At 44.1% G+C, this 144,179-nt stretch overlaps 1 protein-coding gene across 2 annotated transcripts; it reads left to right on the forward strand.

Annotated features, from left to right (window-relative positions):
• The first annotated feature begins 12,508 nt into the window (after window positions 1–12,508).
• On the forward strand, window positions 12,509–110,795 carry LOC121547197 (netrin-3-like). Of its 2 annotated transcripts, none has more exons than XM_041858340.2 (7): window positions 12,509–12,692; window positions 31,567–32,749; window positions 82,914–83,102; window positions 90,241–90,390; window positions 92,880–92,936; window positions 107,780–107,857; window positions 108,143–110,795. In XM_041858340.2, the coding sequence occupies exons 2-7, from the start codon at window positions 31,678–31,680 to the stop codon at window positions 108,532–108,534; spliced, it is 1,938 nt and encodes a 645-aa protein (XP_041714274.1). In that variant the 5' UTR covers window positions 12,509–12,692; window positions 31,567–31,677; the 3' UTR covers window positions 108,535–110,795. The 2 variants fall into 2 exon arrangements, with proteins under 2 accessions (XP_041714274.1, XP_041714275.1); XM_041858341.2 differs by lacking the exon at window positions 12,509–12,692 and adding an exon at window positions 15,207–15,508.
• Window positions 110,796–144,179: the final 33,384 nt, after the last annotated feature.

Here is a 144,179-nt window from a genome sequence, read left to right on the forward strand (position 1 = left end):
AGAGGTGGATGAACGTAGTGCCCTCGTTTGGGTTAGGGTCTGATCAGAGCCTGAAGGTAAGGAGGTGCCGTTCCCCTCACAGCTCCGTAGGCAAGCACCATGGTCTTGTAGTAGATGCGAGCCTCAACTGGAAGCCAGTGGAGTGTGCGGAGGAGCGGGGTGACACGAGAGAACTTGGGAAGGTCGACCACCAGACGGGGTGCAGCGTTCTGGTTAAGTTGTAGGGGTTTAATGGATCGAGTGTAGGTTTTTTGAGGAGGGGTGCAACTCTCGCCCTCTTGAAGACGGAAGGGACATGGCCAGCAGTCAAGGATGACTTAATGAGCGAGGTGAGGTAAGGGAGAAGGTCTCCGGAAATGGTCTGGAGAAGAGAGGAGGGGATAGGGTCAAACGGGCAGGTTGTTGGGTGGCCGGTCATCACAAGTCGCAAGATTTAATCTGGAGAGAGAGGGGAGAAAGAAGTCAAAGCATAGGGTAGGGCAGTGTGAGCAGGACCAGCGGTGTCATTTGACTTAATAAATGAGGATCGGATTTCGTCAACCTTCTTTTCAAAATGGTTGACGAAGTCATCCACAGAGAGGGAGGAGGGAGGGGAGGGAGGAGGATGATTCAGCAGGGAGGAGAAGATGGCAAAGAGCTTCCTAGGGTTAGAGGGAGAGGCTTGAAATTTAGAGTGGTACAAAGTGGCTTTAGCAGCGGAAACAGAGGAAGAGAATGTAGAGAGGAGGGAGTGAAAAGATGACAGGTCCGCAGGGAGTCTAGTTTTCCTCTATTTCCACTCGGCTGCCCAGAGCCCTCTTCTGTGAGCTCGCAATGAGTCGTCAAGCCACGGAGCAGGAGGGGAGGACCGAGCCGACCGGGAGGATAGGGGACATAGAGAGTCAAAAGATGCAGAAAGGGAGGAGATGAGGGTTGAGGAGGCAGAATCAGGAGATCGGAGGGAGAAGGACTCAGCAGAGGGAAGAGATGACAGGATGGAAGAGGAGAGAGTAACGGGAGAGAGAGAGCGAAGGTTGCGACGGCACATTACCATCTGAGTAGGGGCAGAGTGAGTAGTGTTGGAGGAGAGCGAGAGAGAAAAGGATACAAAGTAGTGGTCGGAGACTTGGAGGGGAGTTGCAGTGAGATTAGTAGAAGAACAGCTTCTAGTAAAGATGAGGTCAAGCGTATTGCCTGCCTTGTGAGTAGGGGGGGACGGTGAGAGGGTTAGGTCAAAAGAGGAAAGGAGTGGAAAGAAGGAGGCAGATAGAAATGAGTCAAAGGCAGACGTAGGGAGGTTAAAGTCACCCAGAACTGTGAGGGGTGAGCCATCCTCAGGAAAGGAACTTATAAAGGTAATGGGTCCGCGGTCAAACGACCACCCCTCATCACTGTCAAACGCTCCCTAAAACACTTTAGCGAGCAGGCCTTTCTAATAGACCTGGCCCGAGGATGCCTGGTTGTTCTTTAAAAGTGCTTTCCTCTCAATCTTAAATAAGCATGCCCCATTCAAAAAATTCAGAAATAAGAACAGATATAGCCCCTGGTTCTCCTCAGACTTGACTGCCCTTGACCAGCACAAAAACATCCTGTGGCGTACTTCATTAGCATCGAACAGCCCCCGCGATATGCTACTTTTCAGGGAAGTCAGGAACCAATATACACAATCAGTTAGGAAAGCAAAGGCTAACTTTTTCAAACAGAAATTTGCATCCTGTAGCACTAACTCCAAAAAGTTTTGGGACACTGTAAAGTCCATGGAAAATAAGAGCAACTCCTCCCAGCTGCCCACTGCACTGAGGCTAGGAAACACTGTCACCACCGATAAAAAAAAGCATTTTGCTACGGCTGGCCATGCTTTCCACCTGGCTACCACTACCCCGGCCACCAGCTCTGCACCCTCCGCTGCAACTTGCCCATGCCCCCTTGCTTATCCTTCACACAAATTCAGACAGCTGATGTTCTGAAAGAGCTGGAAAATCTGGACCCCTACAAATCAGCTGGGCTAGACAATCTGGACCCTTTCTTTCTAAAATTAGCCGCCGAAACTGTTGCAACCCCTATTTCTAGCCTGTTCAACCTCTCTTTCGTAACGTCTGAGATCCCCAGAGATTGGAAAGCTGCTGCGGTCATCCCCCTCTTCAAAGGGGGTGACACTCTAGATCCAAACTGTTACAGACCTATATCCATCCTGCCCTGCCTTTCGAAAGTATTTGAAAGCCAAGTTAACAAACAGATCACCGACCATTTCGAATCCCACCGTACCTTCTCCGCTATGCAATCCGGTTTCCGAGCTGGTCATGGGTGCACCTCAGCCACGCTCAAGGTCCTAAACGATATTATAACCGCGATCGATAAAAGACAGTACTGCGCAGCCGTCTTCATCGACCTGGCCAAGGCTTTCGACTCTGTCAACCACCGCATTCTTATTGGCAGACTAAATAGCCTTGGTTTCTCTAATGACTGCCTCGCCTGGTTCACCAACTACTTCTCAGATAGAGTTCAATGTGTTAAATCGGAGGGCCTGTTGTCTGGACCTCAGGCCGTCTCTATGGGGGTGCCACAGGGTTAAGTTCTCGGGCCGACTCTATTCTCTGTGTATATCAATGATGTTGCTCTTGCTGCTGGTGAAGCTCAGATCCACCTCTATGCGGACGACACCATTTTGTATACATCTGGCCCTTCATTAGACACTGTGTTAACAAACCTCCAAACGAGCTTCAACGCCATACAACACTCCTTCCGTAGCCTCCAACTGCTCTTAAACACTAGTAAAACTAAATGCATGCTCGTCAACCGAACGCTGCTTGCGCCCGCCCACCCGACTAGAATCACTACTCTCGGCGTGTCTGATCTAGAGTATGTGGACAACTACAACTACCTAGCTGTCTGGTTAGACTGTAAACTCTCCTTCCAGACTCACATTAAGCATCTCCAATCAAAAGTTAGATCTAGAATCGGCTTCCTATTTCGCAAACAAAGCGACATGCTGCCAAACATGCCCTCGTAAAACTGACTATCCTACCGATCCTTGACTTCGGCGATGTCATTTACAAAATAGCCTCCAACATTCTACTCAGCAAATTGGATGTAGTCTATCACAGTGCCATCCGTTATGTCACCAAAGCCCCATATACTACCCAACATTGTGACCTGTACGCTCTTGTTGGCTGGCCCTCACTACATATTCGTCGCCAAACCCACTGGCTCCAGGTCATCTATAAATCACTGCTAGGCAAATCCCCGTCTTACCTTAGCTCACTGGTCACCATAGCAACACCCACCCGTAGTCTGCGCTCCAGCAGGTATATCTCACTGGTCATCCCCAAAGCCAACACCTCCTTTGGCCGCCATTCCTTCCAGTTCTCTGCTGCCAATGACTGGAATGAACTGCAAAATCTCTGAAGCTGGGGACTCTTATCTCCCTCACTAACTTTAAGCGTCAGTTGTCAGAGCAGCTTACCGATCACTGCACCTGTACCCAGCCATTCTGAAATTAGCCCACCCAACTACCTCATCCCCATATTGTTATTTATTTTGCTAATTTGCACCCCAGTATCTCTATTTGCACATCATTTACATTTACATTTTTACATTTTAGTCATTTAGCAGACGCTCTTATCCAGAGCGACTTACAGGAGCAATTAGGGTTAAGTGCCTTGCTCAAGGGCACATTTACGTCATTTAGCAGACGCTCTTATCCAGAGCGACTCACAAATTGGTGCATTCACCCTATAGCCAGTGGGATAACCACTTTACCATTTTTTTTTTTTGGGGGCGGTAGAAGGATTACTTTATCCTATCCCAGGTATTCCTTAAAGAGGTGGGGTTTCAAATGTCTCCGGAAGGTGGTGAGTGACTCCACTGTCCTGGCGTCGTGAGGGAGCTTGTTCCACCATTGGGGTGCCAGAGCAGCGAACAGTTTTTACTGGGCTGAGCGGGAACTATGCTTCCGCAGAGGAAGGGGAGCCAGCAGGCCAGAGGTGGATGAACGCAGTGCCCTCGTTTGGGTGTAAGGACTGATCAGAGCCCGAAGGTACAGAGGTGCCGTTCCCCTCACTGCTCCATAGGCAAGCACCATGGTCTTGTAACGGATGCGAGCTTCAACTGGAAGCCAGTGGAGTGTGCGGAGGAGGGGGGTGACGTGAGAGAACTTGGGAAGGTTGAACACCAGACAGGCTGCGGCATTCTGGATGAGTTGTAGGGGTTTAATGGCACAGGCAGGGAGGCCAGCCAACAGCGAGTTGCAGTAATCCAGACGGGAGATGACAAGTGCCTGGATTAGGACCTGTGCCGCTTCCTGTGTAAGGCAGGGTCGTACTCTCCGAATGTTGTAGAGCATGAACCTGCAGGAGCGGGTCACCGCCTTGATGTTAGCGGAGAACGACAGGGTGTTGTCCAGGGTCACGCCAAGGCTCTTCGCACTCTGGGAGGAGGACACAACGGAGTTGTCAACCGTGATGGCGAGATCATGGAACGGGCAGTCCTTCCCCGGGAGGAAGAGCAGCTCCGTCTTGCCAGGGTTCAGCTTGAGGTGGTGATCCGTCATCCATACTGATATGTCTGCCAGACATGCAGAGATGCGATTCGCCACCTGGTTATCAGAAGGGGGAAAGGAAAAGATTAGTTGTGTATCGTCAGCGTAGCAATGATAGGAGAGGCCATGTGAGGATATGACAGAGCCAAGTGACTTGGTGTATAGGGAGAAAAGGAGAGGGCCTAGAACTGAGCCCTGGGGGACACCAGTGGTGAGAGCACGTGGTGCGGAGACAGCTTCTCGCCACGCCACTTGGTAGGAGCGACCGGTCAGGTAGGACGCAATCCAGGAGTGAGCCGCGCCGGAGATGCCCAGCTCGGAGAGGGTGGAGAGCAGGATCTGATGCTTCACAGTATCAAAGGCAGCAGACAGGTCTAGAAGGACAAGAGCAGAGGAGAGAGAGTTAGCTTTAGCAGTGCGGAGAGCCTCCGTGACACAGAGAAGAGCAGTCTCAGTTGAATGACCAGTCCTGAAACCTGACTGGTTTGGATCAAGAAGGTCATTCTGAGAGAGATAGCAAGAGAGTTGGCTAAAGACGGCACCCTCAATAGTTTTGGAAAGAAAAGAAAAAAGGGATACTGGTCTGTAGTTGTTGACATCAGTGGGATCGAGTGTTGGTTTTTTGCACATCTATCATTCCAGTATTAATACGAAATTGTAACTATTTTGCACTATGGCCTATTTATTGCCTTACCTCCATAACTTACTACATTCGCACACACTGTATATATATTTTCTGTTCCTATTTTTGAGTTTATGTTTTGTTTACCCCATATGTAACTCTGTGTTGTTGTTTTTATCGCACTGCTTTGCTTTATCTTGGCCAGGTCGCAGTTGTAAATGAGAACTTGTTCTCAACTGGCTTACCTGGTTAAATAAAGGTGAAATAAAATAAAAAATAAAAAATTGGGAACCACACCCGGCCAACATAGAAATAGACAACCTAGACAGTGCACCCCAAATCACACCCTGACCTAACCAACTAGAGAATAAACGGATCTCCAAGGTCAGGGCGTGACAACTATTATTCTATAATGTAGAAAATAGTAAAAATAAAGAAAAACCCTTGAATGAGTAGGTGTTCTAAAACTTTTGACAGGTACTGTACATGTACATATTACTTCAATTACCTCGACTAACCTGTACCCCCGCACAATGACTTGGTACCGGTACCCCCTGTATATAGCCTTGTTATTGTTATTTTATTGTGTTACTTTTTTAACTTTAGTTTATATAGCAAATATTGTCTTACTTTTTTTTTTTTTATTGCGTTGTTGGTTAAGGGCATTTTACATTAAGGTCTACACCTGTTGTATTCGGTGCATGTGACAAATACAATTTTATTTGATGCTGAAGTACTGAAATTCCCACAGAAGAATGTTGTTTCTTAACATTCTCAGAACTATTTGAACATTCCCAATGTCAAACCAATTGGAGAACATTCCTAAAACATTACCAAAAATGAAATGAAAAGTCACCAAGTTTGAACTTTTAGGAAACATTCTGTTAAAGTAATGAAATACCAAGAAAATAAAGTATTTTTGTCAAGTTCCTTAAATGTGCTGAGAATGTTCCAATGCCAAGCAACTATCCTGCACCATTCCCAGAAAGTTGTGGGGAGGTTGTATGCAAAATAACCATATGGACAACTACCAAGCTCTAAGAAATATATGGTTCTCAGAATGTTATGTGCTAGCTGGGTTAGCTTTAGTCTAAACCTCCTTTTGGTTTACACCCTACACAAAAGAGCACTAGCAGGTATCCTAACTCTAACTTCCTTTCACTCTTCTGACTGGCTTGTGAAGGCATCAGGATGACCACTTCAGCTTAAGTGTCTGGAAATATCACAAGAGAGACAATAACACATGTAAGAGCATGCTTAAGTGATTCTGATTGTGGCACTGACTGTGTGGAAAATCTCCTATCTCTCTCTCCATGGGGGCTAAGAGACACTTGTGTCATCACCAAGGTGTGTGTGTGTGTGTGTGTGTGTGTGTGTGTGTGTGTGTGTGTGTGTGTCTGAGTGTGTGTGTGCGTGTGCGTGCATGTGTACGTGTGCCTTATCACCATTATCATTATTAATAACTTTCTTGCTCTCACCGCGTCAGCAATCCTTTGAACTGGGCCTCTTTTTCCCATGAGCGATTGAGTGTGTGAGAGGATGTATACAAAAATGACAGCGTGCCGCCTTGACTTAAGATGAGTCAAGCGGGGAAAGTAAACAGGGTCGGCTCCCAGAGAGGCTTGGATATAAACAGTGGATGTGTTGAGAAGGGGCCGAGGGAGTTTATTTTATAATGGACCTCTATGGTGTTTGAAGTGCCTTGTGGTCTTCATGCTTTATGTGCACAATACTGGTGGATCTTTACCAACAGCCCCTAATATCACTGTGTTGGAGTTTATTATATTTCTTTGTTTCTTAATTTCACCCTCCTTTCTCCTTAGAATGCATATGTGGACAGCATATGGAAATTGCATATTTTAGCCTAAACCAGTTAGCTTACCTTCAATATTGCCCTCACCTGCAAGCTACAGTTTACTTTTAAACTTGAAATAAAATAGCTCTAGTCCAGAAATATTAACATGGCTTTGTAAATGTTGACTAGTCACTGTGTTCCTGTTTTTGCAAAGGGCCGGTCAGTATGGTGTGGGCTTGTTACGACCTTATGCTCCACAGGAAGCAAAGAGGAGTAAGTGTAATGGTGCTTTCAAGACAACTCGGAAACTCAGAGCCTCTGAGTACATTTGCTTACGTTGCATAGAGCTTCCTCTTGGTTGATTCTGTTACTTTCCAAGTGGGAAACTCAGAACTCATTTTTCTACAACAAGGTTCCAAGTCTAAAATTTGCAAGTTTCTAAGTTCTGAGTTGCTATAAGTAGGTTGGCGGTATTGAAATGAAATTAAGCCCACCCCTGCTGTTCATACTCACCCAGTGCTGAGTACCCATCAAAGTGATGGGTAGGAAGAGATATGGGTCGAGGTTTTCCTAATTTCTCCACCCAGGGACGGAAAATAGCTGGCAGCCGTCAAGGATGTGAGGAACCTGGCGGGTTGGGAATTGTCTGTGAGTGGATAAACTCCGGATCTGATGATGCTCTGGCACTCTGGGCCAAACAAACATGAGCAACACAATTAAAATGGGATCACTCTCTGGGGCTGGCTCTTCCTGCATACGCCTGATGGATGACATTTATAATGCTGCATAATGATTTCCAGAGGATGGGAACGGGCCCCTAGTTCCTTTAGAAATTGATTAGTCTCTTAGTCACACAGATTACTCACACTACTTAAATGTTTTTAGAGGGAGTTTGGCATTTCTCTTTCACCTCCAAGTGTAGGCCTAAGTCTATGCTGGTTATAGCCTAGCTATTTGCATGTTGAAATTTAGTAGGGCAAAAGTATTTTAATTATGAAGTTTGTTTGTTTTTGTGTTAGCAATAGCCTAATATATAGACTTGAATAGTAGCCTATTAATCTTTTTTTAGATGTACAAGAGACAGATTATTATAGAAATGCCATAGACCAAGGTCTCCTACATTCCCTTACCTTGAAACCTGGGCTGTGTTCAATACCAAAAAAACGTACTGCAATGTTCAATTAAACAGAAACGGTGCCGTTCTGAACGACCAGTTGAAAAATGGGGAGGGGTTGGGTTGTGTGTTGGGGAACGCTCCTCTGCCCTTTAATTACGTCACTCATTTCTTCAAGCTACACCCCGCTACACCCACCAAACTGAGCAAACGTACCTAAAAGGGTCCATGCTATCCGGAATCCTTGGGACGTCCCTACCCCATTGAAGTTTATATTTTAAATGGTTAAGGTAAAGGTTAAGGTTAGGGTTAGGTAAGGGTAAGGGTACAAACCGTTATGAAAGGTGGCAAACATTTAGTCAAACTGAACGCACCCACAGTTGTGAAAAGTAACCTCATCCTTAGGCTGATTGCGCATGAGCGGTAGTGTCTGGTGAACGAGATTACTTGAAAGGTTTTCTAGGGCCTTTATCAATTAGATTTGCTCACCTGCGTCCTCTCTCCTCAGTCCTCTCTCGCCTCCTTTTGAAAAAGGTCAAAGTTAATCGAGGAGAGTCGGCGAGGAGAGTGAACGTGGATGGAAATGCGCTTGCTTCAAATTAAATGGTCCTTCTCCACCCGTCATTAGGCAAAGGAAGTTTACAATAAATGTGTAAAGTGCTCAAAACAGATTAAGTTAGTTGTGCAATACATTTTATAGATAGAACAATAAGTAGCATATTGTTTTTAAACTTTTGCATGTTTTCCTCCTTTGACAAAACAAAAGCTGATTCAAAGGGGGTGTGGCAGATTTCAAAATTATTCCGCAGTAGGATACACATGAGTATCTTTGATGAAAGGTCACTATCGAGGAAGGGAGGACACTACCGTTTGCCTACTAAGGAATTGACACCAATGATGTATTGTATATAAACACTGGATTGCTGATGCTGGCCATTGAGAGGCTTTGAAGCCACCGGTCGGCCATATTGGCACTCCACGGTATGAGCAGTCCTACATAGGAATAAATGGAATTCTACAGTATTTCAATGAAATGTTTTAAGGACAAAATAAAAGGTATTTAAATATTTTTTGTTATAGTGGTAACAGTAACATTAGTAATCTAAAAAATATATACTTTAAGGAAAATATTTGTGTGTGTATATATGTATATATATATATATATATATATATATATATACAGTGGGGGGGAAAAGTATTTAGTCAGCCACCAATTGTGCAAGTTCTCCCACTTAAAAAGATGAGAGAGTCCTGTAATTTTCATCATAGGTACACGTCAACTATGACAGACAAAATGAGGAAAAAAAATCCAGAAAATCACATTGTAGGATTTTTAATGAATTTATTTGCAAATTATGGTGGAAAATAAGTATTTGGTCAATAACAAAAGTTTCTCAATACTTTGTTATATACCCTTTGTTGGCAATGACACAGGTCAAACGTTTTCTGTAAGTCTTCACAAGGTTTTCACACACTGTTGCTGGTATTTTGGCCCATTCCTCCATGCAGAACTCCTCTAGAGCAGTGATGTTTTGGGGCTGTCGCTGGGCAACACGGACTTTCAACTCCCTCCAAAGATTTTCTATGGGGTTGAGATCTGGAGACTGGCTAGGCCACTCCAGGACCTTGAAATGCTTCTTACGAAGCCACTCCTTCGTTGCCCGGGCGGTGTGTTTGGGATCATTGTCATGCTGAAAGACCCAGCCACGTTTCATCTTCAATGCCCTTGCTGATGGAAGGAGGTTTTCACTCAAAATCTCACGGTACATGGCCCCATTCATTCTTTCCTTTACACGGATCAGTCGTCCTGGTCCCTTTGCAGAAAAACAGCCCCAAAGCATGATGTTTCCACCCCCATGCTTCACAGTAGGTATGGTGTTCTTTGGATGCAACTCAGCATTGTTTGTCCTCCAAACACGAGGAGTTGAGTTTTTACCAAAAAGTTATATTTTGGTTTCATCTGACCATATGACATTCTCCCAATCCTCTTCTGGATCATCCAAATGCACTCTAGCAAACTTCAGACGGGCCTGGACATGTACTGGCTTAAGCAGGGGGACACGTCTGGCACTGCAGGATTTGAGTCCCTGGCGGCGTAGTGTGTTACTGATGGTAGGCTTTGTTACTTTGGTCCCAGCTCTCTGCAGGTCATTCACTAGGTCCCCCCGTGTGGTTCTGGGATTTTTGCTCACTGTTCTTGTGATCATTTTGACCCCACGGGGTGAGATCTTGCGTGGAGCCCCAGATCGAGGGAGATTATCAGTGGTCTTGTATGTCTTCCATTTCCTAATAATTGCTCCCACAGTTGATTTCTTCAAACCAAGCTGCTTACCTATTGCAGATTCAGTCTTCCCAGCCTGGTGCAGGTCTACAATTTTGTTTCTGCTGTCCTTTGACAGCTCTTTGGTCTTGGCCATAGTGGAGTTTGGAGTGTGACTGTTTGAGGTTGTGGACAGGTGTCTTTTATACTGATAACAAGTTCAAACAGGTGCCATTAATACAGGTAACGAGTGGAGGACAGAGGAGCCTCTTAAAGAAGAAGTTACAGGTCTGTGAGAGCCAGAAATCTTGCTTGTTTGTAGGTGACCAAATACTTATTTTCCACCATAATTTGCAAATAAATTCATTAAAAATCCTACAATGTGATTTTCTGGAAAAAAATTTCTCAATTTGTTTGTCATAATTGATGTGTACCTATGATGAAAATTACAGGCCTCTCTCATCTTTTTAAGTGGGAGAACTTGCACAATTGGTGGCTGACTAAATACCTTTTTTCCCCACTGTATATATATATATATATATTTTTTTATGTTTAGCTCACATAATATAATTTAAAAGTATGTATTGAGGTGTCTGTAATAGAATAAATGTGTCAAAAACGAAAGTAGACATTAACATATGCATTTATATAGCTTCCAAAATAATTTTTACACTTGTGTAGGAGTGCCAAGATAGATGCTCGGTGGCGTCAACACAGAGCCCCTTACCAGTCATCTAGCGTATATTCCTCCTGAGACCCGGGGGAATATGCACATAACATAAATGTTTGGGGTGAAAAAATGTGTTACCAATATTTTATTTCCCAAAGAATATTGTTATTTATCTTTCATTATAAGTGCAAAATTGTCCTCTGTAGTGGTCATTAGGATGCATATATGAAAACATTTACATTACAGCCAATGGGTACAGTAGGTAAAAAACATAGTTACGGCATCTGGGTGAGGACATTTCTTGATAAGTTCTTATTTAGCTCTTATTTAATGTGAAACAATTATTACACAGTCCTGACAACTCACTTAAAGGAAAACTCTGCCCAAAAACTATATTTTGGTATATTGGGGCTGTTGATATAGTCCCAATATGTTTTGCATGTCAGCAATCAAGTTCTCAAGATATGTAACTTTCAAAATACAGAAATCTGTATGATGCATATTTCTGTATTTTGAAAGTTACATATCTTGAAAGCTTGATTTCTGACATGCAAAACATTGTGGGACTATTTCAACAATGGACTATTGAAACAAATACCAAAATATAGTTTTTGGATGGAGTTTTACTTTAACTATTCCTGAGATATTCACTTACTAGAAACAATTTGAATATCAAACTCACAAAAAATGATAATTAGTAATTACACACACTTATTTTCAAATGTCCATTAAGTGTTCTAATTTTTACAGCAGACATTATTTTCAGAACCAGGAAGATAAAACTGTCAAGGTCACACATGTGATATAATTGAACAGCCCAGAATGTCTTCTCGAAGGGACAACATTAGTTAATACAGTGGCTTGTATGACCTCAGACATACGGACCAAGAACTGATGTCCACTAGAGAGGACAAAAATTAATTGCTGGGTTTCAGGAGGATAAATATATAAATCATTGATTGACACAATCCTCGACCATTAATCGGTTTCCGGGTCACGGAGGAGAGAGAACGGTATTTTGCCCAAACGAGAATCCCACTAGGATTAGTCCTACTAGCCTATGTTTGAATATTTCATAGGCCTAATGTTATCAGTTGTCCGGTAGATCAATTGAAATCCTATTTTGTTATACTGCCTACAGACTGACACGCGTACAAATTATCTCCCAGCTCTTTTTTGACCACGCCACATATCATCAGTGGTTTCCACACATCACCAATTAAACATTAGACGCAGGACATTTGCAAGAAGTTCCGCTATTCTTTCACTGTTTCTTGACAGAGTCAGTTATGTGGGTCTTAGGTCTCCAATTTGTCTGTGTATTTTGCGTTGTTGGTAGCCTATTTTATTTACTTTTGAGTTTGTTAATTAGTTACATTATTAGCGAAGGTTTCGTTTTGAATGGCGTATTGTTGCAAGTGCGAAGCGTGGTCAGAAGAGGGCGCACACTACCCACTTGCAGGCAGTTGTGGAACTTCACTCAGAGGAAGGTGCTTCGGCTCTTTGCGCTCAGCAGCGGAGGTGCCAAAAATGAAGCGAGGCAAAAGCCGGAGGCTGACATTTTCTTAAAGGTGTCCGCCGCAGGGAACCCAACGCTGGAGAACGGAGCTTTGGAAAAGTCCCTGGAGCTTGTTTTTGAGACATATTCAGTAATCCAAGTGCAGCAGCACAAAAGACTGCAGAGCGCCCCCCGCTTGGATTCCCTTTGACAGCAAGTGAGTGTGTGTTGCCTGTTCTTACTCTTTCTTTAATTCTTCCTTTAATGCAGCCTAATCTGTCCCCACTTGTAATTAGAGTTAAAATCTACCTAGATTAGTGCCTGCCTAGTTTAGTTCCATTGTCCTGGACAAATGGGACAGTTACAGTGGGAAGGAGATGTTTGAATGGTGCATGTTTCATGCTGTGTGCATGTATCGGTTCATATGCCTACTTATCTACAGTATTAAAATGTTACTGCTTGTTAAATGTTTACTGCATGGAGACCAGGCTAAACTACATCATGGCACACTGTTTAGTAGCCAAATTCATATTCCATGTATGACTGCTTGGTTTAAATCATTGGCATGATCACCCATGTAATCAAATTGCTGTTCCATCATAAGGTAATGATTGGGGTGGACAGATTGATGGATCAGGGGTTTAATGTTAAGTGCTTTCAAATGATTACAGCCCTCTACTGATATAATTAACAAACTAAGCAGATTTAAAACGACATTATTTTTTACAATAACACCCTCAACAAGGTTGTACATTCTTGTAAGCCATATATTCCTTCACACATACACTGCAATATATGATATTATTATGACAGAGATAAGGTCAAATTAGTAAGTGTAAAAAGTAGATAGGCCTTTTTCTTGATCATGGTTTTGCAGATGTGTGTATTTAAAACAAAAGATGGATAAAACGTAGAGATAAAGGGCCTATATAACAAATATACAGCTTTAAATGTATAATTGATTGATAACTGTATCAAGTTTTCCATATTGATGAGAGGGAAAGTATTCAAATGTCTTAACTGACAAAAAGGAGAAGAGGGGAGTGATAAGAGGTAAATGTGAAGGAATGGTAAAAGCGAGGAAATTAAAAGGAGAAATGATTACTGAATAGAGGAGAGTAATAGCAAAGGGGCCTTAATGGAGAGGAAGAGGAATGAGGAGAAATGAAAGGGTGAAGACAAGGAAAAGATCATCTGAAATACTGTCAGGTTATATAGCTATTGTTTATAATACATTATAAACGGGTTAGTTTGGGTCCTGGATAGGGCTGGGTGATATGGACTAAAAATACCATCTTGTTTTTTTCAAACATACACGTTTTTTTTTTTTTTTTTATGGACTTCTCCTCCACCCCTCTAAACCTGTCCACTGTACTATATTCCACTATTGTCTGTTGACTGTTTCCGTGTCATTCAGGTCAATAGTGTGAAAATAATTCTCTCTGTGTATACTTTGCTTTAAATGTGAGTATTTTCTGTTGCCCATTTATCTTCTCCTCTCTGTGCGAGAAGCTGTCTAGAGGTAGACCTGAGGCTCATACATCAGAAGTGGGTGGCAGGTGTATTATGGGTCTAGGATTCATGGATTCCACTCTCTGATTTAACCCTTTACACCAGAATTGTTTGACCCTTCCTAAGACAGACAGACTGATGCATACACACACACACCGATACACCGAGCTATCTCTTTAACTCATGTACAAACTTGTATAATGTACGAACCATATAAGAGAATATTAAAAGAGCCATTGTTTTGGTTCAATAAGTTAAAAAGGAACAAATGAGTCAGTTGTATGGCCTAGTGCTGTTACCCCCAGTGGATGGTACATTAAATACAGTAGGAATGTTGATCATCTTACAATGGAGTTAGGAGGCGCTAAGGATTTGAACGAACCACATGGGGTGCATGCCCACAAAATAACGGTGTGTGTAATTATTCATTGCTACAGTACACCTGCAATAACACACCTGACGGAATATTATGTGTGCATGAACGGTTTAGAATGAAACCAAACACGCAATTATGCGCCGTTAACCAACCCGGTTTTTACTGAAATAATGAACGCTTACTCTCGCTGACAAAGCATATGCCACACAATCTATGGCCTATTAACAAATTAACCACGAGGAATAATGAATGACCTAGGGTGGGTCTTTATTGATGCAATGCTGTTATTCTTACCCATAGCCATAGTGGAAACACGAGAGACACTGTTGGCCTGAAGGGACCGATCTGAAATAGGCCTATAGAAAATGCCTCTAATATCTTAACGTTTTCACAATATGCCTGTTCTTGGATCTTCAACCAAAGACCGTCGCAGAAAGCAAAATATAATACCCGTTTATTTAATAAGATTCCCTGTTCCCTGTTGTCATAATACGCATGTCCTATATGTGGCTGTGTTGGCGTTCCTTTTAGCAACCTCACAGTAGCACAATTACTAAAGCAACTGAGGTAGGCCTATATGCTGGTTGTAAAATGATACGCATTGTTTCGTTTAGATATAGCTTTTCGTTATTTTATTTAGCCTACTACACATTATTGTGAGGCAAAGAAAAAGTTGCCTTATTATTTCAAAATATGTTCTCTCTCGCGTGCTCTGCTGTCGCCAGACGCTCTTGCGCGCAAGGCTGAGAAAATCTGCAATTGATTTTAATGGGGAGTAGCCTACTCTTCGCCTGCTTTTCAACACTATGGATGCATTGGTCTCTTTTCACTTGGTCTGAAAGGCAGTGTCTCACCTCTGTACTGTGTCCACCTTGCTCATTATATCTGTCGCTATTTGGAGAATACTGAACGTGTCTCTGTTTCTTAACGGATTTCTATAATGTAGCCTACCTCCGCAAAACGCTCGAGACTGAACAGACGGTACTCGTCAGTTGTGTTTGGGAAGTTTATATTTTCTTCTGACAGATGCGCATTTCTTTTTGATTGTTTTGGACCTCAATCGTTGGACCGTGTTGTCGTTTTAAGATTCGCCAATACACCGCTCTTCGGTAGGTTTGATAGTGTCAATTTTACGCATTTAACAGGTGAGTTTATGAAGTCAATTTCAGTCATTTCCAGTAGCCTTAATGTTTGTCTATTTTCACATGCTCCATTATTTAGCTGACATTCGTGGCGTTTAAAGAACGGATTTCACAGTGGATTTTTTTTTTTCTTCTGATATATTTTAAGGCTGACTCACTGCGTAAAGCAGTTAATTACGCAGTTGGCGACTTAATATTTATAGTAACTGTTTGCGCCTTATGAATTCAATTAACATTATTTCATTCTTGCAATACGATTTAGTGTTATTCTTTGAGGAAAAAAGTTAAAGTAATCGTTATTAGCTTGAAATGATGGCGCAACAGCCAGCCTATAATTTATTCAGATGAAGACTGATGACTATTATTGTTTATAGTAATAATAGTATAGTGTAGTAATATTAAAATTTTTGAGAGAACCTCTGGACGCACTGAAATGGAGCGGCACGGAGGACAGGTGGGCGATGAAGGGGCACGAGAACAAGCGCGCGGTGTGAACTCTCCTCAGTTTACAGCTGCGGGGTGGGTCGGAGGAAAGAGCGAGAAAAGCAGCCTAAGCAATATAGGTTACAATAAGTAGGCTATGGAGTCCGTGTGTTTTAATAGCTCTCCAATGTAGGCCAAGTAGCGATGCCAAACCAAGCATCACTTCTCGGATCCCGCTTTCGACTGTACACCGTATGCCAAGTTGTAATGAATACTCAGGGAGAAAAAGGTGTAGATTCACGCGCAGAGCGCGGCAGGTGTTTATTTCGCCTTCGCAGAAGGCAGGAATCGTGGTCACAGGCAGACAATGGTCATACACCGGAAGGCAAACAGGCAGGTGAATCAAAACTAGGACTGGAGGCTATAACTGGTTCTCACAAACGAGCTAGGAAAAGGCTAAGTAGAGTCAAAACGAACAATACCTCACAAGGCACAAACAGAATGAACTGAACTAAATAAGGAGCTGATGAGACCAGGTGAGTAACTAACACAGGTGAAATCAATGAACAAAAATGAAAGACAGGGCTACGTTCAAGAACACAAAGAAACAGGGCTAGTTCAAGAACACAAGGTTGACTAAGAAAATAAATACAGAACCTTACACAAGTCTCCCAATGCGTTTGTCAATTCTAATATTTTCCCTTTACCTTGACACCACTGCATTCGTATAGATAAACGCATGTAGGCCTATGAAAGATTAGGAAGTTATATTTTTCAGTCTAAATGCTGATACCAACAAGTTTAAACCCCATCAGTAGGCTAGTGAAAGGAATGACAGATAATATTGATTTGTTCCCCGCTTATTGTTGAGAGATAGAAGTCAGAACTGAAGATTGTTTATGAGATTATATTATATATATATATGAATCCAAGTATCTTAGAAAAAACTATTGCCTATTAAAATAAGACAGGTAATTACTTGGCAAGTTGTTTTGTCTTGACAAGCTTGATTTGTCTGATATGGCACTGAGCATGAGTCTTATGAAACAATTCACCTTGCAATTATAATTCGGAGGCCCACCTTTTTCTCAATGCACAAATCATATAGCCTATAGGCTACATATTACAGACTAGTAGTAAAAAGCAGACAAGTTGCCGGGAGAAAGTTACACCACAACTGCAATAGATTCCTTATCTTAAATACTTCAATTGAGCTAAAGTATGCCCCGATTAGAGATTAGTGTCAGCCACTTGACCCACTTATCCTCATTCTCCTGGAATATTGCTGGAAGCTGTCCTGAAAGATGGTGTTGTTGATGCACCCTTTAGTTATTCACTCAGATAAAGAAAACATTGATATGGTTTTAAATGTGGTAAAAGTATGAGCAGGATTTTCTGGTCGAATGCAACAACACTTATTCACAGAGAATATCCATAATTTTATTGTTTTTGTGAATGAATCATAGTCTTTTAATTGCATCATGTTATGATCCATCAATAACACACAGCCAAAGGTTGAGCCAGGAGCCACCAGGGCTCAGGCACACGGTTGTGTAAGCTAATCCACAGGAACTTACTCCAGCAGGTTTATAAACTCCTTCTGGTGGTGTGTGTGTGTGTGTGTGTGTGTGTGTGTGTTGCCGTAACGTAAGCAGATCATTTTCTCTTTGCTTTGAAAGGCAGGATTCCTCGGGACTCTTGGCTCTGTCCACCTGAACGAGTAAAGTCAACACATCAAATATATTTTTCTTCTCTGGTTTGAACAGCTTGACGGGGGAAATGAATGCTGCTGGTTCATTTTCCCCCTCTTGTTTTTTTCTTATTTTTGTGGGCCTGTTGGTTTGCAGAAATACATATTTGTAATTCTTAACAAATTAAACAAGCTGATTGGCGTGTTAAGCTAAGTCCACACATTGGACTGAACTTTGACCCTTTATGGAAGAACAGCCATCAAGCCCAAATATCGCTGATTGATTTGATTGATATCTGAACATTTTCATCATTTTTGGCCTTAGGAACAAAAGGTGAATGCCAATGTCGTTCTCAAATCTACTGCAGTCTTTTTATGCTATGTCTAGCTAATGGTTTGGCATAAGTCTTCAAAAGTGGCTTTTCACTAGGCATCAGAAGGGGGGGTGTCAAAAAAGGGGAGGTACAATTCTATTTGTACACTTGTTTACATGAATGTGCTTCTTAACCCTAAGGTCGATGTCATCTAATTAGCATAATAAAAAAATCCCCATAAAAGTCTCTGTTTAAGCTAGAGATATGTTTTTTTTTTATTGGATGCGTCTCAATCCACAGCATCCGCCTATGTCGCACTTCCACATCTGAAGTGAAAGGTGACAGAGCTAGAGTGGTGTTTGTCAGACCATGAGATATCCCCAAAATCGGTCTTCTCACAAAATTGTCTGTAGCGTGAGAACGGTTTGGCCTACAAACAATTATGACCCCTCTATGGAAAGACTCGTCTGAATGTCCCCCGGTACCAGTTGAAAAGATTAATGGAAATATATATGGAGATTGTTTAGTGAAAAAAAATAAGGGGTTAAATATATGTAAAAATAAAATCAAAATAATAATAATATCCTGATCTTTCTTATCTCTCAGATACAGCGAATTCGGAAAGTTTTCAGACACCTTCACTTTTTCCACATTTTGTTACGTTACAGCCTTATTCTAAAATGGATAACACATAATTTTTTTTACCTCATCAATCCCCACACAATACCCCATAATGACAAAGCAAAAACAGGTTTTTAGAAAATGTTGCTAATTTATTACAAATAAAAAAAGGGAAATATCGCATTTACGTAAGTATTCAGACCCTTTACTCAGTACTTTGTTGAAGCACCTTTGGCAGCGATTACAGCCTCGAGCCTTCTTGGGTATGACGCTACAAGCTAGGCACACCTGTATTTGGGGAGTATCTCCCATTCTTCTCTGCAGATCCTCTCAAGCTCTGTCAGGTTGGATGGGGAGCGTTGCTGCACAGCTATTTTCAGGTCTCTCCAGAGATGTTCGATCGGGTTCAAGTCCGGGCTCTGGCTTGGCCACTCAAGGACATTCAGAGACTTGTCCCGAAGCCACTCCTGCATTGTCTTGGCTGTGTGCTTAGGGTAGTTGTCCTGTTGGAAGGTGAACCTTCGCCCAAGTCTGAGGTCCTGAGCGTTCTGGAGCAGGTTTTCATCAACAATCTCTCTGTACTTTGCTCCGTTCATCTTTCCCTCGATTCTGACTAGTCTCCCTTTCCCTGCAGCAGAAAAACAACCCCACAGCATGATGCTGCCACGACCATGCTTCACCTTAGGGATGGTGCCAGGTTTCCTCCAGACGTGACGCTTGGCATTCAGGCCAAAGAGTTCAATCTTGGTTTCATGGTCTGAGAGTCCTTTAGGTGCCTTTTGGCACACTCCAAGCAGGCTGTCATGTGCATTTTACTGAGGAGTGGCTTCCGTCTGGCCACTCTACTGTAAAGGCCTGATTGGTGGAGTGCTGCAGAGATGGTTGTCCTTCTGGAAGGTTCTCCCATCTCCACAGAGGAACTCTGGATCTCTGTCAGAGTGACCATCGGGTTCTTGGTCACCTCCCTGACCAAGGCCCTTCTCCCCCGATTGCTCAGTTTGGCCGGGCGGCCAGCTCTAGTTAGAGTCTTGGTGGTTCCAAACTTCTTCCATTTAAGAATGATGGAGGCCACTGTATTCTTGGGGACCTTCAATGCTGCAGAAATGTTTTGGTACCCTTCCCCAGATCTGTGCCTTGACACAATCCTGTCTCGGAGCTCTACGGACAGTTCCTTCGACCTCATGGCTTGGTTTTTGCTCTGACATGCACTGTCAACTGTGGGACCTTATATAGACAGGTGTGTGCCTTTCCAAATCATGTCCAATCAATTGAATTTACCACAGCTGGACTCCAATCAAGTTGTAGAAACATCTCAAGGATGATCAATGGAAACAGGATGCACCTGAGCTCAATTTCGAGGCTCATAGCAAAGGGTCTGAATAATTATGTAAATAAGGTATTTCTGTTTTCAATGTTTCATAAATTTGCAAAAATAAAGAAAAAAACGTTTTTGCTTTGTCATGATGGGGTATTGTGTGTAGATTGAGGAACATTTTTAATTGTATCCATTTTAAAATAAGGCTGTAACGTAACAAAATGTGGAAAAAGTCAAGGGGTCTGAAAACTTTCCAAATGCACTGTGTATTGAGATTCAATAGGCTACATTTGTCAGTGCTGCCCCCCCAAAAAAAATAACAAACAAACATTTTATTGCATGACAGTCTTCATCCATAACCGTCAGTTACACGGTTATTCCATTACATCACAGCCCTACTCTTCAGTCTTGAGGTGTGTGTGTCTGTGCAAGCCGGAAGGCCCTGTTTAACTTCTGCTCGTCATTCCACAGTGTGACACCTCGCGCGCCCCTTCCAGTGGGATGATCCCGCGCCGAGATTCCGAAGCTCTATTTTTCGTCAGTGTGACGACTCGCTCACCCCTTCCCGTGGGATGATGCCGAGATTCCGAAGCTCCATCCCATCACTCCCCATGCCTTGCCAAGTCTGCATGTGTCAGCCGTACACATTTACTCCAGATGTAGAAGGATGTGTGTGTGTAAGGTCTGTGCGTGTGTGTTTGTTCTCAGGGTGCTATCTAAACAATTTTAACGTTTAACCGTCGTTTTATCTCAACTATCGATAAAGGAAATGCCATTAGTGTACACATGCAGGTGTTTTAGTTCTATCCGAATGAATCCAATACTTCCCTCATATCTTCTCTTCTCCTCTGGCCCTGGGGGCTGCCATGGCAACATGAAAGAGCAGACCAGCTTGATGGACATAACTTACCGCTGTGCAGTGACCATTACCCTGAAATGGACTTCACCATCGAGCCTTGTGAGGAAAGGGAGGGAGAGAACGGGACGAGAAGGAGGTGAATAGGGAGGAGAAGCGAGAAGGGGAAGGGTGGGTCGTCCGATGATTCAGCCCCTGCCTTCAAAAGCCCTGGCACCCCTGATAATGTATGGGTCTCCATGTGTGTGAGTGAGAGTGCATGTGTTTGTGTGAGTGTGTGTGGTGCGCGTGAGTGTGCCTATGTGTTTGTGCGTGTACATGTGTGCGAGCGCTAATAGTGTTTTGAACACTTAATAAAATGATTTGCGGTTTCCCCCGCCAGTTCAAAGTGCCCCAGCTAGCTCTGGCTGTGGGAAGTCTCTTGTGCAATGGAAAAAGCAGTTTTCCTGTCAGAGGGCACGGGGAGAAACCCCAAGCCTGCCTACCACAGAGCCAGGCTTCAAAGGGCTTTGACGCACACACCTCGACATCCGTCTCTGGAATAGGCCTTACATGGAGTTGTCACTGATTTCTCGATATTGTGAGACCTTCATTTAGAAGATCCTGACGGGAAGTCTTCCGTCTTCTCTCTGAAGTCTTACACAGCAGTGGGTGTCATCAGTCCCATCTTGAGTACACATAAAGGGGGAAATACACAGTGGTGGAAAAAGTACCCAATTGTCATACTTGAGGAAAAGTAAAGGTACCTTTAATAGAAAATGACTCAAGTAAAAGTGAAAGTCACCCAGTAAAATACTACTTGAGTAAAAGTGATTTGTAGGCCTATTTAGGATGGCAACAATTGTAACTTTGTACTGGCAGTATTCAATTGTCTCTCTCACTCATCCACTCACCCACTCGCTCATCCAATCTCAATAAGCTCTAAGGAGGAAGCCACTTTAGACTAGGGTGTGTTGGTGTGAGTTTGTTGAGAGTAGGATGACATTTCCCTGACACTAATCTAAGGTCAGTTGTGTTGTCTAACCCTACCCTCCCCCTCTTTGCCCCCTAATGTTTGACACAAGTTGACATTGTGCCATGCTCGAGGACTCATATCCTTTCCCTTCCCCTTCAAACCCTCCTCTACTCCACAAACTGTTACTCACAGACCAAAAACACTGAATTCACAGAAATATCTAATGAACAGAAAATACCCCAAACATGTGATATCAGCATTTTTGCCTCCCTTTGTAGTGGAGTGTAACACAGAAAACCCCAAGCTTAGTACAGCTTCCTGTCTGGATCTATGAGAAGTGGCCCGACCTGAGGTTCTGCCTCCTCTCCTTTCCTCTCCTCTTAGTAGTTCTGGATCAGGTTCTGTTGTTTTTACAACTGCTGGCCAGGAGAGCAGGCTGGGCCACAGTGGCTGCATTCCTCTCCTGGGCGTTCTCGCTCTCTCAGAATGGAGAGAAGGAGGGCGAGAAAGAGAGAAACTGATCTCTGCCCCTGAAACCCACCTTCAGTGGCACACTGTGTGTCTGTGTGTCAGAGCTATAGTCCAGGGCTGGGGGACTGTGGGGGGAGGTTCCCCCTCAGCTTCAGAGCAGACGCAAGGCTTTCCTGAATTTGTCAGTGATCCCTCTGCTAATGACACCCTCAGCTGTGAGAGTTGACCCCCTTTTGCCCCCGTTCCTCTCTTTCTCTCTTGTTCACTACTAATGAATACCAGAGAGCCACACTGAGACCCCCATTACACCCCCCTCCATCATTGGATTTGGTTTCTGCCACTAGTACCCTTTTACCTGTGGACTGTCAGTCACGTATATTTACCCTGTGTGTGTGTATGTGTGTGGGGGGAGGGGGGGGGGGGATTTGCTCAGTCAATTAACCCACCCTTTTAAATTCATGATGACTCTGGACTCTGATAGACGGTGCACAGTGCCCTCTTGTTCACCTATTTAAAAGTCCTCCACAGTTGCCACAAATTCTAACAGGCCAATCAGGGATTACTGTACACTGGGCCCTGTGACAGACAGCCAGTGGGGCACTGGGCCTCCTCCCAGGGTCATCTGAGTAGAGGAGCCCCAAGGAGCTCCATTCAGCCTCGTGGTGAGGGGGCCACCTTCCCAGCACACTGCCCCGGCATGGGAGCCTCTGACTGGCTATGAGGTGGCTCAGCCGTGCCTCTGGTTCTCCTCCCCCGGTCCCCCACGCCCAAGCCAAATAAAGCCTCTCGGCACCTCCCGTTTTCCTAATCCGTGAAGTCTGCCAGAGTAGCCACGCTTGAAAGAGACACAACTCAACATGGGATGATCTCCTGGTAAAATGGGAAAGCTGAAAAAAACTTTCCCCGTAATCTCTCGGTCGGGACCACCCTATTCCTCGCTCTCTCAAATCAAATCAAATGTTATTCGTCACATGCTTCGTAAACAACAGGTGTGGACTAACATTGAAATGCTTACTTACGGGCCCTTCCCAACAATGCAGAGAGAAAGAACATTTAGAAATAATAGAAAAGTAAAACATGTAATAATAGATACACAGTAACGATAATTTGGCTATATACACGGGGTACCAGTACCGAGTCTGTGCATGGGTATGAGGTAAAAGAGGCAGATATGTACAGTGCTGTGAAAAAGTATTTGCCCCCTTTCTGATTTTCTCTGTTTTTGCAGATTTGTTGTACTGAATGTTATCAGATCTTCAACCAAAATCTATTATTAGAAATGGAACCTCAGTTTAAAAAAGTATGCGTGTGTGTGTGTGTGTGTGTGTATGTATGTGTGTATATATATATATATATATATATATATATATATATATATATATATATATATATATATACACACACACACAGTGCCTTTGAAAAGTATTCAGACCCCTTGACTTTTTCCACATTTTGCTACGTTACAGCCTTATTCTAAAATTGATTAAATCGTTTTTTCCCCTCATCAATCTACACACAATACCCCATAATGATAAAGCAAAAACAGGTTTTTAGAAAATCTTGCTAATTTATTAATAATAAAAAACGGAAATATCACATTTACATAAGTATTCAGACCATTTACTGTATTTGGGGAGTTTCTCCCATTCTTCTCTGCAGATCCTCTCAAGCTCTGTCAGGTTGGATGGGGAGTGTTGCTGCACAGCTATTTTCAGGTCTCTCCAGAGATGTTTGATCGGGTTCAAGTCTGGGCTCTGGCTGGGCCACTCAAGGACATTCAGAAACTTGTCCCGAAGTCACTCCTGCGTTGTCTTGGCTGTGTGCTTAGGGTCGTTGTCCTGTTGGAAGGTGACCCTTCACCCCAGTCTGAGGTCCTGAGCGCTCTGGAGCAGGTTTTCATCAAGGATGTCTCTGTACTTTTCTCTGTTCATCTTTCCCTCAATCCTGACTAGTCCCCCAGTCCCTGCCGCTGAAAAACATCCCACAGCATGATGCTGCCACAACCATGCTTTACCGTAAGGATGGTGCCATGTTTCTTCCAGACGTGACCCTTGGTATTCAGGCCAAAGAGTTCAATCTTGGTTTCATCAGACCAGAGAATCTTGTTTCTCATGGTATGAGAGTCTTTAGGTGCCTTTTGGCAAACTCCAAGCGGACTGTCATGTGCCTATTACTGAGGAGTGGCTTCCGTCAGGCCACTCTACCATAAGGCCTGATTGGTGGAGTGCTGCAGACATGGTTGTCCTTCTGGAAGGTTCTCCCATCTCAACAGAGGAACTCTAGTGCTCTGTCAGAGTGACCATTGGATTCTTGGTCACCTCCCTGACCAAGACCCTTCTCCACCGATTGCTCAGTTTGGCCAGGCGGCCAGCTCTAGGAAGAGTCTTGGTGGTTCCAAACTTCTTCCATTTAAGAATGATGGAGGCCACTGTGTTCTTGTGGACCTTCAATGCAGCAGACATTTTTTGGTACCCTTCCCCAGATCTGTGCCTCGACACAATCCTGTCTCGGAGCTTTACGGACAATTCTTCCTATGTAAATAAGGTATTTCTGTTTTTTATTTTTGATAAATTTGCAAAAATATCTAAAAACCTGTTTTCGCTTCGTCATTATGGGGTATTGTGTGTAGATTGCTGAGGAAAATGTTTTATTTAATCCATTTTAGAATAAGGCTGTAACGTAACAAAATGTGGAAAAAGTCAAGGGGTCTGAATTCTTTCTGAAGGCACTGTATATATACTTATTTTATTTATTTAGTTAACAAAGTTATGCAACACCCAATTCCCCTGTGTGAAAAAGTAATTGCCCCCTTACACTCAATAACTGGTTGTGCCACCTTTAGCTGCAATGACTGCAACCAAATGCTTCCTGTAGTTGTTGATCAGTCTCTCACATCACTGTGGAGGAATTTTGGCTCACTCTTGTTTATGAAATAAATTAAATAAGTATGTAATTGTTGTGTTATTTGTGTACTCAGGTTCCCTTTATCTAATATTAGGTTTTGGTTGAAGAAAAAATATGCAAAAGTAGAGAAAATTAGAAAAGGGGCAAAAAAAAATTCACGTCACTGTACATATAACTAGGAATAAGTGACAGATAATAAACAGTAGCAGCAACATTTCCCGCTCTCACTCTGTCTCCCCTCTCTCTCTCTCCTATTTTTTTCAATCAATTGTTGATTGAAACTCTTAGGCAAAAGCTATTGGATCCGTTCCAATCACATAAATAGGCTGATAGTCCTTGTGACATTGCAGAACCTTGTATCCAAGTTGCTTAATGCTGATCATTTGTCACATATTCCATACACATAAAGCCATATATCAACCTGGATAAATAAATTGGTTAACCTCTCAGGACTCGGTAAAGCATCTTGCTCCTTTCCCGAACCAGTAAAGCATCTTGTCATGAGCAGCATAAGATTGAAACTGGCCATTTCAGTCCTTAATGAATGACTAGGCACTTTAGCCAAGTTGATAGAACTGCTGTCTTTTGTGTAGGTTTGTGTTTTTAGGTGATAGATTTGAATTTAACCTGTAGCACATGACATGTGGAGTGCTCCACTTTGTAAAAAGTCCTCAGTAGTTAGCCGACGTTTCTGTGTGGTATTCCCTACTCACAGACATTCACACAGCTGTTGTTACTTCAACCACATTTAATGAGACAGTGTCTGCCCCTGTCGAGGAGAACGTGTGGCTTGTGAAAAACGCAGTCGAGGCAGAGAGGAGCAGAGAATTTCTTGCTGAAGCTCAAACTTACCAAGTGTTTTGTAGAGGTCAGCCTGCTATGTCTCTTAGCTGACGACTGGGCTGAGAAGTTTGCGGAATTGGCACATACACTTGTCTTCGAAAGTTCAACAGAGAACAGTCAAGAGGAACAATGTCAGTCAGTGACGTTTCGGTACTGAGCACAGCTTCTTGCTCAGAGCTAGACTAGAGTGGCTATGTGGTGGTTATCTTGAGTTGTTAGCATTAGCGTATGTTTTTACTGTCGGATTATGTTTTGAAAAGCTAACAGATAGTTGCTTGCTAGTAAGTGTGCTTTTCAGGGGGCTGTAGATGTGGAATTAGACCGGCGACCGCACTGTTCCGTCTCTGTTTAACCTACGCGTCTCATCTGCCAGACGTGCTTGATAGCGCCAAACCCCTGGAAGAATCTCCCGGCAGCCCGAGCAGAGTCTTGTGTGGACTGCACCATATTTAGTCATCCACAGGCCGCCACAGACCAATGCTGTCCTCCTCCACCTTAATCTGGGTCTCTCTCCTTTTTTCTCTCCCTTCCTCTACTTCCTAATTTCATCTCTTTTACTTCCCCCTCATCCGCTTTCAATTATTTGTTTTGCTCTATCACTCTGACACTGCACCCCACTTTGTACCCTCTGCCTTTTCGCCCAATCTCTCTCTCTCTCTCTCTCTCGCTCTCTCTCGCTCTCTCTCTCTCTCTCTCTCTCTCTCTCTCTCTCTCTCTCTCTCTCTCTCTCTCTCTCTCTCTCTCTCTCTCTCTCTCTCTCTCTCTCTCTCTCTCTCTCTCTCTCTCTCTCTGTGTCTCTGTCTCTGTCTCTGTAATGGTCACTGAAGCCCCCCTCCCTCTCTCTATTCTCCCCCCATTTCTCACCTCTCCCCCTCTCTGATGGGCGCAGTGCTGAGGGAAGCTGGACTATGATGCTAATGAGTTGCTAATTCCATCAGCATTCTCCTCCTGTGGGCCTGCCCTGGCTGCCTGGTCTGCCTGTCAGACTTTGATGATGCCTCCAATACTCCCACCTGCGTGCTCACTTTAGACTCCCCCCTCAGACATGTCCCGTTGATCAATGTTTCTGTCCGGCTCTCCCTGCCAAATAATTTATGAACCAGCCTCGTTCCATTCCTACTCTCCATTTTTCATAACATGGAATTTTATTTCATTATGTGAGGTCTACAGGTTTTTTAGGACTTGAAATGCACACACAACAAGTCAAGCTGTAGGAAAACTTAGGGACACTCTCCTAAACTGTACACATTCTCACTCTGACTAGAAAGGGGGAGGTACAGTGAGGTGCAGGATTATCTAAGCCGTGATTGGCTAAGAAAGTGGGTGATTCTAACTACAGGGACAAACTAGTGGTGTATATAGAAATTCTATATCTGAATGCTTGGCCTTTTTAACACCTACAACATTGTTAGGGAATTATAGGTAAACCACTCTCCTATAAATTCACAAGAATGCATGTTTTGCAGCCAAAATAAATCTTAGATAAAGCAGTCGGAACAGAAATTAAAATGGTTTTCTACCTCTCCTGGTAATAATCTTAAAATTCAGATGAGTATGATCCTTCAACATCTCTTTCCATTCTTACCACATGCACGCACATACAGTCCTCCAGCCAGGAGACAGGCCAAATGGTCAAGGCTTAAGCACTTGAGCAGAAAAGAGTGCCCTTCTTTCTCCAGTGTTCAGAGAGTTGCTAGCTGTGAACCCTCTCTAAAAGAAAAGGAACGGAACTGTCGTTTTTCAACTAATTTTAACTCGCTCCGTCTGCCTTCCTCCTCGACTGTAGTGCAAGGCAGTAGCAGGCTTTTGTTTGGATTAGGGAGGAAAAGCCCCTGGTCATATACAGTACATCTCTTCCAACTGTGCACAAACTGGTTGAATCAACCTTGTTTCAATGTAATTTTTCAATGTATTGTGATGTGGAATCTAAGTGGAAAATACATTGGATTTGAAAAAAGTCATCAATGTTGGTTTGAGGGGGGAATTTCAACTACAGGGTTATGTCATTGTAACGAATTTTCAACATAGACAAACCTTGTATAAAATATGTTGAATTTGTACCTTTGAAACAACATCAGATCTTCAATGTTATATCCACTATCAGAAAAAAACAATATTCTGGGCAGCACCCCCCTACTGGAGAGTTGATCTATCTACAGCTGTCCATTTGGTCTCCCATCCAGGGTTTTAACCAAGCCCAGCTTTGATATTTGTCACTGACAACTACCAATGTGCTATCATGAGAATGATTATTGAGAGATCTCTTAATAACTAAATATAGTCACTGTTGCTATCGAAGTAATTCCAAAGGGTAGGTTTAACAGAGCAAATCAAATGTAACCATACTTTTATAAGTCATATCATAAATTATACTATTTAGGCCTATATAGCATTTGCAAAGTCATCAACAGTTATTGTTTCAATTCAACCCAGGGTTCAATTAAAAATAGACAATACATACAGGCCTAGGGTTTCAAACATTGGTTGATTTCAAATGTAATCTTCAAGTTAATCATTAATATGTTGGATTTACATTTCCATCTCAACCAACCATCAAAGTTAAAGAATAGGACTAAAACAAATAAAACTTTAAATGCACTTTAAATAAAGTTTGATTTGATTTAGTCCTAGTTTTTCACTTTAATTATTGGTTGAGATGGAGACGTGAATCTAACATATCATTTATTAATTTGTAGACAAACTGGATTTAGAGCCACACTAAGTCAGTGTCACACACGATGCATCTCCTTCAAATGTTGATATTTGGTTGTCTTGACAACCAAACACAATTCAATATCACTTACACTTTCAATACTGTATATACATGGCCTATTAACTTGTCGACAAGTTGTCAAATGATATGTTTTATTCACGTCTCCAACTAAACCAAAAACACAAGTTAAAGTATAGGATTAAGCCAGTGGCTCAGATTAAACTATACAAGAATTAGATATACTTTAAATGATATTTGGTTGCATTGACAACTAAAAACAATTCAATATTACTTTTGTAATACAGTAAATAGCCTAAAGTTGAAGTTATCTTACAAACTAATGTAATAATATAAAAATGAGTAACACATCCATGGACACATGTTGAGGTTAGCCTACTGTAACAATAAATGTCTTATGTACCGTACAACTTCAATTAAATGCAGTCTCAAATAGCCGCCTGTCCCTTTTTGGCCGGACAACGGCACACATTCAGCAAATAAACGCCTGTTTTAAATAAATGCCAGGTCTAAATTAATTGTTTACGAGGTTACCATGAATTACCATGAATTGTTAAGAGGTTTGTTTGATTTGTTATATTAAATAATTCAGTAATGACTCAGATAAAATGATGGCAATCATCAGTTTTTATCGCCAGTAAGAAACTGCTAGCCATTGGCTGCTAACAGCAGAGAACTGCTAGCTAACTGGCAAGCATAAAAATAAATCAACAACTTCGGGAGTACAGACCCCTAGAAATGATCTGATCGTCCTCTAGTGGCGAAAGTAAGAACTGACAAATGCACAGTCATAGGAGAATAATAATTCTATCAAGGAAAAGTTTATAAAAAAAATTTATAGAGGCATACTAACACAAAATAAACGTGACACAGTGAGTAAATGATAACAGATTAGTGCAGGAAATGAAGAAATTGATATAAATGCTGGAAGTGAATGCTTGAATTAAACAATTAACTATGCAAACGAACAAAAAGGAAATGGATACCTGGCCCAAATAGAAGCCTGTCTCCAATAAGCACCTGTTGTATTCAGTGATTTAAGCAAATAAATGCCCAGGCTATTAATTGAAGTTTTACGGTAATCATAGGAAGTGTGCCTGTTCAAAAAAGCATGCAAAGGTCACAGGTCTGTGGAGATCTTCACAATTGCTATAATAATCTGTGCAGAATCTCGAACAGCATTGATCACTTGCGCTATGTACTTTTAATGTAATATCAACTGCAATCCAGGTCATTTGGTTGTGCTATTAGATGAAGCACAGTCATAACACATAAATACAAAATATCTGACATTGTATTCCCATCTGAACTTTGTTGTGCTTTTAAATGGTTGAACGCGCAGTGATAACACATTTAGATGACAACCAAAAATCAGACATTGTTTTTCCATTGGAGTTTGGTTGCGCTTTTAGATCGTTGAAAACATTTGGGAATTCAATAAACTTCTGGACGACTTTTTGAGTGAGTGAATAAAGGTTAAAATCTCATTGATAAGCGTCTCTGCCAAATATTACCCACATTTCCACATTGAAATGACGTGGTGTTCCCAGTGGATTTTCTCCCTCCCTTTCTCTCTCCGCCCCACATCGCTCTCTATCTCTCACACATCTGAAATCAGGCTGATAAATGCAGAAAATTGCCAATCAAAATAAATGTTCTACCACATGTTATTTTTGCGTAGTCCATTTGATTCTGAGTTCGGACAAGTTTGTATGTGAAAACTATTTCGAAGATGCATACTTTCAGTTATTCCGAACTTACTTCACTACTCTATAAGAGGGATGCTTGTGCAGATCAAATATACAGCTGGAACGCCGATTTAAGCCGTTTACATGTCCTAATAATTCAAAAGATTGCTCAGAAAATCTGGTGTTTTAATCGCCGTATACTTATTTCAATTTTGACCTTACGTGTTTACATGACTAATTCCATACTCTGACTACTGCCATAATCAGTTTAAAATGGAATTATTAGCGTGCATGTAAAAGTACTCACTGACACACTGAGATTTATAGAGACCTTTCACCCCAAACCAATGGCTTTGTTACAGCCAGCTCTGCCAATGGAGCCTTCCAGGAATCTGTCTGTAAAGAACCCATTGTCGCCATCGTAGCCTATATATAGCAGCTACCTTGGTATATGTTCATTGTTTTATGTTCAATAGGCATATAGCGTTGCATTTGCCTAGTGGGAAAATAAATACTATAACGTGTTTAACACTGTGTGCAGCTAGTTATTCCTCTACCGTGCTACTCTGTAAAGCTGGATTGACAACGGCACATTACTTGTTCCTCTTTAGTTCCTTTTTAGGTCAGAGTTTTTTTTTTACCGTTGAATTGAGGGTCGGCTAAGGTCACGTGCGGTTGATGGCTCTGCCTGCATATTTTGAATGGGGGGGATTATGGGGTGACTTCTGCCACGTGCGCCGCTGAAGCATGACCAGAATGCCTCGCCACGACCTGAATGGAGGTGCTGAAAGAGTGGCGCCATTGAAATTCAGGACGCAGTCACTCCAATCCAGCCCCTAATGTCTCTCTTTATATAGTTATTCTCTTTCTCCTTCTCTTACTCTCTCTTCCCCCATCTCTCTCTTCTCTTTCCATCTCTCACTCTCTCACTCCCTCTCCTCTCTCGCTCTCTCTCTTTCTCTCTTTTGCAGGGTTTTAGTTAATGAAAACATTCCATTACTCATCATAAGGTTCTGAGGTGTTTTGAATTGTCACAAACTTGATATTTAGCTCAAATGAGCAAGCTTGCGCATATAGTAGGGTTGAATTGACGACAATAAGATGACTGGATGTGTTTGGGAACAGTTACTGAACTGTGAATATTTTCAACAATAAGCAGGTGTTGTTGCTTGTTGCATTGAATCCTTTTATGGCAACAATGGCACTGATCTCTTTCTTGCTTTTCTCTCTCTTGTCTCTCTGTTTCACAGGACAGGCTGCGGTGGTCACGGTCACCCTAAAGGAAGGGTCTGTGAGCTGGGATTCTCTCCTCCACTCCCCCTCACACACACACACACTCCCTCGCATAGACACTCTGCAGGATGAGGGAAGCCTGGAGGTGCCTGCTGGGGCTGTGCCTCCTGGCATGCTCCGCCTCCGCCGCCTCCCAACACGGTGCCGCCAACCCCTTTGCTGGGCAACAGATGCCCCCAGACCCCTGCTACGACGACGCGGGCGCCGCACGCCGCTGTATCCCCGAGTTCATCAATGCCGCCTTTGGCAAGGAGGTGGCAGTGTCTAGCGTGTGTGGCCGGCCGACACCGTCGCGCTATTGTAGTGTGGTGGAGCGCGGTGAGGAGCGGCCCTCAGTGCGCACCTGCCAGATCTGCGATGCAGCGGACCCGTGGCGTGCCCACCCGCCCTCCTACCTCACCGACCTCAACTCGGCCAACAACCTCACCTGCTGGCAGTCGGAGAACCTGCACACCTCGCCACACAACGTCACCCTCACCCTGTCACTGGGAAAGACGTTTGAAATCACCTACGTCAGCCTGCAGTTCTGCTCGCCCCGCCCCGAGTCACTGGCCGTCTACAAGAGCATGGACTACGGCAAGAGCTGGACGCCTTACCAGTACTATTCGTCCCAGTGCCGGCGCATGTACAACCGGCCCAACAAGGCGGCCATCACCAAGCAGAACGAGCAGGAGGCCCTTTGCACCGACGGCCACACTGACCTCTACCCCCTCTCCGGAGGGCTCATTGCCTTCAGCACTCTGGATGGGCGGCCCTCCGGGAAGGACTTTGACAACAGCCCTGTGCTCCAAGACTGGGTATCAGTCACTGACATCCGCGTGGTCTTCAGCCGGCCCCAGCTGCCCCGCGATTTAGGGGCAGGAGGAGGGGGGGGGATAGGCGGGGGAGGCCGGCCGGACGAGGACCCAATGGTACCGTCCACATCTCTGCCGGCGTACTTCTACGCGGTGGGGGACTTCCAGGTGGGCGGGAGGTGTAAGTGCAACGGGCACGCCTCACGCTGCCTCAAGGACAAGGAGGGCAAGCTGGTGTGCGACTGCAAGCACAACACAGAGGGGCCCGAGTGCGACCGCTGCAAGCCCTTCCACTACGACCGGCCGTGGCAGAGGGCCAGCGCCCGTGAGGCCAACGAGTGTTTACGTGAGTCCCAGCTCTAATCAGCATTTTCTATCGGTTTTGATTGATCTTTTCGATTCTGTGTATTTCTACTCTTTTCACTGTCTTATTTTGCATTATTTATTTTTGGGATCAATTCTTTACTGTTGACCCTTGTTGGTTAGCAGGTATGTGCACAGTAAATAGACATAGTAATTCATAATATAGTAGCATTCATAATGTTAGTATGGTTTTACAAAAGAGATACAGCGAGAGATGCCATCAGCTTTGCACGCTTAAATCCGTGACATTGGTACACAAAGGCAGATCTGACTCGGTATCTCAATGCCAATGACATCCGCGTGCTTGTACAGTGCCTTCGGAAAGTATTCAGACCCCTTGACTTTTTCAAAATGTTTATGTTACAGCATTATTCTAAAATGGATTAAATAAAACATTTTCCTCAGCAATCTACACACAATACCCCATAATGACAAAGTGAAAACAGGTTTTTAGAAATGTTTGCAAATGTATTACAAATTAAAAACATAAATACCTTATTTACATAAGTATTCAGACCCTTTGCAATGAGACTCGATATTGAGCTCAGGTGCATCCTGTTTCCATTGATCATCCTTGAGATGTTTCTACAACTTGATTGGAGTCCACCTGTGGTAAATTCAATTGATTGGGCATGATTTGGAAAGGCACACACCTGTCTATATAAGGTCCCACAGTTGACAGTGCATGTCAGAGCAAAAACCAAGCCATGAGGTCGAAGGAATTGTCCGTAGAGCTCCGAGACAGGATTGTGTCGAGGCACAGATCTGAAGAAGGGTACCAAAACATTTCGGCAGCATTGAAGGTCCCCAAGAACACAGTGGCCTCCATCATTCTTAAATGGAAGAAGTTCAGAACCACCAAGACTCTTCCTAGAGCTGGCCGCCTAGCCAAACTGAGCAATCGGGGGAGAAGGGCCTTGGACAGGGAGGTGACCAAGACCCAATGGTCACTCTGACAGAGCTCTAGAGTTCCTCTGTGGAGATGGGAGAACCTTCCAGAAGGACAACCATCTCTGCAGCACTCCACCAATCAGGCCTTTATGGGAGTGGCCAGACGGAAGCCACTCCTCAGTAAAAGGCACATGACAGCCCGCTTGGAGTTTGCCAAAAGGGACCTAAAGACTCTCGGACCATGAGAAACAAGATTCTCTGGTCTGATTAAACCAAGATTGAACTGAATGCCAAGCGTCACATCTGGAGGAAACCTGGCACCATCCCTACGGTGAAGCATGGTGGTGGCAGCATCATGCTGTGGGGATGTTTTTCAGCGGCAGGGACTGGGAGACTAGTCAGGATCAAGGGAAAGATGAACGGCACAAAGTACAGAGAGATTCTTGATGAAAACCTGCTCCAGAGTGCTCAGGACCTCAGACTGGGGCGAAGGTTCACCTTCCAACAGGACAACGACCCTAAGCACACAGCCAAGACAACGCAGGAGTGGCTTCGGGACAAGTCTCTGAATGTCCTTGAGTGGCCCAGCCAGATCCCGGACATGAACCCGATCAAACATCTCTGGAGAGATCTGAAAATAGCTGTGTAGCAACGCTCCCCATCCAACCTGACAGAGCTTGAGAGGATCTGCAGAAAGGAATGAGAGAAACTCCCCGAATACAGGTGTGTCAATCTTGTATCATCATACCCAAGAAGACTCGAGGCTGTAATCTACTTCAACAAAGTACTTAGTAAAGAGTCTGAATACTTATGTAAATGTCATTTTTCAGTTTATTTGTATTACGTTTGCAAAAATTTCTAAAAACCTGTTTTTGCTTTAATTATTGTGTATAGATTGTTAAGGAAAACCTTTTTTAAATAAATTTTAGAATAAGGTTGTAACGTAACAAAATGTGGAAAAAATTCAAGGAGTCTGAATACTTTCCGAATGTACTGTGTATGCTAGTGTCAACAATATTTGTTATATACATATATTATGTATTGACAGTAAAGTATATGGATATACACAAAAGGGGAGAAAATAAATATAATAATAATTAAAGAATGAGGTTTTGTTAATGGAGAACTCCACCTACCAGGACCCCTAGCAGAGTTGGCTACCTACAGAATATATTTATTTAGCATTGTTTAATGTTTAGATACATTTATTTAATCCCACCTCATAACTATAAATGTATTATTTATTAGAATATGGCAATGTTAAACAATTTATACACACACACCCATACACATTCTTACAATGACTGTAAGCATGGATGGGAATTCTTCAGTACTCGTGCAGTTTTAACAGAGGAAATTTTGTTCAGTACTCATGCAGTTTTAACAGAGGAAGTTTTGTTCAGTACTCATGCAGTTTTAACAGAGGAAGTTTTGTGGTGGTCTATTGATTGGATTTACCATACATAGGTGTCTTGAAGTACAAATCGTTATAGAAACATAATTCAATGGTCTGGTCTGTGCGAATACTCATCAATTCAATTGCCACCATGTTGAAGGGACCATGCAAATGTTATGAGAGTGGGAGTGTCTACTCTCTTCATTATCTTCCTACACTGAGTGGACAAAACATTAGGAACACCTGCTCTTTCCATGACAAAGACTGACCAGGTGAATCCAGGTGAAAGTTATGATCCCTTATTGATGTGACCTGTTAAATCCACTTCAATCAGTGTAGATGAAGGGGAGGAGACAGGTAAAAAAAATGATTTTTAAGCCTTGAGATAACTGAGACATGGATTGTTTTTGTGTGCCATTGAGGGTGAATGGATAAGACAAAAGATTGAAGTGCCTTTTGAACGGGGTATGGTAGTAGGAGCCAGGCACATTGGTTTGAGTGTGTCAAGAACTGCAACGCTGCTGGGTTTTTCACGCTCAACAGTTTCCCGTGTGCATAAAGAATGGTCCACCACCCAAAGGACATCCAGCCAACTTGACACAACTGTCTGAAGCATTGGCGTCAACATGGGCCAGCATCCGTATGGAACACTTTCGACACCTTGTAGAGTCCATGCCCCAACAAATTGAGGCTGTTCTGAGGGCAAAAGGGGGTGCAACTCAATATTAGGAAGGTGTTCCTAATGTTTTGTACACTGTGTATATCCAGACCTCTCTCTCTCTCTCTCTCTCTCTCTCTCTCTCTCTCTCTCTCTCTCTCTCTCTCTCTCTCTCTCTCTCTCTCTCTCTCTCTCTCTCTCTCTCGAAAATAAAATGAGGAGTGAAGAACTAGATTTTACTGTGTGTGTGCTGCCTGAAAACACCAGATGACTTGCTGTTGACACAGTTAAAGGTGAGGGTGAAATGTTCTTGTGGAGTTGCATAATGCCAAACGCCATATGCAACCCATCCCCAACCCTACATTGCTCAACAGACTTTACAGTACACTGAAACGCAGCAGCAGTATTTGTGATTTCTGTTTCATTAGCTCTATAAACAGGACTCCTCTACACTCAACCCAACATGTTTTCTGCACTCCCCTATGAAAATTAAACACGCTCCCTCACGAACAAGTCTAAACAGTGAATGACAACAACTCGAGTTGTTGGCGCACCACGGCGGCTAAGTCATCCAAGAATGTGATTTGGCAGTGATTGCCCTTACCTCAAGACATGTATAAAAAAAACACCATCCAGACACTCTCTGACAGCTTGCCAAGTGAAATTGCAGTAATTTTTGTGACCTTGTTGATGTTAACAGATTACATTTTATGGGATTACTGTGTCATATGATCAAGTGAATGTGGATTTTGATATGTAAAAAAAAAAACATATGTATAGTAGCATTTCTCTTAAAAGGAACATTACATTATACACGATATATACAAAAGTATGTGGACACCCCTTCAAATTTGTGGATTCCGTTATTTCAGCCACACCCATTGCTGACAGGTGTATAAATTCGAGCACACAGCCATGCAATCTCCATAGGCAGTAGAATGGCCTTACTGAAGAGCTCAGTGACTTTCAACGTGGCACCGTCATAGGATGCCACCTTTCCAACAAGTCAGTTCGTCAAATCTCTGGCCTGCTAGAGCTGCCCCGGTCAACTGTAAGTGCTGTTATTGTGAAATGGAAAACTTTAGGAGCAACAACTGCTCAGCCGCAAAGTGGTAGGCCACACAAGCTCACAGAACGGGACCGTCGAGTGCTGAAGCGCGTAGAGCGTAGAAATCATCTGTCCTCGGTTGCAACACTCCCTACCGAGTTCCAAACTGCCTCTGGAAGCAACGTCAGCACAAGAACTGTACTTCGGGAGCTTCATGAAATGGGTTTGCATGGCCGAGCAGCTGCACACAAGCCTAAGATCACCATGTGCAATGCCAAGCGTCGGCTGGAGTGGTGTAAAGCTCGCCGCCGTTGGACTCTGGAGCAGTGGAAACGCATTCTCTGGAGTGATAAATCACACTTCACCATCTGGCAGTCCGACGGACAAATCTGGGTTTGGCGGATGCCCGGAGTACGCTACCTGCCTAAATCCATAGTGCCAACTGTAAAGTTTGGTGGAGAAGGAATAATGGCCTGGGGCTGTTTTTCATGGTTCGGGCTAGGCCCCTTAGTTCCAGTGAAGGGAAATCTTAACGCTACAGCATACAATGACATTCTTATATATATATATTTTTTTCTTACCCCTTTTTCTCCCCAATTTCGTGATATCCAACTGGTAATTACAGTCTTGTCCCATCGCTGCAACTCCCTTACGGTCTCGGGAGAGGCGAAGGTCGAGAGCCATGCGTCCTCCGAAACACGACCCTGCCAAGCCGCACTGCTTCTTGACACACTGCTCGCTTAACCCGGAAGCCAGCCGCACCAATGTGTCGGAGGGAACACCTTCCAACTTTACAGTGACAGAAGTCAGCTTGCAGGCGCCCGGCCCACCACAATGAGTCGCTAGAGCGCGATGGGACAAGGAAATCCCGGCTGGCCAAACCCTCCCCTAACCCGGACAACGCTGGGCCAATTGTGCGCCGCCTCATGGGTCTCCCGGTCACGGCCGGCTGTGACACAGCCTGGGATCAAACCCATACAATTACATTCTAGACGATTCTGTACTTCCAGCTTTGTGGCAACAGTTTGGGGAAGGCCCTTTCCTGTTTCAGCATGACAATGCCCCCATGCACAAAGCGAGGTCCATACAGAAATGGTTTGTCGAGATCGGTGTGGAAGAACTTGACTGGCCTGCACAGAGCCCTGACCTCAACCCAATCGAACACTTTTGGGATTAATTGGAATGCCGACTACGGGCCTAATCGCCCAACATCAGTGCCTGACCTCACTAATGCTCTTGTGGCTGAATGGAAACAAGTCCCTGCAGCAATGTTCCAACATCTAGTGGAAAGCCTTCCAGAAGAGTGGAGGCTGTTCTAGCAGCAAAGGGGGGACCAACTCCATATGAATGCCCATGATTCTGGAATGAGATGTTCGACAGGCAGGTGTCCACAGACTTTTGGTCATGTAGTGTATTTCACAAGCATTCTACAAGTAGTTCTGTTACAGTGTGCCAGAGGCTCAACCAAATTCAGGTCAATTCTGCTTGTCATAAAAATGTGTAGACGTTCAAAAATAACACTGTATCAGAATCCACTGTCCCGCTTTAAACCTTTCCCCGTAGCTAAATAAAATTACAAGCGATTAAAGAAAAAAAACAGAAGTAGAACAATGAAAAACAATGTATGTTTTTCTAAAATGGCCTGAAATCATATTTAGCATTGAGCAGTGCCAGATCTGCTTAATGGGGAGAGAGAGTGACAGGGCCAGGGGAACAGAGCCGGGGCCATTGCAGTGCTGGGCCAAGAAGTGGGTCTCTTTCTATTTCCCCCCTACTCTGTACCCTGACCCCCCTCCCAGAACCTCAACCCTGTCCCACTTCATACCCAAAGCTCTCCGTTGTGTCTCAATTGGCACATTGTTAAGAAGCCGGGGTTCCCCAGATGTCACCGGAGCCGCCCTCTGGGCCGGGGGCATTGGGGCATTGGGGCTAGGGGCGCGTTTGGGGGGCGGGCTTAGGTGATGATCCTCTGTAGGGTGATGACAAGGTTAAGCTGATGGGGAGATGCCCCAGGGGATACTGGGTTTAGAGGGGAGTTCAAGAAGGGGAATGGGGTGTCAGGAGCAGGTGGGCAGAAAGAGAGACTGACCAACAGACCATGAAGTAATTATGTTTTATTATATTCAAACAAAAAGTATTTTTTGCCATTGATACCATTTGAAACCAGCACAGCTCTGTTGCTGAAGAGAAAACACCCCTTAGTTTTTGTGACACATCGTGCCCCATAGCGTTTATAACTGCTTTGAGATTATTAAAAGATACTTTTAATCCACTTCCAGGTTCTGAACTGAATCAGTAATTTGTACTGTGGTGTGAGCCAAGCCGAGCTGTCTCTCTAGTCCTGTTTGAGTGTTCACGGGTTTCGCTAATGTTTGACATGCACCTTGCCAAGATTACTGTCTGGGCTTTTGTCAGGCCCAGGAACCATCTTCAGACACAAACCAGCACACACAAGCTCCCCGTCCGGCCTGGCGCCCCGCTGTGAATCCTGCCCACAAACATGAGCCTGAGCAGTTTGCATTAAGAAGCCCATGTAGGAGTTCTTGAGAGGGGCTGTTCTTCTAAAATAGACATAATGGAAAGATTGTCTGATCTCACTAGTGTCTGAGGCAAAAGATAAAATGTGGCTGGGAACAGGTGAATAACAAGTGTTAGTTAACTTACTGCGATAGGGATGGTGCGTTGGCATTGGTGTGACAGTGCTGATGCTGTTATGGCTGTGGCATGCTGGTAGTACAGAGTTACAAAGATGTATTACTGAGATGATATGGTGGTATGAGAGCCTGACTGGCACGTTATAGTATAACAGTATGATGCAACAGCTTGTAAAGACTGTTTAATTTGACTTTGATATTTTTTTTCCGGACAGAACAGTTTGGTGCTGGCTGTTGACTCTCAACGATAAAGCCTTGCGTTCCTATTTTTTTTGTATTTGTTTCGCAATGTTGGCGGTAGGTGCACTTGATTCAACAGCCCTAGCGCCGGGAAGGTTGAAGTGTTCCCATTTTGAACCATTTCATGTGCCTGAAGGTAGAACTCCACCTACCCAGCAGGCCCAGAAAGCAAATCAAGTGCACCTATATGCCTACCGCTGGCCAATCAGATAGCTCACATCACCGTGTCTGCACAGTTTCCTCAAGCCATAGACTGTAAAAGGAAGCCTCGTACGGACAGCAAAGTTGATACTGTGAGATTTCAAAATGTTTAAAACCCTGACTAGAGAGAGACTCAACGAATACAGCAAAGAGCTGCTGTTTTATGAGTAAGTTCTTACTGTCAACCAATTGTGCAACACTTTTATAAAGTGCATTAAAATGTGCGTTCTCCCTACTTCCACTCACGCTACCACCAGCACTGCAGCTGCAATGAATGACTATAGCAAAGTGTTCCGATAAGCATTCGTTATTATTAGCGGCTTGTTTCTTTTTTAATATCAAGGAATATTTCACTTTTTCTGGTCATAGGAGTAACAACATGAATTGGTGCATGAGGCAGAAATAATGCAGTGCGACTTGAGTTTAGCCATCAGCTGGAAGACTGTTTCCCCTTTTCTCAGCGGAGGGATGATGAGTCGGGTGAAAGGCAGCTTCACAGCTGCTCCCTCTCTCCCCTCAGACTGACCATCAGATGCAGGCCATCAAAAAAAATAAAAATAAAGAATACTATGCTCACAGCTGTGCCTCACAAGTAATACAACACATTATCTATTACCAGTGTGATTATACCTAAATGTTTTTCATATAATTTCAAAATGGCCTGAGAAGAACAACATTGGCAGGGCAATTCAATCATAGCCAATATGCAGTAATAATGTATTGGGCCTATAGCCTACTGCACAAACATCATTACTACATAACTGTTTTTAATTGGTTAATGTTGCATAATCTTACGTTTCAAATCTGAGCGGTAGATCTCGGCTTGCATTTTGACTCAGAAAAGGTTGGTGACCACTGGTGTAGACTATAGTCTACAGACCATACATTTACATTTTGGTCATTTAGCAGACGCTCTTATCCAGAGCAACTTACAGTTAGTGAGTGCATACATTTTCATACTGGCCCTCTGTGGGAATTGAACCCACAACCCTGGCGTTGCAAACGCCATTCTCTACCAACTGAGCTACACGGGACCATACCTGGGTTCTGCTAGGCTTGGCCCTCTGTTAGCCAGACGTCCTACGATGGGAATCGCTGTACAGGCCAGACCTGACCAGATCTAATGGACCAGACAGGCCGTGACTGGACACTAGGAAGATGAAACGCATGAACTGAGCATTAAACACATTACTTCAACAATATGCCTAGCGTTTGTCTGAAAGCAGGTCAGAAAAATGTGTCTGTAGCCACTACTGGTCAAAGGATTTAGAACACCTACTCATTCAAAAGTTTTTCTTTATTTTTACTATTTTCTACATTGTAGAATAACAGTGAAGACATCAAAACTATGAAATAACACATATGGAATCATGTAGTAACCCAAAAAGTGTTAAACAAATCAAAATATATTTATACTTCAAATAGCCACCCTTTGCCTTGATGACAGCTTTGCACACTCTTGGCATTCTTTCAACCAGCTTCATGAGGTAGTCACCTGGAATGCATTTCAATTAACAGTGTGCCTTCTTAAAAGTTAATTTGTGGAATTTCGACCCTTCTTAATGCGTTTGAGCCAATCAGTTGTGTTGTGACAAGGTAGGGGGGGTATACGGAAGATAGCCCTATTTGGTAAAAGACCAAGTCCATATTATGGCAAGAACAGCTCAAATAAGCAAAGAGATACGACAGTCCATCATTACTTTTAAGACATGAAGGTCAGTCAATACGGAACATTTCAAGAACTTTGAAAGTTTCTTCAAGTGCAGTCGCAAAAACCATCAAGCGCTACGATGAAACTGGCTCTCATGAGGACCGCCACAGGAATGAAAGACCCAGAGTTAACTCTGCTGCAGAGGACAGGTTCATTAGAGTTACCAGCCTCAGAAATTGCAGCCCAAATAAATGCTTCACAGAGTTCAAGTAACAGACACATCTCAACATCAACTTTTCAGAGGGGACTGTGTGAATCAGGCCATCATGGTCAAATTGCTGCAAAGAAACCACTACTAAAGGACACCAATAAGAAGAAGAGACTTGCTTGGGCCAAGAAACACGAGCAATGGACATTAGACCGGTGGAAATGTGTCCTTTGGTCTGGAGTCCAAATGTGAGATTTTTGGTTCCAACCGCCGTGTCTTTGTGAGAAGAGGTGTGGGTGAACGGATGATCTCCACATGTGTATTTTCCAGCATAAAGCATGGAGGAGGTGTTATGGTTTGGGGGTGCTTTGCTGGTGACACTGTCTGTGATTTATTTAGAATTCAAGGCACACTTAACCAGCATGGCTACCACAGCATTCTGCAGCGATACGCCATCCCATCTGGTTTGGGCTTAGTGGGACTATCATTTGTTTTTCAACAGGACAATGACCCAACACACCTCCAGGCTGTGTAAGGGCTATTTTACCAAGAAGGAGAGCGATGGAGAGCTGCATCAGATGACCTGGCCTCCGCAATCCCCCGAGCTCAACTAAATTGAGATGGTTTGGGATGAGTCGTACCGCAGAGTGAAGGAAAAGCTGCCAACAAGTGCTCAGCATATGTGGGAACTCCTTCAAGACTGTTGGAAAAGCATTCCAGGTGAAGCTGGTTGAGAGAATGCCAAGAGTGTGCAAAGCTGTCTTCAAGGCAAATGGTGTCTTTTTGAAGAATCTCAAATGTAAAATATATTTTGATTTGTTTAACACTTTTTTGGTGACTATATGATTCCATATGTGTTATTTCATAGTTTTGATGTCTTCACTATTATTCTACAATGTAGAAAATAGTAAATATAAAGAAAAAACCTTGAATGAGCAGGTGTTCTAAAACTTTTTACCAGTAGTGTATATCGTAGTATTTATTGTTATCCAATAAAATGGTTACATTTATCACAATATTACTTTTTGTCCATATCGCCCAACTCTAGCACCTCCCCACAATTTGTTTTATTGTAATTTATCGCAGATTCTTCATTATCGCAAAAAAAATGTCAATTTATCACAATATGGATTTTGTCGAAATCGCCCAGCTCTAATACCTTCCTAATATTGAGTTGAACCCCCCCCCCCCACCCCCGTTTGCCCTCAGAACAGCCTCAATTCGTCAGAGCATGGACTCTACAACGTGTCGAAAGCGTACTGGCCCATTTTGACTGCAATGTTTCCCACAGTTGTGTCAAGTTGCCTGGATGTCCTTTGGGTGGGGGCTATTCTTGATACACACGGGAAATTGTTGAGCGTGAAAAACCCAGCAGCATTGCAGTTCTTGACACAAACCAGTGCGCCTGGCACGTACTACCATACCCTGTTCAAAGGCACTTAAATATTTGTTCTTGCCCATTCACCCTCTGAATGACACACATACACAATCCATGTCTCAATTGTCACAAGGATTAAAAATCATTATTTAACCTGTCTCCTCTCCTTCATCTACACTGATTGAAATGGATTTAACAAGTGCCATCAATAATTGATCATAGCTTTCACCTGAATTCACCTGGTCAGTCTATGTCATGGAAAGAGCAGGTGATGTTAATGTTTTGTACACTAGAGCAATATTGAGGCAAGCTTGACTTGGAAATAGGTGTTCTATAGAGAAAGAGGGGAATTTAGGAGGAGAAAGACTTTGTAGCGATTTTTAAAGTTTTATTTACCAGAATCTTTCTGTCTTTAAAGGGGGCTGAGTATTTTTGGTGGGCCTCTGTTTTTAAAAAAACTATTAGCTGGAATTAGGGGTCTTTGCCAGATGGGTTGCAGGTGAGAGCTGGGCGGTCAAGGAGGGTGTGTGTGTCTGGTTGGGCTCTACCTATGACGGACCCAGACCCAGCACACAGACACATCCTCTGGGACAGAGCTATAAGTGCTAAACAAACATATCTGTGTGGAACTCTGGAAACTCTGAAGGACACAGGAGCCCCAAACGCCAAAACCGGCAACTCTCTTCTCCTTTTCTCTCTCGCTCTCCCTCTCTCTATCTCTAACTAATTTCTCCTTCTCTCTCTCTTTCTTTCTCTCTCCTGCTCTCTCTCTCTGACCCGGGGCAAATGGTTACGATGCTGAATATAATTTCAAAGCAATGCTCCATCTTTTCACAGCCATGTTCCATCCTCCTTCCACAGCTTCTAGCGAGGGCAGCGAGAGGTCACCTCTCCTCTTCCGCTCCACGACATAGTCACCACAACACATTTAGGCACCAGATCATGAAATTACTTCATTCTCACACACAAACACATCAGTTCAGGTTGCAAGGTCATATATCATTGTTTTAACACAGCGCATTAGAATTAATAACTTCTAGTCACTTCTAGACATGGGATGTATGTGTAGGTCTACAGATTTCCACTGTTGGAGGGAGACCCCATACGTTCAGTTATGATGTCGGGCCCTAGAGGGCACTGGTGTGTCCATGTGTCAGACAGACACCTTTGGCTATCTCTGAGTGCCTCAACCTGTGTTGTTGTTACATGTATGTTGCAATGTTCCCGCTTTCACCTCTGCTGTCGCCCGGGGCTCGCCGGGATTACTAACAGCGTGACGGCCAAATTAGTTGGGCTGGGTTGAGTGAGGGTTGGGGGTAGAGGATAACTCCTGTGCTTTCAAATAATCACACGGGCGAGGAATGTTGTTCTAAAATCAGCAGCCCTATGAAATGGTGCCTTTTGGGTGGTTAGCGTGAGACACGGTCGGGGGCTAAGGCATGTATGGCGAAGCTGACAGCACTTGTGTGTGTCTGAGTGGGGCATCATGTAAGAGCTTGAGGCAGTAGAGGTTTCCCTTATTATTGGTAGGGAAAGACAGATCAATGTCTTGGTTTGTTCAGTAGTTTTCCTCTGTTTTTGCAGAAGCTTTGGTGCTAAGCCAATGGGATTGTTTGGCATTGATGATTGGATGTGTCTGATTCATTTGAGTGGTTTGTCGAGGTTTGCTTGGTGTCTATTTTTCCATTAACATTTTACATTTTAGTCATTTAGCAGACGCCCTTATCCAGAGCGACTTACAGTTAGTGAGTGCATACATTTTCATACTGGCCCCCTGTGGGAATCGAACCCACAACCCTGGCGTTGCAAGCGCCATGCTCTACCAACTGAGCTACACGGGACAGGGTCATTAAGCCACACATTTGGTTTTATGGCAGCAAGAAAAGACACTAAAACATTAAAAACAATATATTTAAGACAAACAGTCATATCCACAGCATCAGCGGAGTAATGCTGGAACCCTGTGAACCTTCTGTGAATGCTGGCAGCGGGGTGTGTGTATGTGTGTGTGCGTGTTTGTGTGTGCGTACATGCGTTTTGTGTATATATGGGTGTGTGTGAGCCAAGTACTGTATAATCTGGGAGTGTGATCTGAGATGTGCCGTTTCATCCCTGTGCCAAGGCATGCTGCCGGGCTGGCTGTGGCTCCAGCTAGCTAGCGTGCCCACCCGCCCGCACTCCCATGCCCCCATCCCACTCCGTCCCACAGATGTTTGCAATCACGACCAGAGGTGCTCGCCATTGGGGTGTTCTGAGCCGTAATTGAATCTTGTCAAAGTCTGTGACCTCCCCCAGCATAGAATTTACTCTCAGGGAGTTACGTTTTTTTATGGATGGGGTACTATTTTATGCATAAAATGCAAAAACTTTTTTACTTTATTTCATCCTAATGTCATAAAGTGTACTATATTTCTAATACATTTCAGTTTGGGACTTTTTTTCTGTTTGAGATCATTTTAAAGTGTTCCTGTGAAAATGTGTGGGTTTGGGCTCCTAGCCATTGTTCATCGTGGCAGGAGAATCTGTGGGCCTGTGGAGAGCAGAACAAATCTGTCTGAAGAACGTAGATCTGTCCGCCTGTGCTGTCAAGTCTGTTTCATCCTTGATTTGGATGGCTGTGTGTCCATAGTCTATTCTATAGCTGAGCGGTATACTACAAAGCAGGATCAATGAGTTAGCCAGCTAACTTATTTTTTAGAAGGACAAGCTTGAAATTGTCATAGAATGGTCTAATTGACTCAACAACCAAAAACACTAAGTTGAACTTTCTGAATGAACCAGAAAATCAATAGTTATTTCTGGTTGTTTATCAACATTTAGTTGGCTAACGCATTGATCCTGCTTTGTAGTATACCCCTTTGGTCTCTGTGTATGTTTGTACATACTCTCTGTCTATAGTTAACACTAGAATACTTAGTATACAGTATCTATAAAGGTGTATACAGTATCTTTTGAGATTTGTGTCGAGTGTGTCTGTCATGTTTGACTGGACAGATATAGATATTTGCGGACTGGTTTTTAAATGTGGAGCACTGGAGGTTTCAGGCTAAAGACTCATCCTTTTCCTTCTCTTTTCCCCTCCTTATGGAACAGCTCCACTAGGACGCTCAAACCTAGTTCTGCCTTTTCACTCTATCTCTGACTGCTGTGCAAAACTGTCAGCCTCTTCTCTCTACTACAGGGCTTTCTATGTCTCTATGAAAAATGGTTGGTGGGCGAAAGGGGATGGACAGACACTGGCATATTCAAGGCTCAGAATGTCACAAAGGAAGTGGAGGTACATCTAACTTTAGCTGTTGAAGTGAGATGACGGATTGATTTGAGACTGGCTGTGAAAAGATCAAACCAGGGTCAAGTTCAGCAGGCACAATACAGAATGGGTTTTGAAACGGAGGAGATACTACCTGATCCCATGGAGAATGTTCATTTGAGTTTTCTGTTCTCCAGGTGTTGTGAACATACGTTACTCCAATGCCACCCAGGTGGTGGAGAGAGGAGGGAGGCTGTTGGTTTGCCCCTGGGGGCTTCATTAGGGGGGGTTGTACTGTATGTGTGTCGGGGGGGAGACAGGTCTCATGACATCACCGCCACCAGCCATATCACCATCTCTCCCATTATCAGGTTTAATTAGATGCATTAATCTTTCACACTTACACATAGCACAGGCTCATACATTTAAAGCACCAGACACTACCTATATTTAAAGGGCACAGTAAGGTTTAATAGCAGGGGTGGCCAAACTTTTGGGCTTGGTGGGCCACAATATAATCAGAGTGGTGGGCTGCGGGCCGAACAAATAGACATGATCTATTTAGAAATATAAAAGATAAACAATAGCTTTTTAGTAAGCAATCATAAAATCACACTTTAAACATTAATTACAGTTACATTTGAATAATTTAGCAGACTTTCTTATCCAGAGCGACTTACAGGAGCAATTAGGGTTACGTGCCTTGGTCAAGGGCACATCAACAGATTTTTCACGTAGTCTGCTCAGGGATTCAAACCAGCAACCTGTCGGTTACTGGCGGATAGAGAAAGGGGTAGTCATTCAAAAACCAGGTCAACCCCTATTATTTCACACAGTCCATGTAACTTATTATGTGTTTTGTTAAGCCAGATTTTACTCCTGAACTCATTTAGGCTTGCCTTAACGAAAGGTGGTAATACTTTTGCAACTACTATATTTTAGTTATTTAATTTCTACATTTGTAGAATTTTCTTTTCACTTTGACATTATAGAGTATTTTGTGTAGATCAATGACAAACAAATCACAACTAAATCCATTTCAATCCCACTTTGTCATGCATCAAAATGTGAAAAAATCCAAGGGGGGTAAATACTAATGATACCCACAGTGGCTTACATGCGGTCTTAATTCTCATTGGCAATCCTATTCCAAAACGGGTATCTTTCTCATCTCATTGTATCAGTCCTACATGGAGCTAACATGATTGTGTAATAGGTTCCCTGCCTGTCTGAGGATCACTGGTTCTTTCCAGTGGAAAGAAATAGAGAAAGAGGGGACAGAGAGAACAATGTTTATACGTGGCGAGGTGAAGTGGACCAGAAAGGCCAGAGCTTAGCAGACTAACACTGGCAACAGACCCCAATCTGGCAAACCTCCAGCCCCATCTTGTTAAACTCTTCCCCCTGTTGATGCCATCCAGAGGGAGGGAGGGAAAGGGAAAGTGAGGGATAAAGTAGGATGTGAAGAGAGAAAGAGAAAGTGAGTGATAGAGAGAGTAGGATGTATAAAAGAGAGTGATACTGTAGAAAGAGGGAGTGAGTGAGGGAAGGAGAGGGGAGGAGGAAGGAATTAAGAGACGCCCAGTTCAAAAGGGCTCCCGAGAGCTGGCTCTTAAGCCGACTATGTGTGGCTAACCGCAAAATGAGGGGAGGGAGAGTCAAGGGGGAGGAAGGGAGAAACTGAGACGCGCCAGGGGTGTGTGTGTGTGTGTGTGTGTGAGAGTGTGCCTCCCACCCCTCCTTGTGCTACTGGGCCAGAAGTGTCTCTAGATATGGGGCTGTTGAGAATCCTTTAAGGGGTCTGTTGTTTCAACAGGGTTTTACACCCTAGTAGTGTCTGGTGTCTAGTCTTAGTCTACACTCACATAATCTAGTGTTCCATCTTTAGTTTCTGGTCATTGTGGTCCATTGTGGTTGTCTGATATGGTCTCATGTCTCTCTGCTTTCTGGTGATTAGCTGTGGTCTTCAGTGTGTGGTCATTAGTTCTGGTCTGTGTGTCCGTATATGTGTGTGTGTGTGTACACTGGACCTGGCCCTAATGAGAAGATAATTAACCTGGCTCCCCCAGAGCTCTGGAGCAGGTGGCTGGACCAGGCCAGGCGGAACAGAGCCCATACACAGGCAGGGGCGTGCCTGTGGTCATACCTCGGACAGGGAATCGTGGACCTGCCTGCAGCCTGGCACACACAGACATGCACGCGTAGGGCAGCCCCCAAAGTGACTCTTTACACTGTATGCAAGCATTCTCTGTGTTATCTTGCCATCTCCCATTGTCACACTTCTGAGAAGTAGAGGTTCTGTTGTCTTTATAGGTCTGTAGGTCTGATATCTGATTGGAGGTTAACTTTACAGTAATACTATTGGTCAACAACTCAGATGCTTATAAAAGGGTCTTAGATTCATTGTTTATCTCTTTTTTGTTCCTGTTCTGCGCTGGTGAGATACTCTCTCTTTCTTTCTTGCTCTCTCTCCCATGAGCTATGGGCCATGGCACAAGCCATGGTTTCTTTGTCTCTATCTCTCCCTCTCTGATCATGCTTATGATAATGCCTTGTAATGCTTGTTAATGCTATATAACTTAAGCTTTATGCCTTGTATGTGAATCCATTCATTTTACAAAGTAATTAAATACAGTTGTATTTAGAATTCCATTTTCAGACATTTCTTGATTGCATATTACTGTAACTCAACTATATAGTCTGTTGCATATTGCTATTTATCTTATGGAGTCAGATAAACATTTGAATAGGCTAATTGCATTGTCTTATCACTGGTTGCATGTGGGGCAAATATAATATGCACATATTCAATATTACCCCACTATAGTAAATGGTGGCACACACACATGCACGCACACACACAGACGCACACTCACAGAAGATGGCAGGGTCCCACATAGCAAGGATGGATGAGGGAGAGGCCTCCTATTTTCAAGGACCAATTTAGCAATGGGATTTGGGTTTGTACAGGCATTGAAAATCAATTGGCTGGGTGCACTAGCTTGGCTCGGGCCGGGCGAAGGAAAAATGAGGTTAGATTTATCCCCAACACATGGGGCTGGAGTTGAGACGTTGCACACTCAATGCAATAGAGTTTTATTTGGATAGCACTATTTTATGAGGCAATTTGTCATATGACGCTTGACAAACTCGTTCACAGGCTGAACCAGTTTGTGTGTAGACACCTGCTAGTTCAGCTCCAGCGAGCAGAACATTTGTCAATGAACGTATGCCATTAAGAAAACTTGCCAAAATTCCTCCTTTCCTATTTTTGCGAACAGCTACGGTTGTTCTCTAAGCCACACAAATCTGTACTTTGTGTACTTTGCCCATTAACAAGACAAATTAACAAGGCTATTAAGGTGTGTTATAAGACTACTAAGAGTGGTTGGAGAAGAAATGGTGATATGTCGGGTTTGATATGGAAATCAGACTGAGGTAATGCCAGACTGAAATAAAGCGTTTGAAATGAGTGGAACCAATTAGGACCCACTGTGAGAAAATGATGGAGGGAGCTGTTCTCCCTGGAGAGAGGGGGATGAAGATCTCAAAAGAAAAATACATGTTCTCTTTCGCTCTCTCCCTCCCTCATCTTACTCCCTCTGCAACTTTCTTCTCTGGGTTGTACAAATTAATTCAATCACTTTTTGACTTTATTTGTATTTGTATCGCTCTCTGTCGCTCTTTTTCTCTCGCTCGCTCGCTCTCTCTCTCTTTCTCTCTCTCTCTCGCTCTCTGTCGCTCTTTCTCTCTCTCTCTCTCTGTTGCTCTTTCTCTCTCTCTCTCTCTCTCTCTCTCTCTCTCTCTCTCTCTCTCTCTCTCTCTCTCTCTCTCTCTCTCTCTCTCTCTCTCTCTCTCTCCTCTGTTCTTCATGCTATATCTTCATTCTTCAGCAAACGTATTATCTAATTTATTGGACACCAGAGTACTACTAGCAGACTGGTGGAGTACAAATGCACGCTACTTTGCAATATTTCAGAATAAGCACAGTGTCTGCGTGGGTTTAACATTTTCTAGAGAATCGACCAAGTTTTCTTCCCGAGAAAATTGCAAGAAATTACTGGGCATTCCCGTTTAAACCAGAAGTGCTATTTAAGGCCAGGCACCTAGGGCAAAAATTGTGATTTTGCTTCCATCTGTAAATTTTCAGATTTTGGGATATTTTGCAACTATAACTTCCGGAGTTGGGATAAAATGTACAAATAAATCAGCAATAATGTATATAAATACTTTATTTGTATCATTTTATCCCAACTCCGTCAACTACACCTACCATAAATGTCGTTCTTGATAGCATGTTTCATGTAGAACTTCAACCGCTATTTTTAAAACTCTCCATGTTGAATCATATATCATTCAAAAGCTTGTTTTCCGGAGCATATCGTTAGCTAGTCCATACATGGCTATATCCTTTGTAGACGTAGTGCTGAAAGATGAGTAATTTCCTGACATCCGATTGGTTACTGGCATTTAAAGGCCCTTTCCGGCAACCTGATTGGTTAAAATGCCTCACTTGCCGCGCAGCATTAACATAAAAATAGGCGATCTCAGTTAGCCAATTCGAGAAAAGCAGTGAATGAAAGAAAGAATTGGCCTGATCAGCCGATCCAGGCAGTGGCAGTACAGGTAGAGGAGGAAAAGGAGGAGGCCGGCAGCAGCACTTCGAAACGCACATTAGTTGAGATGAAGATGACAGCTAGCAGCGATCAACCAGACAGCAGCCAGCCAATAGTGGCTTTTATTCCACATGTCACAAATAAACCCTGTGTCTAAACACAGCAAATAGCCATAGACCCCACCAACCAGGGATTCTGTAATTCTGTCATGATAGAATGTGCACACTGTGAAGGTGATCGTGATGCATTTAGGAGGAGTGTTTACACTTCCTCCAGGCTGCAGGAGTGCTCAAGAGGAGATGTGGCATTTTATAGAAATGTGAGGATGGTTCTTCTAGCCCACGAACTTGGACTTGGTTCTGCAGCTCTAAAGAAAATAAGCAAAGTCCTATGGATTCCTTCCTTGCGTCTCAGCTCATATCCGAGACATGACAGGAGAATGACAGGTAAAAGGGAGAGTAGCCCATTATTGTCAGGTGACTTGCTGTGTATAAATCATATTTATTTCCTTGCTCCAGCAAATGTATTCAAAGTGAATAAAACAAAGTGATAGGAAAACATAACTATACAATGAGACTGTAACATAGGCCTACAGTGTCATAGGGCTGTAGCCTAATGTGATTAGTGAGAAATTAGCTTTACATCAAGTAAATACATTTATTTTTTATTTATTTCACCTTTATTTAACCAGGTAAACCAGTTGAGAACAAGTTCTCATTTACAACTGCGACCTGGCCAAGATAAAGCAAAGCAGTGCGATAAAAACAACAACACAGTTACATATGGGGTAAAACAAAACAAAGTCAAAAATACAACAGAAATACAATTAATATACAGTGTGCAAATTTAGCAAGTTATGGAGGTAAGGCAATAAAATAGGCTATAGTGCAAAATAATTACAATTTAGTATTAACACTGGAATGATGTGCAAGAGATGATGTGCAAATAGAGATACTGGGTACAAATGAGCAAAATAAATAACAATATAGGGATGAGGTAGTTGGGCGGGCTAATTTCAGATGGGCTGTGTACAGGTGCAGTGATCGGTAAGGTGCTCTGACAACTGATGCTTAAAGTTAGTGAGGGAGATAAGTGTCTCCAGCTTCAGAGATTTTTGCAATTTGTTCCAGTCATTGGCAGCAGAGAACTGGAAGGAATTGCGGCCAAAGGAGGTGTTGGCTTTGGGGATGACCAGTGAGATATACCCGCTGGAGCGCAGACTACGGGTGGGTGTTGCTATGGTGACCAATGAGCTAAGATAAGGCGGGGATTTGCCTAGCAGTGATTTATAGATGGCCTGGAGCCAGTGGGTTTGGCGACGAATATGTAGTGAGGACCAGCCAACAAGAGCGTACAGGTCACAGTGGTGGGTATTATATGGGGCTTTGGAGACAAAACGGATGGCACTGTGATAGACAACATCCAATTTGCTGAGTAGAGTGTTGGAGGCTATTTTGTAAATGACATCGCCGAAGTCAAGGATCGGTAGGATAGTCAGTTTTACGAGGGCATGTTTGGCAGCATGAGTGAAGGAGGCTTTGTTGCGAAATAGGAAACCGATTCTAGATTTAACTTTGGATTGGAGATTCTTAATGTGAGTCTGGAAGGAGAGTTTACAGTCTAACCAGACACCTAGATATTTGTAGTTGTCCACATACTCTAGGTCAGACCCGTCTAGAGTAGTGATTCTAGTCGGGTGGGCGGGTGCAAGCAGCGTTCGGTTGAAGAGCATGCATTTAGTTTTACTAGTGTTTAAGAGCAGTTGGAGGCTACTGAAGGAGTGTTGTATGGAATTGAAGCTCGTTTGGAGGTTTGTTAACACAGTGTCCAATGAAGGGCCAGATGTATACAAAATGGTGTCGTCTGCGTAGAGGTGGATCTGAGAGTCACCAGCAGCAAGAGCGACGTCATTGATATACACAGAGAAAAGAGTTGGCCCAAGAATTGAACCCTGTGGCACCCCCATAGAGACTGCCATAGGTCCAGACAACAGGCCCTCCGATTTGACACATTGAACTCTATCTGAGAAGTAGTTGGTGAACCAGGCGAGGCAGTCATTTGAGAAACCAAGGCTATATAGTCTGCCAATAAGAATGCGGTGGTTGACAGAGTTGAAAGCCTTGGCCAGGTCAATGAAAACGGCTGCACAGTACTGTCTATTATCGATCGCGGTTATAATATCATTTAGGACCTTGAGCGTGGCTGAAGTGCACCCATGACCAGCTCGGAAACCGGATTGCATAGCGGAGAAGGTACGGTGGGATTCGAAATGGTCGGTGATCTGTTTGTTGACTTGGCTTTCAAAAACTTTTTGAAAGGCAGGGCAGGATGGATATGGGTCTGTAACAGTTTGGATCTAGAGTGTCACCCCCCCTTTGAAGAGGGGGATGACCGCGGCAGATTTCCAATCTCTGGGGATCTCAGACGTTACGAAAGAGAGGTTGAACAGGCTAGTAATAGGGGGTTGCGACAATTTCGGCGGCTAGTTTTAGAAAGAAAGGGTCCAGATTGTCTAGCCCAGATGATTTGTAGGGGTCCAGATTTTGCAACTCTTTTAGAACATCAGCTGTCTGGATTTGTGTGAAGGAGAAGCGGGGGGGCATGGGCAAGTTGCAGCGGAGGGTGCAGAGCTGGTGGCCGGGGTAGTGGTAGCCAGGTGGAAAGCATGGCCAGCCGTAGCAAAATGCTTGTTGAAATTCTCGATTATTGTAGATTTATCGGTGGTGATAGTGTTTCCTAGCCTCAGTGCAGTGGGCAGCTGGGAGGAAGTGCTCTTATTTTCCATGGACTTTAGTGTCCCAAAACTTTTTGGAGTTAGTGCTACAGGATGCAAATTTCTGTTTGAAAAAGTTAGCCTTTGCTTTCCTAACTGCTTGTGTATATTGGTTCCTAACTTCCCTGAAAAGTTGCATATCACGGGGGCTATTTGATGCTAATGCAGTACGCCACAGGATGTTTTTGTGCTGGTCAAGGGCAGTCAAGTCTGAGGATTACCAGGGGCTATATCTGTTCTTAGTTCTGTATTTTTTGAATGGGGCATGTCTATTTAAGATTGAGAGGAAATTACTTTTAAAGAACAACCAGGCATCCTCTACTGACGGAATGAGATCTATATCCATCCAGGATACCTGGGCCAGGTCAATTAGGAAGGCCTGCTCGCTGAAGTGTTTTTGGGAGCGTTTGACAGTGATGAGGGGTGGTCGTTTGACCGCGGACCCGTTACGGACGCAGGCAATAAGGCAGTGATCGCTGAGATCCTGGTTGAAGACAGCGGAGGTGTATTTAGAGGGTAAGTTAGTCAGGATGATATCTATGAGGGTACCCATGTTTACGGATTTAGGGTTGTACCTGGTAGGTTCGTTGATAATTTGTGTGAGATTGAGGGCATCTAGTTTAGATTGTAGGATGGCCGGGGTGTTAAGCATATCCCAATTTAGGTCACCAAGCAGTACGAACTCTGAGGATAGATGGGGGCAATCAATTCACATATGGTGTCCAGGGCACAGCTGGGGGCTGAGGGGGGTCTGTAGCAAGCGGCAACAGTGAGAGATTTATTTCTGGAAAGGTGGATTTTTAGAAGTAGAAGCTCAAACTGTTTGGGCACAGACCTGGATAGTATGATGGAGCTCTGCAGGCTATCTCTACAGTAGATTGCAACTCCACCCCCTTTGGCAGTTCTATCTAGACGGAAAATGTTATAGTTGGGGATGGAAATTTCAGAATTTTTGGTGGCCTTCCTAAGCCAGGATTCAGACACTGCTAGAACATCAGGGTTGGCGGAGTGTGCTAACGCAGTGAATAACTCAAGCTTAGGAAGGAGGCTTCTGATATTTATGTGCAGAAAACCAAGACTTTTACGGTTACAGAAGTCAACAAATGATAGCTCCTGGGGAGTAGGAGTGATACTGGGGGCTGCAGGGCCTGGGTTAGCCTCTACATCACCAGAGGAACAGAGGAGGACTAGAATAAGGATACGACTAAAGGCTTTAAGAACTGGTCTTCTAGTGCGTTGGGTACATAGAATAAAGGGGGCAGTTCTCCGGGCGTTGTAGAAAAGATTCAGGGCATTATGTACAGAAAAGGATATGGAAGGATATGAGTACAGTTCAGGTAACCCTAAGCGTTGGGTAACAATGAAAGAGATAGCGTCATTGGAGGCATCGATTGAGCCGGTCTCGGCGTGTATGGGGGGAGGAACAAAGGAACTATATGAGGCAGTTTGAGAGGGACTAGGGGTTCTACATTGAAATTGTATAATAAGAACTAACCCAAACAGCAATAGGCAAGGCATAATTGACATGCGAGAGAGGCATAAAGCAGTCACATGTGTTATTAGAGAGAGCTAAGACACAACTGGAAATAGCGATAACGTTTGGGCTAAGACTAAACAGAATAAACAGGACAGAGTACCGTGTAAAGGAACAGTCCAGCAGGCATCAGCTGTGCAGCTGAGTGATCATAAGGTCCAGTGAACAGCAATATGTGAGTCCGAGAGCAGTTCAAATTGGTGCTTCAGCACAGCTAGCAGGGAGCACAGTTGTGGTTTGCGTGTGCTAGCGGGCCGGGGGTGGCAGATGGATCTTCGTGGTCGTCGCAACGGGAAGCCTGTTGAAACCACATCAGACTATTTCGTCGGCAAACCAGTCGTGTTGGATCGGCGGGGCTCAGTGTCAACACTAGGAGGTCCCGTCCGGTTGACAGAGAGGTAGATAGCCGGGAGATGGGCCTGAGGCTAGCTCAAGGCTAACTGGTGCTTGCTATAGGGCAATGGTAATCAGCCAACAACAGGTTGCAGCTAGCTAGCTGGTTGTGATGATCCGGCGCTAGGGTCCAGTGATTCCGGCAGAAAGTCCAATAAGCTCTGGGTCGATAGCACGCTGGGTCGATAGCACGCTGTGCAGACTGGCCGACGAATTGTCCAGGCTAGCTAGAGCTGGCTGGTGGATAGTGTAGGCCACGGACAATGGTGAAGACGCTAACGGTGACTAATAACAGGTAGCCACTATTTTCAGCTTACGGTTCTTGATGAAAGTTATAAAGAAATAATAGAATCCTTTCCACGTTGGGTGAGGCGGGTTGCAGGAAAGTATATTTAGTTAAAGAATGAAAGTAAAAAATTGAGAAATATAGACAAAAAACAAGAAACGGGATATTTACACAGGACGAAAAATAAAAGCGACCGCACTGCTACGCCATCTTGGAAAACGACGTAGCATGCTGACATGCTAATATTTACATAGGGTAACATGCTGATATTTAGTCCTGCAGTTAGGACTGTAATGTCGACAGACATAATAAGTACAGTGAGGGGAAAAAAGTATTTGATCCCCTGCTGATTTTGTACGTTTGCCCACTGACAAAGAAATTATCAGTCTATAATTTTAATGGTAGGTTTATTTGAACAGTGAGAGACAGAATAACAACCAACAAATCCAGAAAAACGCATGTCAAAAATGTTATAAATTGATTTGCATTTTATTGAGGGAAATAAGTATTTGACCCCCTCTCAATCAGAAAGATTTCTGGCTCCCAGGTGTCTTTTTATACAGATAACGAGCTGAGATTAGGAGCACACTCTTAAAGAGAGTGCTCCTAATCTCAGCTTGTTACCTGTATAAAATACATCTGTCCACAGAAGCAATCAATCAATCAGATTCCAAACTCTCCACAATGCCCAAGACAAAAGAGCTCTCCAAGGATGTCAGGGACAAGATTGTAGACCTACACAAGGCTGGAATGGACTACAAGACCATCGCCAAGCAGCTTGGTGAGAAGGTGACAACAGTTGGTGTGATTATTTGCAAATGGAAGAAACACAAAATAACTGTCAATCTCCCTCGGCCTGGGGCTCCATGCAGGATCTCACCTCGTGGATTTGCAATGATCATGAGAACAGTGAGGAATCAGCCCAGAACTACATGGGAGGATCTTGTCAATGATCTCAAGGCAGCTGGGACCATAGTCACCAAGAAAACAATTGGTAACACACTACGCCGTGAAGGACTGAAATCCTGCAGCGCCCGCAATGACCCCCTGCTCAAGAAAGCACATATACAGGGCCGTCTGAAGTTTGCCAATGAACATCTGAATGATTCAGAGGAGAACTGGATGAAAGTGTTGTGGTCAGATGAGATCAAAATCGAGCTCTTTGGCATCAACTCAACTCGCCATGTTTGGAGGAGGAGGAGGAATTCTGCCTATGACCCCAAGAACACCATCCCCACCGTCAAACATGGAGGTGGAAACATTATGCTTTGGGGGTGTTTTTCTGCTAAGGGGACAGGACAACTTCACCGCATCAAAGGGACGATGGACGGGGCCATGTACCGTCAAATCTTGGGTGGGAACCTCCTTCCCTCAGCCAGGGCATTGAAAATGGGTTGTGGATGGGTATTCCAGCGTGACAATGACCCAAAACACACGGCCAAGGCAACAAAGGAGTGGCTCAAGAAGAAGCACATTAAGGTCCTGGAGTGGCTTAGCCAGTCTCCAGACCTTAATCCCATAGAAAATCTTTGGAGGGAGCTGAACGTTCGAGTTGCCAAATGTCAGCCTCGAAACCTTAATGACTTGGAGAAGATCTGCAAAGAGCAGTGCAACAAAATCCCTACTGAGATGTGTGCAAACCTGGTGGCCAACTACAAGAAACGTCTGACCTCTGTGATTGCCAACAAGGGTTTTGCCACCAAGTACTAAGTCATGTTTTGCAGAGGGGTCAAATACTTATTTCCCTCATTAAAATGCAAATCAATATATAAAAATTTTTGACATGCGTTTTTCTGGATTTTTCTGTCTCTCACTGTTCAAATAAACCTACCATTAAAATTATAGACTGATCATGTCTTTGTCAATGGGCAAACGTACAAAATCAGCAGGGGATCAAATACTTTTTTTCCTCACTGTACTTTTCCTCCCCGCTTTAGTTGCAGAGATTCAGAGAGGGCTACAGCCAATGCGGAGTGCTGCAAAGCTCATTAGAAGAACATAGGCAGAAATAGACCCAGACATAGCAGAGTTGCTGAAGGAGGATGAGGATGCCATCATAGACATTCATGGATCCTTTGATGGCATTTGGCACAAGAGAGGATTCACTTACAACTACGGGATAGGTGTGTTCATTGGTGCTGGTGCCAGCGAGCCCTAGAAAATTGTAAAGATCCACCCTGTCACAAAAACCATGGAGGCCATACGTTTTTGAATAGAGAGGTTGCACAAAAAATGGTACCTGTATATCATAGGATGTCAAATGATAACCTCCTCAACAGAATGTAGCACGGAGGAACCCAGAACTCTGTAATATGGTCGCGATGCCCCAAAACTGTCTTCGTGGGCAAAAGCTGCATTGACGCAGCAGCCAGTATGACAGTAGCCACGTTCAATGAGGGAGCCACTGCTATAGCAAATGTGATGGACAAATTGTGGCTTGACAGCACTTTGATGACACTGGAAGCAATCAGAGAGGGGTTGAGAGCTGAAGCTGCTTCAATGGAGTGTGACAAGCGTAGGCACAGGTCACTTGACACAGTCAAGAAAGTAAAGCAGCACCAGCAACAACTCAAAGAGGGCCTTACATATGGGGCAAGCATAGCTGATTAATGTTCTGCACATTTGAACAGCCATACAAAATCCTTGTATGTGACAAATTGAGCAAAGTGATATGAGAATTTGCCCAAAACTGCATATTTGCCCAACAGACCAGTATTCAAAGCATATGCTCTATTGCTTGAAACAAATGTATTAAACGTGCTAATGTATTTGTAAAAGGTATATTTGATGTTATTTTTTCAGTTTAGAAGTGATATATGAATAAGAGTTCAATTAATGTGACATAAATTGTCATATTTATGGAAAGTACATTTACATTGCATTAGCCTATCTTTATCAGCCATTTTCTCAAAATGACATATTCCTATTTTGTTGCATTACAACCTGTAATTTAAATTGATTTTTATTTGGATTTTTATAATGGACATAAACAAAATAGTCCAAATTGGTGAAGTAAAATAAAAAAAATAACTTGTTTCAAAATATTCTAAAACATAAATAACAGAAAAGTGGTAAGTGCATATGTATTCACCACCTTTGCTATGAAGCCCCATATAAGATCTGGTGCAACCAATTACCTTCAGAAGTCACATAATTAGTTAATTAAAGTCCACCTGTGTGCAATCTAAGTGTCACATGATCTCAGTATATATACACCTGTTCTGAAAGGCCCCAGAGTCTGCAACACCACCAAGCAAGCGGCACCATAAAGACCAAGGAGCTCTCCAAACAGGTCAGGGACAAAGTTGTGGAGAAGTACAGATCAGGGTTGGGTTATAATTTTTTTTATCAGAAACGTTGAACATCCCACAGAGCACCATCCCATTATAAAACATTGAAAGAATATGGCACCACAACAAACCTGCTAAGAGAGGGCCACAGGATATACCTAAGAAAGGGTCCATAGGACCACTTTAAGCCGTACACTCCACAGAGCTGGGCTTTACGGAAGAGTGGCCAGAAAAAAGCCATTGCTTAAAGAAAAAAATAAGCAAACACGTTTGGTGTTCGCCAAAAGGCATGTGGGAGACTCCCCAAACATATGGAAGAAGGTACTCTGGTGAATGAGACAAAAATGTAGCTTTTTGGTGTTACAGGAGGGGGTCGCAGTTCCGGAGCGACCCACTAGGTGTCATCCTCCGACAACCTTAGGCACCTCCTCACACAGTCGGGACTAATCATGATCCTATTGGTGTCAACTGTGTCTATCTGTTCACCGGTGTATTTATGCCCTCACTTCCCTGTGTTCCCTTGCTCAGTTTTCTCTGCTAGTTTCTCTATGTCCAGCAGTACTACTTAGTTTCTGATCGGAGACCTATGTACAGGTACTTGAGAAGTGTTCCCCCTGTTTCGTTTTTTGTTTCAGTCTTTGGTAGTATTTCATATTTTGGCTGTCAGCCGGTTATTGGAGACTTATTTGCTCCGCCTTTCTTTTATCGTGATAAGTCCGTTATTTTGTATTTTGGCTTCGGGACCACCAGTAAAGATCCTTGTTTCACCATCTCTGCCTACTGCCTACTGTATATCCTGCACTGCACCTGGGTCACACCTCACCCCAACCCTTACAGAAAACTGAGCCAATATGGACCCAGCGGAGGCAGCACAGTATCGAAGCGCATTGGCAACACAGGGAGCTGTGCTGAACCAACATGACCGCAGCCTGCAGCGGATCACCGAGAATCTCCGCCAGCTGACGATCGACATGCAGAGCCGGGTGGACACCCGACCAGCCCCGGCAGCCAGCGGAGCGGAAGCCGTGGCAGCGGCGTCTCCAGTATCGCCTGCGACATCGCGGGAACCCCGCCTACCACCTCCGGAGAGGTATGACAGACGTCCAGAGGGCTGCAGGGGCTGGTCGGGTTGGGCCCTTTCCTGGGCTGCCGCGGAGTGGGAGAGCCAAACTCCGGCGTACTCCGACTCCTACCAATTCACCCGGGAGCTACGCAAGGTGTTCGACACCTCTGTCGGCAGGATGACCGTTCGGTGGTGGACTACTCTGTGGAGTTCCGGACCCGGGCTCGAGAGGCAGGATGGGAGAAGGCCGCCCTGGTCGTCCTTTACGCAAAGGGTCTATCAGAGGGGATGAAGGACGAACTCTCCTTCAGGGAGCTGCCTGAGCGACTGGACGGCCTCGTGGAACTCTCGGTGCGGGTAGACAATCAGCGTTGTGAGAGGGCGCATGAGAGAGGGATGACACAAGGCGGGCCTCTGCGTCCCCCTATCAATTCTGAGGCTTTCCGCCGATTCAGGGCGGAGACGCCTCAGAAGGAGTCTATGCAGCTGGGGGCAGCGTGCTTGTCCAGGAAGGAGAGGCAGAGGCGTCTGCGCCAGGGACGTTGCCTGTACTGCGGCCAGGCAGGTCACCACTGCGACTCATGCCCGGAGAAGCCGGGAAACGGAAGGGCTTGCTATTATCATGATGGGTGCTAATGAGCCGTAACCGAAACCCCAACTCCAGAGACTCCCAGACTTTTCTCCCTGTCAGGGTTCAGTGGGCCCGCGATGTGCGTCGGGCGCATGAACTGGTGGATTCTGGGGCTGCGGGAAACCTGATGGACGTGTGGCTGGCCCAAGGGTGGAGCGTTCCGTTTACTCTCCCTCTCCGAGACGGTTCTGGTCAAGGGCCTGGACGGCCGGGCATTGGGGTCGGGCTTCATCACCCGGCACACTGTCCCCGTCGGGGTGGCGGGGGGCCTATGGGAGGATATCCAGTTTTTCATTGTGGACTCTCCGGAGTGTCCCTTCGTCCTCGGGCACCCCTGGCTGTTCACCCACAAACCCCAGATAGACTGGTCCACAGGTCAGCTCATCCTGGAGGGAGGCTCCGCCCCCGTCCTGTTCCGGTCTTGCACTCCGAACCACCTACCGCCATAGCGGTGGTTACCACCGGGAGGATGGCGGCTACAGACTCCATCACTGGCCCAGACCTGGCAGGCGTTCCCTGGGAGTATTGGGATCTGGTGTTTAGTAAGAGGCGTGCCAAGGGCCTACCTCCTCACAGGCCTTATGACTGCGCTATCGATCTCCTGCCGGGCGCCATGCCCACACAAGGGCGATCGTTTTCCTTGTCCTGGCCTGAGACGCTGGCCATGAGGGAGTATATCGACGAAACACTCGTCGAGGGTCACATCCGTCCCTCTACCTTACCCGCGGTTGCGGGAGTCTTCTTCGTGGGGAAAAAGGACGGTGGGCAGCGGCCGTGCATTGATTACTGGGCGCTCAACGACATCACAGTTAAGAACCGCCACCCACTCCCCATGATGACGACGGCATTCGAGTCGTTGCAGGGAGCCTGGGTCTTCACCAAGCTGGACTTATATAATGCCTACAACCTGGTGAGGATTCGGGAGGGGGACCAGAAGAAGACTGCTTTTAACACAGCCAGTGGGCATTACGAGTACCAAGTCATTCCAGGCGTTGTTCAATGACGTGCTCCGGGACCTCCTTGACTACAGCGTCTACGCGTATTTGGATGACATCCTAATATTTTCGAAGGACATGAGTGAACACCAGCAGCACGTTCGGCAGGTCCTTCAACGCCTTCTCGGTCACCAGCTCGACGTCAAGGTGGAGAAGTGTGTGTTCCACACAGAGACAGTCTCCTTCCTGGGCCTCATCGTCACCCAGGGGGACCTACAGATCAAATCAAATCAAATTGTATTGGCCACATGCGCCGAATACAACAGGTGCAGACATTACAGTGAAATGCTTACTTACAGCCCTTAACCAACAGTGCATTTATTTTTTATAAATCAACAACAAAACTGTTGAGAATAAAAGAGCAGAAGTAAAATAAAATAACATTAGGGAGGCTATATATACAGGGGGGTACCCGTGCAGAGTCAATGTGCGGGGACACCGGCTAGTTGAGGTAGTTGAAGTAATATGTACAGTGGGGGAAAAAAGTATTTAGTCAGCCACCAATTGTGCAAGTTCTCCCACATAAAAAGATGAGAGAGGCCTGTAATTTTCATCATAGGTACACGTCAACTATGACAGACAAAAGGAGGAAAAAAAATCCAGAAAATCACATTGTAGGATTTTTTATGAATTTATTTGCAAATTATGGTGGAAAATAAGTATTTGGTCAATAACAAAAGTTTCTCAATACTTTGTTATATACCCTTTGTTGGCAATGACACAGGTCAAACGTTTTCTGTAAGTCTTCACAAGGTTTTCACACACTGTTGCTGGTATTTTGGCCCATTCCTCCATGCAGATCTCCTCTAGAGCAGTGATGCTTTGGGGCTGTCACTGGGCAACACGGACTTTCAACTCCCTCCAAAGATTTTCTATGGGGTTGAGATCTGGAGACTGACTAGGCCACTCCAGGACCTTGAAATGCTTCTTACGAAGCCACTCCTTCGTTGCCCGGGCGGTGTGTTTGGGATCATTGTCATGCTGAAAGACCCAGCCACGTTTCATCTTCAATGCCCTTGCTGATGGAAGGAGGTTTTCACTCAATCTCACGATACATGGCCCATTCATTCTTTCCTTTACACGGAATCAGTCGTCCTGGTCCCTTTGCAGAAAAACAGCCCCAAAGCATGATGTTTCCACCCCCATGCTTCACAGTAGGTATGGTGTTCTTTGGATGCAACTCAGCATTGTTTGTCCTCCAAACACGACGAGTTGAGTTTTTACCAAAAAGTTATATTTTGGTTTCATCTGACCATATGACATTCTCCCAATCCTCTTCTGGATCATCCAAATGCACTCTAGCAAACTTCAGACGGGCCTGGACATGTACTGGCTTAAGCAGGTGGACACATCTGCCACTGCAGGATTTGAGTCCCTGGCGGCGTAGTGTGTTACTGATGGTAGGCTTTGTTACTTTGGTCCCAGCTCTCTGCAGGTCATTCACTAGGTCCCCCCGTGTGGTTCTGGGATTTTTGCTCACCGTTCTTGTGATCATTTTGACCCCACGGGGTGAGATCTTGCGTGGAGCCCCAAATCGAGGGAGATTATCAGTGGTCTTGTATGTCTTCCATTTCCTAATAATTGCTCCCACAGTTGATTTCTTCAAACCAAGGTGCTTACCTATTGCAGATGCAGTCTTCCCAGCCTGGTGCAGGTCTACAATTTTGTTTCTGGTGTCCTTTGACAGCTCTTTTGTCTTGGCCATAGTGGAGTTTGGAGTGTGACTGTTTGAGGTTGTGGACAGGTGTCTTTTATACTGATAACAAGTTCAAACAGGTGCCATTAATACAGGTAACGAGTGGAGGACAGAGGAGCCTCTTAAAGAAGAAGTTACAGGTCTGTGAGAGCCAGAAATCTTGCTTGTTTGTAGGTGACCAAATACTTATTTTCCACCATAATTTGCAAATAAATTCATAAAAAATCCTACAATGTGATTTTCTGGAATTTTTTTTCTCAATTTGTCTGTCATAGTTCACGTGTACCTATGATGAAAGTTACAGGCCTCTCTCATCTTTTTAAGTGGGAGAACTTGCACAATTGGTGGCTGACTAAATACTTATTTTCCCCACTGTACATGTGGGTAGAGTTAAAGTGACTATGCATAAATAATTAACAGAGGAGCAGCAGCGTAAAAAGATGGGGTGGGGGGCAGTGCAAAAGTCTGGGTAGCCATGATTAGCTGTTCAGGAGTCTTATGGCTTGGGGGTAGAAGCTGTTGAGAAGTCTTTTGGACCTAGACTTGGCACTCCGGTACCGCTTGCCGTGCGGTAGCAGAGAGAACAGTCTATGCCTAGGGTGGCTGGAGTCTTTGACAATTTTGATGGCCTTCCTCTGACACCGCCTGGTATAGAGGTCCTGGATGGCAGGAAGCTTGGCCCCAGTGATGTACTGGGCCGTACACACTACCTTCTGTAGTGCCTTGCGGTTGGAGGCCAAGCAGTTGCCATATCAGGCGGTGATGCAACCAGTCAGGATGCTCTCGATGGTGCAGCTGTATAATATTTTGAAGATCTGAGTACCCATGCCAAATATTTTCAGTCTCCTGAGGGGGAATAGGCTTTGTCGTGCCCTCTTCACGACTGTCTGGGTGTGTTTGGACCATGATAGTTCGTTGGTGATGTGGACACCAAGGAACTTGAAGCTCTCAACCTGTTCCACTACAGCCCTGTCGATGAGAATGGGGGTGTGCTCAGTCCTCTTTTTTTTCCTGTAGTCCACAATCATCTCCTTTGTCTTGGTCACGTTGAGGGAGAGGTTGTTATCCTGGCACCACACGGCCAGGTCTCTGACCTCCCTATAGGCTGTCTCATCGTTGTCGGTGATCAGGCCTACCACTGTTGTGTCGTCGGCAAACTTAATGATGGTGTTGGAGTCGTGTCTGGCCATGCAGTCATGGGTGAACAGGGAGTACATGAGGGGACTGAGCACGCACCCCTGAGGGGCCCCCGTGTTAAGGATCAGTGTGGCAGATGTGTTGTTACCTACCCTTACCACCTGGGGGCGGCCTGTCAGGAAGTCCAGGATCCAGTTGCAGAGGGAGGTGTTTAGTCCCAGGATCCTTAGCTTAGTGATGAGCTTTGAGGGCACTATGGTGTTGAACGCTGAGCTGTAGTCAATGAATAGCATTCTCACGTAGGTGTTCCTCTTGTCCAGGTGGGATCTCCCGAGTGGCGCAGTGGTCTAATGCACTGCATCGCAGTGCTAGCTGTGCCACTAGAGATCCTGGTTCAAATCCAGGCTCTGTCATAGCAGGCCGCGACCGGGAGACAATTGGCCCAGCGTCGTCCAGGGTAGGGGAGGGAATGGCCGGCAGGGTTGTAGCTCAGTTGGTAGAGCATGGCGTTTGCAACGCCAGGGTTGTGGGTTCGTTTCCCACGGAGGGGCAGTATGAAAAAAATAATAATAATGTATGCACTCACTAACTGTAAGTCGCTCTGGATAAGAGCGTCTGCTAAATGACTAAAATGTAAATGTAAAGGGTAGTGTGGAGTGCAATAGAGATTGCATTATCTGTGGATCTGTTGGGGCGGTATGCAAATTGGAGTGGGTCTAGGGTTTCTGGGATAATTGTGTTGATGTGAGCCATGACCAGCCTTTCAAAGCACTTCATGGCTACAGACGTGAGTGCTACGGGTCGGTAGTCATTTAGGCAGGTGGTCTTCGTGTTCTTGGGCACAGGGACTATGGTGGTCTGCTTGAAACATGTTGGTATTACAGACTAGGGACATGTTGAAAATGTCAGTGAAGACACATGCCAGTTGGTCAGCGCATGCTCGGAGTACACGTCCTGGTAATCCGTCTAGCCCAGCGGCCTTGTGAATGTTGACCTGCTATAAAGTCTTACTCACATCGGCTACGGAGAGCGTGATCACATAGTCATCCGGAACAGCTGATGCTCTCATGCATGCTTCAGTGTTGCTTACCTCGAAGCGAGCACAGAAGTGATTTAGCTCGTCTGGTAGGCTTGTGTCACTGTGCAGCTCGCGGCTGTTTTTCCTTTGTAGTCTGTAATAGTTTTCAAGCCCTGCCACATCCGACGAGCGTCAGAGCCAGAGTAGTACGATTAAATCTTAGTCCTGTATTGACTCTTTGCCTGTTTGATGGTTCGTCGGAGGGCATAGCGGGTTTTCTTATAAGCGTCCGGGTTAGAGTCCCGCTCCTTGAAAGCAGCAGCTCTACCCTTTAGCTCAGTGCGGATGTTGCCTGTAATCCATGGCTTCTGGTTGGGACTTCAACAATGCACTTATTGATGAAACCAGTTACTGATGTGGTGTACTCCTCAATGCTATCGGAAGAATCCCGGAACATATTCCAGTCTGTGCTAGCAAAACAGTCCTGTAGCTTAGCGTCTGCATCATCTGACCACTTCCTTATTAACCGAGTCACTGGTGCTTCCTGCTTTAGTTTTTGCTTATAAGCAGGAATCAGGAGGATATAGTTATGGTCAGATTTGCCAAATGGAGGGCGAGGGAGAGATTTGTATGCGTCTCTGTGTGTGGAGTAAAGTTGGTCTAGAGTTTTTCTTCCTCTGGTTGCACATTTAACATGTTTCCCTGCATTAAAGTCCCCGGCCACTACGAGCGCTGCCTCTGGATGAGCGTTTTCCTGTTTACTTATGGCGTTATACAGCTCATTGAGTGCAATCTTAGTGCCAGCATCGGTTTGTGGTGGTAAATAGTGTGGTCTACATCTTATCATGAGATGCTCTACCTCATTCGAGCAAAACCTTGAGACTTCCTTAGTAGTAGGGATGAGGTAGTTGGGTGGGCTAATTTCAGATGGGCTGTGTACAGGTGCAGTAATCGGTAAGGTGCTCTGACAACTGATGCTTAAAGCTAGTGAGGGAGATAAGAGTCTCCAGCTTCAGAGATTTTTGCAATTCGTTCCAGTCATTGGCAGCAGAGAACTGGAAGGAATGGCGGCCAAAGGAGGTGTTGGCTTTGGGAATGACCAGTGAGATATACCTGCTGGAGCGCAGACTACGGGTGGGTGCTGCTATGGTGACCAATGAGCTAAGATAAGGCGGGGATTTGCCTAGCAGTGATTTATAGATGGCCTGGAGCCAGTGGGTTTGACGACGAACATGTAGTGAGGACCAGCCAACAAGAGCGTACAGGTCACAGTGGTGGGTAGTGTATGGGGCTTTGGAGACAAAACGGATGGCACTGTGATAGACTACATCCAATTTGCTGAGTAGAGTGTTGGAGGCTATTTTGTAAATGACATCGCCGAAGTCAAGGATCGGTAGGATAGTCAGTTTTACGAGGGCATGTTTGGCAGCATGAGTGAAGGAGGCTTTGTTGCGAAATAGGAAGCCAATTCTAGATTTAACTTTGGATTGGAGATTCTTTATGTGAGTCTGGAAGTTGAGTTTACAGTCTAACCAGACACCTAGATATTTGTAGTTGTCCACATACTCTAGGCCAGACCCGTCGAGAGTGGTGATTCTAGTCGGATGGGCGGGTGCCAGCAGCGTTCGATTGAAGAGCATGCATTTAGTTTTACTAGTGTTTAAGAGCAGTTGGAGGCTACTGAAGGAGTGTTGTATGGCATTGAAGCTCATTTGGAGGTTTGTTAACACAGTGTCCAATGAAGGGCCAGATGTATACAAAATGGTGTCGTCTGCGTAGAGGTGGATCTGAGAGTCACCAGCAGCAAGAGCGACATCATTGATATACACGGAGAAAAGAGTCGGCCCAAGAATTGAACCCTGTGGCACCCCCATAGAGACTGCCATAGGTCCAGACAACAGGCCCTCCGATTTGACACATTGAACTCTATCTGAGAAGTAGTTGGTGAACCAGGCGAGGCAGTCATTTGAGAAACCAAGGCTATTTAGTCTGCCAATAAGAATGCGGTGGTTGACAGAGTCGAAAGCCTTGGCCAGGTCGATGAAGACGGCTGCACAGTACTGTCTATTATCGATTGCTGTTATAATATCGTTTAGGACCTTGACCGTGGCTGAAGTGCACCCATGACCAGCTCGGAAACCGGATTGCATAGCGGAGAAGGTACGGTGGGATTCGAAATGGTCGGTGATCTGTTTGTTAACTTGGCTTTCAAATACGTTCGAAAGGCAGGGCAGGATGGATATAGGTCTGTAACAGTTTGGATCTAGAGTGTCACCCCCTTTGAAGAGGGGGATGACCGCGGCAGCTTTCCAATCTCTGGGGATCTCAGACGTTACGAAAGAGAGGTTGAACAGGCTAGTAATAGGGGTTGCTGAAATTCTCGATTATTGTAGATTTATCAGTGGTGATAGTGTTTCCTAGCCTCAGTGCAGTGGGCAGCTGGGAGGAAGTGCTCTTATTCTCCATGGACTTTACAGTGTCCCAAAACTTTTGGGAGTTAGTGCTACAGGATGCAAATTTCTGTTTGAAAAAGTTAGCCTTTGCTTTCCTGACTGCTTGTGTATATTGGTTCCTAACTTCCCTGAAAAGTTGCATATCGCGGGGGCTATTTGATGCTAATGCAGTACGCCACAGGATGTTTTTGTGCTGGTCAAGGGCAGTCAAGTCTGAGGAGAACCAGGGGCTATATCTGTTCTTGGTTCTGTATTTTTTGAATGGGGCATGTTTATTTAAGATTGAGAGGAAATTACTTTTAAAGAACAACCAGGCATCCTCTACTGACGGAATGAGATCTATATCCATCCAGGATACCTGGGCCAGGTCAATTAGGAAGGCCTGCTCGCTGAAGTGTTTTAGTGAGCGTTTGACAGTGATGAGGGGTGGTCGTTTGGGCATGGAAATGAATAAGTATTTAGAAAATTCCAAAACAAATATTTTCCCTTATAAAATTCCCCTGAATATACACTACCAGTCAAAAGTTTGGACACACCTACTCATTCAAGGGTTTTTCTTTATTTTTACTATTTTTTACATTGTAGAATAATAGTGAAGACATCAAAACTATGAAAAAACACATATGGAATCATGTAGTAACTAAAAAAGTGATAAACAAATCCAAATATATTTTATATTTGAGATTCTTCAAATAGCCACCCTTTGCCTTGATGACAGCTTTGCACACTCTTGGCATTCTCTCAACCAGCTTCATGAGATAGTCACAGTTCCTAAAAGTTAATTTGTGGAATTTCTTTCCCTCTTAATGAGTTTGAGCCAATCAGTTGTGTTCTGACAAGGTAGATAAACCTATTTGGTAAAAGACGAAGTCCATATTTTGGCAAGAACAGCTCATATAAGCAAAGAGAATCAACAGTCCATCAATACTTTAAGACATGAAGGTCAGTCAATATGGAACATTTCAAGAACTTTGAAAGTTTCTTCAAGTGCAGTTGCAAAAACCATCAAGCACTATGATGAAACTGACTCTCATGAGGACGGCTACAAGAATGGAAGACCCAGAGTTACCTCTGCTGCAGAGGATTAGTTCATTAGAGTTACCAGCCTCAGAAATTGCAGCCCAAATAAATGCTTCACAGAGGTCAAGTAGCAGACACATCTCAACATCAACTGTTCAGAGGAGACTGTGTGAATCAGGCCTTCAATGTCGAATTGCTGCAAAGAAACCACTACTAAAAGACACCAGTAATAAGAAGAGACTTGCTTGGGACAAGAAACACGAGCAATGGACATTAGGCTTTTGGAAATGTGTCCTTTGGTCTGGAGTCCAAATTTGAGATTTTTGGTTCCAACCGCTGTGGCTTTGCGAGACGCAGTGTGGGTGAACGGATGATGTCCGCATGTGTATTTCCTACCGAAAAGCATGGAGGAGGAGGTGTTATGGTGTGGGGGTGCTTTGCTGGTGACACTGTCTGTGATTTATTTAGAATTCACACTTAACCAGCATGGCTACCACTGCATTCTGCAGTGATACGCCATCCCATCTGGTTTGGGCTTAGTGGGACTATCATTTGTTTTTCAACAGGACAATGAGCCAACACACCTCCAGGCTGTGTAAGGGCTATTTTACCAAGAAGGAGAGTGATGGAGAGCTGCATCAGATGACCTGGCCTCCACAATCCCCCGACCTCAACCCAGTTTGGGATGAGTCGGACCGCAGAGTGAAGGAAAAGCAGCCAACAAGTGCTCAGCGTATGTGGGAACTCCTTCAAGACTGTTGGAAAAGCATTCCAGGTGAAGCTGGTTGAGAGAATGCCAAGAGTGTGCAAAGCTGTCATCAAGGCAAAGGGTGGCTACTTTGAAGAATCTCCCCTATTATTTATCTCCCCTTAAATTTGTTTTAATTACTACATGATTCCATATGTGTTATTTCATAGTTTTGAGGTCTTCACTATTATTCTACAATGTATAAAATAATAAAAATAAAGAAAACCCCTTGAATGAGTAGTTGTGTCCAGACTGCTGCTGTACATTTTTAAGCTAAAAAAAAAGAAAAAGTATACTATAAAATAACGTTTCCCTGAGCTAATTTCCTGGTATTCTACACATTTTGTCATGAGGCTGAGAGAAAATGTCACAGTTTTAAAGCAAATTTCCTGTATAAAAAAAAAATGATTCATGGCTTATGACGTGTTCATATGCTATCTGGGGCCCGACTTCCGGTGGAGCTTTGATGTGTTAATGAATTGAAAAATGGCGCCCTCCGGTGTTCAGTTATCCCTGCTGAGCCTAATTAGGGTGAGTTTGTCTGGTGTGTGTGCATGTGCATGTGTGTGTGCATGTTTTGTGTGTGTGCTAGTAGTTGTGCGCAGAGGACTTCAAAACAAACCCATAAACATTCCAAGTGCCGCAGCAAATCCTGGAGCAGGCACTGAGGTGAAGTTAACAGCCACCCATCTCTCTCTAGATTTCTCTTTCTCACCTCTCTTCTTTCTCATTTCTCTTCCTTCCCCTCTTCCCAAGCTCTTTTTAAAGAGAGGGAGGAATAATGGGAACGTCTTGTTTAAAGTATCACGTCCAGCCGGTAGTGCAAGCAACTGATTCACAACACACAAGCACACTCTCCCTTTCTCAACAGGTCTAATCCAGCATCTGATCTTTCCTCTTAAATTGGATACCAGTTCTAGAACTTTGGACTTTTTTTTATTGTCCAGTTTATTCCTATTCACAATGGCAGTTTAGGAAACTTGTTGATCCAAATTATTTGTCAGTTTTGTGTAGAAAACGCCTAATATTGAATTGAACATTGAATTCCTCCATGTGAAGGAGGGCCGTAAGGCAGTATAGGATTTAGGCTGGAGAAGATTGAGAGTGCCAGGGATCCTCTGCTTTCACGTCCTGCTAAAAGGTGTTAATGGACAGAAGTGCTCACAGCTGTGTGTGTGTTTGAGACGTTTGATCACAATCTCCATCCCTCTTCCAGGTCGCCCTTGTTCTAGCTGGTGTGTTCTTAGTCACATTCCTCGTAAGGAGAAATTGGACGGGCTGTTTTTACACACTGAGTGCGGTTACGGGCACACAATAATACAATTATTGTGGGAATTGAGATGAATATAGTAGTTTGTTTCAAATGTTTACAAGCTTTGCAAGAAGAACAATTTCCATAATAATCCTGTTTACATGGACACATCTGGACATGGACACAGGCTCCCTGACTGGTCTTAAATAAATGCAGAAAATCACCAATCAAAATAAACATTCTACCACAGCGACCATGTTATTTATGTGAAGCCTATTTGATTCTGAGTTCGGACATAAAGTTTGTATTTGAAAACTATTTCTAAGATGCATACTTTAAGTTTTTCTGAACTCACATAAGTCGCGCAAAAGAGCTGAGGCTTGCGCTACTGGTGCAGGCGCAGATAAAATACACAGCTGGAAAGCCGATTAAACTGTTTAAAGATTGCTCAGAAAACCAGGCGCTTTAATTGGTGTATGCTTACTTTGATTTTGACCTTATGCCGATTTAAGATAAGCAGAGTAAGTTGTTAACATGACTATACTCACTGACACACGCACATTAATACTCTTGCATGCACGTACGCATGCACACACATGGATTAACACACTTTATGCACTCACAATAATGCAGATTAAATTGACAATCTTAAAATAGTCTGACTACCTGTATTTTTCCAATACTGCTATAATTAATTTTTACTTACGAAAAGTGTTTTGATTGTCTACTGTCGTTTTCACCCATCCCAGTTCTTCATACAGTACCTCAATAACATCCATCCATGTGTCCAGACCAATGATGCCATGTCTATGTTACAAACCCTTCAGTTAAAATAGCTTGAGGTCAAGGGTCAAACCCAGACCCCGTGCCACCAGCCTCCCAGAACACACCACCAAAGAGCCAGCAGCAGCGTAGCTTCAGAAACAGGACATGTCCAAGGGGGATTCAAACCCAACTAGTATTTCATTAAATGCAGAATGCCATAGAAATTGGCTGCATAATAACTGGCAGATGGAATTGAGGGAAGGAGTCTGGGAATGTGATCTTTTCCTGGGGCCTGCGACCCTGGAAAACTGGGTGGAGAAAGGGCTTCGTTCCCATCTCCCTGTGCCAGGTCTCATTTTGTTGAATGAAGTAGCATTTGAGAAACAGAATTCCACTGTCGGCTGGTTTAAAATTCCCATTATTATTGATATGGCCTTGAGATATTTCGTTCAAGTATCTCATGGTCTCATCAAAGGTAATTTTGTTATCAAATGAAAAGCCATACTTGAAAATCCATTCTTGACATGGTGGCAATCTTTGTACTGGATGTGGTTCTAACACTGACCTTGGCTGTAACAAAGAAGTCTGTCACAGTCAGTCTCTCTCTCTCACACACACACAGACTGTGATTGGCAACATTTCATGGCTCCATGCTTTCATTCAGCGCAGACTAGAGTGACCAAATGTCCCGGATTGTGCGGGACAGTCCCGCGTTTTGGCCCTTTGTCCCGCATCCTGCAATCAAGTAAACATGTCCCGCATTTGATCAACAAATTCTAATACTAATTTAGAAAAATAGTTCATTTGTCCCGTATTTGAGTCAGACATTCCAGCCTGTCTCTTGGAGTCGCTTTGTGCTTAAGACAAGATACAGTGGGGAAAAAAAGTATTTAGTCAGCCACCAATTGTGCAAGTTCTCCCACTTTAAAAGATGAGAGAGGCCTGTAATTTTCATCATAGGGTACACGTCAACTATGACAGACAAAATGAGATTTTTTTTCTCCAGAAAATCACATTGTAGGATTTTTAATGAATTTATTTGCAAATTATGGTGGAAAATAAGTATTTGGTCAATAACAAAAGTTTCTCAATACTTTGTTATATACACTTTGTTGGCAATGACACAGGTCAAACGTTTTCTGTAAGTCTTCACAAGGTTTTCACACACTGTTGCTGGTATTTTGGCCCATTCCTCCATGCAGATCTCCTCTAGAGCAGTGATGTTTTGGGGCTGTCGCTGGGCAACACAGACTTTCAACTCCCTCCAAATATTTTCTATGGGGTTGAGATCTGGAGACTGGCTAGGCCACTCCAGGACCTTGAAATGCTTCTTACGAAGCCACTCCTTCGTTGCCCGGGCGGTGTGTTTGGGATCATTGTCATGCTGAAAGACCCAGCCACGTTTCATCTTCAATGCCCTTGCTGATGGAAGGAGGTTTTCACTCAAAATCTCACGATACATGGCCCAATTCATTCTTTCCTTTACACGGATCAGTCGTCCTGGTCCCTTTGCAGAAAAACAGCCCCAAAGCATGATGTTTCCACCCCCATGCTTCACAGTAGGTATGGTGTTCTTTGGATGCAACTCAGCATTCTTTGTCCTCCAAACACGACGAGTTGAGTTTTTACCAAAAAGTTCTATTTTGGTTTCATCTGACCATATGACATTCTCCCAATCCTCTTCTGGATAATCCAAATGCACTCTAGCAAACTTCAGACGAGCCTGGACATGTACTGGCTTAAGCAGGGGAACACGTCTGGCACTGCAGGATTTGAGTCCCTGGCGGCGTAGTGTGTTACTGATGGTAGGCTTTGTTACTTCGGTCCCAGCTCTCTGCAGGTCATTCACTAGGTCCCTCCGTGTGGTTCTGGGATTTTTGCTCACCGTTCTTGTGATCATTTTGACCCCACGGGGTGAGATCTTGCGTGGAGCCCCAGATCGAGGGAGAATATCAGTGGTCTTGTATGTCTTCCATTTCCTAATAATTGCTCCCACAGTTGATTTCTTCAAACCAAGCTGCTTACCTATTGCAGATGCAGTCTTCCCAGCCTGGTGCAGGTCTACAATTTTGTTTCTGGTGTCCTTTGACAGCTCTTTGGTCTTGGCCATAGTGGAGTTTGGAGTGTGACTGTTTGAAGTTGTGGACAGGTGTCTTTTATACTGATAACAAGTTCAAACAGGTGCCATTAATACAGGTAACGAGTGGAGGACAGAGGAACCTCTTAAAGAAGAAGTTACAGGTCTGTTAGAGCCAGAAATCTTGCTTGTTTGTAGGTGATCAAATACTTATTTTCCACCATAATTTGCCAATAAATTCATAAAAAATCCTACAATGTGATTTTCTGGAATTATTTTCTCAATTTGTCTGTCATAGTTGACGTGTACCTATGATGAAAATTACAGGCCTCTCTCATCTTTTTAAGTGGGAGAACTTGCACAATTGGTGGCTGACTAAATCCTTTTTTCCCCACTGTATACAGTACCAGTCAAAAGTTTGGACACACCTACTCATTCAAGGGTTTTCCTTTATTTTTACTATTTTCTACATTGTAGAATAATAGTGAAGACATCAAAACTATGAAATAACACATATGGAATCATGTAGTAACCAAAGAAGTGTTAAACAAAATGTTATTTAAAATAATAATAGGGGAGAATATTTTTCAAATAGCCACCCTTTGCCTTGATGACAGCTTTTCACACTCTTGGCATTCTCTCAACCAGCTTCACCTGGAATGCTTTTCCAACAGTCTTGAAGGAGTTCCCACATATACTTAGCACTTGTTGGCTGCTTTTCCTTCACTCTGTCGTCCGAATCATCCCAAACCATCTCAATTGGGATGAGGTCGGGGGATTGTGGAGGCCAGGTCATCTGATGCAGCACTCCATCACTCTCCTTCTTGGTAAGCCCTTACTTAGCCTGGAAATGTGTTGGGTCATTGTCCTGTTGAAAAACAAATGATAGTCCCACTAAGACCAAACCAGATGGGATGGCGTATCGCTGCAGAATACTGTGGTAGCCATGCTGGTTAAGTGTGCCTTGAAATCTAAATAAATCACCGACATTGTCGCCAGCAAAGCACCCCCACACCATAACACCTCCTCCTCCATGTTTTACAGTGGGAAATACACATACGGAGATAATCCGTTCACCTACAAGTCACCCACAAGTCTCTTCTTCTTATTGGTGTCCTTTAGTAGTGGTTTCTTTGCAGCAATTCGACCATGAAGGCCTGATTCACACAGTCCCCTCTGAACAGTTGATGTTGAGATGTGTCTGTGACTTAAACTCTGTGAAGCATTTATTTGGGATGCAATTTCTGACGCTGGTAACTCTTATGAACTTATCCTCTGCAGCAGAGGTAACTCTGGGTCTTCCATTCCTGTAGTGGTCCTCATGAGTGCCAGTTTCATCATAGTGCTTGATGGTTTTTGCGACTGCACTTGAAGAAACTTTCAAAGTTCTTGAAATGTTCCGTATTGACTGACCTTCATGTCTTAAACTAATGATGGACTGTCGTTTCTCTTTGCTTATTTGAGCTGTTCTTGCCATAATATGGACTTGGTCTTTTACCAAATAGGACTATCTTCTGTATACCCCGCCTACCTTGTCACAACACAACTGATTGGCTCAAACGCATTAAGAAGGAAATAAATTCCACAAATTCACTTTTAAGAAGGCACACCTGTTAATTGAAATGCATTCCAGTTGACTATCTCATGTAGCTGGTTGAGAGAATGCCAAGAGTGTGCAAAGCTGTCATCAAGGCAAAGGGTGGCTATTTGAAGAATCTCAAATATAAAATATATTTTGATTTGTTTAACACTTTTTTAATTACTACCTGATTCCATATGTGTTATTTCATAGTTTTGATGTCTTCACTATTATTCTACAATGTAAAAAATAGTAAAAATAAAGAAAAACCCTTGAATGAGTAGGATTTTCCAAACTTTTGACTGGTAGTGTATATTCAGGGGAATTTTATAAGGGAAAATATTTGTTTTTGGAATTTTCTAAATACTTTCAATATTATTCATTTCCATGCTGACTCTATGCCTGGAAATGCCCTTGTCCAAGCAAAGGATCCCAATTTCAAACTCTCCAAAAAAGTGTAAAAAAAAAAAGGATATTAACTGGAAAATTATTCTATGTAGTTTTCAAGGGGTCTGAATACTTTCCGAATGCACTGTATAGTGAGATTCAATAGGCTACATTTGTCAGTGCTGCCCCCCAAAAAACAAATATTTTTAAGTAGGCGATGCTGTCCCGCAAAATCATCCTCTTGTCCCGCATTTGTTATTTTAAATATGGTCACTCTAGCTCAGACTGTTGTGGTGGTCTATGCCTTACTAAAGTTTACATACACCTTAGCCAAATACATTTAAACTCAGTTTTTCACAATTCAGTTAGGATCACCACTTTATTTTAAGAATATGAAATGTCAGAATAATAGAAGAGATAATTATTTATTTAAGCTTTTATTTCTTTCATCACATTCCCAGTGAGTCAGAAGTTTACATACACTCAAATAGTGTTTGGTAGCATTGCCTTTAAATTGTTTAACTTGGGTCAAACGTTTCGGGTAGCCTTCCACAAGCTTCCCACAATAAGTCGGGTGAATTTTGGCCCATTCTTTCTGACAGAGCTGGTGTAACTGAGTAAGGTTTGTAGGCCTCCTTGCTCACACACGCTTTTTCATTTCTGCCCACACATTTTCTATAGGATTGAGGTAAGGGCTTTGTGATGGCCACTCCAATACCTTGAATTTGTTGTTCTTAAGCCATTTTGCCACAACTTTGGAAGTATGCTTAGGGTCATTGTCCATTTGGAAGACCCATTTGCGACCAAGCTTTAACTTCCTGACTGATGTCTTGAGATGTTGCTTAAATATATCCACATACTTTTCCTTCCTCATGATGCCATCTATTTTGTGAAGTGCACCAGTCTCTCCTGCAGCAAAGCACCCCCACAGTATGATACTGCCACCCCCGTGCTTCACGGATGGGATGGTGTTCTTCGACTTGCAATCCACCCCCTTTTTCCTCCAAACATAACGATGGTCATTATGGCCAAACAGTTCTATTTTTGTTTCATCACACCAGAGGACATTTCTCCAAAAAGTACGATCTTTGTCCCCATGTGCAGTTGCAAACCGTAGTCTGGCTTTTTTATGGCGGTTTTGGAGCAGTGGCTTCTTCCTTGCTGAGCGGCCTTTCAGGTTATGTCGATATAGGACTCGTTTTACTGTGGATATAGATACTTTTGTACCTGTTTCCTCCATCATCTTCACAAGGTCCTTTGCTGTTGTTCTGGGATTGATTTGCACTTTTCGCACCAAAGTACGTTCATCTCTAGGAGACAGAACGTGTCTCCTTCCTGAGCGGTATGACGGCTGCGTGGTCCCATGGTGTTTATACTTGCGTACTATTGTTTGTACAGATCAATGTGGTACATTCAGGCATTTTGAAATTGCTCCCAAGGATGAACCAGACTTGTGGAGGTCTACAAATCTTTTTCTGAGGTCTTGGCTGATTTCTTTTGATTTTCCCATGATGTCAAGCAAAGAGGCAGTGAGTTTGAAGGTAGGCCTCGAATTACATCCACAGGTACACCTCCAATTGACTCAAATGATGTCAATTAGTTTATCAGAAGCTTCTAAAACCATGACATAATTTTCTGGAATTTTCCAAGCTGTTTAAAGGCACAGTCAACTTAGTGTATGTAAACTTCTGACCCACTGGAATTGTGATACAGTGAATTATAAGTGAAATAATCTGTCTGTAAACAATTGTTGGAAAAATTAATTGTGTCATGCACAAAGTAGATGTCCTAACCGACTTGCCAAAACTATAGTTTGTTAACAAGACATTTGTGGAGTGGTTGAAAAACAAGTTTTAATGACTCCAACCTAAGTGTATGTAAACATCCGACTTCAACTGTATATAGAACCCTGTTTTGAATCCCTGCACCCAATACAGTCACATCTGATTACATTTAGTTGATATCACCTTCTATTTTTGGTTCCTGGAGAATTCTCCTCTACTATAACTGTGGCTGATACTTTTTTACGTCCAAGTTCTTTGTTGTTTGCTTCCGTGGATCACTTTGAACTGGCACCAAACTCTCTGGCAACGTTCTTTGAACCCTTGGCCAAGGAAACTGTGGTCTGGTTGGAATCTGATGTCTGATTCTTATCGAACCTGAGTGGAGTTAAGGATTGGGACCCCAGGGCCAGGTCTCTAACTCACACCTTACCTTGGCTGTGATCGAAATGACACCCTAAAAGTAGTGCACTATATAGGGAATAGGGTGTCTCTCAATGGCTCTCAATGTTTCTTCCTTATTGAGAGTTTTTCCTTGCCACTGTCACCTCTGCTTGCCCTTGGGATGTTTAGGCTTGTGTTGCTGCAAGCACTTTTTGACAAATGTATTTGTAAATTTGAATACATGTGAATAAATGTAAACATATACAGTGGGGATAACTAGTATTTTATACACTGCCGATTTTTGCAGGTTTTCCTACTTACAAAGCATGTAGAGGTCTGTAATTTTTATCATAGGTACACTTCAACTGTGAGAGACGGAATCTAAAACAGAAATCCAGAAAATCACATTGTATGATTTTTAAGTAATTAATTTGCATTTTATTGCATGACATAAGTATTTGATACATCAGAAAAGCAGAACTTAATATTTGGTACAGAAACCTTTGTTTGCAATTACAGAGATCATACGTTTCCTGTAGGTCTTGACCAGGTTTGCACACACTGCAGCAGGGATTTTGGCCCACTCCTCCATACAGACCTTCTCCAGATCCTTCAGGTTTCGGGGCTGTCGCTGGGCAATAAGGACTTTCAGCTCCCTCCAAAGATTTTCTATTGGGTTCAGGTCTGGAGACTGGCTAGGCCACTCCAGGACCTTGAGATGCTTCTTACGGAGCCACTCCTTAGTTGCCTTGGCTGTGTGTTTCGGGTCGTTGTCATGCTGGAAGACCCAGCCACGACCCATCTTCAATGCTCTTACTGAGGGAAGGAGGTTGTTGGCCAAGATCTAACAATACATGGCCCCATCCATCCTCCCCTCAATACGGTGCAGTCGTCCTGTCCCCTTTGCAGAAAAGCATCCCCAAAGAATGATGTTTTCACCTCCATGCTTCACGGTTGGGATGGTGTTCTTGGGGTTGTACTCATCCTTCTTCTTCCTTCAAACACGGCGAGTGGAGTTTAGACCAAAAAGCTCTATTTTTGCCTCATCAGACCACATGACCTTCTCCCATTCCTCCTCTTGATCATCCAGATGGTCATTGGCAAACTTCCGACGGGCCTGGACATGTGCTGGCTTGAGCAGGGGGACCTTGCATGCGCTGCAGGATTTTAATCCATGACAGCGTAGTGTGTTACTAATGGTTTTCTTTGAGACTGTGGTCCCAGCTCTCTTCAGGTCATTGACCAGGTCCTGCCATGTAGTTCTGGGCTGATCCCTCACCTTCTTCATGATCATTGATGCCCCACGAGGTGAGATCTTGCATGGAGCCCCAGACCGAGGGTGATTGACCGTCATCTTGAACTTCTTCCATTTTCTAATAATTGCACCAACAGTTGTTGCCTTCTCACCAAGCTGCTTGCCTATTGTCCTGTAGCCCATCCCAGCCTTGTGCAGGTCTACAATTTTATCCCTGATGTCCTTACACAGCTCTCTGGTCTTGGCCATTGTGGAGAGGTTGGAGTCTGTTTGATTGAGTGTGTGGACAGGTGTCTTTTATACAGGTAACGAGTTGAATGAATCATAACTGTATGACACTGAGCTACATTCTATGCTGTATACTGGTGAAGTAAATCGTAAAAAAATTAGTCCTACAGCAAATGCTTCATGTACGGATCAAGCTACAATCATATATGCCTGAGGTAGAGTATCTTATGATAAGCTGTAGACCACACTATATACCAAGAGAGTTTTCATCTATATTTTTACTGGCTGTCTATTTACCACCACAAACCAATGCTGGCATTAAGATTGCTCTGAATGAGTTGTACAAGGCCATTAATCAACAGGAAAACGCTCATCCAGATGCAGCGCTCCTAGTGGCCGGGGACTTTAATGCAGGGAAACTTAAATCCGTTCTACCTAATTTCTACCAGCATGTTAAATGTGCAACCAGAGGGAAAAAAACTCTAGACCACCTTTACTCCACACACAGAGACGCATACAAAGCTCTCCCTCGCCCACCATTTGGCAAATCTGACCATAACTCTATCCTCCTGATTCCTGCTTATAAGCAAAAACTGAAGCAGGAAGCACCAGTGATTCGGTTAATAAAAAGTGGTCAGATGACGCAGATGCTAAGCTACAGGACTGTTTTGCTAGCACAGACTGGAACATGTTCCGGGATTCTTCAGACAGCATTGAGGAGTACACCACATCAGTCACTGGCTTCATCAATAAGTGCATCGATGATGTCGTCCCCACAGTGACCGTACGTACATACCCCAACCAGAAGCCATGGATTACAGGAAACATCCGCACTGAGCTAAAGGGTAGAGCTGCCGCTTTCAAGGAACGGGACTCTAACCCGGACGCTTATAAGAAATCCTGCTATGACCTCCGACGAACCATCAAACAGGCAAAGAGTCAATACAGGTCTAAGATTGAATCATACTACACTGGCTCTGACGCTCGTCGGATGTGGCAGGGCTTGAAAACTATTACAGACTACAAAGGGAAGCACAGCCGCGAGCTGCCCAGTAACACAAGCCTACCAGACGAGCTAAACCACTTCTATGCTCGCTTCGAGGCAAGCAACACTGACGCATGCATGAGAGCACCAGCTGTTCCGGATGACTATGTGATCACGCTCTCCGTAGCCGATGTGAGTAAGACTTTTAAGCAGGTCAACATTCACAAGGCCGCAGGGCCAGACGGATTACCAGGACGTGTACTCCGAGCATGTGCTGACCAACTGGCAAGTGTCTTCACTGACATTTTCAACATGTCCCTGACTGAGTCTGTAATACCAACATGTTTCAAGCAGACCACCATAGTCCCCGTGCCCAAGAACTCTAAGATAACCTGCCTAAATGACTACCGACCCGTAGCACTGACGTCTGTAGCCATGAAGTGCTTTGAAAGACTGGTCATGGCTCACATCAACAGCATAATCCCAGAAACCCTAGACCCACTCCAATTTGCATACCGCCCCAACAGATCCACAGATGATGCAATCTCTATTTCACTCCACACTGCCCTTTCCCACCTGGACAAGAGGAACACCTACGTGAGAATGCTATTCATTGACTACAGCTCAGCATTCAACACCATAGTGCCCTCTAAGCTCATCACTAAGCTAAGGATCCTGGGACTAAACACCTCCCTCTGCAACTGGATCCTGGACTTCCTGACGGGCCGCCCCCAGGTGGTAAGGGTAGGTAACAACACATCTGCCACACTGATCCTCAACACGGGGGCCCCTCAGGGGTGCGTGCTCAGTCCCCTCCTGTACTCTCTGTTCACCCATGACTGCATGGCCAGGCACGACTCCAACACCATCATGAAGTTTGCCGACGACACAACAGTGGTAGGCCTGATCACCGACAACGATGAGACAGCCTATAGGGAGGAGGTCAGAGATCTGGCCGTGTGGTGCCAGGACAACAACCTCTCCCTCAACGTGACCAAGACAAAGGAGATGATTGTGGACTACAGGAAAAAAAAGAGGACTGAGCACGCCCCCATTCTCATCGACGGGGCTGTAGTGGAACAGGTTGAGAGCTTCAAGTTCCTTGGTGTCCACATCACCAACGAACTATCATGGTCCAAACACACCAAGACAGTCGTGAAGAGGGCACGACAAAGCCTATTCCCCCTCAGGAGACTAAAAAGATTTGGCATGGGTCCTCAGATCCTCAAAAATTCTACAGCTGCACCATCGAGAGCATCCTGACTGGTTGCATCACCGCCTGGTATGGCAACTGCTTGGCCTCTGACCGCAAGGCACTACAGAGGGTAGTGTGTACGGCCCAGTACATCACTGGGGCAAAGCTCCCTGCCATCCAGGACCTCTATACCAGGCGGTGTCAGAGGAAGGCCCTCAAAATTGTCAAAGACTCCAGCCACCCTAGTCATAGACTGTTCTCTCTGCTACCGCACGGCAAGCGGTACCGGAGTGCCAAGTCTAGGTCCAAAGACTTCTCAACAGCTTCTACCCCCAAGCCATAAGACTCCTGAACAGCTAATCATGGCTACCCGGACTATTTGCACTGCCCCCCCACCCCATCCTTTTTACGCTGCTGCTACTCTGTTAAGTATTTATGCATAGTCACTTTAACTCTACCCACATGTACATATTACCTCAACTACCTCAACTAGCCGGTGCCCCCGCACATTGACTCTGCAACGGTACCCCCCTGTATATATAGCCTCCCTACTGTCACTTTATTTTACTGTATATATAGCCTCCCTACTGTCACTTTATTTTACTTCTGCTCTTTTTTTCTCAACACTTTTTTTGTTGTTGTTTTATTCTTACTTTTTTTGTTTAAAATAAATGCACTGTTGGTTAAGGGCTGTAAGTAAGCATTTCACTGTAATGTCTGCACCTGTTGTATTCGGCGCATGTGACCAATAAAATTTGATTTGATTTGATATATCTGAATGAGTGTTTTGAAAAAAATATTGTGATGTATGGCATATACCCAGACTATAACCATAATGTTGAATGTTGTACTTTGATTTCAACCTGTGGCGATGCCAATTTACCAAATGCTTTTCAACTATTACTGGTTTTAAGTACCTTGGACATGTTTTGATACATGAAGAAGTATACCTATTCTCACTGAACATACAAGACATATAACCTTAATTTCTTTTTGCCTGTCTCATTTCCCCTCTTTCCTCCCTCTCGTAGCGTGTAACTGCAACCTGCACGCCCGCCGCTGCCGCTTCAACATGGAGCTGTACAAGCTGTCGGGGAGAAAGAGCGGAGGCGTGTGCATGAACTGTCGCCACAACACAGCTGGACGCCACTGCCACTACTGCAAGGAAGGCTTCTACCGGGATATGGCCAGGCCCATCATACACCGCCGCGCATGCAAAGGTATGGAGAATAGGTTTTATACTCTATCTCTCAGAACAGTGTTTATAGTGTAAATGGTCCTTTTCAATTCAGTCGATTCAGGAGATTAATTCAAATGTTTTATTCAAAATGGCTATTTATTTACATCATCTGATGTAACAGTGTTATAACTGGAATAGTACAACTATTCTAAAAAGTAGGCTTCCAACTCGTTGGCTCTTTCCACCCTCCTAGGGTAAAAACAAACTAATACCAAGCCTCCTTACGTAAATAATTTGAATCTGTCACAGAAGCTGTTCTCCTGAAAACCCACATTAAATTAGCAGCAAATAGAGTTATTTCTCGTGGACAAAGTGGTGTTTGAATTTTGGAATGTTTAGAATTTGCAGTGAATATTCTTCTGGCTAATTTGTACGCCGAGAGCTTTTTATTATTTCAAGAACAACACCAGTTTCCTGCCCTTGTTGCTTGGGGAAATATGCAAATCAATAGCAGAGGGAGACAGCATTTTTTCTTGATTCTGTAGATTAGAGTGAGAAGTTAAAGGATCACTTACAGAGAACTCAAAACAACGTGGATGGTGAGATCTACTAACAATCCTAGCCGTGAAGTGCTTTTGTTGGAGATTTCATGGTGAGAATCTCCCCTCCTTGACTCCTGGTCAGTTTTCCACTCCGTGGCCGACCCAAGCCTGAGGGGCCGACCCAAGCAACTGTAAATGAAAAGGAGTTGCCAATGGTGTGACGGCACGTTACTATTGTCCATATTATATCAATATTAAATCAATTTTCATTATACTGTACAGTACAACAGTGCCACAACAGTGATTACTGGGGGGGGGGGGGTTTACCCATGCCATTCGTCCACTCACAGAGCGATTGACCACAGCACAACCTGCATTGTGACACAGTAATTGACTTTAGCAATTGTTTTTTGCCCTTTACAAATGACAAGTAACATACAGTATAATTATAGATAGCTATGACTCATCTGTAATGAAATGTATGTCCATGTTGCCAATGCAAGACACATCACACACACACAACCCATGCCTGGGAGTGCTGCAGTGCTCGGGCCCTGGAGGCTGTGCGATCGGTTTTTATCAAAGCGGAGCAGTGCGCGGCGGGTCAGACCCGCTCAACGGTAAAAACTTTATTGCCCTCCCCTCGGAGGGCCAGATGTGACGGAAATGAAAGTTCCCGTGGAAACGGCCCTCAACCTGGGCGGCTGGTACCATGATTGATCAGAGCAATCCCAGCCCCTTTTAGGACCTGTCTCTTTCCCTTTCTCCCCTCCTCTCTCACTCTCTCTCCCTCTCGCAATCCGAGGAGCAAGCTCTCTTCTCATCTATTCTCTACTTCTCTCTGATCCTCTGATTCGTTCCACCTTTTTTTCTGCCGCAGTGTTTTATATCTTTGTCCACTTGTGACACGGCAAGGATAATGGTCAGGGGTTCAAATATGGTCGGTGTCATGTCTGAAGTCGAGTAACGGCAATAAAATACAGGTGTTTTTTTAAAAGGAAGTGAAGAATGGGCGGGTGGGTCTGGAGGGTTGGGGAGCGGAATTTCTGCCTGCTTCCAATCAGACCTCCTTTGTGGACGAGTGTCCATGTCGGACCTGCAGTGTGTGTGTGCTAATGTGTGCGCGTGAGTCCGCGTGAGTGCGTGTCCAACGCACACTCTTTAAGGATTGCCAGTTTAATGGACAGGCCAGACTCTGATGGAGGGTCAAGTGGCAGCGTCTCTCCCATCTGCTCCCAGTTACACCCTGGTGCTTAGGTAACACACACACACAGGTCCCAACCCCCCTCCACCCCCCATCCCCAGTGCCTCTCCGTGGGGTTCCCAAGCTCCCACACGCCGGGACAGCGGACGCTGCCACTCTCAATCCACGGCTTTACGCTGCTACGTGCATAAAAACAGCCAGCTAATTAAAGAAACATGCAGGCCATCACCAGTGCGGCTGTAACCAGTCTTAACTATGAGGTCTTCAATGTCAGCGCTTTTTGTGCCTCCTAATATGTTGTAGTTTTGGCATCTATGTTGACTAGAATGAATGTCAAAGAAAGGAATTCAAATTCAGACCGTTGACTACGTCAGCAACCCTTTCCAACAAAATGCCACAAATATACTTTATACTGAATGTATTAAGACTTGTCCTCCAAGTAGCTTCTGAAGTGGAGCATATGTAAATCATTTTTTATAGAATCAAATGCCAGTATCGAGCAGATGTCTACAGAGCAATTAGAAAAAGTGAAATACTTGGACCCCTTTAAAAGGACGGTCTACTTACTTACCCACACACACTCGCACTGTTTTCTCAAACACACACGCACACACTCACACACACACTGAACGCTATTGATCCATTAAGAGTGAGCAAACGTCCCAAGGCGGTGCCTGTGTGTCACACCTTCAGTCACACAGACTTGAAAAGTCATCAACATCTAAGGACATTTTTACGGCTTTCTAACTGGCCCAAGACAGTTGGGGACGGAGGAGAGTGGCTGGGGGAGGCGAGGGGGTGCCCCTCCCAAAACACCATCCTGGCACTCGTCTGTTGTTTTTTGAGCAAAGACTGTGTACCCACAATACGTAACAGTAAACTTACAGAGTACTCTAATCCTGTTTTAAAGAGGTTACATGGATAGAACACAAATAAATGTGCATTATAACAACCTATTTGACTTTAAATTAGGTGTTACGTATAACTCATAAACATGTAGCTAAATGTGTTTTGGTTGTACCCATATAAGACCATCATATTCTGACATCTCCTTCATTTGGTTCTGATTTAGTAACACTACGTTTGGTACCAGTTGCCTTTGTTATTAAACAATCAGTGAGACAATGGATTGGTTCAGAAATGACTGACTGTTGCCGTTCCACAAGTCTATGCATGCAGGTATCATCCAGACTGGAACAGACTTTACCAGACAGATCAAATGATGAGAAGTTTACACTTTTGTCCCCCCATTTAGTACAGCAAAACAGTTTATACATGATTTGCTCTATTACTATATAATTATAGTCCCTCCATTTGGATTGTAGAGCTTTGCTATTGTGCGTAGAGAAGCGTTGTGATATGAAATCGGAGGCCTTTATGTTGTTCTACTATCTATGGCTCCGGGCTCCAAAACAGTGAGTTTTTAGTGGACTCATCAGCTGTGTTTCATTAACACGTCTAAAGGGGTGCCAATCCCAGGAATGCCAGAAATTCCCAAATGGAGATGGAGGCCCCGTCCGTGCTGCACCTGGGCACAGGAACAAGTTCGGAGTGTTTGGCAGTAGAGAAGTCACATGGTAGACATGGAGCGAAAAACAGGAACTAAGTCGTACCAGAAGTACCTTGTGTCTGGACCCACATTTGACTTTCAACCTCCCCCTGCGTCGCCCCACTCAATACAGACGAACACTGTACTACGAACCCTGCCAACCCACGACCAATCAAAGCCTTCCGTGAGTTTGGAGCCAGGTCAGGTGGTGGGGATTTTGCACGGAACGCGAGCTGTCAGATTTACGGAGCGAGCGCAAGCTTCAAACGAGCACACCATCCCTCATTCCCAGCTCTCATGATCCTGACTCCCTCCACCTCCCCACTCCCCTCCCAAATCAACAGGTTGTAGAGTCCTTACTCCTCAGTGACGGCACAAATAAACCGATTCACACTAAGGGGAACAACACAGCAAGGCCCTGAAGAAAACTCCTCCTGTTACCAGCTACCATTCCTTGGCAGGCCATATCAGAGAATATTGGGTTACTGGGTTTTCCCCAAATGCTAGTTTCGCCCTTTGTTGTTGTTTTTATAAAAGCAAGAGGACAATTACCAGCTATCACATTATACTTAAAGGGATACTTCGGGATTTATGCAATGATGCTACTTCCCTAGAGTGTGATGAACTTGTGGATAACATTTTTATGTCTCTGTGTCCACTATGAAAGAAGTTAGTTAGTTTCACAAGCCAATGCTAACTAGCGTTAGCGCAATGACTGGAAGTCTATGGGTATCTACTAGCATGCTAGCTAACGCTAGTTAGCAACTTCCTTCAAACTGCATGCTGAGACATAAAAATAGTATCCACTAGTTCATCTGATTCTGGGGAAGTAGATAAAGGACCTCATTGCCAAAATCCTAAAGTATCCCTTTAAATAAGGCAGTTTGCTTTTGCAATTTTGCAACTCTGCAAGCTTGTTTTCTACCTAATTAATTAGGGGAAAGAGCCGTCCTCCCCTATCCTTTCAAAGTCTTTGGGCCAAAAGCTATTCTCGATGCCAGAACTGATCGACAAGATAAAATGCACAATTTCATTATTAAATGAGTTTTTTGAAAGTCTTTCAGTTTTTGAAAGCATTGTTTTTTTATTGACTCTGGACAGAGGAACTGCAGTTTCAAGCCATGTCAATTCATTCAATTGCACCCTTTAAAGCAGAATGTTATGGGGATATTCAAGTTTGTGTTTTTATGTGTCAAGCTGGGTCACGTCTGTCAAATTGGATCAGTGTAAAGTGTAATAGTGATACTTGATAGTGTGTGGATGGAGAGGTTTATCTTCCAATAGTATGTGTGCGTGCGTGTGTGGTTTCTTAAAGAACACATTCACATGTCTGTTTTCCCTGTTGACCTGGGTTGAGCCAAGGTGAGGTGAGGGAGATTTAGTATCGTTGATGATGATGAGCACACCAGAGGCAACGTTTGGACCATGTTAGCTCTCACCCTCTCCCTTTCACCATTCTTCCCCTCTGTGTGTCTCTCTCTTTCTCTCTTCTCTCTCTATCAATTTTAACACACAATTGTTCTCTTTCTCTCTCTCTCTCTCACACTTTCCCCTTTCTCTGTATATGTCCCTCTCCCCTGTTCTGCTTCTCTCTCTCTCTCTCTCTCTCTCTCTCTCTCTCTCTCTCTCTCTCTCTCTCTCTCTCTCTCTCTCTCTCTCTCTCTCTCTCTCTCTCTCTCTCTCTCTCTCTCTCTCTCTCTCTCTCTCTCTTGCTCTCCTCTCTGTCACCTTGTAAAGAGCTCTTGGAAGAGAAGAGTTGACCGACAGGCCGGGTCTTGTATTCTGCAGCTTTTTAGACATAAAAAGCCCTCTATTGCTCAATGTGCGTTCGGACTGCCAGAGCATACCATAAAGGACCGGGGGACTGGGACTCTTTCTGGCTGGCATATTGCTGTTGGCACGCAAAGGGAGGCGGGCGGATTTTCAGGAAACGATGAAACGGCAGAGTGGGTGTGTGTGTCAGAGTGTGTCACACACACAGGCACCAGCGTAGCACTTGAGAGACCAATGGAGGCTTTTCTTCCCTGTCCACACAAACACACACAGACATATGCAAAAACAGACAAACACATACAGTGGGGAGAACAAGTATTTGATACACTGCCGATTTTGCAGGTTTTCCTACTTACAAAGCATGTAGAGGTCTGTAATTTTTATCATAGGTACACTTCAACTGTGAGAGACGGAATCTAAAACAAAAATCCAGAAAATCACATTGTATGATTTTTAAGTAATTAATTTGCATTTTATTGCATGACATAAGTATTTGATCACCTACCAACCAGTAAGAATTCCGGCTCTCACAGACCTGTTAGTTTTTCTTTAAGAAGCCCTCCTGTTCTCCACTCATTACCTGTATTAACTGCACCTGTTTTGAACTCGTTACCTGTATAAAAGACACCTGTCCACACACTCACTCAAACAGACTCCAACCTCTCCACAATGGCCAAGACCAGAGAGCTGTGTAAGGACATCAGGGATAAAATTGTAGACCTGCACAAGGCTGGGATGGGCTACAGGACAATAGGCAAGCAGCTTGGTGAGAAGGCAACAACTGTTGGCGCAATTATTAGAAAATGGAAGAAGTTCAAGATGACGGTCAATCACCCTCGGTCTGGGGCTCCATGCAAGATCTCACCTCGTGGGGCATCAATGATCATGAGGAAGGTGAGGGATCAGCCCAGAACTACACGGTAGGACCTGGTCAATGACCTGAAGAGAGCTGGGACCACAGTCTCAAAGAAAACCATTAGTAACACACTACGCCGTCATGGATTAAAATCCTGCAGCGCACGCAAGGTCCCCCTGCACCGTATTGAGGGGAGGATGGATGGGGCCATGTATCATGAGATCTTGGCCAACAACCTCCTTCCCTCAGTAAGAGTATTGAAGATGGGTCGTGGCTGGGTCTTCCAGCATGACAACGACCCCAAACACACAGCCAGGGCAACTAAGGAGTGGCTCCGTAAGAAGCATCTCAAGGTCCTGGAGTGGCCTAGCCAGTCTCCAGACCTGAACCCAATAGAAAATCTTTGGAGGGAGCTGAAAGTCCGTATTGCCCAGCGACAGCCCCGAAACCTGAAGGATCTGGAGAAGGTCTGTATGGAGGAGTGGGCCAAAATCCCTGCTGCAGTGTGTGCAAACCTGGTAAAGCCCTACAGGAAACGTATGATCTCTGTAATTGCAAACAAAGGTTTCTGTACCAAATATTAAGTTCTGCTTTTCTGACGTATCAAATACTTATGTCATGCAATAAAATGCAAATTAATTACTTAAAAATCATACAATGTGATTTTCTGGATTTTTGTTTTAGATTCCGTCTCTCACAGTTGAAGTGTACCTATGATAAAAATGACAGACCTCTACATGCTTTGTAAGTAGGAAAACCTGCAAAATCGGCAGTGTATCAAATGCTTGTTCTCCCCACTCTATATGCACTTGCACGCACAAACACACACATATGCACACGCACGCAAGCACGCGCACACACACACACACACACCTTTGCAGGGTATTGCCAGGTCCCTAAACCTGGAGGCGACAGTGGCAGGGTAGCCCAATTGAGCAGAAGAATTGTCAGACCTGCGTTCTGGATGATAGAGGAAATAGACTAGCGGAACACTCTGTCCCGTTGCATCTGGAATACTTCAATGGCAGATGATGATTAACTAGGATGTGTTGTATTACAGAGCCTATTCATGATAGGGCTCAAAATGCCATCGTATTTGAGTTGAGTCACAAAGAAACCTTGAAAGTGATTCTGAACATCGGTGTGACAAACCATAGACGACTTGATTGTTTCTGAAAATGCCAAATCTAACACCAACCCCCCCCGCCTTCTCTTTCCCTCTCACCTCATCCCCCCCTCACTCCCTCTCGCCAGCCTGTGACTGCCACCCGGTGGGTGCGGCAGGGAAGACATGTAACCAGACGACGGGCCAGTGCCCCTGTAAGGACGGCGTGACGGGCATCACCTGCAACCGCTGTGCCAAGGGCTACCAGCAGAGCCGCTCGCCCGTGGCCCCCTGCATCAGTGAGTAGATCGCATACACACAAATTCTTAGCTCGCAGGTCACATATTCACTCATACCTCATAGCTCACACATACATACACACACACTCATAGGTTTCACAATTATGGGTCACACTCACAAGTCACACAGTCACAAGTCACACTCGCACAAACTGCTTGCATATACTCACAGCCACACACACAGGGCCACTAATTGCAAAAACAGTACACTGCCTTCCACTGATGACAAGTCAATATGTGCTTCTGTTAAGTGCATGTCAATGACTTAATGACACAGGGCAGGCCCCAAAGCAGGAACACATTCTCACGAGTGAAGGTTAATGTATTGATGAACCATCTTTCAAAAACAACCATCATGGTGTGTATGACTGTTGTGAGTGGCCCTGTGTGTGTAACATAATGGGGAAACCATACCCATGTACCATACTGGACAAACCATGAACCACGTACCAATGAGGGGTTTACAACCATACATGTAATATGGCAGGTACAGCTGTTTCATTCCCGGTCTAATTTTATAGCCAGATAACAGCATGGTGGAGAGTCATGTTCCCTGGGATGTCACAAGCTAGCTATCCCATTAGTGGGTTTACATTAGTTTTAAAGGCCAATTATGATAGATATCTCAGTTACACACTGCAGCACTCGGATAGCATGAGGTAAGCCAGCCCATTCAAAAATACACCATTGCCTGTGTTTGAAAGAGAAAGTCAGAGTTTCCGATGCCTTCTGCAGCTATTGTTAAAAAAAATATATTAATTAGACAATAACCCCAGAAACATTTGCTCACTCTTTGGCCAGGTTGTAAAAGACAATGTGTTCTCAGTTAACCTGCCCTGGTGAAACAAAGGTAGGGATAGAGAGGTTCCTAGCTGGCATCAGTCACACAGATGAAGGCAGATCATGGTGGTCTGGTCTGTTCTGGTGTAGATCACTGCTACCCTGAGACCGCAGTACCTGGCTACCGTTCAGGCTTTAGTACAGTCACGTGTGTGTGTGTTTATGTGTGCACGTGCTCTGTGAGTGTGTGTTTGTATGTATGAATTAGATCACTAGTCCACCACTTGCGGGCAGGAGGAATAGAGGGCAGCTTGCCATCGTGCTATGCCATGTGGTTTGGCACAATGACCCCCACACACACACACACACGCACACACACACACACACACATACACACACACACACACACACACACACACACCAGGCTTGTGTAACCCTGAACCAGCCACACCAAACCATGCTGTACCACGCTGTGCCATGCCAAGCTATGCCGTACCCTGCTACGCTATGCCACGTCGTGCCACACAGTGCCGTGTTGTTGGTTTCACATTGGTGTTACAGAGCAGATGGTGGAGGGCAAAGAGGAGAAAACAATGGTGGTCACAGCTGACTAACCAACCAGACACTTTCCAGCGTCACTGAAGACACCCAATGAGGAGAGAGGGTTTCTTGGCCTCAGTGTGTGTGTCTGTTAGTGTGTGCGTGTACAAGGGCATCAGTGGGCATCTCTTCCCAAAACGCCCTCCATTTGGTTGGTACTATCCATCCCTCCCTGGTCAAGCCCTTCTGCCCCCTAACACAGTAAGACCCTCATCTGAATATCCCTTTATCATCTGAATATCTACCCCTCAACTCTCCACCTTCAGAGGACACGTCCACAGCTTGCCATGCCTTTCACCAGCTGCTCTCCTCTCCTCTCTGCCTTAATCAAGCAGTCCAACGCTCAATGCCCTATTTGTTTTTCTTGGTGGGGGTGTCCATAATTTCGAAGCGAGCCAACTGCCACTTGCCTCTCAAAACACTCTTTCTAAGGAAGCCCCCTGTCTGTTTGTTTGACTCCAACCCGGTTCCTCCTCCCTCTAACTCCCCAGTCGAAAGGCATGTCCCTCTGGGTGCACACTGACGATGCTAAGCCAGCGTCCCAATTAGCCTGTTGTTATCATTGAGGCAGTGGATTTGTTGTTAGCATTAGCATTTGTTAGCGTAGGATTAGCATTTGTATTGAATAATGGCCCTTGTTTTGGAGGGAATTCCTTAAGGATTTGGATTGTTTTGACTGTGGTCGAGACAGGCAAAGGGTTTTGGTTGAGCTAATCAAGCGTATTGAGGGGGGTTTGCATCTGTCTGAAGATGTTACTACTATAGGTGGCTCCCTCCTTCGTTATCTTGCACAATATGTTTGTTTGGTGCTGCTGTTTTCAGAGGAAGAGAGTTCGACTCAAAGTATATTCCCACAAAGCGTGTGTGTGTGCCAATATCACTATCTTTATCACTGTGTATTTAGGTTGATATTTCCAACCTACACCCTCCTCTCTTTCTTCCTATGTCAAATAACTGTGATTCAATTCAGGCATACTTTATTGACTTGACCACATATGCAAACAGTAGGCATATGGCCAAAGCAATTACACCATGTCTACATAAAATATATGGACATAAATGTTTTGCCATAAAGCTCTTGATAAAACTCTGTTGTGTATGTGTTTCAGAGATCCCAGTGGTGAACCCTACAGCGATGGTCAGCAGCAGCACAGAGGAACCGGCAGGTCAGTTACTCCCCCAGCCTCATTTCACACCTGACACCTTTGTAGGAGAAGAAAAAATACAGCTTTTTAATATTTCTGGCATTCATTTCTAAACTGTGTTTCTATTTTGATGTTCCATGACTGCTCTTGATCCAAGTGAGATGTTCCGTTGTCTTAAAACCTGCGCTGATACAGACGTCTGCCTGCTAGCCTTTAACAAGTTAGCTTTTCTCCGCTGTGCTTGAAGCCCGTCTCCAGCCGAACACAAAGCCAATGGAAAGGTTGCAACAGAAGTGATTAGTTGCAGTGTTTTTAGGTCGGGGGGGGGGGCTTCGAGTGTTGGCGTCCGACAGTTTGGGGGAGAGCATTTTCCGCCCCTGACTCCTGGCAGTCCTCACGCCATCCAGGCTCTCTCCGGTCAGGCTCTGTAGTATTCAACGCCTTCGCCTCGTCGGCAGAATCGCAGCACAGTGTTGATTTGGAAACGGTGATTAACAGGCTTTAACGACATAGCTCAACGCTGCGGCGACCACAGATATACTTCCCACAACATCATCACCCCCTCCTCAGCTTTCACAGGTGGTTTGGCTGAGATTCGGTCCACTCTGGAAGGCCCAGGGCAGAAGATATGTGCTGTAAGGCCTGGGACTTCTCACACCCCATATGAAAAAATACTATAGTAAACTATGGTAGAAATACTATAGTATTCTCTGCAGTGTTTTTGCGGACTGTACTGTAGTATTCACTGTAGTGGTTTAGTCCAAAAAAAAACACATACTGGGTCTCAACTTGAAGGAATTGCAATAAGAGTGAACTTAAAATAACTTCAATGTCTTGCTCGGCTGTGACAGTTGTGGTGTCATCTCATCAGCTCACTCTAGCATCAACTGCCAGACCGCGGTTAACTGCCAGACCACAGCTAGCCCACCGATAGGCCTAGCAGCTCCACCTTGCCCTCTAGGTGGAATTTTCACAACATTGCTTACACCAACCCAATCTCTGCTCGGGCTTGTAACCTCACACACACAATACACTCCTCTGTGTTTCTGCTTCCCTGGGAAAGTGGTTTTCCACTGTGACAAACAAGAATGGTTGTTTATCGTCAATTCATCTCTGCACAAGTGAGCAACATACAGGAAAATGTCCCCTCCGTCCCTCTATCTCTCCTCCAGTCCAACCCATCATAGACGAATACACCTCTCCTCCTTCATAAGGCACACAGAAACCCCAGACCTGTAAATGTCTCTCTTTCTTGTGTGTGTGTGCGAGGGGGGGCAGTAGATGCAATTTGTCCTCGTCACCGCGCTGTGAATAGGGACTGGGGAGCAAGAGTAACCGGAGCCGCCAAGGCATGTGATTGTGTGTGTTTTCAGCCGCGGCTCTTCTTGGTCAATGGGCAATTCATGGGGGCTTTTCCAGGTGAATGCCCATCAGTAAGTGACTCTTCATGGGAAAACACACACTGGCCCGAGCCAGTGTTTCACCACTGATACCATGGGCTGCACAAATGGCCACTGGACCAGGGTACCATACACACACATGCAGGCACGCACGCACACACGTGCATACACATATACACAAATACTGTATATACACACACATACTTATGCACACATATATATATTTAGAAAATAGAGTTAAGAAAATATTTACTAAAGAAACTAAAGAAATGTGTTTTATTAAAAAGTAACACAATAAAATAACAATAACGAGGCTATATACAGGGGGTATCGGTACCGAGTCAATGTGCGGGGGTACAGGTTAGTTGAGCTAATTTGTACATGTATGTAGGGGTAAAGTGACTATGCATAGATAATAAACAGCAAGTAGCAGCAGTGTAATAACAAAGGGAGGGGGGGGGGGTTCAATGCACATAGTCCAGGTGGCCATTTGATTAATTGTTCAGCAGTCCTATGGCTTGGGGGTAGAAGCTGTTAAGGAGCCTTTTGGACCTAGACATGGTGCCAGTAGCAGAGAGAACAGTCTATGACTTGGGTGACTGGAGTCTTTGACAATTATTTGGGCCTTCTTCTGACACAGCCTATATAGGTCCTGGATGGCAGGAAGCTTAGCCCCAGTGATGTACTGGGCCGTACGCACTACCCTCTGTAGCACCTTAAGGTCGGATGCCGAGCAGTTGCCATACCAGGCGGTGATGCAACCGGTCAGGATGCTCTCGATGGTGCAGGTGTAGAACTTTTTGAGGATCTGGGGACTCATGCCAAATCTTTTCAGTCTCCTGAGGGGGAAAAGGCATTGTCGTGCCCTCTTCACGACTTTCTTGGTGTGTTTGGACCATGATAGTTTGTTGGTGATGTGGACACTAAGAAACTTGAAACTCTCGACCCGCTCCACTACAGCCCCGTCGATGGAAATGGGGGGTGTTCGGCCCTCATTTTCCTGTAGTCCACGTTGAGGGAGAGGTTGTTGTCTAGGCACCACACTGCCAGGTCTCTGACCTCCTCCCTATAGGCTATCTCATCGTTGTCTGTTATCAGGCCTACCACCGTTGTGTCGTCAGCAAACATAATGATGGTGGTGGAGTTGTGCTTGGCCACGAAGTCGTGGGTGAACAGGGAATACAGGAGGGGACTAAGCACGCATCCCCTGAGGGGCCCCCGTGAGCTGTAGCCAATGGACAGCATTCTCACATAGGTGTACCTTTTGTCCAGGTGGGAAAGGGCAGTGTGGAGTGCGATTGAGATTGCATCATCTGTGGATCTGTTGGGGCGGTATGCGAATTGGAGTGGGTCTAGGGTTTCCAGGTTTGATGGTGTTGATGTGAGCCAACACCATAATCTTCCATGAAGGATACAAAGTGTATTGAAAGCAGGTGCTTCCACACAGGTGTTGTTCCTGAGTTAATTTAGCAAGTAACATCCCATCATGCTTAGGGACATGCATAAAAATGCTGGGCAGGCCATTATTTTGGCCATTATTTAGGCTACCATAGCTATGCCCCCATAGAATGACAATGCCCCCATCCACAGGGCACAAGTGGTCACTGAACAATGATGGTCATGAAAATGATGTAAACCATATGCCATGGCCGTCTCAGTCACCAGATCTCAACCCAATTGAATACTTATGAGAGATTCTGGAGCAGCGTCTGAGACTGCGTTTTCCACCACCATAAAAAAAACACAACATTTCATGACTTTCTCATGGAAGAATGGTGTCGCATCCCTCCAACAGAGTTCCAGACACTTGTATAATCTATGCCAAGGTGCATTGAAGCTGTTCTGGCTCGTGGTGGCCCAACGCCCTATTAAGATACAGTGTATATATATATAAATATACAGGTGAAGTCGGAAGTTTACATACACCTTAGCCAAATACATTTAAACTCAGTTTTTCACAATTGCTGACATTTAATCCTAGTAAAATGGCCCTGTCTTAGGTCAGTTAGGATCACCACTTTATTTTAAGAATGTGAAATGTCAGAATAATAGTAGAGAGATTTTTTCATCACATTCCCAGGGGGTCAGAAGTTTACATACACTCAATTAGTATTTGGTAGCATTGCCTTTAAATTGTTTAACGTGGGTCAAAAGTTTCGGGTAGCCTTCCACAAGCTTCCCACAATAAGTTGGGTGAACTTTGGCACATTCCTACTGACAGAGCTAGTGTAACTGAGTCAGGTTTGTAGACCTCCTTGCTCGCACACGCTTTTTCAGTTCTGCCCACAAATGTTCTATAGGATTGAGGTCAGGGCTTTGTGATGGCCACTCCAATACCTTGACTTTATTGTCCTTAAGGCATTTTGCCACAACTTTGGAAGTATGCTTGGGGTCATTGTCCATTTGGAAGACCCATTTGCAACCAAGCTTTAACTTCCTGACTGATATCTTGAGATGTTGCTTCAATATATCCACATAATTTTCATAACTTTTCACACCAAAGTACGTTCATCTCTAGGAGACAGAACACGTCTCCTTCCTGAGAGGTATGACAGCTGCGTGGTCCCATGGTGTTTATTCTTGCGTACTATTGTTTGTACAGATGAACGTGGTACCTTCAGGCGTTTAGAAATTGCTCCCAAGGATGAACCAGACTTGTGGAGGTCTATAAAAAAAATTATTGGCTGATTTTCTTTTGAATTTCCCATGATATCAAGCAAAGAGGCACTGAGTTTGAAGGTAGGCCTTGAAATACATCCACAGGTACACCACCAATTGTCTCAAATGATGTCATTTAGCCTATCAGAAGCTTCTAAAGCCATGGCATCATTTTCTGGAATTTTCCAAGCTGTTTAAAGGCACAGTCAACTTAGTGTAACTTCTGACCCACTGGAATTGTGATACAGTGAATTATAAATTAAATAATCTGTCTGTAAACAATTGTTGGAAAGATTACTTGTGTCATGCACAAAGTAGATGTCCTAACCGACTTGCCAAAACTATAGTTTGTTAACAAGACATTTGTGGAGTGGTTGAAAAACGAGTTTTAATGACTCCAACCTAAGTGTACGTAAACTTCCGACTTTAACTGTATACACTACCATTCAAAAGTTTGGACACACCTACTCATTCAAGGGTTTTTCTTTACTTTTACAATGTATTACATTGTAGAATAATAGTGAAGACCTCAAAACCATGAAATAACACATATGGAATCAAGTAGTAAACAGAAAAGTGTTAAACAATCAAAATATATTTAATATTTGAGATTCTTCAAATAGCAACCCTTTGCCTTGATGAAAGCTTTGCACACTCTTGGCATTCTCTCAACCAGCTTCACCTGGAATGCTTTTCCAACAGTCTTGAAGGAGTTCCACATATGCTGAGCACTTGTTGGCTGCTTTTCCTTCACTCTGCGGTCCGACTCATACCAAACCATCTCAATTGGGTTGAGGGCGAGGGATTGTGGAGGCCAGGTCATCTGCTGCAGCACTCCATCACTCTCCTCCTTGGTAGAATAGCCCTTACACAGCCTGGAGGTGTGTTGGGGCATTGTCCTGTTGAAAATGATAGTCCCACTACGCCTAAACCAGATGCGATGGTGTATCGCTGTAGAATGCTGTGGTAGCCATGCTGGTTAAGTGTACCTTGAATTCTAAATAAATCACCGACATTGTCACCAGCAAAGCACCCCCACACCATAACACCACCTCCTCCATGCTTAACAGTGGGAAATACACATGCAGAGATCATCCGTTCACTCACACCACGTCTCACAAAGACGCGGCGGTTGGAACCAAAAATCTCCAATTTGGACTCCAGACCAAAGGACACATTTCCACCGGTCTAATGTCAATTGATCATGTCTCTTGGCCCAAACAGGTCTCTTCTTATTATTGTTGACCTTTAGTAGTGGTTTCTATGCAGCAATTCGACCATGAAGGCCTGATTCACAAAGTCCCCTCAGTTGATGTTGAGATGTGTCTGTTACTTGAACTCTGTGAAGCATTTATTTGGGGTGCAATTTCTGAGGCTGGTAACTCTAATGAACCTATCCTCTGCAGCAGAGGTAACTCTGGGTCTTCCATTCCTATGGCGGTCCTCATGAGAGCCAGTTTCATCATAGTGCTTGATGGTTTTTGCGACTGCACTTGAAGAAACTTTCAAAGTTCTTGACATTTTCCGTATTGACTGACCTTCATGTCTTAAAGTAATGATGGACTGTCGTTTCTCTTTGTTATTTGAGCTGTTCTTGCCATAATATGGACTTTGTCTATTACCAAATAGGGCTATCTTCTGTATACCCCCCCCCCCCCACCCCCCCCCACATTGTCACAACACTACTGATTGCTTCAAACACATTAAGAAGGACAGGAATTTCATAAATTAACTGTTAATTGAAATGCATTCCAGGTGACCACCTCATGAAGCTGGTTGAGAGAATGCCAAGAGTGTGCAAAGCTGTCATCAAGGCAAAGGGTGGCTATTTGAAGAATCACAAATATAAAATATATTTTGATTTGTTTAACACTTTTTTGGTTACTACATGATTCCATATGTGTTATTTCATAGTTTTGATGTCTTCACTATTAGAAAATAGTTTTTAAAAAATTAAAGGAAAAACCCTTGAATGAGTAGGTGTGTCCAAACTTTTGACTGGTACTATATATATATATATATATATATCAGTGGGGAAAAAAAGTATTTAGTCAGCCACCAATTGTGCAAGTTCTCCCACTTAAAAAGATGAGAGAGGCCTGTAATTTTCATCATAGGTACACGTCAACTATGACAGACAAATTGAGGAAAAAAAATCCAGAAAATCACATTGTAGGATTTTTAATGAATTTATTTGCAAATTATGGTGGAAAATAAGTATTTGGTCACCTACAAACAAGCAAGATTTCTGGCTCTCACAGACCTGTAACTTCTTCTTTAAGAGGCTCTTCTGTCCTCCACTCGTTACCTGTATTAATGGCATTGTATTTGAACTTGTCATCAGTATAAAAGACACCTGTCCACAACCTCAAACAGTCACACTCCAAACTCCACTATGGCCAAGACCAAAGAGCTGTCAAAGGACACCAGAAACAAAATTGTAGACCTGCACCAGGCTGGGAAGACTGAATCTGCAATAGGTAAGCAGCTTGGTTTGAAGAAATCAACTGTGGGAGCAATTATTAAGAAATGGAAGACATACAAGACCACTGATAATCTCCCTCGATCTGGGGCTCCACCAAGATCTCACCCCGTGGGGAGTCAAAATGATCACAAGAACGGTGAGCAAAATTCCCAGAACCACACGGGGGGACCTAGTGAATGACCTGCAGAGAGCTGGGACCAAAGTAACAAAGCCTACCATCAGTAACACACTACGCCGCCAGGGACTCAAATCCTGTAGTGACAGACGTGTCCCCCTGCTTATGCCAGTACATGTCCAGGCCCGTCTGAAGTTTGCTAGAGTGCATTTGGATGATCCAGAAGAGGATTGGGAGAATGTCATATGGTCAGATGAAACCAAAATATAACTTTTTGGTAAAAACTCAACTCGTCGTGTTTGGAGGACAAAGAATGCTGAGTTGCATCCAAAGAACACTATACCTACTGTGAAGCATGGGGGTGGAAACATCATGCTTTGGGGCTGTTTTTCTGCAAAGGGACCAGGACGAGTGATCCGTGTAAAGGAAAGAATGAATGGGGCCATGCATCGTGAGATTTTGAGTGAAAACCTCCTTCCATTAGCAAGGGCATTGAAGATGAAACGTGGCTGGGTCTTTCAGCATGACAATGATCCCAAACACACCGCCCGGGCAACGAAGGAGTGGCTTTGTAAGAAGCATTTCAAGGTCCTGGAGTAGCCTAGCCAGTCTCCAGATCTCAACCCCATAGAAAATCTTTGGAGGGAGTTGAAAGTCCGTGTTGCCCAGCGACAGCCCCAAAACATCACTGCTCTAGAGGAGATCTGCATGGAGGAATGGGCCAAAATACCAGCAACAGTGTGTGAAAACCTTGTGAAGACTTACAGAAAACGTTTGACATGTGTCATTGCAAACAAAGGGTATATAACAAAGTATTGAGAAACTTTTGTTATTGACCAAATACTTATTTTCCACCATAATTTGCAAATAAATTCATGAAAAATCCTACAATGTGATTTTCTGGATTTTTTTTTCTCATTTTGTCTGTCATAGTTGACGTGTAGATATGATGAAAATTACAGGCCTCTCTCATCTTTTTAAGTGGGAGAACTTGCACAATTGGTAGCTGACTAAATAATATTTTACCCCACTGTGTATATATATATATATATATATATTGTGATGTCACGAGAGGCTGTGTCCTGGAGGGACGTTACATCCCCCTGAGATGGCTGCAAACCCAGACAGCTATGGCTCCATCTGCTGGTATGGTCGGGAACTCCAACCCTCTATGGCCAATCTTCCCACGCAGCTGAAACCAATCAGGAGCTGATGAGCTGAAGGTTTGGGGTTGTGAAGTAACACAGTCTCCAACCTGGGCTCTCTGGAGGACAAGAGTGCTGCACGTCCACTTCCATGAGGAATATAAGGATTTGGAGATACTTACCTTTGGGAAATACTCACCTTTGGATATATGCACCTGTGGAAATACGTGTGGGACATTTGGAAGGACGTTTTGCTGGGTTGGCCACTAGCTGCAACGTGGAAGACAGTAAGACTGGGGAAAAGTTATTTGAGCGAGGAGAGTTATGATTTTGGATGTGGAAGAGACATCCCTGAACTGTTAACCCTTAAGAGCCACCAGAGAACAGTATTGTGTTATACTTTCGTTAGTTTCCCAAGACCTTTAATAAATTCCTTGTTTTGGTTGAACCTGGTCTCCTTGCACTACTTGAGCAATCCCGCTGAAAGCTGTGTAGCCTCTCGTGACGTCACAGATGGTGGAGAATACAGGCACGCTCAAGCGTTAATAGTGCATGTCAGAGGAGGATACCGAAGGTTTGATCACCCAGTTTTCCAAGTTGGCCGTAGGCTCCCCGCCGACTGAAATGGAGGACATATTGAAAGCCCTTGTTGCTGGCCAGCAAGCCCAGATGCAAGCAAACGTGGCTCTCTTGGAGGAGCAAAAGAAAGCCAACCTTCTGAAGGCAGAGGAATTGCAGTTGCAGAGACAGAGGGTGGTCCAAAATACCCGCCCAATAAAGGCAAGTGACTTTATATCTAAGATGGGAGCTACCGATGACATTGAGGCATACCTGCATGCATTTGAGGCCACGGCCACTAGGGAAGCCTGGCCCAAGCAACAGTGGGTTGGTCTGTTAGCCCCCTTTCTAACCGGGGAATCGCTGAATGCTGTCCGGGACCTGGGCCCTGACCAGGTTACTGACTATGATGCCCTGAAGTCTGAGATCCTCAGCAGATATGGACTCACAAAGTTTGGTATGGCCCAGCGCTTTCACAGTTGGACCTTCCAACCAGACCAACCTCCTCGGGCGCAGATGCATGAACTTGTCCGAATCGCAAGGAAATGGCTGGATCCGCAGAGGAATACAGCAGCGGCGGTGGTGGAGGCCGTTGTGGTGGATCGTTACCTACGCGCCCTGCCTTATGAGGCAAAACGGTTCATCAGTCAACAGGCCTTGACCACGGCTGATCTGACCGTGGAAGCTGTGGAAAAGTACCAGGCCACAGCGGAGATGCTGAATGCTTCCCGAAAAGACCCCAGGAGTGCGGCCCCACCACAAATGGGAAGAACCCGTCCAAAGGACCCCAAGGTCTCGAACCCAGCCACGTCAGGACTTATCCCGGCTCCAGGGGGAGCCAGAAACCAGGCGGGTCCAAGAAGAGTATACCAGGAGGGGGAAACTTCGACAGTGTTACCGGTGTGGGGAGATGGGACATATCTCCTGGCAGTGTGGGAAACCAGCCGAGGAACCTATGCCCACTGCGGAGTCCTCCAGCTCAGCACCCACACATCGTTTTGCCTCGCTCTTGGGAGTCGTAGATGGCGGCCCAGATCGACCCCCCCACCTGCCCGGTAACTGTGAATCACCATGATGTGGAGGCCTTACTGGATTCTGGTAGCCGGGCCACCCTGGTGCGTAAGGATTTGGTGGGCCCAACGTGTCTGACCCCGGGAAAAGTCCTCCCAGTTTCCTGTGTCCATGGGGACACCAGAGAATACCCCATTACTGAACTTACAATGACCAGCACACGGGGAACCATACACACGACGGCGGGGGTGGTTGATTCCCTCCCCGTCCCTGTCCTAATTGGACGAGACTGCCCAGCCTTTTACCCACTCTGGAGAGAGTCTCAGGAGAGGATAACCCGAGTACCTCGGAAACGGAGAGGCAAGACTCATCCTGGGAAGGCTCCGGTGCAATCCTCCGAATTACTCACTCCCGCCCCGGGCTCTGATAGGGATGGCAGGTGCCCAGACCGACACAGAGACGGAGCTACAGAATCTGGACAAAGAACTGTCTGGTCTGAAGGGGACCGCTGAGAGGTATCGTTTGTTAAAGCAACAGTTAGACATGAAGACAGAAGAGTTAGATATCCTCCAGGCTAAACTCCAACAGAGCTCCTTCCATAAGCAACAGGAGGAGCTGGAGAGGCTGCGCAGGACCATCGAGGAGTGTGAGGAGACCCTGCGCAGTAGTAAGGAGGTCCAGAAGAAGGCAGAGGAGAAGTACAAGGTGTTGGAGAACAAGATGAAGAATGCGGAGGCAGAGAGAGAGAAGGAACTGAAAGCTGCTCAACAGAAGCTAAACTCTGCTAAAACCAAGGCTGATGCGTTCAGTAAGAAACTCAAGGAGAGACAACAGGAGGCTGAGTCCCTGGTCCTAGAGTTGGAGGAGTTGAAGAGAGAGCAGTCTGGCAAGCACCACGGCAATGCGGACGCCCTCTCCCGGCGTGATGCCTTCTTCGCTGCCTTTACCCCAGCGAGGACGTCGGTCCCGAGGGAGGGGGATGTGTGATGTCACGAGAGGCTGTGTCCTGGAGGGACGTTACATCCCCCTGAGATGGCTGCAAACCCAGACAGCTATGGCTCCATCTGCTGGTATGGTCGGGAACTCCAACCCTCTATGGCCAATCTTCCCACGCAGCTGAAACCAATCAGGAGCTGATGAGCTGAAGGTTTGGGGTTGTGAAGTAACACAGTCTCCAACCTGGGCTCTCTGGAGGACAAGAGTGCTGCACGTCCACTTCCATGAGGAATATAAGGATTTGGAGATACTTACCTTTGGGAAATACTCACCTTTGGATATATGCACCTGTGGAAATACGTGTGGGACATTTGGAAGGACGTTTTGCTGGGTTGGCCACTAGCTGCAACGTGGAAGACAGTAAGACTGGGGAAAAGTTATTTGAGCGAGGGAGAGTTATGATTTTGGATGTGGAAGAGACATCCCTGAACTGTTAACCCTTAAGAGCCACCAGAGAACAGTATTGTGTTATACTTTCGTTAGTTTCCCAAGACCTTTAATAAATTCCTTGTTTTGGTTGAACCTGGTCTCCTTGCACTACTTGAGCAATCCCGCTGAAAGCTGTGTAGCCTCTCGTGACGTCACATATATATATATATATATATATATATATATATATATATATATATATATATACACACAGTACATACACACGCGCACATATATGTACACAAATAACACTTTAGAGCCCAAGATCCTATGGTTAAAAGCCAGGGAGCAGGATGAACCGTCCTTTTCTACTTGACTGGCCGGTTGAACTGCTCTCCCACATCACTAAGTGTGTTTTCTCTCCACTCCTATAGTTAGACATTCAACAGATTTATTCAGCTCTCCCCATGACAGATTCAGTGTAGCCTACTTCATCAATTAATTCAGTGTGCCCCTTCCCCAACCCACGCACTCATACCAAATCTTCTCTCTCTCTCTCTCTCTCTCTCTCTCTCTCTCTCTCTCTCTCTCTCTCTCTCTCTCTCTCTCTCTCTCTCTCTCTCTCTCTCTCTCTCTCTCTCTCTCTCTCTCTCTCTCTCTCTCTCTCTCTCTCTCTCTCTCTCTCTCTCTCTCTCTCTCTCTCTCTCTCTCTCTCTCTCTCTCTCTCTCTCTCTCTCTCTCTCTCTCTCTCACCCAGGTTTGTTTAACTGTGGTTTATTGAAAACTGCTGTGAGTGAGAGGTATAGGCACTAGGCAGCTGCTCTGGCTTCTCTCTCTGCTTGTCGCTAATAAAAGCTCCATCACTCTGATATACGGGCCAAGCCTCCCTGACATTTTTACTGGTTCCTCTGCCCCCTCTCTCTTCCTCCTCCTCCTCCTGCCCAAGCCTGCTCCGGCTCTCTCCAAATCCTCAGCAAAACAAGCAATATGTCTCCCTCCTCGCATGCGACCTACCCAGAAACCGTTTCTTGGGCCATATTCCTGCGAGCAATCACTTTTATTTCGTTTGGTTTGGAGGGCGAGACCGCTTCTTTGCACAACTTCTGAATGTTTTCACTTTGAAGGCAGCTAGAGAGGGAGACCAGGGAGATCGCAGATACCCAGGCTCAGTGTCTTTGCGATTTTACGCTAGCGGCAAACGCAACCTGGTGTCTTCTGCACTTTTGCGTGTTTCCCCTTCAAAAGCCTGAGTAAAATTCGATCAGATACCAAGCTTTCTGGCTTGCTCACTAGAAGACAAGACAGGTCAGCAACTCTCTGTCCCTCTGTGACCTTTTAAACCAAACCTATATTAAAGTATACCATCCAACCCAAAGGGTTTTATAATCACAAGATGTATGCAAAACTAGTACTGTAGAGGTGGTTTAATGAACATGCTTGACCGTTTGTCCTTTTGTCACAACTCCCACTGCAGTGACATTAAACCCAATAGGACAATTTAATAGTCAGTGCCTCAGTCATAGCGTTGTCCCACAACACCACTGGGTGTTACATTGTGGTTTGGCTGGCCCACGTTATTCACTCCTTTGTGTCCACTCGTGTTTTCTAATGTCCTGTATAGATCTCTAAGGGTTCAATTTAGTCAAACCCGTATTGCGGTATGTACAGTGGGGGAACAAAGTATTTAGTCAGCCACCAATTGTGCAAGTTCTCCCACTTAAAAAGATGAGAGAGGCCTGTAATTTTCATCATAGGTACACGTCAACTATGACAGACAAATTGAGAATGTTTTTCTCCAGAAAATCACATTGTAGGATTTTTAATGAATTTATTTGCAAATTATGGTGAAAAAGTATTTGGTCACCTACAAACAAGCAAGATTTCTGGCTCTCACAGACCTGTAACTTCTTCTTTAAGAGGCTCCTCTGTCCTCCACTCGTTACCTGTATTAATGGCACCTGTTTGAACTTGTTATCAGTATAAAAGACACCTGTCCACAACCTCAAACAGTCACACTCCAAACTCCACTATGGCCAAGACCAAAGAGCTGTCAAAGGACACCAGAAACAAAATTGTAGACCTGCACCAGGCTGGGAAGACTGAATCTGCAATAGGTAAGCAGCTTGGTTTGAAGAAATCAACTGTGGGAGCAATTATTAGGAAATGGAAGACATACAAGACCACTGATAATATCCCTCGATCTGGGGCTCCACGCAAGATCTCACCCCGTGGGGTCAAAATGATCACAAGAACGGTGAGCAAAAATCCCAGAACCAGATGGGGGGACCTAGTGAATGACCTGCAGAGAGCTGGGACCAAAGTATCAAAGCCTACCATCAGTAACACACTACGCCGCCAGGGACTCAAATCCTGCAGTGCTGACGTGTCCCCCAGTACATGTCCAGGCCCGTCTGAAGTTTGCTAGAGTGCATTTGGATGATCCAGAAGAGGATTGGGAGAATGTCATATGGTCAGATGAAACCAAAATATAACTTTTTGGTAAAAACTCAACTCGTCGTGTTTGGAGGACAAAGAATGCTGAGTTGCATCCAAAGAACACCATACCTACTGTGACGCATGGGGGTGGAAACATCATGCTTTGGGGCTGTTTTTCTGCAAAGGGACCAGGACGACTGATCTGTGTAAAGGAAAGAATGAATGGGGCCATGTATCGTGAGATTTTGAGTGAAAACCTCCTTCCATCAGCAAGGGCATTGAAGATGAAACGTGGCTGGGTCTTTCAGCATGACAATGATCCCAAACACACCGCCTGGGCAACGAAGGAGTGGCTTCGTAAGAAGCATTTCAAGGTCCTGGAGTGGCCTAGCCAGTCTCCAGATCTCAACCCCATAGAAAATCTTTGGAGGGAGTTGAAAGTCTGTGTTGCCCAGCGACAGCCCCAAAACATCACTGCTCTAGAGGAGATCTACATGGAGGAATGGGCCAAAATACCAGCAACAGTGTGTGAAAACCTTGTGAAGACTTACAGAAAACGTTTGACCTGTGTCATTGCCAACAAAGGGTATATAACAAAGTATTGAGAAACTTTTGTTATTGACCAAATACTTATTTTCCACCATAATTTGCAAATAAATTCATAAAAAATCCTACAATATGATTTTCTGATTTCTTTTCTTCTCATTTTGTCTGTCATAGTTGACGTGTACCTATGATGAAAATTATAGGCCTCTCTCATCTTTTTAAGTGGGAGAACTTGCACAACTGGTGGCTGACTAAATACTTTTTTTCCCCACTGTACGCAGTCGGTCAACTCTGCAAACGTTTTTTTTTACTGCAAACGTTTTTCAACCTCTCTAGTTCACACATCTATGACCCCACACCCACTAAACATGGTCAAGTCCCAGAGAAACACATCGACCACAGGGCAGCGTCTTCCTCCTTATACATACAGTGGTCAGCTTTGTGGTCTCTTTTTGGTTGTAGTCTCACAGCCATTGGGCTGCTGTGGGCTACTCACAGCCATCCAACCATGACCACTTCCACCGCACGCTGTCTTTTCTCTGGGCCCCACAAAGGCAGGAAGACATGTCAAATGGAGCACTTTCCCCCCACTGTAATATTTAACCCGCCGCGACACCCCCACCGGTTATTGCAGGGGCTTACATGTGATTTGTCTAAGGTCGTATTTTACTCCAGCTAACCCGACCAAACCTAACATTTCCTCTATCCAGCCGCATGTCTCAGAGCCCCGGCACCTGTGGTGTGTGTGTGTGTGTGTGTGGGGGGGGTGCATGCGTGTGTGTATGTTTGTGTCTCTTGGTGTGTGTGTGCTACGTGCATGTGATACGTGCATTTAAATTTACCTCTTGGTGTGTGTTTTCAGTGTGTAAAAGCCTGCTGCGTGTAATGATTCCTAATGTGTATTACAACCTCTAGTGTGAAACAGCCTTAAGCGTGTAATAGTTCTGAGAATGTAACCATGTCACCATCTTCACTTTTTTATCGTCTCCAGTGTGTAACTACTGTCTGGTTATGTGCTAAATAGTCCCTATATGTGTCACTGTCCTGTTATGTGTGTAAGTGTATAAATATCCCCAGCAATTTAGACTTCCAGATGTGAGACTGCCTTTTAGTGGGTGTGTAAAATGTACTCTTTCTTTTATCAGCAGATTGTGAGTCCTATTGCAAACCAGTGAAAGGGAATCTGAAGATCAACATGAAGAAATACTGCAAGAAAGACTATGGTGAGTGATTGAACAGCTGAAAACAGCCTATTTATTTACCAAACATGATTGGTGAATATGGTGAAAGAAGAAAGTACCCATACCGGATCAGTGAATTATAACAGTGAATTGCCAACGCAGCACTCCAAAACATGATTGTTAGTAGCTATATGGTATTATGAAATTATATTATATTATATCTTATTACTGGCATTTTGCTGAATTGTATTTTCAGTTAGTTTACATTTTTGTTAGTACTGTACCTGCATCAGTTGTAATGGTTGGTTTGTCTGTGTGTCTCGTCAGCGATGCAAGTCAATGTGCTGGACATGGAGACGGTGGGTGACTGGGCCAAGTTCTCTGTCAACGTGGTGTCTGTCTACAAGAGCCGCGGCGAGCCGCTCAAACGGGGCGACAACATCCTGTGGATCCACATGAAGGACCTGGCCTGCAAGTGTCCCAAAATCCAGATGAGCAAGCGCTTCCTGGTTATGGGCACCAGCGAGACCAGGCCCGGGGGTTCTGGGGCTGGGGGGCCCGGGGCTGGACCAGGGGCCGGAGGGGCCACTGCGGGAGCAGAGCGAATGGGGCTCCTGGCCGATAAGAACAGCCTGGTCATCCAGTGGAGAGACATTTGGACACGGCGCCTCCGGAAGTTCCAGCGCAAAGAGAAGAACGGCAAGTGCAGCAAAGCATGATGGGGGAGAGAGCAGCATATCCCATCCAACCCCCTTGACCCCCACCCATACTCCTACCCCTCCCACGACCCCTTCCTAGCTCTCGGCTAGTTCACAGGATAGAACACGACCCCACCCCCAACCACCTAAAAACCCTGAACCCCAAAACAGGGACACTGCACATTACAGAGACTGCATGTATTTTGCCTGTTTAAGGACCACTTTGTGTAAATTGTATAATTATTTCCTTTTTATTTTCTGTTTTAATCATCGGACTGTCTTTTATCTATTGGTCTGCCTTAAAAAGGGACCATTAAAAGGGTAAGAAATGTGTAGACGAGCGGCTACCATTCCCTTTCTCGACAATGACAGCAAAAATGTCCACTCTCTCCCCCACTCACACCCCTTCCCCTTCAGACTGCTTTAGTCCCCCCCTCCTGCCACCATGTTTTAGTGTTTTGAAACGATCAAAGCTCACATTTCCGTTCTTTTACCAGGAGTATCTATGAAGATCACATAATCAACGAGAGAGAGACTGATTTTTTAGTGTTGTCGCAAAGTCCCCCATGCAGGCCGCAACCAATGAAAAGAAAAACTGCACAACCTCAGCTCGTCTGCCTACTCCGCAACTGTTTCACTGTCTCTAAACCCCCACCTTGCTCTACACAACTGAGATTACTGGCCTAGAGCGGCCATTTTGTCTTGTACTCTTATTCCAAATGTCCATACTCTCTGCAGTAGCATCTCTGGACCAGAACCCACAACGGCTGCATCCTCGTCCTCAGAGGATCCTCCTCACCACAACAAGGGCTGTCGCCACAAGGTCCTTCTCCACTGCAAAACCTCACTTTTACCACCACTGCCACTGCAGTATATATATAACTTCAGACAGAGGCACCTGCTAGACTCTAGTCTACACTCTACATCTGTTGACAATGACCCCACCGCTCACTCACTGGTTCTACAGATCCAGTAATAGACAGACTGCTTAGACACTGGTTATCTCTAAACCCTAATAATGTTTCTCCTTTATTCTATATTCATGTAATTCTGTTCTCAGATTCCTATACTTCTACAGACCCCACTGTCTCACTATTTAAGTGAAGTCCCAGAACCCCACCCCACCAGCCCTCACACCACGAGCAGGAAATGCATCACTGTCTGACTCATATATATTTATTCATTTTTTCGAGCGAGACTCCAGCAGAGTGGAAAGTAGCCAGCTTCAGAACAGAACAGAACAATGCCCTTGTTACTAGGGGAACTTCAAGAGGATATTATGCATCTTCCAGTGTTTGTTGATAAAAAGGTCCTGCAGATGTCATTGTGTGACCAATATTGTTTATTATTATTCTCTGTCTTTTTCTTTTTCTGCCACTTTTGACGATGTCCAATGACAGACTGGTGATCGCTTGCCAAAAGAAGAGCTCAAAACAAAGAGTGCCATTTCACGAGGAACAGACAAAGGTTGGATTTAGCTCTACCTTTTCAACTGTAGCTTATTGACGAAATGAATGAGTGCGGAAAGTTCTAGGCTAGATGTTTTTGTACATTTGCATGTTTGTGGTTTTGCTGGTCCGTCCGATGCGAAGCAAAAAGTTACAATAAGCAGAGCAAGGAATTAACTAATGTTAACATCACAATCCAGAGGAAACATCCTTAGTCATCTCACCGACATTTCCCTCTCTTTTTTTGCCAATAAGTTTTCAAAATGTAATCAAGAAAATGAGAACCAGGGCAGAAACGAAACCACAAGGGAACGTCTGTTTGCTCTTAATGCTGATGTTTGTCTTTGTCCTTACTTCATTTAAAAATAATATTACAATTTATTTAAAAAGAGAATACAACGTAAAGACATTGTTAAGGGGTCATGCTAGCTAGCAGTAATGTCATGCTAGCGGTTGGTTGGCTGCAGTGCTATGTTTGGTTTGTCACATTTCCAAGCCCCTCAGAAGTGTCTCTCCCTCTGTCCTTGTCAGGCCCCTGTTCCTTTCTGTTCTGTAACGTGTGTTTCTGTGTCTTAGATAAGTGACAGTAGTGGGACAAGGCAGCCAGCCGCAGTCCTTTAGTGGTGTAGGTCTTGTTTTCATTTTCTGAAAGAATGTACACTGAGTGTACAAAACATTAGGAACACGTGCTCTTCCATGGCAAAGACTGACCAGGTGAATCTAGGTGAAAGCTATGCTCCCTTATTTATGTAATTTGTTACATCCACTTCAGTCAGTGTAGATGAAGGGCAGGAGACAGGTTAAAGAAGGATTTTTAAGCCTTGAGACAGTCAAGACGTGGATTGTGTATGTGTGCCATTCAGAGGGTGAATGGGCAAGACAAAAGATTTAAGTGCCTTTGAACGGGTTATGGTAGTAGGTGCCAGGCGCACCTGTTTAAGTGTGTCAAGAACTGCAACGCTGCTGGGTTTTTCATGCTCAACAGTTTCCCGTGTGTATCAAGAATGGTCCACCACCCAAAGGACATCCAGCCAACTTCACACAACTGTGGGAAGCATTGGAGTCAACATGGGCCAGCATCCTTGTGGAACGCTTTTGATTAATAGAGTCCATGCCCCGACGAATTGAGGCTGTTCTGAGGACAAAAGGGCGTGCAACTCAATATAAAAAATGTGCTCTTAATGTTTTGTACACTCAGTGTCTATTAATTGGATGATGTCAAATGTAAAAACTACATACAGACACATGGTATGATTGTACTTTCTTATGAGATTATGTTGTTGCAGCGAAGAATGTGGACTGAACATTGTCATTCTAAAAAAACACGGAATAGATTTTGAATTCTTCACACAAGGTGTGTCTGGTTAGAATAGGTTTCATGGGTAATTGTTGTGGGTTCTCCCTCATACACCATACGTAAAAATTTATGCGCACATGACTGTAAGTCGCTTTGGATAAAAGCGTCTGCTAAATGGCATATTATTATATACAAAAGTATGTGGACACCCCTTCAAATTAGTGGAATTCGGCTATTTCAGCCACACCGTTGCTGAAAGGTGTATAAAATCGAGCACACAGCCATGCAATCTCCATAGACAGAAGGGCCTTAATGAAGAGCTCAGTGACTGTCAACGTGGCACCGTCATAGGATACCACCTTTCCAACAAGTCAGTTCGTCAAATTTCTGCCCTGCTAGAGCTTCCCCGGTCAACTGTAAGTGCTGTTATTGTGAAGTGGAAACATCTAGGAGCAACAACAGCTCAGCTGTTAAGTGGTAGGCCACACAAGCTCACCGAACGGGACAGCCGAGTGCTGAAGCATGTAGCGCGTAAAAATCGTCTGTCCTGTGTTGCGACACTCACTACCGAGTTCCAAAGCAAAGTCGGCACAATAACTGTTCGTCGGGAGCTTTATGAAATGGGTTTCCATGGCCGAGCAACCGCACACAAGCCTAAGATCACTGTGCGGAATGCCAAGCGTCGGCTGGAGTGGTGTAAAGCTCGCCGACATTGGACTCTGGAGCAGTGGAAACACGTTCTCTGGAGTGATGAATCACGCTTCACCAAATGGCAGTTCGACGGACTAATCTGGGTTTGGCGGATGCCACGAGAATGCTACTTGTCCCAATGCGTAGTGCCAACTGTAAAGTTTGGTGGAGGATAAATAATGGTCTGTTTTTCATGGTTCGGGCTAGGCCCCTTAGTTCCAGTGAAGGGAAATCTTAACACTACAATGACATTTTAGACGATTCTGTGCTTCCAACTTTGTGGTAACAATTTGGGGAAGGCCTTTTCCTGTTTCAGCATGACAATGCCCCCGTGCATGAAGCGAGGTCCATACAGAAATGGTTTGTTGAGATCGGTGTGGAAGAACTTGACTGGCCTGCAAAGAGCCCTGACCTCAACCCCATCGAACACCTTTGGGCTGAATTGAAACGCCTACTACGAGCCAGGCCTAATCGCCCAACATCAGTGCCCGACCTCACCAATCTAGTGGAAAGCCTTCCCTGAAGAGTGGAGGTTGTTATAGCAGCAAAGGGGGGACCAACTCCATATTAATGCCCATGATTTTGCAATGAGATGTTCGACGAGCAGGTGTCCACATACTTTTGTTCATGTGGTGTATGGAGCAATATTTGCGTCATACAATGTTCATTCAACATTTGAGTAGCACAGTGCTCTAAAAACCAATCCAAAACCAATCCATAACCAAAGTGAACTAGGTTGTTTTCCATAAATGTTGGTGTAATATGTAACTTTATTTCTTAGAACAGCAAAGAGGTCAGACAGAACCTCTAACATTTCCAAGTAGAAGTAGAGGAATTCCCAGAGATGGAATTTCACAAAAATGCAGAACCAAATTGTCTGATTATTTATGTATTTCCGTCCATGACAAGCTGTCAAACAGCTGGTGTTACAGTAGCCACTATTTCCTGGCTTGGTATGTGGGGATAGCGTTGGCAGGTTTGATGGATGTCCAGAACCCCTCTCTCAGACTCGCAACTAACCCGCTTCCTCACAGGGTTATACTGCACTGTCTACAGTGCCTAGCGGCTCAAGTGTGAACTTCAACACTTCATCATATAACCTGGTCCCTGATCTGATTGTGCTGTCTTGCCATAGGAGTTGGGACCAGGCTATAAATCATATCCAGCATGGCACTTTTTCTCCCATCTTTACCTCAGTCTCCATTTTCTTCCTCTTTATTGTGTTCACCCTGAATATTGGACTAGCGATAACAAGCTTTATTAAACCCTGCCGATGTTTAGAAATTGAAACGTACCCCACGTGAAAGCCATTGAGCAGTCTTCATAGGGCGAGACACCCCGTTGTTTTATGTTAAGAAGCCCAACAGCTTGGTAGTGGTCTTAACTCGCGCACCGGGGTCTTAACTCGTGCACCGGGGTCTTAACTCACGCACCGGGGTCTTAACTCGCGCACCGGGGTCTTAACTCGCGCTCTTTGTTTTCCTTTAGCAGTATTTATAATGTCCACAGGTAGGTGTGTGTGAGAGTGAAAGAGAGCGAGGGTGTGTGTGAGAGCGTGAAGGGAGAGTGAGAGAAAGTGTGTTTGTGAATGAATGTGTTCGTTAAAGTACCTTGGTGAAGTAAAAACAATGAGATATACACACAAATGGAAAGTGAGGAAAAGTGAGTTATGGTTAAGGGGGTTGAAGGAGAGAGTTTGCCCATTTGAGTATAATATGTAAATATGTGCTGAACTGCCAATACTTTTTCTGTCATTGTCTTTGTAAAGCCAATGCTTGACCTGACAAGCCAGAGAGACAAACTAAATGGTTATACGTACAACATTTAGGTACATATCCAAGCCCAAAATGATTGTGACCACAACAGTAGACCTACTGCCACCAGGTGTAATTTAAGCAATAATGCACGAGGGGGTGTGGTATATGGCCAATATATCACGGCTAAGAGCTGTTCATAGGCAGAATGCAACGTGGTATATTGGCCATATACCACAAATCTCTGAGGTGCCTTATTGCTATTATAAACTGGTTACCAACGTAATTAGAGCACTAAAAATAAATATTATGTCATACCCGTGGTATACACGGCTGTCAGCCAATCAGCATTCAGGGCTCGAACCACACAGTTTATAAGACTACTTATGAAATATGTGAAATCTTGCTCAAGAAAGCATTGAATGATTGAGGGTAATTCAGTGAAATGCTGCCCCCCCCCCCTTCCTCCCCATGACATTCTGGTCACATAGTTACAGTATGGTGCACTACTCACACAGACATTGTCCACCTGCCTTCTGAGGGACAATGGGCTGTTGCCTTCCGCCCCATGCACCCCCCCCCCTTTCATCACTTGAGTTATTATGAAGTCTTCCATTTTCCTCTGATGCAATGACCACTGACTTTTTAATAGTAAATGGCAAATAAATTATTAGTTCATTAAATATGTATATTGTCTGTCTTTGTTTGTGCAGCAGAGGTAGATCAATGGCTGCAATGCTGTCATCTCGGCCCTATTATACCCAACAGTCCGTGTGTGTGCGCGTTCCAGTGTGTGGTGCATGTGCTCTTATACTGATGACTAATTCCTTTCTGATTTTGGGTGCGGCACAGGGCTGACCATGAGGGTGAGAGTCTGCGCCTGCATCCTGCTCTGGTGTTTTTACTCAAAATGTAGAAAGAAGGGTCAGACTACAGTAAGTGGGAAGACTAGGAGGGATGTAGTCGGGAGTGGCTGGGTGGCTCCCCATCCAAGGCAGAGCTAGAGCTGAAGCTCTGAAAATAAACAGTGTGGCAGCACCACCACCCCCCCCACCCACCCACCCCCCCACCTCCATCTCAGTCCAGACTCCCCCACCTACACCTCACCTGGGCCATGGCAGGAAACTCCCCATTCCTCGCCCCTCCTCCTCTCTCCTCCTCCCCCAGCCTCCTCTCCACCCTCTAACCAAACAAGCCACCTCCATCATTTCGGTTAATTACAGGAAAGCAGTCATTTATCATCACTCTCTCTCCCTGGACCAGAAATTTGGCTGGAACTGAGATGAAGACCGACTTAGGCTTTGATGGTCCGGACACACCACAGCGCATCTCCATCTGTGACGGTAGTGTCCATCCCACCTTACCCTGTCGCCTAGCTGCCCTATCAGCCTCCAGCCCCTGTTTCTCGCAGAATGAACAGCCCTCTGGGTTAGGGCTGAGGTCAAACAGTCCTCCAAGAGGTGAAGCAGGGAGTAGGGAATGCAGGAGGTATTATTGGATGTATATTTGGGCCGTGCTCCTCCCCTTCCCTCCCTTCTCCTTGCCTCCCCTCTGCTTTTCCACCCCAAGAGAAGTTGGACTGGAACTCTTCTTCTAGGGGATAAGGACCCCACTCCCCTCTCTTGCTGCTTTCCCAGGGGTTGGCAGACTGGCTAGACTTGGACTCGGGCTCAGCCCTTCGCCACCTCCATAGGGGTGACAAATGGCGTGCTGAAACCTTGCTCCTCCATACAGGAAGTACTTGCCTGACGTGACATCTCAGACACGCGCCGGCGGGCCCTGGTTGGCCTCTCTGTCTACCGGCAGGCCAGACAGACTGATTGAAAACAGAGGCTGGGCTGAAGGCGTGGGCATGGGAGCTCTGCTGTCACTCTCACGGGGAGACTGGGGGGTCTATCAAAAACACCCCCATAAAATACAGTACCTAAAATACATTTATTGATAGAAACTAACTTGGCTGCTTCAAGACAGGTTTTTCTCCCCACTTTTTTATTTTTATTTTTTTTAACCAGAAACGGTTTTATATTTAGACATTATGCAGAAGCAACCCTTAATAGAAATGGTAATAGTCCACGGTCTATTCATTGTTAAGTGCTAGTGAATAAGCATTGAATAATGAGTTCTCCTACATCCATCACTAATATCATTAAGGACTCCAGCCATGTCAATCTTACCTCATCCCTCAGCTCTGACATGGCTTCTTGAGGCTGGACCTTTGGGATACTCGCATCCCCTGATTGGTCGAAGGCTAAAACCCCCAATAGCTCCCGGGGTCCAAACCGCTGCCCTCGACAACGATGTGTTGACAAGACCCCCATCAGGGCCGTACCATTTCACCTGGCTTACTTTGGCAAACGCTCCCGCAAGGTGATTAAAAATAGGGCTGTTACTCTTCCCCTCAATTTTATATAATGGTAAGAATAGGGGAGTCATTATGATTTGGGGGGCTCAGCCCTGCGTGGGGGTAGGTTACAGGGAGAGTTATGGAGGTTATAGAAAAACATACGATTTTCAAGATCTTGTTCTTTTTTTTATTTTGCTCTCCGTTCATGATGTCATGTTAATTGGTTGCTCACAATGTAAAGAGCTTTATGATTTATGCCTGTAAATGAAAAGCACTCTACAAATGCAATTTATTATTATCAGGGCCGGTTACAGGCATAAGCGACATAAGCGGTCGTTTAGGGGATCCGGCCGCTAGGAACTCAGTCAGGGTCTCAGTCATGTGCCCAGGGGCCCTGACCTGCAGGGGGCCCCCATTGATTTAGTTAGTCATTCTCACTCTAATATCATATTAACATGTCATCAGTCATTACAAAATGTGTAGAATTGCAGGAAATTAGCTGTAAAACTGAAAAAGATTCTCTACCCCATGGCAAAATAGGTAGGATTGTAGGAAATTAGCTGTAAAACTGCAACAACAAGAAAAATCTCTGCCCAATGGCAAAATGAGTAGAATTTCTGGACATTTGTTATACAATTGTAATGTTTTTCTCTGCCCCATGGCAAAATGTGTTGAATTGCAGGAAATGTACTTTAAAACTAAAACCAAATCTTGTTTAGTGCCGCCAAAAGACTAGAGCCGGCCCTGATGATGATGATGATTATTATTATTATTATTATGTTGATGTTGTTGTTGGGGAGGATATATGTGCATTTGAGCATTTCCCAGGTTTAGCTTGGCTGGTTGAATCTGTTCAGAGATTGAACCCAGGGTTGTATTCAGTAGGCACATAACTGGAAGAAAGCAGTCCAAAAGTGAGTGAAACTGGGAGGTACTATCTGAACTTGTCCAATAATAAAAGCTTGTTTTAGTTTTCCGTTGCGAAGCATTTTTAAATGGTGTGCCATAATGAACATGACCCAGGAAATGCATTTGGTGTTTTGTTTTCACTGCCATCATTTAACCCATTAAAGTCCTGTCTAAGCCAGGGGAGGGGGGGTTCTAATAAGCTATATGGAATTGTTTTAAGGTCATACCTAGGATTATTTTGCTATTTGGTTTTGAAATTTAAGACCCCTTGAAGTATCAAAAAAAATATATAAAACAATTAATTGATTAACATTTTTATTTGGCCTTACTGCTATTATCCCATACAAATGCATTGAATAACAGATTCACTACATGGAACAACGGGTAGTCCCCCCCCAAAAATGTTTACATCAAAAGGAAGTGGTTTCTGAAGTGTCGGTCCTATATCTGAGAGATATAAGAAAGATCAGGAAACATTTGTTATTTTCTTTGACATGTATTTAACCCCTTATTTTTGGCACTAAACAGTACTATATACAGTACTTCCATTAATTGTTTTAAATGGTACCGGGGGACCTTCAGACGAATCTTGTGAGGCCTGTGGGTGTCCTTGTGAGGCCTGTGGGCAGCCTGTGGGCGTCCTAGAGCAAAACCATCGTGTTCGTGAGAGTCTCATCTTTCCATAGAAGTGTCATAGTAGTTTGTAGGCCAAACCGTTAGGACGCTCAGACGATTTTGTGAGAAGACCAATTTTCAGGATGTCTCATGGTCTGACAAACACCGCTCACCTTTCACCGCAGATGCGGAAGTGCGACACGGATGCGGTGAATTGAGACGTATCCAATCCAATGCAGATATCTCTAGCTTAAACTGACAGATTCTTATGGGGAGTTTTTATTATGCTAATTATATTTATACGGGGGCGTGGACATCGACTCTAGGGTTAAAGTCACCATTGGCCTCATGGTGAAATCCCTGAGCGGTTTCCTTCCTCTCTGGCAACTGAGTTAGGAAGGACGCATGTATCTTTGTAGTGACTGGGTGTATTGATACAACATCCAAAGTGTAATTAATAACTTCACCATGCTCAAAGGGATATTCAATGTCTGCTTTATTTTTTTTACCCATCTACCACTAGGTACCGTTCTTTGCGAGCAATTTGAAAACTTCCCTGTCTTTGTGGTTGAATCTGTGTTTGAAATTGACTGCTCGACTGAGAGACCTTACAGATAATTGTATGTGTGGGGTACAGAGATGAGGTAGCCATTCAAAAAATCATGTTAAACACTATTATTGCACACAGAGTGAGTCCATGCAACTTATTATGTGACTTGTTAAGCACATTTTTACTCCTGACCTTATTTAGGCTTGCCATAACAAATGGGTTGAATACTTATTGACTCAAGACATTTCAGCTTTCCATTTTTAATTAATTTGTAAAATTTGACATTATGGGGTATTGTGTGTAGGCCAGTGACACAAAATCTCAAATTAATCCATTTTAAATTCTGGCTATAACACAATGTGGAAAAAGTCAAGGGGTGTGAATAATTTCTGAAGGCACATGCATGTATGTCTTCGAGTATGTTTGCAGGTCACCTAATATTAGCCCCCTGGAAACCGCAGAAATGTGGTGAGAAGTCTGTATGGACCAAAGTCATAAATATTCACTGTCTCCTCTCTCGCTCTCTCTCGCTCGCTCGCTCACTCGCTCTCTCTCTCTCTCTCTCATGGTCTACATCTCTTCCCTTCTTTCCTGAGTAAAAACAGCTGTTGTCCATTGAAGACACCCTGGTTCTCTCTGAACTGTCAAGATGCGTGACGATGACCACACATCTGTCCTCCTTCAATATTTCCATCTTTCCATTTTAAAAACCTTTAAAAACATTCTACGTATTTTTGTCTCAGAGGCACCCCTTCAACCCTGTCATCCCTCACAGACAAACCAACCCAATCCTTACAGGCTTACGTGCCATACTAATAACGTCAAAACTCTTCGACAATTTTTCCTACACAACCGAACAATGTTTGTCGTATGAAGGTGACTCGGTACATAGTTCGAGTCTGTGTTCCTTTGTTGAGCTCTTTTATTGGAGAAACACATCTTATTGGGCTATTGAGTGATTGAATGTGAGGAGAAATGTGAGTAATTTAATACCGGTGTGGTCCTGCGAGGGCTTTGATAAGAGCATGGTGTACGAGTGGCTGGCTCCATCCTAGTCCTGTCCTCAGCTTTGTGTTTGATTGGGTACTGTTGAAAATGGGGATCGGTTTTTTCTCTTCAACACCTGTAGCATTAGATGTTTGTGTGTGTGTGTGTGGTTTATGTGTGTGAGTTTTGTGCATGTGCGTGTTTGTGTGTGAGCGGTGTGTGGATGTGTGCGTACTTGCATGCCTGTGGAAATCAGACAGATTGACTGCTGGTCATATTTGTATTACTTCACTTATTTTAGCATATCCAGAGCTGTGATCCACAAATTGCTCTCAACGTGGCTTGGAGAAAAAGTGCAATTACTGGTCTTCCTTGTTTGGTGCGTGAGGGCACACTTCTACCTCTCCTGATAGAAATCCCTCTGACACTTTTGGGTGTTTTCTTCGGCAGAGAGTGACCATCCAGGGTTGTGCAGGGGCGTCACCAGAGTTTCATAACATTCGGGGCTCAGCCCTGAAGATCAGGGGCTGACGTGGGGCATTCTACGTCATTTTACATGATAAAATGTTACAGGACAGTTTTTCCTGATCGCATGACCTGGTCAGGTAAAACTCTGGGTCCTATTTGTAGACTATGACAACATATTATTATTATAGATAGATAGCTTCCCATTTTATCTGTTCTATGACTATAGGGCTGGGGGTTTTCTTGTCAGGTCATGTGAATTGGAAACACTCTTGGCCTAAGGTGGATCAAACCCTTTCAAACTACCACAAACCTTGCTATTATTCATTCTGAATCTCAAATCAAATTTGATTGGTCACATGCACCAAATACAACAGGTGTAGACTTTATCGTGAAATGCTTACTTACGAGCCCATTCCCAACAATGCATGGACCTTTCCTCTTTTGTTCTCTGTTGCTCCTCTATTGTTGAATTTGTATAATTTTTTTTTTACCACAAACATTTGTGAATAATCACCAGCAGTGTAAATAAAATAATATACCAACATTACTGGACTAACAAACTGTCTGACTAACCTTTTCAGGAACTTCAGTATGGCCTTGGCCTTGGGTTGCAGCAGCAGATTATTTCATCTTCTTTAGCCTGTGCCAAACATTTATTCAGTGAGTCTAAATTATTAACGCTATGTGCTGGCTGCATGATTGCATCAACCTAGCTAGCTAATGTTCGCTAGCTAGCGATCTAGCTAGCAATCTAGCTAGGCTACTAAAGACAACATTAGTAGTTTTGTTGGCTATAGATTGCATCATTCTAGATCATTTTAGAGGATGACTAAACTGCTTTTATTAACTGCTTTTATTAACACATACCTTGTTTTCCATAAAAATGTGTTCACTCTCTCATGAAGCAGGCAAAAGGGCAGGCAGGAGAAGAGCTTGAGCAAAGTAAGAAACCGAGTGCAGAGTCAAACAACGAGGTGCTGGTGCAACCAAACTATAGTAGTTGAGAGGCTTGGTTGATGAGGCTCTGTAGGCTGTAGTTAGGAGACCACAGTGACTGACAAGTGAATCCACCTGTCGCAGCGAGCAGGTACTATGTGAACTTGTCCAATAAGAAACGGCTGCTTTTTTACCCATTGCAAAACTTTCTTATACATTTTTCTATGACGTGAACTAATTAATATATCTGGTAAACGCGTTCGGTGCTGCTGCTTTGAAAGAGGTCTGGCGTCTGGCGGCTCCACACCAGATTGAAGTACTGGTGCAAATGCTCTCACCACACATTTTCTGCCGGCTCTGCCATGCGCTGTGCTCTCCCCAAGGCCAAATAATCAACACTTATTATTAAATCAATGGATTGTGGTCAGTAAACCCATAGGAGGTTATTGAGTAGGTAGGCCTACTGTTACAATAATATTTAAAATAATCTATTAGCAAGTAGCCTGTAGAATAAATTCAGTAAGTCAGTAAGTAATCACTTATTTTCCCTGTTTAGCCAATAGTGGTTTTAGCTATATTGTTATAGAAACGATGTTGGCCGATGATTACCTTTTTAGTACAGTTTCTATGTTCATAAGGCAAATAAGAAAAGATGTCAAATGACTTGAATAGCCAATGGGAAAAGTGTAAAAATGTGTATTTGCATCAGTAGGCTAAGTGACTGAAATGCATCAGAAAAGTATAGGAAAGTTCAGGAAAACATCAGGGAAGCTCATCAGGTAGGCTATAGGCCTAATGTGTGTGTGTGTGTGTAGAGAAGATCTGCATTGCTTTTAATTGCTAGACTAAAGATCATGACCACTCACCTCAACATAGCTAACATTTCCCAACCTAATTGTAACCTAATATCCAAACGGAGATTCAATGAAAACAAAAATCTGACATTGATTGATTTATCAAAACGAGCTCCAATGGTTGTCTCAAAGCAGCACAATGGCGCTGTCCCAATCAAAATGTTGCTGAAATTACCATCTAGTTGACCAAACACGGCAATTGCTTTACTTTTATTATGACAGTTGGATGACTTTGGGAGTTTCACATAACCACGGCTTTATTAACTAAGTGGCGCATTCAGTTGACTACATTTTACACCATCGCAGCAGCACAAAAGATTTGGGGCTGACGCAAAATCCCAAAAGCCTGGTGACGTCCCTGGGTGAGAGCTTAAGTGGGTAAAGACTTGAGTCCGGATCAGAGAGTGAAACTGGCTTTGTTTCTACCAGCCTCTGGATAAAGAGAGGCACAAACAAAGCCAAACACTCCACTCACTCACACACTCTTAAACATAAGGTGGTTTGGACCAGAAGAGAGAGAACGAGCGAGAAAAAGAGAAGTAATCGATCCTTGACTTTTTCCGCTGTGAAGCTGACTGTCAGAGCAGGTGTCAATGGTTAAAAGTGACTTGACACTTCAAAAAATGTAATACGGAGTAAAACCAAAAAGAACGGATGCATTCTTTAAAGATAAAATAATGGTTAAAAGCCTGGGCAAAGACTCGCTGGCACGAAAATAGGCATGAATGATTAGTTCCCGAAGGAAATTGCAGAATGGCGCAAAGTACTCTACCCAATCTTCAAAGGGAATATAGACTAAAAGGGAAACGTGTAGCTCTCGTAGTCGATAAACTGTATATTGATAACCAACTGTTCCGAGACACCAAGACTACTCCATGGCTATTCGAAATATTACAAAGTTCCCATAGAGGAGTCGAATAATGGAACACCCAATACTATCCATGGTAGGGATTGTAATAAATAAATATATAGGAAAACAATCAAATACAACAATTGATAAAGAAATAAACTACAACTACACTGTACCATTCAAGATAGGGAATGTTGTAAAATAATTAGTATTCGACTTTTTTATTTATAGTATTTATAAATAGATAAAATACAGCATTATAAGAAAGTACAATTATTGAAATAATAAATCTTCAAATATAAGGAACTGGAACACAAAAGTACTCAAAAGCCCGAAATGAGGTAGGAATCAACATGAGAGAAATGAAAACACAGCAAACAGAGGACATAGAAGGCACAGTATGTGCGGGTGTATATGTGGGGGGAATGTGGTTGTGATGGAAGTTGGGGTGTGTGTTTTTATGATTGGAAAAGTGTGGTGAGTTAAGTGAGTGAAAAGGAAAATGGTTGCAAATGCCAGAGCCCATGTGTGTCTGCGAGCAGAAGTTGTGACAGAGAGAGTTTTAGATTTTGCGCAGATATGGACATATATTTAAAAATAAATTACAAATATAGTTTTTATTTATTGTCCTATCATGATGGAACGGTCCTCAACCCTATACCCTAGACACCCACCTGAGCGACCCACACACTAAGGAGAAGTCCTTATCTGTTTTATAGGCCTACTGCAAGTAGCCTATACGCAGCCAAAACAGAAAGATAAACACGGTCAGAGACCCACTAAAGCAGCACTGTCCCCTCAAGAGTCTGAGCCTGCCTGGCAGGGTTGGTCCAACAAAGCCAAAGCCCCGGATGGGTGAGGAAGGAATTTCTCAAAGCTGCTAATGAGAACCTTGACGACCTTGTACCTAGCCGGTGGGAATTCCGGTGGAGTACCCCCACCCAGGTAGTGGCAGTGATGGCAAAACTACCTGCAGTAACCCATGAGGAGGGGGTCACACGCGGACAATCAGAGAGGGGGTAAATTATTGTGGCCCTGGCGGCACAAAATAATCAAAAGGTCTGACTGCTCAGAGATGCTTGGGAAATGGTCACAACGGGAGACCAGCGTGTGTGTGTTTCAGGTTAAGGGGGTGTATCTGAGCTCCATCAGCTAGGACTTTACATTGGTTAATCAAATCTCCCCATTCTTGCTCAATTTTGCATGCCTTCTCAAACAGCTACAACTGTATATGCAAGTCTTCTCTTGAGTTGGGCTCAGGGATGGAACAACTGTTGAACATCTGAGCTTGTGGTTGTTTGTGGAGCAAAGGTGGGGAGAGTGTGTGTATGTATCCCACATCTGTTGCTATGGGGTAATGATGTTAGGGACAGTATAGGATGAATCACAATAATTGTTTTACAAAATAATAATTTCTTGCCAAAAAAAATAATTGTTGTAGTGCCAGTCCTGGTTATAGGCAACAATCCTTCGTATGAATTGCCTACATTATTACGCATATTATTCGTTAATTGTGGAAATAAATTAAGATATGCCAGATGTTTTAATATATTTTTAATAACTGTATGCAATACAATTGAGGTGAGGGCGTTGGAAATGCTTTTGGCTGTTAATCTGCTTCTGTTATGAAGGTGGCGTTGTGTGCTCTTTTTAAAGGATGGGTCCCAATCTCTCAAAGGCCCTAGGATCCAGGTGGACAGGGGTGATCTGCCAGTCACTGGGACGACAACCCAACTTGGGATGGGGGGAGGTTTTAGCAGGTGGAATAGTGGAGAACAATTGGAGGTTTACTTAGTAGCAGTGCAAATATCATGGTACAGCTATATGGACACTCAATCCTCATGGTACTTTTTAATGGTAAGTTTACAAACATATATTATGATAAATAGAATTGAAACTTATATCTCATTATCGTAAATGTTGAAATAAGTATAGCCAGTTATAATTGTAATGGCTTAACAGATAATAAGAAAAGACGATCAGTATTTACCTGGCTAAAAGAGAAGGAATATAATATATATTGTTTACAGGAACTCATTCAACAATTTTAGATGAAGTTGTGTGGAAAAAGGACTGGGGGTAAGAAATATACTTCTCCCATGGGCAAAAAAACTCAAAAGTGTGATGATATTAATTAACAATAATTGTCATCCAAATGTGCAAATTGTCCAAACAGATCCGCAAGGTAGATGGATTCTTTTAAATATGTTATTAGATCATAAATAGAGTTGGTTAATTAATCTATATGGTCCAAATAATGATGATCCACGCTTCTTTGAAAATATATATAATAATTTATCAAGCCTACAAGCAATACAAGACTCAATTATTATGGTGGGAGATTATAATACGGTTTTAAATACCTCAATGTACCATGAAGAAAATCATACTACAAACTATCACCCTCATGCACTCAAGGAAACCACGAATGTCATGGATATATTGGAACTAGTGGATATATGGAGGCTGAAATATCCTGACCTAGTGAGATGTACATGGCAGAGGCTCAATAAAGCTAGTCGTATTGTCTACTTTCTTATGTCATTCTCGCTGGCACCAAAAGTTTAAAAAAAGTGTTGATAGGGGACAGAATCCGGTCGGACCATCAAATAATTGGCCTATACAGTGCATTCGGAAAGTATTCAGACCCCTTGGCTTTTTCCAGATTTTGTTACATTTCAGACTTATTCTAAAACTGATTAAATATATTTTTTTCTTCATCAATCTACACACAATACCCCATAACAACAAAGCAAAAACAGTCCGGGCTCTGGCTGGGCCACTCAAGGACATTCAGAGACTTGTCCCAAAGCCACTTCTGCTTTGTCTTAGCTGTGTGCTTAGGGTAATTGTCCTGTTGGAAGGTGAACCTTTGCCCCAGTCTGAGCTCCTGTGTGCTCTGGACCAGGTTTTGATCAAGGAACTCTTTGTCTGTTCATCTTTCCCTCAATTCTGACTAGTCTCCCAGTCCCTGCCGCTGAAAAACATCCCCACAGCTAGATGCTGCCACCACCATGCTTCACCGTAGGGATGGTGCCAGGTTTCCTCCAGAAGTGATGCTTTGCATTCAGGCCAAAGAGTTCAATATTGGTTTCATCAGACCAGAGAATCTTGTTTTTCATAGTCTGAGATTCCTTTAGGTGCCTTTTGGCAAACTCCAAGCTGGCTGTCATGTGCCTTTTACTGAGGAGTGGCTTCCGTCTGGCCACTTTACCATAAAGGCCAGATTGGTGGAGTGCTGCAGCAATGGTTGTCCTTCTGGAAGGTTCTCCCATCTCCACAGAGGAACTCTGGAACTCTGTCAGAGTGACCATCGGGTTCTTGGTCACCTCCCTGACCAAGGCCCTTCTCCCCCGATTGCTCAGTTTGGCCGGGCCGCCAGCTCTAGGAAGAGTCTTGGTGGTTCCAAACTTCTTCAATTTAAGAATGATGGAGGCCACTGTGTTCTTGGGGACCTGCAATGCTGCAGAAATGTTTTGGTACCCTTCCCCAGGTCTGTGCCTCGACACAATCCTGTCTCTGAGCTCTACGGACAATTCCTTTGACCCAATGGCTTGGTTTTTGCTCTGACATGAACTGTCAACTGTGGGACCTTATATGTGACTTTTTTCAGGAAACTAGGCATATGTCGCTTGTCACTACTTTACAGGACCGCCATTTGAACGTAAACTTTTTTTTAATTTCAAAAGTTTTTTGGCAGAAATGCCATCTGGAACATGTGAACTTTCATGTGCCTTAAAACAAACTTGTATGCAATCTGTAAATCCGAATAAAATTGTTAAATTACGAGCCTAGTTGGTTTAGCCATGGAAAAAGACAGCAACCTTCCTGCTAGCCATGATTGTCTGAGATAATGAGTGGGCTGGACATACCGAGAAATTTGTTCGGATTGGTCTGCCATGTAGCACGCTTCTTTCAATAATATGAGCTGGTCAGTATGTGTAGGTAATCCTTTCTAACGCAGCTTTTTTGAAAGATATCACGTAGTGGAACTGCATAAGTATTGCTCTCCACTTTCTGGAGGACCGAGTTTTGAAATAAGTGGAATTAGATTATGATAGCTAAAGAGATTCTGGCGTTTGATTGCAAATATGCAGACGGAGTCGAAAAGTGAACACACAGAACGTTGTTGTATAAAACACTTGGCTCCGGATTACATCTTCAAACTAAGGGTAATAATGGCATCTGTGACAGAGAAGGAGAGTGTCCATCCATGTATACGGGTAAGATTTTTTCATTTCAAGTTAACCTTTTCACATGTACCAACAAACGGGTGTGATCATTCTACAGGGGTCCCTGCAGTGTGTTTGTTTTTTGCGTCAACCAAAGATAATGAGAGGAGACAAGATGAGTTTGGTCATTTGCAGTATGCATGTTGAAGGGGGTGTGTCGTCTACGATCATTCACTTCCCTTCATTCACTTCCGGAAGTTTAATCGAAAGATAAGTGAACCATTCCTTCACCTCATAACATCTTTGGTCTGACAGACGTTTACGTGACACCCAGAATGCATTGTATAATGTCAACAAACATGGGGCCACACAAAGCTAGCAAATAGCTTAGCATTAGCTCATTATAATCTGTACAACAAAATACCAAAAAAGTATTTTACACACATCATAGGTGTCCATTACAATCTATGCAATAATCGGAATGTTACTTGTTTCGAAAAAAAAATTACTTGTTTCGAAAAATTACACAAAATAATTAACGGAAAAGTGGTGCGTGCATATGTATTCACCCCCTTTGCCATGAAGCCCCTAAATAAGATCTGGTGCAACCAATTATTGTCAGAAGTCACATAATTAGTTAAATAAAGTCCACCTGTGTGCAATCTAAGTGTCACATGATCTGTCACATGATCTCAGTATATATACACACCTGTTCTGAAAGGCCCCAGAGTCTGCAACACCACTAAGCAAGGGGCACCACCAAGCAAGCGGCACCATGAAGACCAAGGAGCTCTCCAAACATGTCAGAGACAAAGTTGTGGAGAAGTACAGATCAGGGTTGGGTTATAAAAAAATATCAGAAACTTTGAACATCCCACGGAGCACCATTAAATCCATTATTAAAAAATTGAAAGAATATGGCACCACACCAAACCTGCCAAGAGAGGGCCGTCCACCAAAACTCACGGACCAGGCAAGGAGGGCATTAATCAGAGAGGCACCAAAGAGACCAAAGATAACCCTGAAGGAGCTGCAAAGTTCCACAGCAGAGATTAGAGTATCTTTCCATAGGACCACTTTAAGCCATACACTCCACAGAGCTGGGCTTTACTGAAGAGTGGCCAGAAAAATCCATTGCTTAAAGAAAAAAATAAGCAAACACGTTTGGTGTTTGCCAAAAGGCATGTGGGAGACTCCCCAAACATATGGAAGAAGGTACTCTTGAGTTTGGAGTTTTTTAGCTATCAAGGAAAATGTCTGGCGCAAACCCAACACCTCTCATCACCCCGAGAACACCATCCCCACAGTGAAGCATGGTGGTGCCAGCATCATGCTGTGGGGATGTTTCTCATTGGCAGGGACTGGGAAACTGGTCAGAATTGAAGGAATGATGGATGGCGCTAAATACAGGGAAATTCTTGAGGGAAACCGGTTTCAGTCTTCTAGAGATTTGAGACTGGGACGGATGTTCACCTTCCAGCAGGACAATGACCCTAAGCATACTGCTAAAGCAAAAATCGAGTGGTTTAAGGGGAAACATTTCAATGTCTTGGAATGGCCTAGTCAAAGCCCAGACCTCAATTCAATTGAGAATCTGTGTTATGACTTAAAGATTGCTGTACACCAGCGGAACCCATCCAACTTGAAGGAGCTGGAGCAGTTTTACCTTGAAGAATGGGCAAAAATCCCAGTGGCTAGATGTGCCAAGCTTATAGAGACATACCCCAAGAGACATGCAGCTGTAATTGCTGCAAAAGGTGTTGCTACAAAGTATTGACCTTGTGGGGGAGGTGAATAGTTTTGCACTCTCAATTGTTCCGTTGTTTTGTCTTATTTCTTGTTTGTTTCACAATAAAACATATTTTGCATCTTCAAAGTGGTAGGCATGTTGTGTAAATCAAATGATACAAACCCCCAAAAATCTATTTTAATTCCAGGTTGTAAAGCAACAAAATAGGAAAAATGCCAAGGGGGTGAATACTTTCGCAAGCCATTGTACATACTGTATGCTACAGTAGAAACAACTGAAGAGGGAAGTTTGTCCGGCTCAGTAAAGCCTCAAACATAAATGTTCCGCTACACTGAAATGGCCTACTTCTATGTGAATTAATGAGGAGGCAGAACACATCTCAATTCAAAATGTTGTTAGAAAATACAACTTGTTAGAAAATAATTTGAAATTGACAAATTGAAACAGCCTATAGATAATTAGCAGACAACGCGTGTTAACTGTCCTGTTGCATAACAATCACATTTTGGAACAGTGAGTGCATTCTGACATCCCATGCATAAAACAACTCACGCTGGGGCTACCGTTAGAGATATTTGGAACTCACATGTGAAAAAGTTAAAGGGTACTGTTAGCTAGCTAGCTAACGTTAGCTGGCTGGCTAGCTAGCTAACATTACGTGTATGATCTGTGTAGTAATATTATTCGTATCTCAGAGCCATTTGCATTGCTAGTTATAGCCTAATGTTAGCTCACTAATATTGAACCTGGTCTGTTAGCTACCTTCAGATTCATGCAGGGTAGTAACGTTATGAGTTGGGATTATGGTTCATTGTTTAGCTAGCTAGCTACATATCTGAACAAAAGACTCCACTATGCAAGTAACTATTTCAATAGACTGTTTATGATGTTACTGCGACAACTGTAGATGTAGCTAGTAAATTCACTCTGGCTATCTACTCCGATTTCAGAGCACTCTCATCTGTATGTGCCAGAGCGCAGAATAACTGACAAATTGATGAACGCTCAACAACCTTTGAATATGGCCGGTGTCAGTAAACGTTGGCAAAAAAGCTTAATAATTGTTTTGCCAGCTGCACAGTTGCAGTCACCAACGCTCTGGATAACATAAAAACAGCCTAACTAGCTCTGCTAGGGTGAGTAAAATGAGCTGTTCTCTCATTTATGTCTGGAAGTAGCTAGCAAGCTAGCCAAGGTTAGCCAGTTAGCTTGGGTGCTTGACTGCTGTTGTTAGGTCAGAACGCTCGGATCAACCCTACTCCTCAGCCACAGTGTCCAGTGTGCGAATGGGGCCTGCTTTACGGGCTCCTGACCAATTGTGCTATTTTGTGTATTTATTTGCCCTGATCTTAACTTTTTTTCTACATAATGTTTCTGCCATCGTTTCCTATGACGGTAAATAGCTTCTGGACATCAGAACAGCTATCACTAACCTCGATTTGGACGGGAACATCTATTTCAATGAGCCGGAGGTGAAAGACATTGATTACTCCCCTCACCTGCTTGTATAGGTCTTAATTGAAAGGAAAAACCCAAAACCTGCAAACACTAGGCCCTCCACTAGGAATGAATTTGACACCCCTGGTTTATATACATCCTGATTGCCTAGCCACTTTTACACCTACCCACATGTACATACTGTATTACCTCAATTACCTCAACTACCTCGTACCCCTGCACATTGACTCGGTACAGGTACTCCTTGTATACAGCCTCATTATAGTTTTTATTGTGTTACTATTTCCTTTTTTATTTTTTGGGTGAAATATTTGTCTTTCTTTTTAACTCTGCACTGTTGGGAATGGGCTTGTAGGTAAGCATTTCACTGTAAAGTCTACACTTGTTGTATTATGCGCATGTGACCAATAACATTTTATTTGACGCACCTTGCCGACGGCTGAAGGGTCTATATGTCTCTTACTGGAGGCTGGGCTTGGGTACCCTCCTGTTGGCCAATATTTGTCTTACACCTAGAGTACAGTCCAGTGCTGTGAATGGTTGTGTTGGGCTGAGCTGTGTCTGGCACCACTGGGCTGAGCTGGGCTGGTTCTGTCACCTCTGGGCTGAGCTGGATTGGTTCTGGCACCGCTGGATTGAGGTGGGATAGTTCTGGCACCACTGGGCTGGGCAGAGCTGGATCTGGCACCGCCAGGCTGAGCTGGGTTGGTTCTGGCACTGCTGGGCTGAGCTGGGTTGGTTCTGGCACTGCTGGGCTGAGCTGGTTCTGGTACTGCCTTGCTGAGCTGGGTTGGTTCTGGCACCGTTGAGCTGGACTGGGTCTGGGCTCGGACATGTTGGCAGGGGCTAGAGATGTCTGTGTCTGTCTGAATTGTTTTCTCTTGCTTTTGTAAGTTTAGGTACTTATTTTCCTCTCCTTTGTCCTGTCCTTTTTGATTTGTCATTTTTGTTATTTGTTAGCTAGGTTTTTTAGCTAACAGCAGGTAGCCAGTAGCTATAAACTCTATTAGCAAATCCCTAGCAACGTGTAAACAACTGTTAGCTTGTTAGCTATCCAGTTGAGTTATCAGGATAAAGTTGTTTTCTTCATTTTTTCAAATGTACTCTTCCTCTTAATCATTTGAAATATGATATATAATACTAGATACCCCCCATAGTAAAAACCTTGGCTTAGGTTAAAGTACTTATTTTCCTCTGTCCTTACTCCTTGGCTCCATAGGATGTGCTGTACTGTACTGTACTGTTCTATGCTATGATATGCTCCCATCTGTTGGCGTTTAGCAACAGCTCTCCCACCCCCGTGCTGATCACCAGTCCACATTAACCAGGCTAATTTGTCTGCCAAAGCCCCCTCTGATTGCTACCATGTGATGTCATGTGAAAGGTGAGGGATGCCCACTTATCTGTAGAGAGAGGGAGAGAGAGAGAGCGGGGGTTGAGGGAGGCAGAAGGGCAAAGGGGAAGAGAGAAAGAAAAGAAGGTGGAGAAAATAAGAAAAAAAGACAGATTAAGAGAAAGAGAGTCACTTTATCCCTACCTATATGTACATATCTACCTCAATTACCTCGTAACCCTGCACGCGACTTGTACTGCTACCCCTTGTACATAGCCAAGGTATTGTTGCTCATTGTGCTTTGTCTCTGCGACAGGCAGGCGAGACCCACACTGATAAAGACGATCAGGGAGTTGTTCCATCTTCGTGGAGGATTCCTACGGTACGTGCTGCCGACGCTCCGCTCAGTATAGCCTCTCTTGGAACACTGTACAAACTTCCCCCTCAAACCACACTCTGGCTAGAAAATGTGGAAGATGCCTTTAGGCACAGACCTAGGTTCAGCTTACCCTAACCTAAACCATTAGGGTTGGAAAATTGTGGCTAGGGGCAACTTCCTCCCACCTTCCTTCACCACCATAGGAAGACCACTGCATTCAGTCAGAGCTCCATTCCAGCAGTAAGACTTCTCAACGAACCCACACCAATCCAAACAACCTGGGGCTGAACAGCAGACATGACTTGGCTTGGGGCCTGGTGCTCCAGGCCTGTCAGTTTATCCAGCCACTGAGCCAAGATCGGACATGGGACTGTGATATACAAAAATGCTGATGTAGTGTTAAAAAAAGCCAGTTCGCATGTCCAGGTAGTAAGAGCATTGGGAGTTTTCTATGGCACGTTATGGACTTAATCGTTCGAACCCTGACCCTGAGAAAGTACTGTAAATCAATTGAAAGTGAGTCAAAACAGAAGTACGGAGGAAGAGGTAGTCAAACTCGACATCAAATATATCTCACAGTGACAATAAACATATTCAGTCCTCGATTTATAAACGCAATAATACATTCAAATAACGGAGGACCAGACGCAGGCCCGATGAGAGCAAGAGAGGACATTTTTAAAGGGAACGTTTCCTGAGGGACCAGAAAGCAGGCCCCCTTTCACCAGAGGAAGTCCTGGACAACTGTGGTCCTTGTGTGTGCCAAGGAAAGCAGGAGTCAGGCTCGAGGTTCAACAACACGGGCACCAGTGAAAATACAGGCAGCGCACCAACGTATCAAACCAAATAAACCGACCTTAGAGCGGAGCGAGGAGGCACACTTTGATGACAGATGCCACTAGCCGGCCGCTCCCAGGCCAATAAACCAGGGAGGGATATACAGCGCTTGCAGGATGGGAGCTGGCAAGTGCTAGCGATGCTAATATTAGTCTTTTTTTCACACTGTAGCGTCCAAGCAGTGGTGGAAAAAGTACCCAATTATCATACTTGAGTAAAAGTAAAGATACCTTAATAGAAAATGACTCAAGTAATAGTGAAAGTCACCCAGTAAAATATTACTTGAGTGAACGTCTAAAAGTATTTGGTTTTAAATATACTTAAGTATCAAAAGTATAAATAATTTAAAATTCCCTATATTAAGCAAGCGAGATGGCACCCTGTTTTTATTTATTTGTATTTACGGATAGCCAGGGGCTATCTCCAACACTCAGACATAATTTACAAATTAAGCATTTGTGCTTAGTGACTCTGCCAGATCAGAGGCAGTAGGGATGACCAGGGATGTTATCTCGATAAGTGTGTGAATTGGACAATTTTCCTGTCCTGCTAAGCATTCAAAATGTAATGAGTACAGGGAAAATGTATGGAGTATAAAGTACAATATTTTCTTTAGGAAAGTAAAGTGCATATACCCCAAAAATGACTTAAGTAGTACTTTAAAGTATTTTTTACTTAAGTACTTTACACCACTGTGTCCAAGCATTCGGGCTCTCCACACATCGATGCTACATTTAATGGTAGTTGTAGTGTTGCTGATTAACAATAAAATATAATGTAGCAGCCGAACATGGAAAGTATAGTGCATTGATTCCGTCTTTCTTCACACGGATGCTACATTTAAGCTAATGGTAGTTGCAGCCTAGCTGATTTACATGCCACACCATTAACAGCCCACTGAGCACACCACGTCATTTCAATGTGGAAATTCGGGTAATATTGTTTGAGACGTTGATCAGTGAGATTTCAATCTTTATTTACCCACTTAAAAAAGACAGCCAGAAGTTTGTTGAATTCCCAATGTGTTATCACTATGCTTTCAACCATTTAAAAGCACAACGGAAAAACAATGTCTGATTTTTTTGTTTTGTTCAGTTGTCATCTAGATGTGTTATCACTTTCAACCGTTTAAAAGCACAACAAAGTTAAAATGGGAATACGATGTCAGATGTTTTGTATTTATACAACAACTTAATGTGTTATCACTGTGCTTCATCTAATAGCACAACCAAATGACCTGGATTGCAGTTGAGATTACATTAAAAGTACATAGTGCAAATCATCAATGCTGTTCAAGATTATGCGCAAATTATTATAGCAATTGTGAAGATCTCCACAGACCTACGACCTTTGAATGCTCTGTTGAACACCCTTTCTATGATTACATAAGAAGACATTTGTAGTTTGTGTATCCTCAAAATGTGGCCATCGATGTGTTACTCATTTTAAGGTTGAATAAATACTGTTACATTAGTTTGTAAAATAGGCTTAACTTTGGGCTATTTACTGTATTACAAAAGCAATATTGAATTGTGTTTGGTTGTCAATGCAGTCAAATATCAACATTTGAAGGAGATGTATCTTTTGTGCCACTGACAGTGTGTCTACAAATTAACAATACGTTAGATTCAAATCTCCATCTCAAACAAAAATCGAAGTTAAGGAATAGGACTGAATCAAACAACTTTATTTAAAGTGCATTTAAAGTTTGATTTTAATTAGTCGTATTCTTTAACTTTTTGGTTGAGATGGAGACGTGAATCCAACATATTCATTATTAACTTGAAGATTAAATTAGAAATCAACCAAAGCTTGAAACCCTAGGCCTATATTGTCTATTTTTAGTTGAACCCTGGGTTGAAACTAAAACAATAGCTGTTATGACTTCGCAAATGCTATATACAGTGAGGGAAAAAAGTATTTGATTCCCTGCTGGTTTTGTACGTTACTTATTTCCCTCATTAAAATGCTAATCAATTTCTAACATTTTTGACATGCGTTTTTCTGGATTTTTTTGTTGTTATTCTGTCTCTCACTGTTCAAATAAACCTACCATTAAAATTATAGACTGATCATTTCATTGTCAGTGGGCAAAAGTACAAAATCAGCAGGGGATCAAATACTTTTTTCCCTCACTGTAAGCCTAAATAGTATCATTGACAATATGCAGTATGACTTATAAAGTATGTTTACATTTTGGTCTCACTTTAAATGATGTGCAGCTTATAAAGGCTTCATAAAGCCTTCATAAAGCATTACACTACATAAATGTGTCACAAATCATCTATAACCATATGTCATGCTCTATAAAGGGTTCATAAATGTGTTATAACTGTGTGACATAACCACCTACAGTACCAGTCAAAAGTTTGGACACACCTACTCATTCAAGGGTTTTCTTTATTTTTACTATTTTTTACATTGTAGAATAATAGTGAAGACATCAAAACCATGAAATAACACATATGGAATCATGTAATAAACAAAAAAGTGTTAAGCAAATCAAAGTAGATTTTAAATTTGAGAATCTTCATATAGCCACCTTTTGCCTTGATGACAGTTTTGGACACTCTTGGCATTCTCTCAACCAGCTTCACCTGGAATGCTTTTTCAACAGTCTTGAAGGAGTTCCCACATATGCTGAGCACTTGTTGGATGCTTTTCCTTCACTCTGCCGTCCGACTCATCCCAAAACATCTCAATTTGGTTGATGTCGGGGGATTGTGGAGGCCAGGTCATCTGATGCAGCACTCCATCACTCTCTTTCTTGGTAAAATAGCCCTTACACAGCCTGGAGGTGTGTTGAGTCATTGTCCTGTTGAAAAACACATGATAATCCCACTAAGCCCAAACCAGATGAGATGGCGTATCGCTGTAGAATGCTGTGGTACTCCTCCTCCTCAATGCTTTACGGTGGGAAATACACATGCAGAGATCATCCATTCACCCACACCTCTTCTCACAAAGACACGGCGGTTGAAACCAAAAATCTCCAATTTGGACTCCAGACCAAAGGACACATTTCCACCGGTCTAATGTCCATTGCTCGTGTTTCTTGGCACAAGCAGGTCTCTTCTTCTTATTGGTGTCCTTTAGTAGTGGTTTCTTTGCAGGAATTTGACCATGAAGGCCTGATTCACACAGTCCCCCTAGCTAGCTAGCGGGTAGCTACTGGTAACGTTTATTGGTAATTATCTGTTTAGTGCAATGGTGGAGAGTGGTCTCCATGTATTCAGATCGTAGGTAGGTCGTTTATTTATGTAGTTATTTAGGTAGTTATTGTAGGTTTCCGTAGGCAATTATTGTAGGTAAGTATTGTTTACGTATTGTTTAAGTATTGTTACGGCGGAGCCCGGCGAAGCACGAGGCTAGCTAGCTAGCGGGTAGCTACTGGTAACGTTTATTGGTAATTATCTGTTTAGTGCAATGGTGGAGAGTGGTTTCCAATGTTAATGTGCTAGCTAGCCAACGTTTAATTTTTTTGCTGCGTTATGAAAGGAACTAGACACGGTCATGAATTATCTGTTTAGTGTGTTAACACACTCTTGGTATGCTAGCTAGCCAGCGGGTAGCTACTGGTAACGTCTATTGGTAATTATCTGTTTAGTGCAACGGTGGAGAGTTGTTTCCAATGTTAATGTGCTAGCTAGCCAACGTTTAAACTGTGTGTTATTGGATGCTAGCATGCTAGTTAGCTATGGCGTCATAGCTAGGCATCGTGGGTTGTTGTGGGTAGTTACTGTGGGTTGGCATTGTTTTTCGGCGGTGCCGAGGGTAGCACGAAGCTAGCTAGCTAGCCGTTCTTCAAACAAGGTCAACACAGTGGCCATTGCTAGCTAGCCAACAGAAACGGACACGAATCATCTGCTTAGTGTGTTAACACACTATTGGTGGTTTGTTGTGACCAAGTGTTGGTGCTAAACTGTGTGTTTTTGGATGCTAGCATGCTAGTTAGCTATGGTGTCATAGTTAGCTAGCTGAATAAAGTGGGTTGAGTCTATTCCTTTAAACATTGAACCGCTGTGGTTCACAACAATTCTGATTTCTAAAGGTGGAAGTTGGTAGAGTTTTTGTTCGGGTGGTTCAGTGAAACAATTATAGTTTCTGAGGTAGAAGTTTTTGGTGAGGGAGGCCCTGCTCTCTACCCTCCCAGATGTTTAGTTCATTTCATTCCGATCTCCTCTGCATTATTGTAGCCATTTGCTACAGCCTGTCAACTATGCCTCTGCCTATCCCTGTTCTCTCCTCTCTGCACAGGCTACACAAACGCCCCACACCGCGTGGCTGCTGCCTCTCTAACCTGGTGGTCCCTGCACGCACCCCACACCTGGAGTTCCAGGTCTCAGGCAGCCTCTGGAACTGCCGTTCTGCTGCCAACAAAGCTGACTTCATCCCAGCCTATGCTAATCTCCAGTCCCTCGACTTCCTGGCGCTGACGGAAACATGGATTACCACTGAAAACACTGCTACTCCTACTGCTCTCTCCTCGTCTGACCATGTGTTCTCGCATACCCCGAGAGCATCTGGTCAGAGGGGTGGTGGCACAGGAATCCTCATCTCTCCCAAGTGGACATTCTCAATTTTTCCCCTAACCCATCTGTCTATCTCCTCATTTGAATTCCATGCTGTCACAGTCACTAGCCCATTTAAGCTTAATATCCTTGTCATCTATCGCCCCCCAGGTTCCCTTGGAGAGTTCATCAATGAGCTTGACGCCTTGATAAGTTCCTTTCCTGAGGATGGCTCACCCCTCACAGTTTTGGGGGATTTCAACTCCCTGCCGACCTGGCATCTTTTCACTCCCTCCTCTCTACATTTTCTTCATCTGTTTCTGCTGCTAAGGCCACTTTCTACCACTCTAAATTCCAAGCATCTGCCTCTAACCCTAGGAAGCTCTTTGCCACATTTTCCTCCCTGCTGAATCCCCCCCCTCTGTGGATGACTTCGTCAACCACTTTGAAAAAGAAGGTTGACGACATTCGATCCTCGTTTGCTAAGTCTAATGACACTGCTGGTCCTACTCACACTGCCCTACCCTATGCTTTGACTTCTTTCTCCCCTCTCTCTCCAGATAAAATCCTGCGACTTGTGACTGCAGGCCGCCCAACAACCTGCCCGCTTGACCCCATCCCCTCCTCTCTTCTCCAGACCATCTCCGGTGACCTTCTCCCCTACCTCACCTCGCTGATCAACTCATCCTTGACCGCTGGCCATGTCCCTTCCGTCTTCAAGAGAGCGAGAGTTGCTCCCCTTCTCAAAAAACCAACACTCGATCCCACTGATGTCAACAACTACAGACCAGTATCCCTTCTTTCTTTTCTTTCCAAAACTATTGAGCGTGCCGTCTTTAGCCAACTCTCTTGCTATCTCTCTCAGAATGACCTTCTTGATCCAAACCAGTCAGGTTTCAGGACTGGTCATTCAACTGAGACTGCTCTTCTCTGTGTCACGGAGGCTCTCCGCACTGCTAAAGCTAACTCTCTCCTCTGCTCTTGTCCTTCTAGACCTGTCTGCTGCCTTTGATACTGTGAACCATCAGATCCTCCTCTCCACCCTCTCCGAGCTGGGCATCTCCGGCGCGGCTCACTCCTGGATTGCGTCCTACCTGACCGGTCGCTCCTACCAAGTGGCGTGGCGAGAGCTGTCTCCGCACCACGTGCTCTCACCACTGGTGTCCCCCAGGGCTCAGTTCTAGGCCCTCTCCTTTTCTCCCCTATACACCAAGTCACTTGGCTCTGTCATATCCTCACATGGCCTCTCCTATCATTGCTACGCTGACGATACACAACTAATCTTCTCCTTTCCCCCTTCTGATAACCAGGTGGCGAATCGCATCTCTGCATGTCTGGCAGACATATCAGTATGGATGACGGATCACCACCTCAAGCTGAACCCTGGCAAGACGGAGCTGCTCTTCCTCCCGGGGAAGGACTGCCCGTTCCATGATCTCGCCATCACGGTTGACAACTCCGCTGTGTCCTCCTCCCAGAGTGCGAAGAGCCTAGGCGTGACCCTGGACAACACCCTGTCGTTCTCCGCCAACATCAAGACGGTGACCCGCTCCTGCAGGTTCATGCTCTACAACATTCGGAGAGTACGACCCTGCCTTACACAGGAAGCGGCACAGGTCCTAATCCAGGCACTTGTCATCTCCCGTCTGGACTACTGCAACTCGCTGTTGGCTGGCCTCCCTGCCTGTGCCATTAAACCCCTACAACTCATCCAGAATGCCGCAGCCCGTCTGGTGTTCAACCTTCCCAAGTTCTCTCACGTCACCCCCCTCCTCCGCACACTCCACTGGCTTCCAGTTGAAGCTCGCATCCGCTACAAGACAATGGTGCTTGCCTATGGAGCAGTGAGGGGAACGGCACCTCTGTACCTTCGGGCTCTGATCAGTCCCTACACCCAAACGAGGGCATTGCGTTCATCCACCTCTGGCCTGCTGGCTCCCCTTCCTCTGCGGAAGCTTAGCTCCCGCTCAGCCCAGTCAAAACTGTTCGCTGCTCTGGCACCCCAATGGTGGAACAAGCTCCCTCACGACGCCAGAACAGCGGAGTCACTCACCACCTTCCGGAGACATTTGAAACCCCACCTCTTTAAGGATTACCTGGGATAGGATAAAGTAATCCTTCTACCCCCCACCCCCCCACAAAAATAAAAATAAAAAAAATAAATAAATTAAAAAAATTAAAAAAAAAAGGTAACTCTGGGTCTTCCTTTCCTGTGGCGCTCCTCATGAGAGCCAGTTTCATCATAGCGCTTGATGGTTTTTGCAACTGCACATGAAAAAACTTTCAAAGTTCTTGAAATGTTCCGTATTGACTGACCTTTATGTCTTAAAGAAATTATGGACTTTCGTTTCTCTTTGCTTATTTGAGCTGTTCTTGCCATAATTTGGACTTGGTCTTTTACCAAATAGGACTATCTTCTGTATACCACCCCTACCTTGTCACAACACAACTGATTGGCTCAAATGCATTAAGAAGGAAAGAAATTCCACAAATTAACTTTTAAGAAGGCACACCTGTTAATTGAAATGCATTTCAGGTGACTACCTCATGAAGCTGACTGAGAGAATGCCAAGAGTGTGCAAAGCTTTCATCAAGTCAAAGGGTGGCTACTTTGAAGAATCTCAAATATAAAATATATTTTCATTTGTTTAACACTTTTTGGGTTAGTACATGATTACATATGTGTTATTTCATATTTTTGATGTCTTCACTATTATTCTACAATGTAGAAAATAGTAAAAATAAAGAAAAACCCTGGAATGTATGTCAAATGTGACATAACCCACTATGTCAAATATGACCTAAACCTGTGCTTTATAAAGGGTGGCATAAGCAATGTTTAATAAATGCTTTATAAATCATATTAAATTGAGGCTTCACAAAGCATTAATAACCTTGTCATGCATCTTTCTAGAGCATTGCAATGCCAGGATAGTGGGTTAGATTGCTGGGACCAACCATATGTACGCATGACTGTAAGTCGCTTTTTCTGCTAAATTGTATATATTATATTACTCTAAAACATGTCTAGGATGGCCCAACCTCTTTCCCTCTTGGGTGGATAGCCAATATTGGACCTGACCTCAACTTTCCCCAAACTGCAGGATGACACACACTCTAAAGTGCTGACTTGCACAGCAAAAAACAACATCCGTTAAAATGTTTGCCTAATTAATTTTCCCCCTCAAATTCCGTTTTCTCTTTTTTGTTTTTCCAGGTTTCAGATTTCCTCCTATTTGTTCTGGTTTTACCCCAGTTCACACTTTTTTAATAGAAAAACAACAACATTTGATTTTCTGTGTACAGAACAATGTTTAAATCACATCGGGACGACTTTTGAGTTCTGGGAAAAATCTAAGAAACTTTGATTTTTGAGTTTGGTTGCCCTTTAATTCAGTGTGCATGCCCTTCACTGTTGTTTGGTTAGCGGTGTTTCTGTATGCAGTAAGCGCACATGTGATGAGTTCGCAAATCAAATGCCCACTTGTGGTGCCACTGGACAGCGAAAGCGAGTAAGTTAACCTTTAGTTATTGTAATTTAAATTAATTTGTAGTAGTTAAGTGTTGAGTTAGATTACCTAGCTACCTCATTAATTATTTCAAATACTTTTGGTGAATTCACAGCAAATACTAGCTAGCTAGATAGCTAGAGGAGAGAAGATAGATAGCTAGCTAATGGAATTTACCTAGCTAGCAGGCTTAGCTAAATAAAACTCCCCCTAGATACAGTCTCTTCTCATAGTCACGTCGTGAGATTTGTAAATGAAAGAGGAAAATGATAATTCTAATCGAAAGGAGTTTTCCATCTCCCCATTTAGAGTATTTCTGGCACAGCACAGAAATGCCCTTATCCAGATGGTGTGACAAAGGCATTTCCTAACAGACCTGCTAACTTTCTTTGTTGTTACTTTTAAGGTCTGAACCAACATGCAGTACCTCCAGCAGGCAGAGAGGCAAGAACCATTCGTCCGCCAGCTCAGGGAGAAGCTACACTATTCACAGCCCTGTGTAATGTTCAATTTAATTGCATTGCTGGACTTTTTTAAACTTAATGTATTTGTATTGTTTTAAAATGTAAAAATAAAAGGACATGTATGGTTTGAACATGTCTTTAATGTTTATTTGTTTGAGCTGTTCGTGATAATTCCCAAAGTGTTAATACATTTGTGTTCACATCATTAAGCCTTTATGTATGTGTTATGAATGACCAAAGGGTTCTGACTTTAAATTAAGTACAGCGTCATGCGATATAGAGTCTTTATGGATGTGTTATGAATGACCGAAGGTGTCTCACTTCAAACTAAGTATTACAGGACACTACATAAAATGTCAATAAATAGGTTAACGATCTGCTGATTTATGAAGGTTCTCTCATGATCCAAAGGTTACTGTAGAGTGTGAGAGGTATTTAAATGGGTTGATGGACCTGCAAAGCTTGCATTTGTTTGTGTGTGTGTCAGACCCAAGATAATTTGGAGTTGTCCAACCTGAGACTACCTCAACAGGTATTCCTCTTTTGTTCCCATACTGGAGACCAGGTCTTGATTACTACCTGTTACAATGGTGCCAACATTTTGTGGCTGATCTTTCAGCTAGGGAGTGGGTGAATGTGTCAAAGACCTGACTGGGCCCAACACCGCACGGTATGGCTCATTATATTGATGTGTGTTTGTAACTTGGTTCCAGAAGAAAGCCACTTTCAATTTCTTTATGTTGGGGCCGGGGGCTTTCATCAAGGTAAGTGTTTCTTGGTGTAACCTCGTCCCCAGGCTATTGCGCACACAGCACATATAAGCCTGCGATATCATCCATTCAAAGTTGGCCTTAGTGGAAGTGACCATATAATTCTATGGGAGTGACCACACTGAGTAAAGTATTTGTCATAAGGCTATGTCCTTTGCTAGAAAAAACATTCCCCTTGGTCGTCGCTAGTTAACACAGCCACAAGGTCATAATTATAGCTAAACCTTGCTCATTTCCACAATGATTTTAAATCTAACCCTAAACCTACCCTTTGGAATGACTTCGATAGCAACACTGAATCTATTTAGTTATTAAGAGATCCCTCGATAATCATTCTCAAGATAGCACATTGATAGTAGTCAGTGACAAATGTCAAAGCTAAGCATGGTTAGGCTTGGTTAAAACCCTGGATGGGAGACCAAATGGACAGCTGTAGATAGATTAACTCTCCAATAGGAGGTGCTTCCCAGCCAATAGTTTTTTTTCTGATAGTGGATATAACGTTGTTTCAAAGGTACAAATTCAACATATGTTATACAAGGTTTGTCGATGTAGAAAATTGGTTAGCATAATGACAATCCTGTGGTTGAAATTTCACCCTCAAAACAACAGTTTACGTTGATTACTTTTTGGTATTTTCAACATAGATTCCACGTCCAGCAAACATAGGCTTCATAACGTAACAGCTACTTTGTTTAAGGGTGGTTTGCAGAGTGTTGTAACTTGTGTACATTATTTTCCAGGAGCTGGAACATGGTGGCCACACTGTCCAACTCGCTGCAGTGAAATAGCGGAAAGCCTGTTTCCTCCTCCTCTCCTCCAGTTCTCCTCTTCTCCTCCTGTTTGGCTTATGTCCCCCTCAGGCCAGGCCACATTAAGGCACAAGGCTTTAGGTTCTACAACCCCTAGGCACAGAGCACAGAGGAAGGAAGGGCTCAGGTTTAGCTTGGCACCCAAACCGCCACACCAGGACATCGCTAGCTGCGACCACCAGCTGCTCGAAACCAGAGACCATGCCAGGCAGGCACCCGGACTGGCAGAATGTGCATCCTGGCGAGGCCCGTGCCCTTTTCCCTTTTTCCTTTCTCCCCTTGAGTGGCTATAATGAGAAAGTCCTGCCCGGCTAAAAGGTTGATGAGTTTTGGACCGGTGCTCCAATGCCGGTAAATCGTTACTTTTTGAGGACCCAAAGCGCCGGGAAAACAGATACGTCATTGTGAAAACACGTGTGACTGGTCGAACAATCATCACCCAGGGTCCTCGGCGCTGCCAACACTCATTACCAGACTTTTAAAGCTTTTCCTCTTTTTAATGGTGAGGTTTGGGCCCACTGCTTGGGAAGTTTGATGGAACTCTATTCCAAACCAGCACATTGTTTCCATAATAACTTAATGAACCTGCTTAGGATTATTTTGCACAACTGAAGCAAAGCTTGACTTAGGTAATGAATGGGGATAGTGGTTTTTCGTTGGGAATTTTGTTAAGGCGTAGTGGGGATGGATGAAGTTAGCTTCACTAATCATTGTTAATCATTCTTATTACACAAAGCGATTAGCGAGTTTGACTGCTTTTGTTCAGCTTGGATTCTGTTTGAGTCTGCTGGGCCTATGAACAAGAGGCCAGTTCTACAAGCCTCTTACGACCGCAATGGATTCTTCAGCCAAAAATATTAGCTTTGATGTTACTAGCCAGATGACCTGTAGACGTCACACGTTCGAGACAAAAAGCAGAAATGACAAAAATGCAGGCAAAAAAAAACTCCACACAATACAACATTAATAATATTTGTATCTGAGACATGGGACTGTCAGTAAGAAGCAATCAAGTGAATCTGTGAATGGCTGCCCCAGCAGAGCACAGCACACCTGTATCGGCTATCCCAGAGACTCAGAGATGGGGGGCGTCTCTTGCCCTGGTGACTGAGAGAGAGGGTGGGAGGGGAAGTCTTTCTCTCTCATATATATATATATATATATATATATATATAGAGAGAGAGAGAGAGAGAGAGAGAGAGAGAGAGAGAGAGAGAGAGAGAGAGAGAGAGAGAGAGAGAGAGAGAGAGAGAGAGAGAGAGAGAGAGAAGAGAGAGAGAGAGAGAGAGAGAGAGAGAGAGAGAGAGAGAGAGAGAGAGAGAGAGAGAGAGAGAGAGAGAGAGAGAGAGAGAAAACCAGGGTTTATTTGTCAGAATATGGAGAATTTGATGGCTTGAGAGTGTATACATGTGCTACTGTAAATAATAATATGCCATTTAGCAGACGCTTTTATCCAAAGCGACTTACAGTTACGTAGAAGGCCAGCAGTGTTATGGGCTGGTACCTTAAGGTTCTGTAGGACACTTAACTTGAGGTTAGAAGGACACCTGCTTCATGGTAACATACTGGGGCAGCATTTCTGTACGGCCGTGACTCTGCATCCCTGTAACCTCTTTTTACACCGCAAACTCCCAGCTAGTTCAATCATCCTTACATTCCCTTAGCCGTGCCCTCTAACTCTGACAATGTTATCCCTACCAACCCTGAGACCCTCATACCCCATTCCAGATGTTTAGATATCCCATTGACACAAGCAAGTCACTTCTCACAAAGATGAAGTGGTCTTATAGGTAATCAAAATCACTCCTACATGCACCCGTATACCATAAGAACATGAAGAAACACTTAACTTTGCCATTCAACCTCAATCTACCCGCCATATTGACGAAAGACCTCGACAAATGATGGTTACCCTAGGAGGTCAATCTCCCAATCTCCCCCAGCCCTCCTGGCCTGGCTCAGGCTTTAG

Source organism: Coregonus clupeaformis, chromosome 31 (assembly GCF_020615455.1).
Source record: "Coregonus clupeaformis isolate EN_2021a chromosome 31, ASM2061545v1, whole genome shotgun sequence".
Lineage (NCBI taxonomy): Eukaryota > Metazoa > Chordata > Actinopteri > Salmoniformes > Salmonidae > Coregonus > Coregonus clupeaformis.

Bases quoted from the DNA above. Each gene is read 5' to 3' on its own strand.
- LOC121547197 (XM_041858340.2), top strand. From the start codon at position 31,678: ATGAGGGAAGCCTGGAGGTGCCTGCTGGGGCTGTGCCTCCTGGCATGC. The intron at 32,750-82,913 runs GTGAGTCCCAGC...TCCCTCTCGTAG, and splicing joins TGAGGCCAACGAGTGTTTAC to CGTGTAACTGCAACCTGCAC. The intron at 83,103-90,240 runs GTATGGAGAATA...CCCTCTCGCCAG, and splicing joins ACACCGCCGCGCATGCAAAG to CCTGTGACTGCCACCCGGTG.